The 118,090-nt window shown below is 46.0% G+C and overlaps 3 protein-coding genes and 1 long non-coding RNA gene across 5 annotated transcripts; 2 read left to right on the plus strand and 2 right to left on the minus strand.

Annotated features, from left to right (window-relative positions):
- The first annotated feature begins 5,279 nt into the window (after positions 1–5,279).
- On the plus strand, positions 5,280–36,500 carry A2M (alpha-2-macroglobulin). Its single transcript, XM_030040736.2, has 36 exons — positions 5,280–5,522; positions 7,212–7,395; positions 8,450–8,609; positions 9,495–9,547; positions 10,068–10,088; positions 10,447–10,615; positions 11,864–11,948; positions 12,792–12,915; positions 14,188–14,302; positions 14,542–14,651; positions 15,167–15,325; positions 16,750–16,977; positions 17,318–17,381; positions 17,878–18,020; positions 19,864–20,013; positions 20,666–20,836; positions 21,468–21,609; positions 23,367–23,475; positions 23,816–24,044; positions 24,309–24,435; positions 25,096–25,217; positions 26,564–26,615; positions 27,137–27,220; positions 27,613–27,789; positions 28,299–28,383; positions 29,548–29,704; positions 30,048–30,122; positions 30,406–30,571; positions 31,583–31,806; positions 32,376–32,594; positions 32,894–33,021; positions 33,393–33,483; positions 34,199–34,267; positions 34,690–34,792; positions 35,520–35,561; positions 36,326–36,500. The coding sequence occupies exons 1-36, from the start codon at positions 5,434–5,436 to the stop codon at positions 36,349–36,351; spliced, it is 4,452 nt and encodes a 1,483-aa protein (XP_029896596.1). The 5' UTR covers positions 5,280–5,433; the 3' UTR covers positions 36,352–36,500.
- A 2,035-nt stretch (positions 36,501–38,535) lies between these two features.
- Positions 38,536–79,407, minus strand: LOC115352311 (alpha-2-macroglobulin-like). Of its 2 annotated transcripts, none has more exons than XM_030040263.2 (36): positions 79,133–79,407; positions 74,037–74,220; positions 73,045–73,201; positions 72,432–72,484; positions 71,704–71,724; positions 68,604–68,772; positions 66,580–66,664; positions 65,748–65,871; positions 64,917–65,031; positions 64,672–64,781; positions 63,632–63,793; positions 63,127–63,354; positions 61,390–61,453; positions 60,000–60,142; positions 59,487–59,636; positions 59,102–59,272; positions 58,271–58,364; positions 56,745–56,871; positions 56,231–56,459; positions 55,840–55,966; positions 55,058–55,179; positions 52,506–52,557; positions 51,790–51,873; positions 51,485–51,661; positions 50,505–50,589; positions 49,810–49,966; positions 49,449–49,523; positions 46,445–46,610; positions 45,210–45,433; positions 44,422–44,640; positions 43,995–44,122; positions 43,533–43,623; positions 42,861–42,935; positions 42,333–42,435; positions 41,909–41,950; positions 38,536–39,649 (listed from the first exon to the last, which is right to left on the minus strand). In XM_030040263.2, exons 1-36 carry the CDS (start codon positions 79,390–79,392, stop codon positions 39,624–39,626), a joined length of 4,599 nt encoding a protein of 1,532 aa, XP_029896123.2. In that variant the 5' UTR covers positions 79,393–79,407; the 3' UTR covers positions 38,536–39,623. The 2 variants fall into 2 exon arrangements, with proteins under 2 accessions (XP_029896123.2, XP_029896122.2); XM_030040262.2 differs by having other exon boundaries at positions 58,265–58,364.
- Positions 77,005–88,789, plus strand: LOC115352313. The gene is made up of 4 exons (XR_003927093.2): positions 77,005–78,767; positions 79,128–79,239; positions 82,097–83,062; positions 88,182–88,789. It is a non-coding gene; the product is annotated as an uncharacterized LOC115352313 (long non-coding RNA).
- Positions 88,790–89,282: 493 nt separating this feature from the next.
- LOC115352312 (ovostatin-like) lies at positions 89,283–116,994 on the minus strand. Its single transcript, XM_030040264.1, has 35 exons — positions 116,873–116,994; positions 116,166–116,349; positions 115,689–115,845; positions 114,167–114,219; positions 113,244–113,264; positions 112,029–112,197; positions 111,385–111,469; positions 110,465–110,576; positions 109,960–110,074; positions 109,631–109,740; positions 107,756–107,914; positions 107,169–107,396; positions 106,599–106,656; positions 105,934–106,079; positions 104,659–104,808; positions 103,937–104,107; positions 103,499–103,631; positions 102,792–102,888; positions 102,062–102,290; positions 100,667–100,790; positions 100,203–100,321; positions 99,698–99,749; positions 98,827–98,910; positions 97,743–97,919; positions 97,157–97,238; positions 96,535–96,691; positions 96,050–96,124; positions 94,851–95,016; positions 94,369–94,589; positions 93,556–93,771; positions 93,012–93,136; positions 92,573–92,663; positions 91,922–91,990; positions 91,388–91,493; positions 89,283–91,037 (listed from the first exon to the last, which is right to left on the minus strand). Exons 1-35 carry the CDS (start codon positions 116,992–116,994, stop codon positions 90,976–90,978), a joined length of 4,425 nt encoding a protein of 1,474 aa, XP_029896124.1. The 3' UTR covers positions 89,283–90,975.
- Between the last annotated feature and the right edge of the window lie 1,096 nt (positions 116,995–118,090).

A 118,090-nucleotide genomic window follows, 5' to 3' on the forward strand; every position in this document is an offset into this window, starting at 1 on the left:
GCGTTACCACTATCGCCGATTGGCTCGGCCTTGGTCGGCCCCGGGTCTGTCTCGGAGCCGGGTGGCACTGGCTCTGTCGGACACAGGAGAAGCTTCCAGCGGCTTCTCACTGAAGCCACCCCTGCAACCCCGCCCTGGTACCAAAACCTTGCCACACAAAGCCAATACCGTACATGACGCGGTGCACAGGAGTGTTTCTGTGGGGATTTCCCAAATAGCCAGTCACAAGCCTTGGCATGCAGCAGCTTAGTGGTAGATGTTCTGGGGCGTGTGTTTGTTCTGGGAGAGGCACGCTGGAGAAACGGGCTGACAGGAACCTGGTGAAGTTCAACAAGGAGAAGGTCAAAGTCCTGCAGCTGGGGAGGAACAGCCCCATGCACCAGTACCTGCTGGGGGTGACCCAGCTGGAAAGAAGCTTTGCAGAAAAGGACCTGGGGGTCCTGGTGAACACCAGGTTGAACATGAGCCAGCGATGTGCCCTTGCTGCAAAGGAGGTGAATGGTATCCTGGGCTGCATTAGACAGAGCAGTGCCAGCAGGTCGAGGGAGGTGATCCTTCCCCTCTACTCAGCACTGGGGAGGCCACACCTGGAGTGCTGGGTCCAGTTCTGGGCTCCTCAGTACGAGAGAGACATGGACATACTGGAGAGTCCAATGAAGGGCCACAAAGATGATGAAAGGACGGGAGCATCTCTCCTATGAGGAGAGGCTGAGACAGCTGGGACGGTTTATTCTAGAGAAGAGGACGCTGAGGGGAGACCTTATTAATGTATATATAATATATATTTATATAATGCACCTGAAGGGAGGGCACAAAGAGGACGGAGCCAGGCTCTGCTCAGTGGTGCCCAGCGACAGGACCAGAGGCAATGGGCACAAACTGAAACACAGAAGGTTCTCTCTGAACATCAGGAAACACTTTTTTACTGTGAGGGTTATTGAACACTGGCACAGGTTGCCCAGAGAGGTTGTGGGGGTCTCCATCCTTGGAGATATTGAAAAGCCATCTGGACACGGTCCTGGGCAACTGGTTGTAGATGGCCCTGCTTGAGCAGGGGGTTGGACCAGATGACCTCGAGAGGTCCCTTCCAAACTCAACCATTCTGTGATTCTGTGAGAGATCTGCTAAAGGTAAGGACAAGGAAGGGACTTTGGGTAGGAGGAGGTGGGTGGGTAAGAAGGACAGGTCTGGGGAGAGGAGGTTGAGGAGGCAAGTGTGGAGGAGAGACAAAAATTAAGAGATAATTGACAGTAAAGAACTAGGCAGCATGGTGCATGGCAGGGAAGGGCTAAGGAGGAACTAATTGACCCAAGCACTGGAGGTTTCCTCCAAAAATGCTAGATCAGGGGTTCACGAGGAGGATTACAAATAATTTGGAAGTGATTGTTACTGGGATTGATGCTGCTGTGCCACGTGTAAATAAGCGCTACAAACAACTGTGAAATCACAGAGAAAACAGAAACAAGATCTTGTTTCCAAAAATAAAACTGCTGATTCCCCCCAGCAATTTTCTTTTCAAATAATTGAAATTTTCCTTGCATCACCTGGTTGAAAGAAGCAGCTTAATGCAGTTTTGAGCAATCCAGTTGCAACGCAACAGTAGATTCCTCACAGTGCCATTTACAGAATGCCTTCAACTGCATATCACTGGTATGTGGGGCTTGACCTTCATAGAGGATGTAATGCATGAAGGTATCGGGGCAGATGAAGACAAAAACACAGCTCTTAGCACACTCAGCTAAGTGGTTGTCTGCTGAAACTCATATGGAGTTCACTGAGCTGAGGGGTTTAAGATGGGAATGTTCCCAGCAAGGGTAGGTCTGCTTTTCAATAACCATGCCTGCAACAGTTAGACCTGGGGAAACTGTGAGAAAAAAACACCGTATTTTAAGCAGTCTACTAGGAGCTAAAAACTTTGAGTTTTCATCTCAGATTGTCTGGGCTACTTTGGGTGAGTCATTTTGTCTGTGCCAGAGTCCATTCAACCATCAAGAGACGATGCTGTCCCTGACTCCTAGAAAGTTGCCAGGCCCTACAGAAATAATGCTGGAGACTTTGCCTGTTTTGTCAAAGTAGTGGCAGCAGCTACAGAAGGAAACCTAGCAGTTACTTTACCAGAGAACCCCAGTGAAGAAACAGCTTCTCATGTTATCGTGATGTGTGTAGGTGAGGTGAGCATGTCTCCGAGCTTGCCTAGTTTACCTTGTGAATAGCGCAACAGCTTTGCCTCCCCTAGGATTTTAGAGTGCAGTGCATACTAGACTGTTTTACTTTTTAGCTCTTCAAACATGGCCTCTCAATCTCATCCCAAAGAGATACTCAGGAAATGTAAAATAAATAAATACATTAGGTTGCCTCAAAAGTTGACCATTCTTCAAAGGGAAAGGATTTTCAGCTGCGAATTTTACTTTCAACGATGCACAAGGCACCTCTGTGCGTTCAAGTTTTTACAATACTAAAGGGATTTGAAGCAAATATATTCATTTCCATGAAAAGCAGTTGAACAAATCTCTTTGGCAGAGCTTTTAATCTTCTGTCTAGAGCATGTTGATATAGCTGATTGATATACACTAATTTTCTTGGAAGTAAGTTCTTTTTGGATGAACTCTTGTAAGCAGCGATGAATGAATACTGGAGGAGCATGGCTTGCAGATCAAGGTAAGTTACAGTCCTCATTCTCTATGGCATTTCTGAGGCTGCACTTGGCCAGTGTTTGGTCTGCTGACCCCCAGTTCAAGAGGAACATGGAGAAACTGGAGAGGGTCCAAGGGAGGACTACCAAACTCATCAGAGTATGGAGCACTCACCCGCAGGGAGTGACAGGGGGAGCTGGGCTTGTTTAGTCTGACCAAGAGGAGGTTGGAGTGATTAAATAGCTGCCTACAAATACTTGAAAGGCAGTTGTAAGGATGTTGGACATGACCTTTCTTGGTAGGAGCAGAAGATACAACATGGGGCAATGGCTGCAACTGCAGGTTGGGGAGTTCCGACTGGACATGAGGAAAGATGTCTTCACCAGAGATTAGTGCAACACTGGAACAGATCACTGGAGAAATGGTAGGTTATCCATCCTTGGAAGTTTTCAAGATTTGACTTGACAAAGTCACAGCTGACAGCGTTGGCAGCAGTCCTGCTTTAAGTGAAAGGATGGACTAGATAACTTCCAGAGCTCCCTTCTAACCGGCACTTCTGTGATGCTGTCAATGAATGCAGTGGGATTCTTGGTTCAGACACAGGATGCTTAATGCTCTTTTTGCACAACTGGGGCACCTGTCCCTTTGAGCTATGCCAAATGACAGAAATTCAGATTCACTGAGAGAAATCCAAGAAAGATAATACTGAAACACACTCTCCTCACGGATAGGCCGACACCTTGCAGGAGTTTTCTTGAGGAGCTTAGAGTTAACCACTTAAAATCTAGCCAAAATGATCTAGAAAGCCTGTTGGCCTTCTCAGCTCTACTCACAGCAGGTGGAAATGGCAGGAGAGAGAGGGAAAACTCTTTGCCACTGCCTTGTCTGCACCACCACCTACAAGCTGAATCACACGGGCGGTGCAGAAACCCTTGAAATTAGGCTGCTGGGGCCCAAGTTGCTATTGGGAATGGGGTGGAGGCCAAGCAGCTTGAGGGCAGATTTTAGAAGTCAGTTCGGTATCTGTGCATGTTCATTGGTACCTCCTGGCATTCTCAAGCTTTTAAAATCTTGCCCCCTTCAATTGACTGAAAACATTTCTCTTCAGTTTTTGGCTACACAGCACATTTTTGACCAAGGTCCTAATGATTGGGAGCTGGCTTGTGAGCGGTGTGAGCTGGTTGGCTATTTGCCAGAAAGGGTAGCCCTTCCTTCCTCTGCTGCGTGCAGTTCTGCACCTCTTTCCTGTAAGGTTTGTGTTCAATCAGTCCGGCTCCCAACCTGTTCAAACCAAGGTAAAGTGCCATCTTCAAAAAGGCTTTGACCACCCCACGTACAAATCCTCTTCTCTGCGGATGAGGCAGATCTTCCTGGGTTACATTTATTTTGGGCAGGCAGAGCAACCTTTAGGCATCAGATGGGGAAGGCAGAGCACAAACCTGGGCTGTCTTTTGTGCAGTCCCCAAGGAAATTGGACATTCACTCCCATCCTCTCCTTTCCCATGCAGGTCACTGCAGGGCAGAATGAGTCTGCAATGAAGGTTTGTTATCTCATGGCACTTGGATTTCTTAACTCTGAAGTTCCTGAGCTTACCAAACTTCTGATGATGATAGTAGGAGAGGGGAAGGACAGACAGATAATCATTTCATCCTGCACCCTTTTTAATCCAAAAATTATGCTTTACATCCTCTAACATAGATCTCCTTTCTTTGGAGTTTGGGTTAGGACTATAAGTAAGACAGGTATTCTACTGCCACTTGCAAGGGTAATAATTACCAGAGCTATTGATCCTCCTGCTGCAGACCAAGGTAACTACGGTAAAGACAATGGTCAAAAAGAAATTTCCCTGTGTGATGCAGCATTGCCCATCACAGTGCATCACATGGACTTTCACATAACAAAACCAGTAAGGACTCCATCAAACAGCAATAATTGGATCTAGATGTGCCAATAACTTGACCTGGAACTAAAACCAGTACAGGGAAAGCAAGACCCAGGCCATGTCTGTCCTGTTGTGTGAGGGCAGCTGCTGCTCTGGGGAACTGGTTAATGTGTTACACACTGTTAATGGGTTGAACTTTTGGCAGCTTCCCATCATGTCACTGTCCCTCTTTCTGTCAGGGTGAAGGCCAGATTATCTTAGATGACTTGATTGTCCAGGCACTCTCTGGCCCCTTTTCCTGGCATTAGCCCTGGTGGGACTGGGAATGGAGAGCATGGGGGAGCAGGGTGGGTGAAGGGGGAAGGTTTTCAGAGTTTGCATTCCCCGTTTTCAGATCCCGCCTGTAAGCGGGGGTGAGGCTCGCCCACTCTTGTTTCCCAAATGCCGCCTCAATCTCCTGCTCCCAGTCTGAAGGAAATCAGACTGCTCCCGCTCCTCCGGCAGCCGCCGTGACCGGCGCCGCGGCCAGCTCCGTACGGGGAGCCCTGCCAGAAAGGGAGGCCTTCCCCTTCCCCTCTGCCGTTAGCCCTTCTTTTCTTCAGCCACCACCTTTCCCCTTCGGTCGCCTGCTGCCCTGCCACAAAAGAGAGACGGCTCCAGCCTGCTGGGCACCCTCCCCTCCCTCTCCCCCCCAGCGCCTGGCCTTCTGCCCGGACTCAGCGCTGCTAGTTCCAGCTCCTCCGTACCGCCTCTCCCCATTTCCAGATGGGCCCTGGCCCCCAGCCCTTATCTCCTCCAGCCCCTGGGCTGTTTGCAGAAGAGAGTATAAAGGCTTGGCTCCGAGAGCAGAGGGGGAGTACAAGCAGCACCGGACCAGGCTGGGTGTCTGCTTGACTCACCACGACCTGCTCCGCGCCATGGGGAAGGACGGGCTGCCCAGCAAACCAAACATCTTCCTCCTGCTCCTCTTCTTCCTTCCTGGACACAGCTCGCCTGCCACGGAGCCGTAAGCTGCGCAGGGGGGTCTCTGGGCAGGCAGGAGGCCTGGGTTGTGTTTCTGTCTCTCGCTTTGTCTCTCATCTTTTGCCTACTTTCTTTTACCCAGGAGTAAAGACCAGGGCTTTATTTTACCAGGGCTGGGTAAAGCGTCTTCTACAAACAGCAGCTGTAGCGCTTCAGGGGGACCCAAAACAGTCTGTGAAACTGAGATATCAGTAAAACTTCAGGAAAAAAAAAAAAAGGAAAAAAGAGGGAAAGGTCTATGAGAATACCTTTTGCTGCTTCAGTGAATTGACAGGATTTCAACAAAATATTCTGCACAGAATTGGTTCTTTTGAAAGGCAACTTTTTATAACTGTTTACACATTCAGTTTTCCTTAAGAGATAGACTTTTTTGAAAAGACAGTGAAAAGTTTCATTTTGGGTTGGCTACCCTACTCCCAGGTTGAAATGCCCAGGAGATGGGAGTGGTTTTTTGATTGATAATGGGGAAAAAAGGAACAAATAACAGATCTGGCACGACCAGAAATGGCTTTATTTTTTAACTCTCATTTTTCAGCTCAGCCAATGGAATGAAAATTCCCTTCTCACCCAAGGTTAGATGGCACTGTCAGACTGTGACTGTTAAGGTCTGTGAGGGTATATTGTGCTGCATCCTTTCTTCACCCCCTTTTGCCCTGTTTGTATGTGAAGGCAGTGCGTGTTGTGTGCACGTGCGTCGTACTTGTATGGCAGGAGCAGCGCACGAGGGGTCCTGACATCCCAGAGGCTTTCTCCTTTGGCTTTTTGCCAATGTCTTTTCCTCCGCAGCAAAGCAAGGCTGTGCTGCAGCGCTTTCGTCAAATGCAGACAGACAGCAGGGTTGGGATCTGAGGGGCCAGAGCTTTCTCCCCGTAGACCAACTGATGGACATCAAGGTGTGAGAGCCGCCCATACCGCTAAAGCGAATGCCCTACCTTACTGCTGACGTGTCGAGGGCTCTTCTCCCAGATGCTCGCTGCTCTGGGGATGCTTGTCAGAGGCCAGTCCTCGCCCACCCAAAAGGAAGCCCTGATGCCCTTAGAGGGGTCCGGTTTGATTCCCAGATGCAGTGCTGGGCACCGGGACACCACCAGCACGTTGCTCCCCTGGGAGGGAGGTTGCGTAGGGCTGAGCAGGGACCCCCTGCTCCGGCTGAGACAAGAGGGGTTTGCTTCCCTGAAAACCTGAAATTTTCTCCAGCGTTTTTGCTGAAGATGTGGCACCACGCTGTGGCAGTTTTGGGTCTCCGTGAGGAACGAGAGTTAGTGCTGCAGACGGTTGGCAGCGCGTGGTCAATGGCGTTTATTCACTGGGTACCGGCACTTGTGTGGCTCCTGAATCCCACTAACAGTGTCCAGCAAAGGTGACAATTGACTTGTCCCCACTGGCATTATTCAGGGTCCCAGGAGGAAGCACTGCTGTTGTGCCAGAACCTGGAAAAACATATCCTTTCCAGACATCTGCACTGAGGATTTCCTGGGGTATTTTACTTCGGAGACCGGCCTCTCTGCTTTCCCCTGCTGTTACAGTCATGCTGGAAATCTTGTTACACTCCTAGAAAATGCACCTCTCCCCCTGCACAGTGAAGGCTGTAGTCATCAGATTGGTTTATTTGTTCTTTCTGTACAGCTCCTGTTACCTGTTCCTCTGACCTGTCCTTCTCCCCTCTTCCTAGGCAGTATATGGTGCTACTGCCCTTTCTGATACACACTGATTCTTCTGAGAAAGTCTGTGTTCAGCTGACCCACCTGAATGAGTCTGTGACGCTGAGTGCCACACTCGAGTATCAAGGTGAAAACAGGAGCTTGATTGATGACGTGGTGTCAGAGACGGACATGTTTACCTGCATCCCTTTCTCGGTGAGTATCTCATCCTTGTGGGCTGATCCCTTGTGCCAGGGATAAACTGTAAGGGCACTGAGTAGTAATGACCAGAGTAACACTGTGTAGGTATTCACATCCCTCTTGGCCAAAGGTATGTTCACGTCCATCCTCAACACCCTTTCACTGCTGACATCTCCTTAGTGTGCTATCTGAATGGGAAACGCTGAATCCTGGAAAGCCAGCCCCTCTCTAGGACAGAAGGACAAGAGGCCAGGAGAAAGAAGTGGTTTTAGTATTGATGCTTCTGATGGCTGTTTGGTGAAAAGCTTCTTCAAATGGCTCTTCACATCATCCTTCAACAGCCACAGATTGTCACTTGAGTGCCTTCAAATTGGGGTAGAGCTTTTGAACCTCAGATACTTTCTGACTTGTGGATATAGTACACTGAATTAATGTAAGAACATAGAGCTGTGATTGCCTGTGACTGAAAAAGAGAGTGAGGCAGGAAATTTGTACCTTAATGTAATTGATAGCCCCAGGGGCTATAGCAAATTGTAGGCAGCTAGGAAAGTTGGTCATCTGGCTCAGAGCACAGATTACGTCTTTGGCCTGAAGGCTGAAGAACGGGCCTTCAGAACACTGAACAGGTTGGCATCCATGTCTGGCTTTGTCAGATATAGGCTGAAGATTGAGTTTTGTCACTTGGAGAGAGATGTATAGAGATCTGGCGTGTCTGGTTTGGAAAAGGAAATGTTCTGCAAGGACTAGGGACATTATCTGAAAGAGAAGGGGAATTATTCCATTGCCCCTGTGACTGTCAAAAGGAAAAGGACAGAAAAGTTTTGGTCAGGGCAGTAAGAATTTCTTAAAATTGGGTGGCAGAGATGGGAGTGCCTTTGCTGCACAATACTTGCACAGCAGTAGAAATATGGGGCAAGTGAAGATCAGGCTCTTGTTCCTGATTATAGTTCTCCTCACCTCTGTGTTGGGTCCATCAGGATTATATTAAACCTCTTATTTCCTAAAGGCCAGTTCAGTTCTGGAAGCCTTTAAAGATGGTCCATAACATAGTTGCTTTCTTACTCTCCAGCTTCCAAAATCAAATAGCCAGTCACCAGTCACATTTATCACTGTGACGGTGAAGGGGGCAACACTGCAGTTCAGGAGCCGCAAGTCGGTGCTGGTCAAGAATTCTGAGAGCTTGGTCTTCGTCCAGACAGACAAACCCGTCTACAAGCCCGGACAGACAGGTACCTGGGAAGGGGTGGAGATTTGCGTTTGAAGAAAAAATTCATACTAAAACTGTCGGACTGTGCCAGCCAGATGTTGACTGCTTTCACTGGGGGTCAGAACTGCAACCTCATGGCTGAGGCTTATGTTTTTAATGCTTCATTTAGGAACAATTTGGGGAACCTTAGACACATGCATGTATCATCTGGAGCACCTGCACACACTCCCTCTGTCACTGGGGGCTCTGTTGTTGTGGTCCATGCAGTTAGGGTCCACATCAGAATCAGAGAAAGACTGGATATTTGTCCTACAGAGAACAGGGCCAAAATTCAGGCTGTGTCATGAAATAGCTTTTAAAGCCGCAGCTGATTTTGCTCAGTGAAGACAGAGAGAACTATATAAGCCATTTATTTCTTCTGGACCATTGATCTCCTAAATTTGGCCTGGACAGAAATGAATGTCCTAAAAGAGACGCTGAATTCTCTATCCATCCAGAGCCAACACAAACTTGCAGCCAAGTGCTGAAATAATTTGCTTGTATTCATCCTTCCTAAGAAGTCAGTCTAGTTATAACAAAATTAGAAGACCCATGTGAATTCCAATGTAAAAATATATCCTTGCAAAGTAGACAAAGGCAACTTAGATTTAACTTTGGTCCTGATTAATGAGATTCTGATGCCCATGATCAGTAAGGTGTTCACACAGCCATGGATTTGCTCTTAACATCCTCTTATTCATGTAATTTCTTACATGGGTAACCTACTAGCATGACTTAGCTTTCTAGTGAATGGAATTTCTTTAGAAGAGAACAGCTCTGTTCTCTGTTGTACCATTTGTTTTTGCAACTGATGTTTTCTGGCTGCTGACTGCACTGTGGAACCTCACTGTCTGCCTTTCTCCATCAGTCCTGTTCAGAATTGTTTCTCTGGATACAGACTTCCGTCCCTTGAATGAAGTGGTAAGTATGATGCTTCCTTTTCACTAGTTACTTGGCCTTAAGTCATCTGTGTGGGGAAAGGGAGGAAAGAAGTGTCTTTTGGGGAGAGGTCTCAGTACACTGAGATAGTTGTGCAATTCCCAGCTTACCTCAGATCTTGTTAACAGGGTCTGTGCTTCAAATTTCTGCATAAGGCTGCCTTTTGCATTCTTGGAAAAGTTTGACAAACTGCAAATGAACTGTGCTGGTGTAAGCACCTCAGCAGTGGGCAAATCTGCCATTATCACAGTGTGCACCTGCTTTTATTAGTATTGCAGATCATTCAGAGTTAGTGATTTCAGCTGGCTTTTCTGCCTGAGACAAAGGATTGCCCCCCCGTCTTGATGTACCTCAAAATACTCTGTTGCTCCATAGCAGGAACTTTTTTTCTTATCCCATTGGGTGATCAGCTTGTTCCCTGAAACGTGGTCATAGCCCTGGTCATTTGAGCGTGTTGCTTGCACTCTGTCTAAATATGCTGTTTCCTTTCTTCTTTTTCTAGTTTCCGCTGGTGTATATCGAGGTATGTACAAGCATTCAATTCATGTTCACATCTATTGCACGTCACCCTGGGCAGAGTAACTACCAGTTGCCTCAAGATGATTCTTGTCTATTTTATGTATTAAGCAGGTCCATTACATTAATTTGAATATACAGAGCTTTAACTCATATGGTGGCAACCATGTACTCTGGGCCAAGGTTACAGCTCCTTCTGTTGTCCAGCCCTGGGCTCCCCACACAACCCTGCCAGTGCCCCCCACTCCTGTCCTGCAGCCTTCTGAAACACTGGGGCTGGGCCTCCCCTCACTGCTTTTGCTTTTTAGTTCTTGTTGCAGGCTCCCACTGTTCTCACAATCTCCTTGTGATCACATTCTCTGTAGGACCCAAAGAAAAACCGTGTGTACCAGTGGACAAAGGCAGAGTTAGAGAAGGGGTTAATCCAGCTGTTCTTCAACCTCACCTCCGAACCTATGCAAGGGACCTACACAGTGGTGGCACAGAAGGCCTCTGGCAAGACAATTCGGCACCCTTTCTCTGTGGAGGAGTATGGTAACTGTCGCTGCAGTTTCAGGTTCCTAACAGCTGGTCCTGTGAGGCATGAAAGCTTAATTGAACAGGGTGGTAGATCTGACCAGGATGTCCCACATGGCTGGAAAAACATCACTGTGTCCTCTCCCTCCCAAGCATCATCCCTTTCTGAGGAGTGAAGACTGAAGGACTTGAGCCACCCGTCTCCACTCCTCCCTAAGCCCCAGGCCACGCAGTGCAGCTCTTCTGACTGCCCCTCTCAGCAAGGCTCCCATCAGGGCAGCAATGTGCTTGGATTAATCTGTGCTGGCAACCACAAGCCTCACCTCCTTTCAGAGGTGCTTTAAGGTCACAGCCTCATCTCCAGTTGGCTACTGTCAAGTGTCACGCTATGAGTCTGGGTCTCCCCTGCCTAAGGCCCAAAGACTTTTTGGTGTAGGCTGGGGCTGTCTGTAAATTCAGACCTTGCCCTTCCTCCCCCACAAGCTAAGCCTGCAGCTCGCATGACGCCTCAGTGCCTTAACCTCTCTCTGATGCTCTCACCACTATGCCAGTTCCATCTGCTTGGCTAGAAAATGGTATCCCAATACACACCGGCACACGGTCGCAACCAACATAGGTTCCCACCCCAGCAAGCCAGCTGTAGCCCTTGTTATATGGTCTGACATGATCTGGCTCGTGCAGCAGAGGTGAGTCCTGGAAGATGAGTCTGGAAGTCCTTTGACCTTTTTCAACTGCAAGACTGTTCCTATGCCCTGAATCCCTCCTAGCTCTCCCAAGACAGCCACCGTCCACCTCCCCTCCTGCAGCTGGGTTTGGATGTGATGTCACCCTGTGCTAAGTCACCGGGGAAGCTATGGGGTCTTCCTATTTTGCAAATTGGTGAGGTCTACATGCTTTGGAAATGCAGAGACCAGGCTGCAGTCCCAGTTCTGTATGTTTGTGGGAGAACTGTATTGACTTAACTCTCTATTTTACTGTATCCTACTGCTGTGGGACTGATAACCCATGTGTTATCTGAGAAGCTGCTGTATTTTAATAGCTGGTGTAATAATCTTGTCTTACCTGGCACAGTTGTTGGCTGAGGGCCTGTGGTTTTCACTGACTTCAGTGGGATGTGCAGGTGACAGAAGCCTCTAAAATCTGACCATTTAGATGTAAAAGGATTTCAGGTCATTTGTAAGAATAGTCTTTGAGCAGCCTTCATGTCTCATTCTTATGTTATTCCCCACCACATACATAGACTGTTTTGCTTTGGTTTTGCTGCAGTGCTGCCAAAATTCGAAGTAACAGTGAAAATGCCCAAGGTGATCACCATTCTTGATGAGAAGCTGAAGGTGACAGTTTGTGGTCTGTGAGTGCCATTCTTTCAAGTCCTTCTTGGTTTCAGGTCTGTCTTCAGCTGCTGCTGCAAGTCCAGTTGGGAGACTGAGATATGATACTTCATTATATTTCTCAATCATTTGGGGGTCGCAGGACGAAACAGACTACATCTACCATTAGACAAAAGGCAACAATATTGCTTGGGGCACTTTGTATGTACATGTAGAAACATATTGTTCTTCTGGTTTTTTGGAAGGGGTTTTTTTGCATATTTTTTGAGTCACAGAGAATTTCAGACCAGCTACAGTGCTAGGGAAGAGGTCTTCAGTTTAGTTTACCCGGGAATGGTGTTTTAACTGTGGCTTTTTCTTGTCATTGCCGAGAGGAAACCATAAGTGACTCAGCTGCCCTCTTTCCTTTGGGCCACCTCATTCAATTCTGCATAGCAATGTTCCATGCATCCTGCAGGGCCAGCCACAGCTCGGGCTGAAGAACGAGCCAAAAGACCCAGTGGACATACATACACAAACGAGTTCCATCAGAATTGGGCGGTGGGGTAGATACTTGCAACATGTTCTCCAAGATGAGGAGTACTCTCAACTAAATCAGCATTAGGGTAAATGAATTCTGAAGACTTGTATGTTATTCCCAGGGATGCAATCAGGACTATAAGATTCAGTGCTCCTGCCCCCGTTGCCATGCTTGATCCTAAAATGTTACTGAATTTCTTTCTGCTTTTTATTCCCTGTGATGACCCTGCTGTGTCCTGGAGGCAGCTCTAGGGAAGAGTAGTGGCAGGTGAGCTAGTCATTTTTCTCCATGCCTCTTACATTCCTAACAGCTCTGTTTTTCTTTCAACCCTCCCCGCTGGTAGATACACATTTGGGAAGCCTGTTCCTGGCCTCGTGAGCTTCCGTGTCTGCCGGAGGTTTGAACACGCAGCCACTGCCTGCTATGGCGAAGAGGCTAAAGCAGTGTGTGACGAGTTCTCTGGACAGGTGAGTCACAATTACTCTTGCGGGTAGAGCGATAGGAGAAAGTGTGGTTTATTGAGCATGCCTTGTAGGCGCAGGCTTGGCCTGAGTATGTACGAGCGTAGTGTGAAGAAGGGAGAGACTCCATGTATTTTAAGGAAGCCTGAAGAAGGAGAGAAGGTTGGGTGCAAGATGAAATGTGAAAGGTAAAAATAGGGGGAAGGTCTGTGCAGTAAGAAAGATGTGTGTAAAGTCAAGAAGCTGATGGAGAAGGAAGAGATGGAAGAAACAGAAAGAGGTCAGATGGAGTGTAGAGAGTGTAAGAGAGAAGTAAGATAGAAAAGGCATGAGTCATGAGAGAAGAGTTGGGGTTGGCTTACACTAGAGACAGTGTGTGGGATCAGAAGTTAGTGTCAGAATCAGGAAAGGAGCAGAAACCAGGGGAGGGGTGATGCAGTTTGAGCAAGAAGGAAAGGAATATGGGTTTAGTGGCAGTGATTAAGACAGACAGAAGAAAAAAAAAATCACTTTTTTCACTCTTCAGACTGGCAAGTCTACAAGAGCAAAACTGAATGATGTTTGGACCATGGACAGGTGCAACAGTGCTAGCTTAATTGACAGGAGCTGGGGTAATAGCAGTTGTGGAAATATGCCAGGACAAGAAAGCAAGCAGAAGACATTCATATGGTCCTTGGGGTCTGCTACAGTATGATCCCCACAATTGCCTCTGCCACTGCTGTTCTTATCCATGTTAAAAGAAAATATGAACACTGCAGTGCTAACCTCTGTTCCAGGCATCTCCTCCCTTTTCTGTGGAGACCTGCCTTGTACATGAAGATGCTGAAGTGAATTGGCAAGCTTTGGAAATACTTTTCCAGCTGTCATCTTCTTTCTACACATACCTAGGCTTTGGTTTATGTATCACTGTGCATTTCAAGCCAGCAGCTATATTCTAACGTGCCTGATGCCAGGCAAACATTTCCTGTGTGGCATACGCTTGAATAATTCCCTATGCTTCTGTATCAAGTGCTTGCAATTTCAAACTTCACACACACATACACAAAACTCTTCTAGGTTGCAAACTCTTTGCTCTGATGTTGCTGCAAGTACTTCAAAATGCTCCTTGCCAAGTTACTTATGTGCTTTTCCAGTTTTGATAAAAACAACAGAGGGAATGATCTGTGAGGTTATGGGCTTCTCTTCCAGTTCAGAGCAACGCACAGTGATGGATTCATTAAGTTGAATAAGCATTATATAAATGAGACTATAAAGGTCTTGTTTGTTTTCCCCCAACAGACAGACAACTATGGCTGCATTTCTGAAACGGTAAAGACCAAGTTATTCCAGCTCAAGAGAAGTGGGTATGAGAATAAGCTCCATGTGAAGGCTAAGATTAAAGAGGAGGAGACAGGTATGAACCATCTGGATCAAAAAGCCATATAATAAGCTCAGGAGAGATCAGCAGAGGGGCCTGCCAAGTAGGAATGGGGGCGAAAAGCAGACTCTTGCTTTTCTGAAATCCTAAAGTTTTCCTACCTGGAGGCCAGGAGCATCAACAAAATTGCTTGCCCAGCAAAGAAGGGTTGGCCTGGGCTAAAAGTAATTCTGGTCAGGCAGAGGCAAATTAATTCTTCATGTTTCTTCCTGCAGGAGTGGAGTTGACTGGAACAAGCTTCTCTGAGATCACAACCACCATTAGCAAAATCACCTTCGAGCATTCAGACTCTCGCTACAAACCCGGAATCCCCTACTTTGGGCAGGTAGGGAAATCATGAGAATGGAACGCCATGAGTGCCAAACAATCATGCTACTGAACCTCCTGGACAGATACATGTCCCCCCTCTGCAAAGATGCTGGACCTCAGTGCCGCTAATCCCCGTGGGCCTCCTCTCCTCTGAAGGCTCTCGAACTGGGGAACAGCAGCCGAGAGCACAGCACTCATTCTGCTTACCCCTCTGTCCTTGCGCTTCTGCTTCTCTGGTCAAGTAAAATTTTGCTTTTCCAGTCACCTGTTTAATAGGAGGCCTAAGGGGTGTGAGTGCATGTCAATCTCCACGAGCACGCCTCTGACCCAGAGGTGGAGATAAGAAAGGGCCAAAGAAATAAGATTCAGAAAGTTTGCAGCTCTCTCTGAAAGAGATAGGTAATGCACATGTAAAGAGCAGTGGAGGCTTCCTTGTCTGACATGAGCCCAACATCCTTAGCTTGGTGGTCTATCAGTCTGTTCAGGTGACAGGCATTCCTCTCCTATACTATACTGGTTTTGCTCCTCCAGGTGAAACTAGTGGATGGGTCTGGTGCTCCAATCGCCAATGAAGTTGTGAAGATTTCTTTACAAGGAGGCCAGGAAACCAACTATACAACAAATGAAGAGGGCAGGGCACAGTTTGTCCTGAACACTACCAAGCTGAACTTCGATTCTGTTGGAATTAGGGTGAGTGCTGCGGGCAGAGGAGGTGATGAAGTGACCTACAGGGCTGGAAGGGGAGCACCTCTGAAGTTTCTACTATATATGCAGAAGCACTTAGCTTCTTATTCCTGGTTGGTTGTGCCAACCTTGACACCAGCGTGGTGTAAATAATTGTACAACAAACCAGGTTGCCAAGTCACAATTGTACTTAGCTTCTAAGTATTTGATTCCTGCTTGGCAATAGCAATATAGGGTTAGAAGGAACATCAAGAGGTCATAATAGTCCATTCTGCTCCAAGGGATCACCAGCCCTACCTAGACAAATCTCTTTCAAGGGTAAGTCTAACTCCCATGGTGGAGTGCTGCTTGTGCTTCGCTGTCTTTTCAATTAATTGATTTCCCAAGTATGTTGTCTCAATATCCTTTGTGGTCAGTTAAGGCAATCTGCATTTCTCAGGGTTTAATTTAGCATTCCGAGTTTCTAAGCGGTTCTCCTTATTTTTTTTTCTTTTTTTTTTTTCTTTTTCCTGCCATAAAGAGAAAAAGAGTATGAACCATTCACAGAAATTCTCCCCCTGGTGTGGAATTTGTTTATCTGGGAAAAATAAGTCCTGCTGAGCATCCTTTTGTTAGTGGAAAATGCAATATGTGTGTAATATGCACATTTCATAATATTTCACCCTGGAATAGGGCAGAGTGTCTAGAATTGTATTTGCTCTTCTCCCTACAATTCTCTTGTCACAGATTAAAACCATTAAAAATTATCCAGAACTTACCACTAGGTGCTTGAAGTTTTCAGAATTTTGCAGCGTGAAGAAAAGGCAAGAGTTCTCAAGTATAGTGAGAAAGATAAGGAAATAAGGGCACATGAGGCACATGAAATGCTGAAGTAGCACCCTTCTAAATGTGAAATATCTTCCCCTTGCTCTCATTTTTAAGAAGATCTGGACTCTCTCAGGTCCTAAACTTCTATTCAGTTTAGGTTTAGCATTCTTAGGTGGAGACTTTTCCTCCTTTTCTATAGCATCCTTAGCTTGATCTTGGCACTGGTAATCTCTGAACTGAACAGCACTATCCCTTCTCCAGTGCCAGTAATGAGAAGAAAAATGAAAATCAGCTTCTTTTCTCTTTAAACTAACAGGATGTTAGAGGGGGCAAGGTATTAGGGTAAAGAGCCCTTGAGGTGATACTGGTAGTAAACAAACAACTGATATGATTCAGCTTGTTTGAGACAAACTCCAGATTCTCTGGGAGTGAGATCATTCCCAATGATTTGCTAAGGGTACCACCACCCTGTCTTGCATCTTCCAAACTCACGGGGCTTTTTGTAGGTTACCTTGTTGCTTAAATACAAAAAATACAAAACCTTTAATGTTAGGCCATGAATTTTGGCTCCAGTTCAGCCACCCGTGTTTGAGGATCTATGTGTGTATTTTCTCCTTTTCCAGGCAACTCATAAAGTACACCCCTACTGCTATGACCGTTCCTGGGTTGTTCCGTATTATGAAGAAGGCTATCTCCAACTAAAGCGCTTTTACTCTCCTAGTAATAGCTTCCTCAAAATTGAGCCCGAGTCCAACACACTAAGCTGTGGCTTCTCCACAGAGGTCCGGGTGCACTATATCCTTACTCCAGCAGCCATAGGAGAGCAGAAGAAAATCGTCTTTTACTACCTGGTAAGCTTGCAACTGCCTTACGGTGAGGTTGTCACTGGTAATTGTAGGGGGGCTGGAGATGGAAATTGTGGTTTGTGGCAGCAGGCTTTAAACACTTTCCCATCATCCTTCATATGTTCTTTTCCCACAAAAAGGAGGGGCTGGGTTAAGAACAGAAGAATAAGGATGTCCCAGTGCCCCTGGGGTGAGCACTGGGATTCTGCCTCAGGGAGGCAGAGAACAGCTGAGCAGGGTGTGAGCAGCAGACATACAGCTCAGTTGCTCTCCTCTCAGGTTCCCCCTCTTTGAGGTTTGGCTCATGTATAATCTCAATCACAGCAGGGTTTCTCCTTCCATTCAGGTGATGGCCAAGGGAATCATTAAGCAAGCGGGCACCCACATTCTGGATTTGCAGCAGGAAAGTGGTGAGTTCCTCTCCCCTGCCAAATTGTCGCTGTCCTGGGAGGTTAGGCAACTGTGGCAGATATACAGGCTGCTTCCATATAAATGCAGGGATCCACATCTCCAAGTCCCCTAAGATATGGGAAGAATTTGAGCTTGCTTTGCCTTTATTTAGGCTTTGCTCAGATTTGCTCTAATCCCCTATGCCAGCTGTCTGTCTTCTGCCACTGCACTTCTGGGGCTCCAGTGCTCCTAGGAGACACAGACTGATGGCCTGTTTTTAGAAGCTGAACCAAAATTCAGCACGCTTATGCACTGGAAAACAGGACTTGAAACAGGCTTTTTCAGTCAGACAGTGAGATTTATACATCTCTGTGAGCACTAATTCATCCCACTTGGAGCCCTGGAGTTTCATCATGGCTAGGATGAAGTTCAGAATGAAGTCAAACCTATGAATTTTGGCTGCTCCAAGAGCAGGTTTCCTGTACCTTAACTTTTTGCTCTTGTTTTGTTTGCTAGCCAATGGGGTCTTCTCGCTACAGCTGCCTGTACAAGCTGATATTGCTCCAGTGGCCCAAGTGCTTGTCTATACCACTGCCCCCAGCAGTGAGGTAATTGCTGATTCAACCAAGTTCAACGTAGAAAAGTGTTTCAGCAATAAGGTAAGTGTCCATTTCTTGAGGGAGCAGCCATCAGACTGCAGCATGGTCAAGCTCATTTATTTAGGTTTATCCTGGCTAAGCTCATTTCTTTAGATTTACTAACACTGGACAAGCCACTTATAAATTGTTCTAGGTAGCTTCACTGCTTACTGGTTTGTGCTAGCTTGGAGGAGATCAACTGCTGGGAAAAAAGTGCCAGCAGGGACTACAGTCATAAAAACCCTCTTAGCAACTAGTCGCAGCCATTGATCTCACAGACGGTCCTGGGTAAGAAAAGGGGGGCCGCACGTCTTATGTCATACTGCAACACGTGCATTTCACTCCTTTTCACACAAACTCATTCCAGCAATGAGGTGGCTGCTTGTGGGGTCACAGAGCAAAAATAAAACACACATGGCCCCAGTCCAGTGGGGGAAGCTAATACTTGTCAGATCTTTCAGCTCCTGTACATCTCATCCTGTCATTTTAATTTCTATTGTGTGTAAATGGAGATAAACCTTGCCTGAACCTGCTGAGCAATGCACAGTGGTGCTTCAATAGCAATGGTGAGACTGAGAGAGTGCAGAAAAATAAAGCCTTTCTGTGAGCAGGTGGACCATTGTTCTCTTATAGCCCCACATATTCCTTATTCAGAAGAGAAGACTGATGTATGAGCAGCCTTAAGAAGAGAACAACGTCAAAAATTCCCATTGGGACTTCAGAATAGTAGACAGGACACTGCTAAAGACAGTCCCTTGTCCTGCTAAAACCCAAGCTAAATGAATTCTTGAGACTGGTGTCACTGTAGGAGCTTGGTCACCTGAATTTTGTTCATATATTAAAGGTCATACTGTGCACTGCAGTAAGGTCTGGGTACAAGCCAAGTGCCAAGTGGTTTACGTGCTCAGATACTGCTTTCCTCTCTGAAAGCATCTTGAATTTAAAGCTGTTGTCAGACCAGATAGGACAGACTTTTGGCTATCTCTATGCTAGACAGTTTTACTAGAAGCAAGCTTGCTACAGCCCTTGTTGTGCCATTTCCTGAAGAATATTTTTTTTGCACTCTCAAGATTATAAGTCCACCCTGGGAGAGGTGGGGGCTGTCAGCAGAAGGCATGCTGGGGTCTGGTTGGGACATGAGGGAGACTGGCAGCTGATGCTGCTTTGTCAGGCAACTTGTTTACTCTGAGGATGCTTTGATCATTGCATGTGAGGGGAGAGTTTGTACTTCTGAGGAGAGGGAAGATTTATGCAGGTCAGCCATCTTATTACAAAAATCGTGTGAGATGGTGATGGTAACAACTTCTGCTAGCAAGGACTTCCAGGACAGAGGTTGGTAGGGGCTTGTTAGAGTTGTGAGTTAGGTTTTGGGGAAGGCACATGAATGTGGCAGGCCAGTTCCTCAGAATTATTACCAGCCAGTAGATATTGCAATATTGCTCCGGGGCATCACTGCTTCTCATGTTACCAAAGAATCTGCTAAGCAAGGTCTTTGCAAGCCTGTTTTCTCTCCACATACAATATCTGGGTGCAGTACGGAGACTGGGCCTGGTTCAAGACCATGCCCAGCTGCCTGAACAGATCTAGCCGCTATGTGAGATTGTCTCATCATATTCACCATGGCCATAAAACCCCAAACTGCCTTAAAATTTTTATGAGCAATTGCAATGCTTGAAGTTGCCAAGAACTGTTAGTGCTGATTCCTCTGGCGTTGCAGGAAGGAAATCCAGCTCTGCAGTAGCACAGAGGGAGTGTGTGTGCATGCCTCTGTGGGCTTTGTAAGGTTGGAACCGATGCACTCAACTGGAGAGATAAGTCTGGCAAGGATAGGGCATCTGTGACATAGCTTTTCCTGTGACTACAGGTGGACTTGAGCTTCTCTGCTTCTGAAGGCCTGCCTTCCTCTGATGCTCACTTGCTGTTCAGAGCCTCCCCGAACTCCCTCTGCGCCGTCCGGGCTGTGGACAAGAGCGTTCTCCTCATGAAGCCAGAAGCTGACCTGTCACCCAGCTCTGTAAGTGCTGCGTCTGTGGAGCAAGTCAGAGCAAGTGCAGCCCGGTGCTGGAGGGGAAACAGTGAACAGTCCCTCTTGTCAGTGCTGGCACGGGAAGGCTGCCCTGTGCTGTTTCTCGTCTTCGTCCGGTGGGTGAAAAGATGAGAACTGGGCAGCAGCTGTTTCTTAGGGGGTTTGTGCGATTGTAGGGATGGCACTCAGGAAGCTCTTTTAAGGGGACTGCTTCTCTTGGCCAGCGCCAAACGCTGTTGTTTGATGATAATTTTTCAGTTATTGTCTCCAGCCATGGATTAATTTTCTTGGAGTAGCGTCTGGAAGTGTCAGAGTTTATTCCCCTCACGCCAAGCAGCAAACGACAATCCCTGAGTAGGTACAAAGTACCGCATATGGGCTGGCCAGTGTCATTTTTTATATATGTGAGCCATAATAACCAGAGTAACATGCTGTCCATAACAAAAGAGGCAGTATCTCCAAATTTGGATCTCTTTTTTGACTCCCAAATTCCCATTGCTCCCACCACAGGGAGGTCCATGGCAATGTGGATGTATGTGCAGGTGATGGGACTGTTTTGGTGCTTGCATCCAACTCCCTCAGTTGTGTTTTGTGACAGTGGACACTAAAAATGCCAAATACCCTGACTTTTTCTGCCTAGGTGTATAGCTTGCTGCCAGTGAAGGAATTGCACGACTATCACCATGGTCCAGACATGCTCTTGGAGGAGCCTCTGGAGAATTGTGTCCCCTTGGAGAAGATAGTTCTGAATGGGATCACCTATTCTCCAGTAGTGGTGACGAATGAAGAGGACACTTACAGCATCCTAAAGGTATAGCTCTCTTGCATGGTTAGGGAGTGGAGTGGGAGAAGGACTGAGAATGCTTAAGCCTTCTGTGGCATGATGCAACGTAACAAAGGAAGGGTTTGTGAATCTGAATGATCTGACCACTAATTTTTATCCAGAGGCGAGTTCAGTGAGAGTCATAAACTTCACCTGTCTTGCCAGCTTTGCTCCCCCCTTGGTGGAAAAGGGATCAGTCTCAAAGTTTTCTTCTTACAGGAAAAGCTTTGAGGTTGACTTGAAATGAGGTTCTAATGGGAGGTAAATAATCCGGTGCCATTATAGTTACCCCAATTAAATCAATAAGTCCTTGAGCTGCATTGTAGCTACAGACATTTCCTTCCAGAGAGAAAATTCTGTATCTACTCCTTGGCTCATCCTGACCCCTAGGCTGGAACTGGACTGGAACCAGTGCCCTGGAAACAGAGGGGATCTATCCTGTGGTCTCTCTGAGCCACCCAGGCACCCAGACCCAAGGCTGGGGGGATCATCTCAAGGTCCAATCCACAGACAGTAACAGCTTCTCCTTTTGAGGCAGTAAAATACCAATGTCAGGTCTGCTGTGTAAACCTCAACAGGAGTCAGTATCAAAAACCGATGTTGGGTTTCTCTCCCATAGGAAATGGGTTTAAAGGTTTTCACAAATACCAAGGTGAGGAAACCTTGGTATTGCAGCACTGACAATTACATGCCTGCAGGAGTCCGCCTTGCATCATCTTCAGTCATGTCTGGAGCACCTATACAGGCAATGAGGACAAGCGGTAAAGGAACTGGGTTTTGTTATCACCTCTGTTCTGAACAGAGATCCTGTCTGTATTTTGGGGTGAATACGTAAAAAAGAGCTGGGGTTGTGAATTGAACTCTTGGAAGTAGTACTGAATTGGTGGGTTTGCAGATTTCAGCTTCTGCATCAGTGTGGGGCTTATCTCTTTTGCTGGGTTGTGAAGGTCTATAGACAAGCTTTGATAACCCCACATTAGAAGTCAGCAGAACCAGGTAGTTTTCAAAGACTCTGGCAGAGCAGAGGATATTATTCTGCTGCTGAATTCTCTGCTCACTAGGCTTTTACAAGTAGGCTTCTTTTCCCAGGTATCACTTAAGTTGTCTCCGGTACCATTTTCAATCTGTCCTCATTGACTCATCCAGTTTTATGTATGGTCAAAACCAGATGAAGTAGATGACAAAATTTTCAGTGACAAGCTGGTAGACTTTGGGGGCTTGGAATGGAAAGATGGGTGTGGTAGAAGTCCAGTCTGAAATGGACCCACCCTATTTCTAAGGGTATCTCAACTCTTACACTGTAGCTGTTTGGGCAACAGAATTGGCCATATCATCCTCCAGAGTATCATATTAAGGGAAATATCCTAGAAAATCTAAGTTATTTTAGCTGGATAACTGATTCAGAGAGTTTTCCCTTGGCACAACAACCTATGCTGTTGTACATGTCCAGTTTTAAGACAATTTCAACTTCTGACACAAGTTGCTAAGATGCAAGATATATGCTTTTTAATTATTTTAAACTGAAATAGACAGCAGTAAGAAGACTGAAATACCATGATAGAAAAATACAAGCAAGCCATCTGTCACTCTTGCTAGGAGCTATGTGATACAGCTCTGATAGCATCTTTCCCTTGTGCTCTGAGACCTTCTCAGAGTCTGGAGGTGCCCATTGCACAGATAGTATGGATACTTGCTAGCTTCAAAATTGTTATCCAAACATAGAAATTAATTTAGCCAAAGTAAAGATGACCAAACCTATAATTTAGTTAAGAGCTTTTCTTCTTTATCTGTTTGGGTGTATTTCTCTTTCTGTTTGTAAAAGGCAAGCAAACCAAGTCCCACCCACCCCATCTTTGTTTTCCAGTTGTTCAAAACCGAAGTAAAACAAAGGCTTATTTTTTACCAAATTTCATCCCAAACTCAGAATATTTTCTTGGAAGTAATTTTTGCATGTGAAAATTTTGTTTTAGTCAAAAAGTCTTTTTTTGCCCCTCCCAAATTCCAGCTGCATGATTTTAGTTTGAGCATCTTCAGCCTAGTTCTTGAGGAGGCCATAGATTTGGCAGGGAGGTGGTTTTCTCAGTCACAATGACCCTACAAACACACTGCACCAGAGGGACGTTCCATTGCTAGCTGGCTTGATAGGATGGAGAGGGATGTCATGTTAAGACTGTACCTGAAAGGGAAAAGGCTGCTGGCACAGAAGGTCATAAATAGCTCTTTGCTCTAATATCCTTGTTTTAACCTTGTGAAGTGCTGCCCCAGAAACTTTGAGGTTTACTGGAGACCAGTGAGAAATAATGGAAGGCTAGCTCTTCTTGCTAATAAGCCCTGACCCTGAAACTTCACTGCTGTTGGTACCAGTGCTCACTACAGGCACACCAAACATCTGCTGCCAGCACAGCTTCTGATTGCCACAGAGATTGCTGCTTTCTCAGACCGAAGCATGATGCTGATGTAGATCTTCCCTGTTTGGAATTATCAGTAGCTGATTTCTTTTTCATCTCATCACATTCAGGCATTCAGTCAGGTAGACTTTTTGCCACGCTACCCACTCCTGAAGAGGTGACAGAGACAGTCCGAAAGTATTTCCCAGAAACTTGGATTTGGAGTTTAGTATCTATAAGGTGAGGACCTTGGGCTAGCTCCTTCCTTTTTAATAAAACCGGGTTTATAAAGTGAAAATGTGAATCCCCATATTTGCCAAGCCTTTTCAATGCCCAAAAGCCCTTCATTGTTTGCAGAGATCACTTGGCAATCCTCTGAGATGGAATTACCTTCAGCTGCGGTTAGGTTTGTCCAAGGAGTGGTTGTGGGTCTACAAGAAGATGTGGGGTGGCCCTACAGTAACAAACATACTGTGACCCATCATGCACAGGGGCATGTTCAGTAGGCCAAAAGGGTACAGATAGTCACCAAAATGCCATAAAAATCATCGCTCTGTCTTTGTTCTCCATCCCTCGCCAGCTCTGAGGGCAATGCTGATCTAGACGTGACCATCCCTGACACCATCACCGAGTGGAAAGCCAATGCATTCTGCACTTCGGCAGACACAGGCTTTGGCCTGTCCCCGACAGTGTCCCTCAGAGCCTTCCAGCCCTTCTTTGTAGAGCTCACCATGCCCTACTCTGTAGTGCGTGGTGAGTCCTTCACGCTGAAAGCCACCGTTTTCAACTACCTGACCGCCTGCATCAGGGTAAGGAAGGTTCAAATCCTTCTCTGTACCTGTGTAACTTCTTCTACACCTCTAGCCCTCACCTAGCCTTCTTATCTTATCTCTGACTATCCCTAGACTCTTCACCCCTGAAATTCTTATGTTACTCCTCCTATATACTCCAAACACAGAACCCACAGCTCCCTGCTCCTTTGCTACTGAAGAAATAGATATTGCTATGGCTTCCTAGCTCCCTGTCTCTTACGAGCACCCTTCCCTGATTCTGCTTCTCTCTACAATTGGCAGGTCAGTGTGAGTCTGGCTCCGTCTACTCATTTCCTGGCTACTCTGGTGGAAAAGGAGGAAGAATCTCACTGTCTCTGCGAGAATGGGAGGAAAACCGTGGCTTGGCTTGTGACTCCCAAATCTCTTGGTAAAGGCCTCAGGGTGGTGAAAACTGCAGGGAGGATTTTTCTGTGCTGTTGTCCCTGCTCAGTATCTGGTGTTAGAGCAACACAATTTCCTCGGAAGCACTGCAGCTGAGTGTCTGTCTCATCTGGTGTTATTTAGGAGGCAAAGGCTGGTGGGCTCAGTGTCCGAGGCTGTGTCTGGCACCACATGCAGTACCATCAAGCCTTACAGCCCTTGGACAACACCTTCTGAAGCCACAGACATTGCTGGCCAGCAGGGATGCTCTGTCAGCTCCATTCCTCCCAGAGCTTAGACAATTGTCCCATGGGATTGTCATATTTTGTTTTCACTGTTGTTGTTATGTGCTGTGGTCATAGCTGTGGTGTACATGCAGGGTAGCCGTGTGCTGAACAGCAGTGGGGCTGGTGAGTCCCACCACTGTGGTGTCCTAGGTTCTGGAAAAGAGTCACCAAAACAGAGTCACCTTTCAATGGCAGTGCAGCTCATCTGCTCCAGGATGGCTACTGATGTAGATAGCTATGTTCTTCTGGGAAAGAAGCAGGGCCCAGGTGTGATAGAAAATCCCCATCCATGAGCCTGCAAATTGAAACTCCTGGAAGTGGCAGTGATTCCCATTGCCTGGCTCTGCCTGGCAGGGCTGGCTGACCCCTGTTTCCTCCAGGGCAGGTGGAGTTCTCGGTGAGCACCGAGGCCCTGCAGAACCAGCAGCCCTGCGGGAACGCCGTCGTGGAGACCCCTGAGAAAGGGCGGAAAGACACGGTCATCAGACAGCTGCTGGTGGAGGTATGTGGGCTGTGGGAAAGGAGGACTGAACTTTCCCACAGGCTAGAGTGTACGCTGTGATGCAATTGACAGCATGCTAGATAATCTCATCTAGGCTCCCTTTCCCATGAAAGGTTGGATCAGATGATGTTTTGAGGGCCCTTCTATACCTGGGCTGGTCTGTGATCCTATGATTCTATGAGATCACTATGCAGGGTGGCAATATGATGGTCTTACATCATCTTTATACTTTGGCAGGGCTGCATAAAGACTGCAGCTTAATAACGCTGTGCAATGTGTCTGCCAGTACTCTAACCTTTCCCTGTCCCTTACTGTAGCAGGACTCCTACTCCAATCCATCCTTCTCTATCTCCTACTTGTCACCTCCTATTTCAATACACCCACTTTACAGCCTCTCTCCTCTATTTGAGACACCCCTAGTAAGTTTGCCAGTCAGCACATGCTGCCTCTCTGCTAGTTGAGTGGCCAAGCAAACTGCCTCTTAAGCTGAGTGTTATGCAGTTCTGGTTTGCTACCATAGTCTGGCACTGGGATGAAGGTGGGAGATTCACAAGCACCTACAGGAATTTGATGCCTGTAGAGAAGTCCCCTCAAAACTCCAGATATTATAAAAGTCCATGAAAACATGTTAAAATTTTACAGCTTATCCATTTCCTGTGGCAAGAAGAGTTGCTGATGTGATGTGGTACAGAAGGAAATACTATGTGGCAGTACTGCATACCCTTTATAGGAAAATGCTAGTTTATTATACTGGATGTGGTAATCTGGCAGGTAGATTCTATGCTCTTAGCTTTTCTCTGTATCATAAAACCCCCTAATGTTTGCCTACAATGTTGTATGGTATCAGTAGTGTCACCAGCTATTACAGTGTACACCATCTTCCCTTTCTATTATTAACAGGCACTTTTTTTTCCCCTAAAGCATCTGCAGCATTATGATAAATAGCACTGCAGACATCTCTTCAGGACAGCCCTCTAGAGCTACTGTGAGCCTTTGCTAACAAAAGCACTTGCTGTAATGCTGCAGTCCTTTTGTTGCAAGGATGTTAAGTGTCTCTCGCTGCGTACAATAGTTGCAGGTCATCCATGTGGTAGTCGTGCAGTGTTCTCCTCTCCTTTTCCAGTCCTTCCTCCAGGTACAACACCTGTCACTTAGGATCATATTTCCTGTACTTGCTTAAATTATTATTTCAGGGCTCTGTATTTCAGGGTTTTTTTGTAACTGCCTCTGCTTCTTCAGTTCACTCACTTTTCACATACCCCTCTGTCCTTGTTAAGGATTCCTCTGTCTGTATTTTCTGTCTCACTAACTTCTCACCTCTCTTGTGTTCCTCTATCCCCCCCAAGCCTGAAGGAGTTGAGAAGGAAACAGCCCAGAACTCTGTGCTCTGTGTAAAAGGTAAAACCTACTCTCCCCACCCTCTTCCTTTGTTCCTGTGTGGTTTGATGGGTGGGACGTGCCTGGAGGAGGAAGATAGTGCTGCCTCTATCATAGTCCAGGTAGGCTGATATTTTTAGGTAATCAAAACATGCCCCATGAGTTGGGAGCTTGAGATATAAGACAGAAGAAAGACCTAGAGAATGGACCATCCTGCCCAAGCATCAGGGTATGAGCTCAGACAGATTTAGCATGACTGTTTGCATCCCTGTTCTCTTGTGTGCTGACATTGGAGTTACTGTGCTGTCTCCTGTTTTCTAGTGGGCCCAGAAAAAAGCTGTAGAGACACAATCTAAAGTGTCTAACAGTGGCTGGGGGTGGTTTCATGCAGAGATTGCCTTATAGTGAGGGAAAAATGAAGTGACTGAAGTCCGGGTATTTCTAATAGGAAGTGTTACTGTCGTTTCACTGAGGCCCCCTCCCCTTCCATTAGCATTTCTTGGGACTGCACTGAAGCTGTTTGGGTCTTGCTTCTCTCTCAGGAGTGTCTGCAAAACAGAAGTTTTCTCTGTTGCTACCCTCAAATGTGGTACAAGACTCAGGAAGAGCATATTTCTCAGTGCTGGGTGAGTGAGCAGCCTGACAGAAGAACCATGTGCTGTTTCTGCCCCTCTGTGTTGGCCTCCTACCTCACATCTTTTCTCCTGGTTTTCAGCACACCTCATTCCTGTCTTTGATCCCTTCTGTCTCGAGCACTTTCCTTTCCAGTTGTGCTCTTCCTTTTCTCCTTTCTGCATGTCCTTTTGTTCGGAGTTCTCTGCTAGTGCCCTAAACTTTCTCTCATTTCTCTCTTTTCCTTTTCTCTGCTGTTCTGTGTTTCAGTCCAGGATCTTTATCAATCCAGATTTCTTTTGTTCTTCTCTGTCATCTCCTGCTTCTTTTATTCAGTAGCTCCCTCTGATTCTGATAGGCAGCCCTGAGTATTGTTAATATCCCTCTGGTATCTCCTGCTCCCCAGGTGACATCATGGGCACTGCCATGCAGAACCTGCACCAGCTCCTGCAGATGCCGTTTGGCTGTGGAGAGCAGAACATGGTCCTGTTTGCACCCAACATCTACGTCCTGGACTATCTGAACAAGACAGGGCAGCTGAGCGAGGAGGTCAAATCCAAGGCCATCGGATACTTAGTGAGCGGTGAGCTGGGACACGGCTTTTGCTTCTGCTTTGGCTTTTTTCCAGATCCTGCCTGGGGTGGTTCTGTCAAATGTTGGCTAGGTGTGGAAAGAGAGCTTCTCTCATGCACAGATGGTCTCTGCTGTATGCCTGAGAAGGCCCTTTGCTGCTTTTTCATTTATTATTTTCTGTTGCTTAAGCATTAGGGTACGTGATCATTGCACCCACTTTTCCCTGCTCCCTAATTGGGTTGCAATGCAGTGCAGAGCTGTCGGGTGACCTGCTACAGTGACTTGTCCATTGTCATTAATATGTCCTGCCTTCCTTCTGAAGAAAGGCAGGTGTTGCTTCTCCTCATGCAGTACAAGCAGTGCATGGAGGTGGGGATGTACCAGTACTTCTTATTGGCCAGGAAAGGCCTGACGTACTCCTCTTACCTTTGCCTTTGCTAATACAGCTGTTTTTCTCTTCCCCCATGCCTCAGCAGACTTTCTCTGGCATCTGAATCTTGCTTTAACTCTCCATTGCAGGTTATCAGAGGCAGCTGAACTACAAGCACCCAGATGGCTCTTACAGTACCTTTGGACCACGTTATGGCCAACTGGGGAACACCTGGTGAGATTTCAATGTCACCTATGCCTCCTCCCCATGTGCTCCTCTTTCTCACCTTCACATTTATAATAAATGCTGCATAACTAAATAGGAAATGCTGTTGTAGACCAGCAGGCTTTCCAGAGCTGGTGTGGTCCCTGTGCTGCCTCCTACTTGATGAAATAGGCTGCATCAGCCAGTTATGTAGCTGAAGCACGTCCTCCCACCAGCAGCTCTGAGGACCATGACAGACAAGAAGGAAATGGAGATAAATTGGAAAAGAAGGGAGCAGGGATTTCATATCCTGACTGAGGAAGGCTGAAGAGTTGCAGTGGCAGCTCTTCTAGGCTAGCATCTGCTGAGAAGGCTGATGGGAAACGTGTTTCCATATAAGTGGAAAGGATGATAGTCCAAGAGCAGTGCTGTATGGGTTTTTTTTTCAAGAGTGTTTGTGTGTTACTAAGCAAAGACAGCCTGGAGGAGCAGTTGTATTGCCAGTGTGACTTACTGCAAAGTTTTGAGTTGCTCCAGCGTATCGTTGCCATGCATTTTCGTCTTTAGGTAAGGGTAAGAATGGATAATTTCATCACCTTCAGTTTGCTTTTAGTTTCTGAAACAGTATTTGGTTCTTGCCGGCATGTTGGCTTCTCGCTGCATGCCTGCTTCTTGTCCATAACTGCTTGTAACAACTCTAACAAAAACTCTTTTAACATGTTCTTCTTTACTTTAAAACACTGGGGACTTCTGGGAAATCCATGAGACATGGCTTTCTAGTGCAAGAGTCCTGCCAGCAGACCATGAGCTAGCAAGGATTTAATTATTCTTCCCTGTCATTTTGAGTATTACTGTTATGCAGATGTTGAGCTAATTGGCATGCAATTCCCTACTTTTTCCAAAAAGATTTTTTTTAGATACAGATCAACAATCACTGTCCTTCAAATTGTAGCCTCAACACAAAGGGATCACGGAGTTTTACGAGCCAAGAGAGGGACAAGAAATCAAGGTGGAAGGCAGTTTTTTGACAGATTTTTTGATGTGAGGATATAATATACATGTGGTCTGACTAATTGGCCCACAGTTCTCCAGACCTGCTTGCCTTTCTCCAGACAGATGATGTGCACATGGGCCCACTCACCTGATGGACAACAGGCCTGCTCAGGCCCTTTCGCTGCTCTTTCTCCCTTTCAGGCTCACAGCCTTTGTCCTCAAGTCCTTCGCTCAGGCCCGGCCTCACATCTTCATAGATGAGAAGCACATCCAGGATGCTTTGGTCTGGCTGTCGTACAAACAGAAGGAGAACGGCTGTTTCCGCAGTTCTGGGACACTCCTGAACAATGCCATGAAGGTAACGTTTCTGCCTGGTTGTTTTTTTTGTGGGGCTAGAAGTTGACCATAAGTCAGATGGGTCCAGTTGAGCTTCCTGAGCGTACAGGCAGATGGGAAATTCCCATGTCAATGGCAAGCACTTTGGAGCTGGGCGCCATTCTCTAGGATCGCCACAGTAGGAAGGAGAATGAAGGCTAACCCGCTCTTGATAAGTGGTATTGATACCTCCACATTAGCTGCAAGGGGGAGGAGGCAAGCTAAGGGTCTACAAGGCAGAATAAAGTATATCCACTAGAGTGGGAGAAAAGACTGGAGATGAGAAGCTAGGTGGGGTCAGCATCTACCTTTGTGTTTCCCTGCAGGGTGGAGTGGACAACGAGGTCTCGCTGACGGCCTACATCACTATTGCGTTGCTGGAGATTCCTCTGCCTGTAACTGTATGTGGCTGCACGCTAACTTGAGTCAGTTATGTTGTGTCAGTCTGTGATGACACAGTACTGCCCAGAATTTGCTCCAGATTGGAAAAAGGACTTGGTTGTTGAGCCCTGTGATACAAGAATTATGTTCTGTCAATTTTGGCATTTCTGCAACACGTACACTACTTGTTTCTACACCTCATTCCAGCAGATCCCTCCTCAAAGTTCAGTGGAATGATGTGCTATTAGTAAAGCAAAAACCTAGTTTCTCCCAGCCTTTTAATCACTATTTATCTCTCCCCAGCACTCGGTGGTGCGTAACGCTCTGTTCTGCCTGGAAACAGCAGCAGATGAGAAAGAAAACCACGTGTACACCAAGGCACTGATGGCGTACGCCTTCGCCCTGGCAGGGAAGGAGGAGAAACGGAAGGCATTGCTTAGCTCACTTGAAAAGGAGGCTGTGAAAAAGGGTGAGTGCTCCTGGTGGGACATCTCTTTCTTCCAACCCACTGGCCTTGCATCTTCCCTTGATACAATGGTTTTTGTTGGTGGGGCAATGGCTGCAGGAACTGGCTTCTGTGGGTGGGGAAAGGTGGAGGGAGAGGAAAAACTAGTGCAAAGGGGTTGCATTTTTGAGAACTCCTTCACAGTGCCCAGTCCTACTTCTCTGCTCCAAGGGAGTTCATCCGGAAGCACCAGGCACCATCCCCATCGGTGCTGAACTAAAGGGTAGCTCTGCTAGAGTCTCTCCTCAGTCCGCTCCTCTTGCCACACCAGGCACTGCTTAGCAAAGGCTTAGCAATGTTTACGGCTACTCCTTCCTTCCAGCGCACATGCTCAACGTAGAACAAAGTTGACCTTGCACAGCAGAAGGCATGATAAATCAGAGAAAAGCTGGATGTGCTGAGAGAGAAAGCGAACATACAGGTCATTTCAGAGGCCCCAGCGTAAGCTCCGAGTCCTCCAGGAAATCACATAACGACTCGGAAGCATTCTGGCAGGGTCAGGCCGGACGGTGGGTTTGCCCAAGCGTTGGGGAGCAGGGCTGTGAAGGAAGTACCCCCAGCACCTCTTGCCTTCTCCGCCTGCAGGTGACTGTCAAGCCTGGTCACATTCTTTGGCTCATTTTGCCTCAGAGCCTGTCACTGCCCGCCCCCGGCATCTCTACTCAACAAGGGGAGGAGTGTCATCCTTCTTAGGTCCCTGGTTCCTCGAGCTGCCCAAGCCCATAAATGTCTGTGTGGATCTGGAGCCTAGGACAAAGTGGTATCCAGGCCTGAGGACTGAGCCTCAGCAGTCTCAGGCTAGATGTAAACCGGCAGCAAGTGTAAACCTAACCCTTGCCTCTTCATCCTGCATGACGGATGCATCCTGGAGGCTCTGTCCTCCCAGCTGGACCGGCAGCAGATCAAGAACTCCCTTGCAATGACTACTAATAACTGCTTCTTGTCTTGTCTCCACGCTCCCCGCCTCCTGTGAAGATGGGTCTGTTCATTGGCAGCGACCTGGGAAAGAGCCAGAGGTTGATCTCCCGTACTATCGCTACCGAGCTCCCTCTGCTGAAGTGGAGATGACAGCCTACGTGCTCCTTGCTCACCTCACCACGCAGCCGGCACCTTCCCAGGAGGAGCTGTCATTCGCGTCTCTTATTGCAAAGTGGATCAGTGGCCAGCAGAATCCCAACGGAGGCTTCTCCTCCACCCAGGTGAGCTGCTTCCCTCCTGTGACTTCACACATCAATGTCAGAGGATGGGAAGTGTCAGAGACCCAGGTGGGAGCACAGTAAGTTCTGCCAGGGCAGGGACTGTAGCCCTGCAGTATCTACCACGGTTGCCAAGTTCCCAAGAGGCTAGAGGCTAGTATGTCAGGTAGTGCCTCTGGGAACGACCGATACTTTGATTAATGACCTGGCTTTCTTGACACAGTGGGGCAGAATGGTAGGGACACAAGGGACGTGTGTCTGTGCCATTGGAGAGGGCTCCCACTGGTTTTGTGCGTATGAAGTTGCTGCTTCCCCCAGCGGCGAGCGAGCGAAGGCTGCGCGGAGCTCCACGCCAGGGAGCTCAGGCAACACGCAGCTGCTGGGCAGAGGACACGGGAAGGGAACGGAAACACGCAACAGCTGCTCTTTCGCTCTGTCCTTTGTACTTATAACTGGAGAAAGGGAAGAACGGAGAGGAGGGTGCGTGCCGACAGCAAAGGGCAGGCTGCGGGCGGACAGGCTGTGGAAAGGCTAACCGCATCCCCCCGGGTGCCGGGACCCGTCTCTTTCAGGACACAGTGGTGGCTCTCCAAGCCCTGTCCCTGTACGGAGCTGTCACCTACGCCAAGAGCGGAGCAGCTTCCAAAGTGACCCTGCGGTCGGGAGGGGACTTCCAGCAAGACTTCCAAGTGGATCCCACAAACCGTCTGCTGCTCCAGCGCGTGCCCCTGCCCCAGGTGCCAGGGGAGTACAGCACGGAGGTGTCTGGCGAAGGATGCGTCTACCTGCAGGTGAGGGTGATGGGGGCAGGTGGCGTCCTGGGAGGGGAGCCCCTTGCCAGGCAGGAGCCAGGGAGAGGGCAGAAGGGACAGGAGAGAGGGGAGAAGTGGGAGGGAAGGCTCTGGGAGAGGGAAGAGGAGAAGAGCAGCAGAGGTGTGTGCAGGAGAAAGGCGGGGAGGCAAGGATCCGCAATGTGGAGGAGCTGTGAGAAGGGGAGAAGCGGGGAGGCTGGGTGGGGAGAGGATCGTCGCTCTCCTGCGCCCAGCACGCACGCACACGTGCTCACGCAGAGCTGCTGGCTCTCCTCTAGACAAGCCTGAGGTACAACGTGCAGCCCACACAGGAGGATGCACCCTTCCTGCTTCATGTGTACACCATCCCAGAGACATGTGCGGACTCCAAGGCTCACAAGGTCTTTGACATAGGCATAAATGTCAGGTGAGTCTGTGTTTGGGTCTGAGCCTTCCTGAGAAGCCATGGGAGCTGGACGAGGTCTGGTTGTCCAGGGCGAGCCAGTCTGGAAGCCCTGCAGGAGCAGCACATCCCCTGGAAAAGCGGGCAGGACGCAGCTGGGCTGGGAGGAGAGGCTGTGGAGGAAGGCCATGTCCTGCAGTGGTGGAGCTGTGTGGGTAGCCCAGGGCTGGGCTTGTGAGAGGCTGCACAGATGACCCGGAGACCCCGGCAAGCTGGAGAAGGAGGTGCTGGACTGTCAGGACCACTGTGGTGGTGTGCCAAGTGTTATGGAAAAGGTGGAAGTGCCCCCAGCTTCGACTTGAGGTGCACTGAGTCTTTGTTGCTTGATTCCTTAGTTACACTGGGGAGCGCAATGGCTCCAACATGGTGATTGTTGATGTGAAGATGCTCTCAGGATTCATCCCCGTGAAGTCCTCCGTGAGGAAGGTAGGAGCCTGTTTGTCAAACAAGCAACATCTATCTTCAAGACACCTTCCAAGTGTCTGTAGCAAACTAGAGGGCTTCAGGGTTTGCATCAGCTTCCTCTTGTCATTGTCACCTGCACATTTGCTATCTACATTGTCCTCTTTTCATACCTGGCTGAAGGCCAGCACAAAGGGAGACAATGTGATGAATCTAGGAAAAATAGACTAAGTAATTTTTTCTCTGGACTGGTGATTGGCGCCGTTATTATCACTGTGTCCCGATAGCTCCCTAAAAGCATTTTCTGTGTGTAGGACATTCAATAGTAGTGCTGTTTCCTCTTTCCCTCTGCTGGTCTGACAACACCTTCTAGCATTCTAACTGTTTAGGTCTTGGGTCACTGTTTGAGATGCTGAGCAGGTGCATGGTCTGAAAAATAAAGGCAATCATAAGATACTGCAGAACTAGCAAGCCAGAAGGAATGTATTCTCATCGAATGGTTCCATCACTCTGCTGGAACCAGTGCTCAGTCTCTGCTGAGCTTCATCAGCCAGGCTGTGAAGGGAAGGCCTGGGGACCATGATACCTAGTGGCACACCAAGGAGGCAGTTCCGTGCTGCTGACTTAGTTCCCCGAGTACCCCAGTGTTTCATCCACAGTACATCCCATCCATAGGGCTGTGCAAGGGGCACAGGGAGACCACCCTCAACGCAGTAACATCTTGGTCTTCTTTCTTCAGCTGGAAGGCCGCCGTGTTATTGAGCGCACAGAGTTGAGTACCAACCACGTCCTAGTGTATCTGGAAAAGGTAAGTATCCATCTGGGGCAAGGACCGGTCAGAAACACAGGCATTGGGACATTTGGCCCCATAGGGTAAAAGACCTGGGACTCAAAACTATGATGGCTCTGACAAGAATAGGACTGAATCTCGTACTGACTTCTGCCGAGCTGTCAGACTTACCGGTACTTTGCTCCCCAGCCCTCGGCAGGCTCTGCCCCTGCCCCGCGCACAGACGGGGCCCTGACCAGCCAGAGCCTCCCCCCGTGTGGGGACAGGCCCCAGGGTTTCCCCTCGCCCCTCAGCCAGGCCCGCAGCCCCCGCACCCCCCCGGCCACGGCCACGGGTGCCAGGGGAGAGCGAGGGAGCCCGGGGGCGGCGGTGCGGGGGGCACGGGGGAGCCCGGGCCGGCGCGGAGCCGACCCTCAGCCTCCGCCGCTTCCCTCCCGCAGCTGAGCAGCGAGACCCTCAGCTTCTCCTTCACGGTGGAGCGGGACATCCCCGTGCAGGGCCTGAAGCCGGCCCAGGTGAAGGTCTACGACTACTACGAGACGGGTGAGTGCGGGGCTGGGGGTGCCCCTGGGAGCCCGGGCGGGCGGCACGGGAGCTGGGGGGGGGGCCCGCAGCTGCCCCGCGCCTCGGCCCCTTCCCGCCGCCTGCCCCCCTGCCTCCTGCTCCTGCCCGGGCAGGGCCCCGAGAGCATCGCGGGGGGGGGGGGGGGGGCTGCGCGGGGGTCCCCGCATGGCCGCCCCTCACACCGGCAGCTGCCGTGCAGCCTCCCTCCGCTGAGGGGGGAGCGGGCCGAGGAGGCCGTGCGCCCAGCCCTCCGAGCCCGGCGCCTGCAGGGCCGGTCCCGGCGCCGCGGGGAGAGGAGCCGAGCCCAGGCGCGGGGCCGAGCCGCGGGCGCCGGCGGTCCCGCCTTCAGGGCCGGCCCCAGAGCAGAGCCTCGGCCCCTTGTGCCTCCGCTGTCCCGGCGGCTGCGCCGGGGTGGCAGCGACGGCGCTGTCCCCAGCGCACCCCGGCGAGCTGCGGGAAGGTGCCCGGGGGAAGGCGAAGGGCCGCCTGTGCGGGGGGGTGGCTCTGCCTCGCTGCCGCGGCCTCTGGACGGGGCTGTGAGCGGGGCTCCCTCCCACCCCGACTGGGACCTCGGGGGGGGAGCTGGGGATGGCGGCAGTGGCCGGCTGGGGGGCCTGGGAGGAGCGTCTCTCTGGCACCCGTCCCTCTGCCAGGGCTGCCGAGGGGCTCTGACAGCCCGCTCTCTCCCTCCCCTTCTCCTTTCCAGACGAGTTTGCCACGCAGGAGTACGACGCTCCCTGCTCCACAGGTAGGCTGCTCAGGAACAACTGACGTTTTCCAGCGTGGACTACTGCAGGTTGTCTCTAATTAGAGTCTTTGCAGACCACGGGTTTCCTCCGCCTGTGTATACTCTCAGCATTAATCTTCACTGTGCCTATTGCAGTCTCTAGGCAAGCCTTAGTACAGAGACGAAAAGCAATGCTGCCACCCGATGTCCTGACTAAGATCGGATACAGCTTTCATTGTGGTTCACTGAGAATAGCAATCCCAGTGTTACTGCCTTCCTTCGCACAGAGGCACTTGTCTATGCCTGCCTGTGCATCACGTTGTACAAATAAGATTGAAATCTCTCTTGGGACTGAACGCCACACTCAGCCTTTTGTGTGTCTGCCCTTTTCAGGGCCACATTTGCCATGCTGCAGACACAGAAGGGTACCGAGGAATTGCGTCCCAAACGTCTTGTTGAAATTTTGACGTTATTCACATGTCTTTGGTGGGGATCTTTCAAACTCTGCCCTGGGTTATTTTTTGCCTTCCTTTGGGAAATCCAGGTGCTGAGAGGGAATGTGTACTAGGATAGCTCATATTATCTCCTGGATAAATCTGCCTCCCCTGTCCAGCCATTCCCATTCTGTTATCTGTCTGCAACTGGGCATTTTTAGGTGAATCAGTTTCCCAGATTTTAACGGGGCTTGAACTCACATAGCCACCAGAACACAGAGAAGATGTCCAGGGCTCTGGACACTGCTTCACCAGGATAATTCCCTCACTCTGTCCTTTTCCCACCTCCAGCCAAGGATGAACAGATAAATGCCTGAAGAGCACATCTTGTCTGAGCCTTGCTGGATCAACTCGCATGTCTCCGCCCCTAGAAGATCTTGTTGAGGGGGGCTATTGAAATGTTAGACGAGGACACCTCAACACCAAAAGGAAGTAACACTATAAATAAATTAAGTCTTGATTCTCATCAGATGTCTCTGGCCTTATTTTTTGTTACTTTGTCTTGTCTCTCCTCCCTTCCATAGCTCAGACTGTGTAATGGCCTGAGATTTAAATCCAAAGTCATCCACAGCAAGGTGGTGTTTGGCAACTCCTCAGGATACTAGAAGGCAGAGAGCTTTTGGCAGTGGGGAGGTTTGTCTCCATACTTGCCAGTTCTCCAGGAGGAGAGGAAATCCTACCTGTTGCCATTATACACTGGGAGCTTGACTCCCTACCTCTAAAAGCCAGGGTTTTCTGCAAGATAATCCTTGGACATAATAAACCTCTGATCACATATTGCCTTTGATCGCACTGTGAAATCACTGCTATGAGGTGGAAGGACAGTGTGAACCCATCCAGTCTGATCTTTCACAGCAGGCCAGATACAAGTGAAGCGAAGACTTGTGGACTTTCCCATTCTAGCAGTGAAGACATTATCTGCATGTTTCTGAACAGTTGAAGTGAAATCAGAGAGGGACTGGGAACTTAACAGTGTCATCAGTCAGAATTTCAACCAAGAACCACCTTATGAGCCAAACCCCTTGTGTTTTTCATGAGAACTTTATCCTCTTCCCCTCAGTGGAGGCCTGTAGATCTCTTTGGGGTTTTTTTGAGTAATTTTAATACAGGGTTTTTTTCTTCCTCCCAACTAGGCTTATGGTGCTTCAGCAGAATTCAGGGGGGAGGCCCTGGATTCCCATCTGGTATTTTGGGTTAAACTTTTTGCATGTCAATTTTCCAAATTATCACATTCTCTCTAGTCTGGATCTCTCCCAGGGATGCAGAGGCAATCAGCCTTAGTTCAGTAGGTCATATGGCACCCTGTGTATTTTATTTACATGGTTCTGTGTGCAGAGGTGCCTTTGACCCTGCCAATGTAAGTTTAAGCAAACACACCTATAGGAGTCCCTCATGCAGCTTCTTTCACGTGCACAGACCCAGGTTGTCAAAAATGTAAGTCAGCAATACAGCAAAGAACTTGTACACGTTTCAGTGACGCTGAAGCTTTTTGCGTTGTTGTTGTCCATGTGAGTGTCTCAAGACCCTCTTTCCCCTTCATGAGCTAGAATTCCTCACTGTGTAAGGAAAGCAGTTTGCTCTGGCCCCTTGTATAGCTGTGCCCCTGCTATGGGTCATGAGGGACTGACTGTACCAGAGAGACACAGTCCAAGCTGAAACTGTTAGTTAGGGGCAAGCAGGTTCAAAAGTGCCAGGTCTGAAAACTTGTGCACACAGACACAGGTCTCCAAATACAGACCCTCCTTTACAGCAGGCTGTAGATGGATGGCAACAGCTCCTTCATTTTCATTCACTTTCTGGTGAGTACTCTACATAGTTATGGAGTTGGATCTTTTCTGCCTCAAATGAAACAAATTGATCATCACGATAATTTAATTTAAAAGTCTGTAAAATCACTGGAGTATGTTCCATTCACAAAATTTGGATAATGGCTTTCTACCATGGAAAAAAGTTAACACAATGTTTTGCTGCCGCCTGGTTTTAAATTAGACAACACCTAACTGTTGCCCATGGGCAGCCACATCACTTGTCATTTGGGGCTCCCTGGCTAGCCTGTATCTGTAAAACAGTTTAATGTCTCTCAGCTTGACTAGGCTGTGAATCATCAAAGTCACATACTTGCAGGTCCTCCATGGCATACTGTGTAGGAAACTTCAGCAAGGCTACCTTAAGGAAGTACAGGAATGTCTGAACATTGAATTTCTATCCCCATGAAGCACGCATGGCATGCTTCAAAGGAAAATCACAATGGTCTAAAATCAAAACAGTTTAATTCAGCAACCAAAAACTGTGTGGAAAAGTAATTGCCTCATGGTAGGAAATTAGATGGTTTTACTATTTCTAAATCAAAACAAAATGCAATTAGTATTCATGCTTGATTAGAAATTTTGCTCAGCTTTCACTGAAGCCAGTTCATTCCATAGACTTCTCTGAATATGAGGTGTCAAAAAGATCTTGAGTGAGTAAATGCCAAACACCACAGGAGACGAAGTGACATAATATCTAGCAAAATAGATGAAGAATTTTATTTGTTCTCAATAACACTGTTTGGATAGGCACACTAAAAAAAATCGGATGGAACAACTAGCTGTGCATACTTTGGATACACAATAAGCCATGATACCTAACAATAAGCATTTCATGAGAATAAACTGTCACGTAAGATCTTTCTGCCATTCAGAAGTTAAAACCAGAAATTAATGGGACAAAACCAAGAAAAGGGGAGCATTCCTGGTGATATCTAAGATGACTATGGACAGTTTCACCGAAGCAACTCTATGATTTAAGTAAATGTGCCATTGAAACTAGGCTTAGGTATGTAGGTTACTGGCAAATGCATTAGCTTCTCCTTGGGAATTTCCAAGAAGCAGCAGGCACAAGATACTGAAGTTTCCACAAGAAGGCCCAAGCTTCAACTGGAGAACAGGCCATTCTAAGTTAGCAGCTGAAGGCATAATGCATGCACACATCCCTCCTGCCCTCCCATGCACACTCTAATCTTAGAAGAGGGCAAACTGTATATCTCCTCCCACTCTTCTACAAACAAGAAACAATCCTGGAAGGGGTGTCTATGGGCCACATCAGAGAGGTTGAACTTGTAACATTAGCTGATTATCCAGGCTGCCTACTGGTGGGAGACGTGGATAGGCACTTGCAGAGACCACTTCAATCAAGCTTATGGTTTCTAAGCCAGGGGAGAGAAACAGTTCACAAGCAGTACCTGTCCTTCTCTGTTGATTAGACAGGATCTCAGATGACAAGTTCAGAGTACATAACACTGAGGGCTACAATAGAAAGGCTCACCCCAACTTAAATCATTCTGTCCCCTTGTCAGCCTTATTGCCCTGCACACAGGCATGGCTGGATGGGATGCTCTTCAACCTAAGAAGCCAGGGAGATTAAAGCTGTGACTGGAGGCTGAGCAGGAAAAAACAGAATTGGGAATAAACTGTTCAAAAATCATTGGTGAGTACAGTTAATTTATTTGTAAAATTCATTTCCCATTCCTTGCAGGCACTCTTCATCTGTCACTCCATAGATGGTGGTGGTGGTAGTGAGGCAGGCGGGTTCCAGCAACTGGGAGTATTCTTCATGCATTGCCCTGGTCTGCTTCCTCTGCAAGGATGGAAGAAGATGGGAGGGTACAGGAGTTAGAGCAATATGCCAGTTCCCTCTCTCAGGCCGAGAGACAGAGAGAGCAAGATGTGGGTTTGGGAAGCCAGGTTGTGTGTGAAGCACAGTACAGGAGAGTGAGTTGCTGTTTGTTTGACCAGGGTTGAGGGTCATCTATAGCACTCAAAACTCATGTCACCTTCAAAGCTATGTGAGGTTGAGAAAGGGCTGAGACTCCTTCTGACCCACTGGGAGAGAGATAAGCGGAGTGGGATTTGTCACAACTGGGATGGACACAGGAGCACAGTGCAAACAGGCAGCAAGGATGTTCACTGCAGCAATGAGAGATGCTCTTAATGTGTATTTATTTCTCTGCAGAGAGTGGAAGGAATCTGCTGCACCAGTACTAGACAGGGCAGGGAAGGAAGCTTTCTGCTTTGCAACTGAGATCTGCCTCTTAGTCAGTGCAGACCATCTTTGGACACCTAGACCAGTGGATGGACCTCTTAACTAGCGACTTCCAATAACCCTTTCCAAGGAAGGTAAAATCTCTGCCTTTTAACGGACATGGGGAAGAGTAGCTTAAAATCTAGAGCCTCCCCACTAGCCTCAGACTGGATAACCAGGCCACACCAATATACCCTTTGGAAATGCTTTACTCTCCAGTCAGTGTCTGTCTTAGGACTTATGATCCTTTTTTCCATGAATGGAGGCTGTAGGCCCAGAATCAGCTGAACACAGCTGTACCTACGGACACAACCCAGGTTAGCAAGCAGTACGGAGCAAAAGTGTGGGAGTTCAGGCTTTTTTCCAAGACACCAGATAAGAACACTAAAGGGGGTAAGTTTCACCATTTACTGCCAGCAAGAGACAAAGCTTTTGCCATCCTCAAGTCCAAATCACTTTTTCTCTCCTCTCAAATGCCACAGTCAGGACCTGTGAAAAACCACTTCCCAGGGTCGCAGTGCTTTCCAGAAGCCTCCATATTCCAACCATGTGAAACTGTACAACTGATGGGAAGCCAGACCTGCCAGTCTTGATATTGGAAGACTCCATATAGGACAGGAGAAGTATCCCTGGTCAGGGCCTTCCACAGAAGCTCCTACATTACCTGTGCTCCTAAGCGAAACATATGTGGCCTTGCGCTGCAGACAATCCCCCAAAGATCATAGCTTCTCTGTCCTGCCAGCTCAGACTCCAAACCAAGACTGAGGGCTGGCTGCCTAGGGTCATGAGGAAGACCTGTCTCCTTAGACCTGCTTGGGCAGCAGGGTAGCTGAGCAGGAAGCAGCTCTTGCTCCAGATAGTAGCTACCAAAGGCAAACTTGCCAGCTCTCGGGATCCGAGGAGAATAACATTGCTTAACGGCATGCTACAATGTGCCAGCACCACTGTGGGCTTTGCTACGTAGAGTTGCTAAGCAGGCTAGGGTGCCATACTGGAGAACTATGATCCCCCCCCACAGACGAGTGATGTAGCTGTGTGTACAGGTAGGGGTCTACCACTGGGGCAGTTTTCTGTCACCATACAAGAGAGGCAAGCCCAAGTTCCTACAGGAGCCAAACACTTACCACTTCAAAGCAAGGGCTGGGAGGGATTCCTCTGTAATGAGGACTCCCTACTGCAGGTGTGGCTTCGTGCTCAGAGTAGGAAGCGAGGAGCTAAGAGCAGCACCACATTACAGCTTTAGTGAAAAGGTATGCCAGGGTTGGGCAGGAGGTTCTGGAGCACAGCACGAACTCATGGTAGGTCAGACCATAACATGCTGCTTTCTGAGTTATCTTTTGGTGGTCTTGATTTGCTCTATTGCTCCAGACAGAGTGCTTTAGGGGAGGAGTGTGACGGGTGGTTTGAAAGAGCCAAATCCCGTCAGCACGATCCCACAGTTATCCCGGCTGGAGCTCTCACAAAGAACCAGAGGACACCTCAAATCTGAGACAAGAATGATACAAGAAACTGGAACTCAAAAAAAAAAAAGCCCAAGGGGCAGTCACAAAACAACAGGGACATAACCTTCATTCCAGCCAGGAGAACCTGACTATGGAAAGCACTCTGAGAATTCAGGGATGGTGTATTTTGAATGAGAAAACAACATTGTACCTCCCGTGCTCTCAGTTTTGTATACAAAATCTGGGCCTGTGAGTTGGGCCAATCTCATCCAAATTGCCCATTGAGCAGAAAGAGACAAGTGCTGGCTGGAAGAACAAAGTACAAGGAAGAAGCTGTAAAGAAGTGCGAAGGGAAGGGCTCTCGGTACCCTACCTGTGGAGCAGGGAGCGCCGTACTCCTGCGTGGCAAACTCACCTGGAAAAGAGAAGGGAAGGGAGAGAGCGGGCTGTCAGAGCCCCTCGGCAGCCCTGGCAGAGGGACGGGTGCCAGAGGGGGGAAGATCAAGAGGGCAGAGGGTGTCAGAAGGGTGGGGGGCACAAACAAGTTAGAACATGCCTGAAGGCTACAGACACATCCTATGTGGCCCTGTGCAAAGGAGAGACCAGTCCGCCCGCGGAGGGGGCAGGTCTGGGGGTCCCCGCATGGCCGCCCCTCACACCGGCAGCTGCCGTGCAGCCGCCCTCCGCTGAGGGAGCGGGCCGAGGAGGCCGTGCGCCCAGCCCTCCGAGCCCGGGACCCTGAGACGGTACAGCGTCAGATGGACCTCTGAGCGGGGCACCCCCAGCCCCGCACTCACCCGTCTCGTAGTAGTCGTAGACCTTCACCTGGGCCGGCTTCAGGCCCTGCACGGGGATGTCCCGCTCCACCGTGAAGGAGAAGCTGAGGGTCTCGCTGCTCAGCTGCGGGAGGGAAGCGGCGGAGGCTGAGGGTCGGCTCCGCGCCGGCCCGGGCTCCCCCGTGCCCCCCGCACCGCCGCCCCCGGGCTCCCTCGCTCTCCCCTGGCACCCGTGGCCGTGGCCGGGGGGGTGCGGGGGCTGCGGGCCTGGCTGAGGGGCGAGGGGAAACCCTGGGGCCTGTCCCCACACGGGGGGAGGCTCTGGCTGGTCAGGGCCCCGTCTGTGCGCGGGGCAGGGGCAGAGCCTGCCGAGGGCTGGGACAGAGGTGTCTCCTACGAGACGGAGGCAAGCTCAGTGGCGGACAGGTTTGTGTTTCGCGTTTACGAGCCCAGAGCTGCTTAGCGTTGCTCTCCATCTCTGTGCGTGCTATTGCCAGCGTGCTGCAGAGCTCCCTGTGCGCCCCGCGGCCGCCCTGGGTCGGTCCTCACCTGCTCTATGTACAGCAGAACATGGTTTGTGTTAACTTCTGTCCGTCGGATCTGGTGAAACCAGGTGTTTGAGAGCTGGAGAGAGGAGACATGGAAGAGGCTGCTGATCTGAAGGGAAGTTAGTCAAATCTCCTTCAACTCATCTAAGCTTCCTCCCACCCTAGAACCTCAGCAGGTGGATGCTGAGAAGTAAAGCACAGGAGGAGTACTTCCCAGGGGACTCGGCAAACACTCTTGTGTGAAGCCCTGCACAGTAAGTGTTCCTCCAGTTCCCACCATCTCATGCTCTCGCACCTCCTAGACACAAAAATGGAATGAGGGACTGGCATTGTCACAACTGTCGTACATCTCCCAAGCCTCCTGAGTCCCTGGAATTAGACCCGATGGTCTCCTTATACCTCTCTGTCTCAAGGCCAAGCTGCATGTATATTTGAGCTGCTGCAAGCTACCACAAGTGCTTGAGGGGTGGGAAGGGAAGGGAGTGCTGCTGCTGGCCTCCCTCATTCACCCCTCCTTCACAGGTGAGGGGTGGAAGACCTGGAGGAAAAGACAGACAGGTCCAACAGTGGTGAAGATACCAGGAGAAGAATTAGATGCTCCTTTAAATAAGAAAATTGATGCCCCTGATTAAAGACAGATATACTTAAAGAAATGCTTCATGCAGCATCCTACCTTCCTCACGGAGGACTTCACGGGGATGAATCCTGAGAGCATCTTCACATCAACAATCACCATGTTGGAGCCATTGCGCTCCCCAGTGTAACTAAGGAATCAAGCAACAAAGACTCAGTGCACCTCAAGTCGAAGCTGGGGGCACTTCCACCTTTTCCATAACACTTGGCACACCACCACAGTGGTGCTGACAGTCCAGCACCTCCTTCTCCAGCTTGCCGGGGTCTCCGGGTCATCTGTGCAGCCTCTCACAAGCCCAGCCCTGGGCTACCCACACAGCTCCACCACTGCAGGACATGGCCTTCCTCCACAGCCTCTCCTCCCAGCCCAGCTGCGTCCTGCCCGCTTTTCCAGGGGATGTGCTGCTCCTGCAGGGCTTCCAGACTGGCTCGCCCTGGACAACCAGACCTCGTCCAGCTCCCATGGCTTCTCAGGAAGGCTCAGACCCAAACACAGACTCACCTGACATTTATGCCTATGTCAAAGACCTTGTGAGCCTTGGAGTCCGCACATGTCTCTGGGATGGTGTACACATGAAGCAGGAAGGGTGCATCCTCCTGTGTGGGCTGCACGTTGTACCTCAGGCTTGTCTAGAGGAGAGCCAGCAGCTCTGCGTGAGCACGTGTGCGTGCGTGCTGGGCGCAGGAGAGCGACGATCCTCTCCCCACCCAGCCTCGCCGCTTCTCCCCTTCTCACAGCTCCTCCACATTGCGGATCCTTGCCTCCCCGCCTTTCTCCTGCACACACCTCTGCTGCTCTTCTCCTCTTCCCTCTCCCAGAGCCTTCCCTCCCACTTCTCCCCTCTCTCCTGTCCCTTCTGCCCTCTCCCTGGCTCCTGCCTGGCAAGGGGCTCCCCTCCCAGGACGCCACCTGCCCCCATCACCCTCACCTGCAGGTAGACGCATCCTTCGCCAGACACCTCCGTGCTGTACTCCCCTGGCACCTGGGGCAGGGGCACGCGCTGGAGCAGCAGACGGTTTGTGGGATCCACTTGGAAGTCTTGCTGGAAGTCCCCTCCCGACCGCAGGGTCACTTTGGAAGCTGCTCCGCTCTTGGCGTAGGTGACAGCTCCGTACAGGGACAGGGCTTGGAGAGCCACCACTGTGTCCTGAAAGAGACGGGTCCCGGCACCCGGGGGGATGCGGTTAGCCTTTCCACAGCCTGTCCGCCCGCAGCCTGCCCTTTGCTGTTGGCACGCACCCTCCCCTCCGTTCTTCCCTTTCTCCAGTTATAAGTACAAAGGACAGAGCGAAAGAGCAGCTGTTGCGTGTTTCCGTTCCCTTCCCGTGTCCTCTGCCCAGCAGCTGCGTGTTGCCTGAGCTCCCTGGCGTGGAGCTCCGCGCAGCCTTCGCTCGCTCGCCGCTGGGGGAAGCAGCAACTTCATACGCACAAAACCAGTGGGAGCCCTCTCCGATGGCACAGACACACGTCCCTTGTGTCCCTACCATTCTGCCCCACTGTGTCAAGAAAGCCAGGTCATTAATCAAAGTATCGGTCGTTCCCAGAGGCACTACCTGACATACTAGCCTCTAGCCTCTTGGGAACTTGGCAACCGTGGTAGATACTGCAGGGCTACAGTCCCTGCCCTGGCAGAACTTACTGTGCTCCCACCTGGGTCTCTGACACTTCCCATCCTCTGACATTGATGTGTGAAGTCACAGGAGGGAAGCAGCTCACCTGGGTGGAGGAGAAGCCTCCGTTGGGATTCTGCTGGCCACTGATCCACTTTGCAATAAGAGACGCGAATGACAGCTCCTCCTGGGAAGGTGCCGGCTGCGTGGTGAGGTGAGCAAGGAGCACGTAGGCTGTCATCTCCACTTCAGCAGAGGGAGCTCGGTAGCGATAGTACGGGAGATCAACCTCTGGCTCTTTCCCAGGTCGCTGCCAATGAACAGACCCATCTTCACAGGAGGCGGGGAGCGTGGAGACAAGACAAGAAGCAGTTATTAGTAGTCATTGCAAGGGAGTTCTTGATCTGCTGCCGGTCCAGCTGGGAGGACAGAGCCTCCAGGATGCATCCGTCATGCAGGATGAAGAGGCAAGGGTTAGGTTTACACTTGCTGCAGGTTTACATCTAGCCTGAGACTGCTGAGGCTCAGTCCTCAGGCCTGGATACCACTTTGTCCTAGGCTCCAGATCCACACAGACATTTATGGGCTTGGGCAGCTCGAGGAACCAGGGACCTAAGAAGGATGACACTCCTCCCCTTGTTGAGTAGAGATGCCGGGGGCGGGCAGTGACAGGCTCTGAGGCAAAATGAGCCAAAGAATGTGACCAGGCTTGACAGTCACCTGCAGGCGGAGAAGGCAAGAGGTGCTGGGGGTACTTCCTTCACAGCCCTGCTCCCCAACGCTTGGGCAAACCCACCGTCCGGCCTGACCCTGCCAGAATGCTTCCGAGTCGTTATGTGATTTCCTGGAGGACTCGGAGCTTACGCTGGGGCCTCTGAAATGACCTGTATGTTCGCTTTCTCTCTCAGCACATCCAGCTTTTCTCTGATTTATCATGCCTTCTGCTGTGCAAGGTCAACTTTGTTCTACGTTGAGCATGTGCGCTGGAAGGAAGGAGTAGCCGTAAACATTGCTAAGCCTTTGCTAAGCAGTGCCTGGTGTGGCAAGAGGAGCGGACTGAGGAGAGACTCTAGCAGAGCTACCCTTTAGTTCAGCACCGATGGGGATGGTGCCTGGTGCTTCCGGATGAACTCCCTTGGAGCAGAGAAGTAGGACTGGGCACTGTGAGGGAGTTCTCAAAAATGCAACCCCTTTGCACTAGTTTTTCCTCTCCCTCCACCTTTCCCCACCCACAGAAGCCAGTTCCTGCAGCCATTGCCCCACCAACAAAAACCATTGTATCAAGGGAAGATGAAAGGCCAGTGGGTTGGAAGAAAGAGATGTCCCACCAGGAGCACTCACCCTTTTTCACAGCCTCCTTTTCAAGTGAGCTAAGCAATGCCTTCCGTTTCTCCTCCTTCCCTGCCAGGGCGAAGGCGTACGCCATCAGTGCCTTGGTGTACACGTGGTTTTCTTTCTCATCTGCTGCCATTTCCAGGCAGAACAGAGCGTTACGCACCACCGAGTGCTGCGAGGAGAGAGAGACTGAGCTGGAGCAGCCAGAGCTCACGCTGAGGTCTGTCTTAGAGCAACAGGAATTGGATGGTGCCTATGGACCCTTGACATCCGTACTTTCCTGTCTGACAGAGATTGTACCATTGTATATCCCTTCCACTCCAGGTCCGATAACCCCTGGAATGATTGGGCAGCCAAAGGCTCTTCCTTATCTTGTATCTGCTTTTCTTTAATACATCTTCTTGTAATTTTTTTTCCCCAGTGTGATTTAAAGACTGTGAATCAGGGCTTCAATCCTTCTGCCTTGAGAAGAATTACTGTTCTGATTGTGTCTCACAGCAAGGGGAGTTCTCTGATACATTTCTCTGTACATGTACTGGATACTTGCCTTCCTCCTCCAGCTATCACCCTGAGACTGTTCTGTGCTTTCACTCTCTGATCTATCCTTTCCTTTTTATTGTTTAGTTCCCCTTTTCTAGGGCCTTCTGAAAAAAATTCATTTTGCTGGTCCTTGATAACATAGCTTCTAGTTTGGAGGCAAGTTCTGTCTCTGCACAAGAAAGAATATATTTTTTTCTATTTTCTAGAATATTTTTTGTGACATGTTAACATCAGCAATGCATGTCTTTTTGAAGCCAGGATCTCAAGTACGGTTTAAGAGTGCAATTGCTGCAGCAAATCAAAATGTAGCTACTTTACATAGTGTTAACTAACAGACACTCTGTCCCCACGACCTTTCAGCAAGACACGACTATTCCTCATTTGTGCTGGAAAACCTGCTATAAAATTGAGGCAGTAACACTGCAGGGGGTGTATGCCATGATCTGAAGCCTAATAGCACATTTACAGCTTAATCAGTGGTCTAGAAGGAAAAGACTTATTTTTCTGTGGCTTTGTACTTTGCCTTCACTGGGTGTCTACTGGAAGATGACTTTTGTGGTCACTTTTGGAGAAGCAATTCAGCTGCTTTTGAAAAAGCAAAGAATAAAACCAAAATTGGTTGGGTCTATCCCTCACGTAAGGTTTCCTATGCTTACTAGCGTTTGTAAGGTAAGTGCTGGGGAGGAGTTCAGTCTAATGACAGGACGTGGCAGTAGATACACATGCTCAGGACAGTACTAATAAGTTTTTTATGAGGGGTCTAATATGGCTTATTTTATTTACAGAAATACTCTTCATGCTTGCCAATAGCATTAAATACCTAAGGACTGTGCTGTGCTCAGGAGTTCATGCAGCTTAACTTGAAATGCACCCATATCCCAATCAAATTCTTACAAACCCCTTCACATTCAGTGGCACTTTTAGGCTCAAGGAGATGAAAAACATCCTTGTTATCCAATACAGTTCTGCCTGAGAACTTGCCTTCTAAACACAACACGTACCAAAGAAAGAATACTCTTCCGGTGAAGTTAATGTTATCCATGTCACCCCACTGCAAAATAATTCCTTCTGCTTGTTCTTAACTGTACAGGAAAAAACTTACTTTCAACAAAAAATAGCCCCTACTACATTTGGAGCAGAGGGATTACAGCAGCCTGGCACCCATCCTGGCTCAGCAGTCCTTCTGCTGCAATTCACACCCCAATTTTACCTGCACCAGAGGCTTGTCTCACAGTGAGGGGTTCACAGACTCAGGGATCAGAATGACCAAACCCACAATGCTTTTAAATAGGCCTCAGGCTTTTCACAGACTACTGTTTATGGTATTCCCTATAGGTATACCTTATTACCTATAGGTATACCTTATTCCCCAAGCATTAAGGATGGGGATTTCCCATAAAACAGTGTAGAAGAGGCAGAAAAAATGAGAAGGAATCCCTGAGTGTGCCACCTTTTTTTACAGACCTGTGCTGTTGTGTCAACACAATAAGCCCATATAAGTGGTTCAACAAGAATGTACTATTCCAACAAACAAAAGGAGATTTTTGTGGGTGTAGAAAAACTATTTGGCTCATTTCAGAGATTTAAATATTATTTAACTCACTGTTAATCCAAGCTGTACTCTTTTAAAGGAGCAAAAGCATGATTCTCTACAAAAGAACTCTCTCTGGGTTTCGGCTGGGATAGAGTTAATTTTCTTCCTAGTAGCTGGTACGGTGCTGTTTTGGATTTACTGTGACAACAATGTTGATAACGCACTGATGTTTTAGTTGTTGCTAAGTGGCGCTTATCCTAAATTAAAGATTTTTCAGTTTCCCATGCTCTGCCAGCAAGCAGGTGAACAAGAAGCCGGGGGCGGAAGCATGGCCAGGACAGCTGACCTGAACTAGCCAAAGAGATATTCCATACCACAGAATGTCATGCTCAGTATATAAACTGGGGGGAGTTGGCCAGGGGGGCGGATTGCTGCTTGGGCATCGGTCAGCTTGTGGTGAGCATTTGAATTGTGCATCACTTGTCTTTTCTTGGGTTTTCTTTCTCTTTTTTTTTTGTTATATTACTTTTCATTACTATTATTATAATATTTTTTATTGTTGTTGTTATTATATTTTATTTTAGTTATTAAACTGTTCTTATCTCAACCCTCAAGTTTTACTTTTTTTTTCCCCAATTCTCCTCCCTGTCCCTGTGGGAGCGGGGAGGAGTGAACGACTGGCTGCGTGGTGCTTAGTTGCTGGCTGGGGTTAAACGACGACAAACTCTGAAAAAGATCAAGTGAAATATGTATATGGGAGACAGGATTGGACAGGGAAGGAAAATGGAGGAAAAGTGTTATTCCAGTCTAGGCTTGAAAGGAAAGAGTATTCAGACAGGATTTCTTTCAAAAGATAAAGGGACCTGATAATCTGGGAGGCCACTAATAGGGCAGGTTAGTACCATCTCTGGCTCAGGTTGGGGTACAGACACATACGGTTACAGGCAGAGGAACCTCCAGCAATGCAATAATGATGTAGGCCGTCAGCGTGATCTCGTCATTCACTCCACCCTGCAAGGAATCACAAAAATAGATGTTGATCCCCCACAGCACCGCTGGCTTCTCCCTGTGCTACTTGTCTACATCCTGGAGGGACAAATTCTTCCTAGCCTCCTCATGGTAGGTCCTTCGGAAGATGCTGTTGGCTTCTTCCTGCTTCTGTGATAGCTCACATATATAACTCCCCACTCCTCCCCAACCCCCAAGTGCTGAAATAGCTCTGTTGGTCCCAGAGTGACTTATGGTCAAGTTCCAGCCTGACAAAGCCCATATGGAGCCAACCAGGCAGAAACGTTACCTTCACGGCATTGTTCAGGAGTGTCCCAGAACTGCGGAAACAGCCGTTCTCCTTCTGCTTTTGAGTGAGCCAGACCAAAGCATCCTGGATGTGCTTCTCATCTATGAAGATGTGAGGCCGGGCCCGGGCAAAGGACTTGAGGACAAAGGCTGTGAGCCTGAAAGTGACAGAGGGAACGGAGACATCCTGAGCGGGCCCTGTATCCATCAGAGGTCATAGGGCCCATGTGGGCATCGCTGTTCTGGAGGAAAGCAGTAGAGGCTGCAGGACTTGGTCACAGTGGGCTGGTTGGAAACTGTGAGCTAGCTTAGCGACTCAGGGAGGTAGGGACCAATGCTAAATGGAGTCAGCCCTTCATAGCCCTGAGGGCTGCAGGTAGGTGGGCAACGGCACTCTGGGGATTCATCAGCATCTTCTGCTAACAAGAACTAGCTAGGGCATCCTGCAGGTCACCCTCACTCGAGCTGAAGAGGGGTGTCAGGTAAGTAGCTATCTGCAGCATTGCGAACCGAAAAGGCATGTCCTTTAGCATCCTTCTCTGCTCCATTATCCCACATGATTATCCTATGATGTCGTGATTATAATTTCATCTCCACCTCCATTTCAACCTCCACAATGACCAAGCACAAGACAACACTGAGGAAAGGGAGGTCATGAAAAGCAGAAATGCAAAGCCAGTGGTACTGAAGTCTTACCAGGTATTCCCAACTTGCCCATAACGGGGCCCAAAGGTGCTATAAGAACCATCCCAGTGTTTGTACTTCAATTGCCTTTGATACCCTGAAATGGAGAGTGGAAGAATATTTTAGTTGTCACAGTACTTTTCAAGGAGCCATGCAAAGGAAATGTAGCAGACATGGGACACAGTGTCCCCCTTCTCTTGGCACAAGGGTGAGCTATGCTGCTGAGTGTTACAGTGGAAGTTCAGGCAAACCCACAGCTCCGAGCACCTCCGTCCTTGTGCTCTTCCTCTCTCCTAAAACGCCTGGAAACTGGGTATCTTTAGTCATTGCCGCTCTCTGCCCTAGACTTGATGAGAAGAGGTACGTGTATCCCAGATTTTAGAGAAATGGGAAAATGGTTCCCAGAGGAGAACTGAATACAAATGTGAGCCCACGCAGGATAGGGATGCATCAAACAGGATAATTTTCATTGGAGGAAGTGCAATTTTTCTGTGAAATAACTGAGTAAAAACAGTCCCTTGTTAGTCAGCAGATATCCACCATGTCCATATGTATTGGTGTTAAGTCTGCCAACGTGTCCTAGCTAGTGTGTTAAAATTCTGGCCTAGTCAAAGATGAGTGACACTTTCTAAATCTTAATCCTAAGGAGGGTCCAAGATCTACATAATCAGCTGCCATTACAGTCTGATTTATGTACGTCATATATCCCTTTTCATACGGAGAGAACTCTTGAGTTATTGCCGGTCCTGGATTTTTTCTATGTTCTTGTTTGGCTGCTGTCCTCTCTCACCCTGCACCTCCACTTGAGTGTAGGATTCTTTCTTATAGATACTGTATGATATACACCTGACCTACCACGGTGTCATGCTCCCTTCCGGAGAATGCACCAGGACAGCCTCCCCCGGATCATACGTGCCAGTGGCCGATAGTGGCCTTATCCAGTTCCCAAGGGAAGGAATGAACAGAGAAGCAAAAGCCGTGTCCCAGCTCACCGCTCACTAAGTATCCGATGGCCTTGGATTTGACCTCCTCGCTCAGCTGCCCTGTCTTGTTCAGATAGTCCAGGACGTAGATGTTGGGTGCAAACAGGACCATGTTCTGCTCTCCACAGCCGAACGGCATCTGCAGGAGCTGGTGCAGGTTCTGCGTGGCAGTGCCCATGATGTCACCTGGGGAACGGGACAATTTCCATTGTAAATTAGCACAGTTCAGGGCTTGCCAGTAGACTAAGCACAGCCTGAAGAAACATGGCAGTGTTTCAAAATAGCATGTTACACTTCAAGAATGCTTCACTTACCTAGCACTGAGAAATATGCTCTGGCTGAGCCATCCACCACAGTCTCTGGGAGAACCAGGGAGATTGGCTCTGACATTGACTTTTCTGGCATAAAAAACAGATCAATTTGGTTACAATTCCAGTTATATCTACATGCACGGGTAGCAGCTAAGAGGGTGAGACACCATCCCCTGCACAGGACTTTTCTGCTTTCAACAAATCCATTCATCTGTAATTTTGTTGTGGAAGTTTCCCATCCTGCAAATTTTGTGTTGGGCCTGCAGTACCCTCACACACAGACTGTCATGGACTTCTGCGTGGCACTATCAGCAGGCCTTGACTGACAAATACGCTTTCCAGCCTATTTTTCTGGCCTCTTCTGCTTTGGTGGGCAGACCTGGCTTACTGCAGAGCCCAGTTTATGATTTTATACCCATTGAATGAAAGATGTTAGAGACAACCATATTAAATCCCAGATATTTTCTCTCTACAGGGACCTGGCCAGCCTCAGTTCCTAAGAGATATGCTTTTGCCTCTGTAATTGCAGGGACTATTACAGCCTCAGCTTTTCTCCTTTAGGAAGAATTAGTTTCACTACCAGTTGGACATACATCTAGTTTGTTCAATTTTATCAGATCCCTACACCGTTCTTTTCTGCATTCACAAACCTTATCTTCTCCCTTTGTCTTTAGTCTCTACATCAGCAAAGAAAGTCCTAGAAAGCAAAAAGCTCTTACCAGATGCACAGAGCACAGAATTGTAGGTAGTTTCCACCTCAGTCCCTTCCGGCTTGGGGAAAAAGGGAAGAAAAAAAGCAAAAAATGAGAAAATACAACAACAAAAGAACAGGAAGAAATATCAAGAAGGAAACTAAAAGGGACTCTGAGAAAATTAAATACTTATAAATTCTCCTGTGGTAATAACTTCTTTATACCGAAAAGTCTTCAGAAATTGCTTACAAAGTTTTTTTCTCCATGTACTAAACTGAGGATAATCGGGGACTATAACATACTGGCTAATTACAAGCATGATATTTAATACATGTTCTTTCCTTTCTTATTACTGAGAGATGCCCTTTAGCTTCACAGGTTATGATGCAGATAACATGCAAGATGATGTTGCCAACAGTGCTAATAGAGCCACAGGGCTCTCTCTTCCAAGGTGCGAGAGCTTTGACGGGTGGCAACTGGAGCCCTCCAATGCACCCACAAGCGACATGTTACGACATCCAAAATTGAAATACATGCCACAGTCAACTCGTGATTGTGTCCCTCTGTTTCAGAAACTTCTAGCCTAATTTTTGAAGTCAGAAAAGACCTGTTTTCTGTTGAGCTGGTTGAAAACATTCTGCATAAAACTCATGAATCAAATATTTACTAGAAAACATATTTTGTCAGAGTTTTTTCAGTGAGATCCCCGCATCAATTTTTTTAACCTTCACATAGGAGGGTTCCCATTGCTTCATTACTGCTTCCCAACTTTTGCCAGCTGAAATTTTTTTCCAGCATGTAAACAATGGTATTACCTTCACTTTCTCACACAGTTAAAATACATTGACTCTCGTTCTTCAGTATGAAAAGACAGAGAAAGATTAAAAGAGTAGGGAGCAAAAGAAAAAGCTTTTAGGGTAAACTATGACAGAGCTAAATGCTTCTGTTTGAAAAGTCACCTTCTTGTTTGTTTCAGTACGTCATTCTGAAATGCAGCTAAATGAGAAATCCATTGTTTTGTTTGATTTTGAACATTTCAACAGGAAATTAAAACTTGCAAACTCTAACTATTTGAAAGATTTTCCTTTCCAGCTGAGAAATTCCTGAGTGAAAAAACATCCTGTTTCCCAACTAGCTCTCAGCGAGGCTTGGTTTCCCGAGGGGCACAGGACATCCCAGGGGTTCTGGCACACTCCCTTCTCCCTGCCCAGGACGCGCTGCCTGCTGCAGGGGCTCTTGACATCCATGTGTGTGGGACAATGCAGCTCCATCCCAAGCAAGCTACACTGTGTCCACCCCTGCTAATTAACTGTTCAGCCTTGGATGCTAATCTCGGATTCTATCCAGTCGGGGCTTGCTGTAGATTAATTACCTCATTACAATAACAGGATAAGACCAGTAATCTCTCAGACACCCCGACAGAAGTAATTTTAATGCTCATTCAGTTATTTTCACTCCCCCGCCATCTGGGAGAAAAGACTTTATAGTTCTGATCTTCCAGTATCTTCAAAGAACAAAATAAACACTATTTTTCCTGAAGGCATTATGAAATTAGGAAGTTTTCCTGAAATGTTAAAAGGTTATTCGTGCCCTGATACACAAAATGCACTGTACATTCAAATTCATTTGTAAATAAAGGAAATAATAAAAAAAACCCCAAAACCAACAGCCTAACAGATAGGATTATTGTTCCATCATTACAGTCAGGTTAACAAAACATTTTCTGAAGTTACATATTACATGAATCCTAGCTCTGCCTTACTGAAAATTGGAATGTCTGCAATGTAAGGAGGAGTTGCAATGTTATATATTACTCCTGACTTAATTTTGTTAAATACAACTATTCCTTCCTGTGATGCATAGGAATGACAATATTATGACATGTGATGTTATATAGGTTTCACTATACAGCAAGCTAGTACTTTTTGTTTGCTATTAATATCACAGGGACTCTTATACTGTGGATTAATTTTATGACTGGCTATTTATCATGGGAAAAGCTGTGGTTTTAGCATTGCAAAACACTGCTTAAGAAAAAAAATGTACAAAAGAATGAAAAAAAAAGTCAGTTCATACTGTTTTGAACATTCTTAAAAGTGTAATAAAAACAATTCAAAACAATGATGGTAGTTTTGTCTGGAAATATTTGTATATTGTGGTGACTGCTCCGTATTCCAGAGTACTGGCCATGCGCTGGAGGAGACGCATAAAGTTTCTGGCAAGTCTTCCATTTACAACCTCTCCCTGTGATTTATTACAGGTAACACCAAGGAGTTCTCATTTATCTCCCAGATGATGTGTTTGGGACAAATCTGTCATTATTGCCTGCCTTATTATTTCTGTCCCACCATGTAATGTATTACCCTGCTTTTACTACGAGATGGCAACATTATGAGTTATGGGCTCTATTGGCCTGTGTGAGATTTATCAATGCTCCTTTTATAAACGCGTGCAGAATAAGAGTCACACAAGCCATTATTGCTGCTAAACCAGAAAACCTTTATCCTACAGCAACTGTTGCTGTGGAGCGTGAAATTATTATTACCTTTCTGTGCCACCAAACTCAGCAGCCCACATACCTCCACCAGCAGCTGTCTGATGACCGTGTCTTTCCGCCCTTTCTCAGGGGTCTCCACGACGGCGTTCCCGCAGGGCTGCTGGTTCTGCAGGGCCTCGGTGCTCACCGAGAACTCCACCTGCCCTGGAGGAAACAGGGGTCAGCCAGCCCTGCCAGGCAGAGCCAGGCAATGGGAATCACTGCCACTTCCAGGAGTTTCAATTTGCAGGCTCATGGATGGGGATTTTCTATCACACCTGGGCCCTGCTTCTTTCCCAGAAGAACATAGCTATCTACATCAGTAGCCATCCTGGAGCAGATGAGCTGCACTGCCATTGAAAGGTGACTCTGTTTTGGTGACTCTTTTCCAGAACCTAGGACACCACAGTGGTGGGACTCACCAGCCCCACTGCTGTTCAGCACACGGCTACCCTGCATGTACACCACAGCTATGACCACAGCACATAACAACAACAGTGAAAACAGAATATGACAATCCCATGGGACAATTGTCTAAGCTCTGGGAGGAATGGAGCTGACAGAGCATCCCTGCTGGCCAGCAATGTCTGTGGCTTCAGAAGGTGTTGTCCAAGGGCTGTAAGGCTTGATGGTACTGCATGTGGTGCCAGACACAGCCTCGGACACTGAGCCCACCAGCCTTTGCCTCCTAAATAACACCAGATGAGACAGACACTCAGCTGCAGTGCTTCCGAGGAAATTGTGTTGCTCTAACACCAGATACTGAGCAGGGACAACAGCACAGAAAAATCCTCCCTGCAGTTTTCACCACCCTGAGGCCTTTACCAAGAGATTTGGGAGTCACAAGCCAAGCCACGGTTTTCCTCCCATTCTCGCAGAGACAGTGAGATTCTTCCTCCTTTTCCACCAGAGTAGCCAGGAAATGAGTAGACGGAGCCAGACTCACACTGACCTGCCAATTGTAGAGAGAAGCAGAATCAGGGAAGGGTGCTCGTAAGAGACAGGGAGCTAGGAAGCCATAGCAATATCTATTTCTTCAGTAGCAAAGGAGCAGGGAGCTGTGGGTTCTGTGTTTGGAGTATATAGGAGGAGTAACATAAGAATTTCAGGGGTGAAGAGTCTAGGGATAGTCAGAGATAAGATAAGAAGGCTAGGTGAGGGCTAGAGGTGTAGAAGAAGTTACACAGGTACAGAGAAGGATTTGAACCTTCCTTACCCTGATGCAGGCGGTCAGGTAGTTGAAAACGGTGGCTTTCAGCGTGAAGGACTCACCACGCACTACAGAGTAGGGCATGGTGAGCTCTACAAAGAAGGGCTGGAAGGCTCTGAGGGACACTGTCGGGGACAGGCCAAAGCCCGTGTCTGCCGAAGTGCAGAATGCATTGGCTTTCCACTCGGTGATGGTGTCAGGGATGGTCACGTCTAGATCAGCATTGCCCTCAGAGCTGGCGAGGGATGGAGAACAAGATTTCAGTTATATTCTGCTGATCATCTATGCTTTTCTCAGCCTACTGAACAAGACCTGCTGACAGCAAACTCCTGACCAGTTGGGATACAGGCACTGGCTTCTGCATGTTCTCCCAAAGCATCCTATAATTAGTGACCTTGAAAAATCTCTCTGTCTACTAGAAGTACCCCCCTCACTGAAATACTGATAATTCCATTGAGGTTTAAATATTTTCCGAGGTTTTGCCCCAGTGACCACACTCTACATTCCCATAAAGACTTACTTCACTGAAACTATGTCCCAGATCCATGTCTCAGGGAAGTACTTCCGCACGGTCTCCACAGGGTTGCCAGCAACCATATGTTCCGTTATTTCATAGTCCAAATCTTCAAGCAGGTTCAATGCAGTGACTAGCAAATTCGTTCAAGGACAGGAAGAAAGGAAAATATCTGTCAAACTCCATTCTAAATCAGGAGGATACTTTCCTTCCAGGTAGTGGTTATTAGCTAAAATTTTAAAATTGAAAGAACAACTTTGAAACCTTGGCCACTGGAAACAAATGTATTTCTCTGTTGTCATCTCAGTATTTCATTTTTTCTAATGTTGCTGCTCCTCTTACAGAGATTGGATGGGTTTGAGCATTCTTCCCCCACTGCCAGTAAACCCAGCAGTGCCAAAAGAGCCATGTATCATGATGTTATTGAGGGTACATTTCTATTGCAATACAGAGTCAAATGTGCAACTTACTGCTTCCAGATATTACAGTTGCACATAGCTCAATAAATTTGGTTGAAGATTTGTTCATGTTTATATATGACCAGAAACAGAAACCACACTTAGCCCTCCCCTCCTCCATCTAAGATGCTTTTGAGATTAATATGGGTCTTTATATCTCCGGCCCTTAGCAAATAAATGGTTCCAGAACAGGGAGATGCTTTCTCACAGTGTTGCATAGTGTTGTGCCTTGTGAAAGGCTTTCCATCAGCCTTAGAAGACTTTACATCTTCTCAAAGCAGCCAGCTGTCTCAGGCCATGCTCTGAAGACAAATCCTGCATTTCAAAACCAAAGATCTGATGTGTTATGAATAGAAGGCTAGAAGCTATCACCAGACCAAAAGCTATGATTTTTTAATGGGAGCTGGGCTACTGCACCAGAAAAGTCAGTGACTGGAAGTGATACAGGTGAGAGTGTTTTATATAGCCTTTCTAATCTCAGAACTATTCAGAAAAAAAAAAGTAGTATCATTATTCTATCTTCACAGTCACTGAAGCTGCAGAGAAGTGATGTGACCTACCCAGCCTCTTATAGTCATGTGAGTGGGAGAGTTGGGAACAGAACCAAATTTCTCAGCCCCCAGTGGTAAAATATCTACCCCCAAAATTGTACCACCTTCTCATTTGTCTTGGCCCCCTTTTGCTCTAGTTGTTCCTCTATTTATAGCTAGAATGTGACTACCTAGAAGTAGAGACTCCTTTTTAAGGTTTCCATAGCTGGACTCAGATCTGATGATAGAAAAAAAGCCACTGCTTTCTGCTGGCAGACTCTTTTAGTGCCTACAGGATCCCTGCTGCACACATGGTTTTAGCCAGGCACATCCAACTAGCTGAGGATAAGCAGACAGAGGTGGATCAATTTCATATTTCAGGACTGAGTCCAGAAGGGAGTGATCCTGAATTAGATCAGCATATCTGAACAGAATCTGATCTGCCTGGTGTAATTAATATTCAAAGAAGTAGAGGGAAGGAAAGAAGCAGGGTGGTAAATTTTAGATAGTTGTGTGGGAGGTAAAATGAAGCAGGTACTAGAACCACTGTAACTCCTTTCCATCATGTGTCCTGGGTAATGCTGGCAGATTTCAGGCTTATGGATCTTGCTGCTAGTGAAGACTTTTAAGCCCAATTCCTAGTAAACAAAGAGAAACAAGAACAAAAAATATGCAAACAGACTTTTGAAAATAAACTATTTCTAGTATGTCAAGAATAGATGTACTTAAGTCTGGGATCAATCAGAATAACAAATACTTGTATATAAATGCCAGATAGATTGGTTCAACCCAGATGTTGAGGCTTTATCATGTTATACTCATCCTAAGGCTAAATCCTGGCATGATCAGATGGGAAGCTAAGGCCACAGGTCTACCTTGGGGACATCTGCGTGGGTGAAAATGACATGTGTGAAAAGCATTGGATTGAGGGTACCCAAAAAGTCTTGTGCAGGACTCTTTAGATGTGTATAGGTGGGTTTGCGGGTTATGAAAGTAACTGGCACTTTATTAAAGACCTATCTACACCAGGTAGAGGGAGAACGTGCATGACTGAGGAAGAGTTTCTAATGTTATGGCACCAGAGGTCACTTCTCAGGACTGTTTCCTTACTCGAGCCCATTTGCAGGTATCTCTACTAGCAATGAGGAGACCTTTCAAAGTCTTAATTGTTCAGAAAAGCACTCAGGTACCAATGATAGGCTGCATAGATGCAGGGCCTGGGCCTGGTTATTGTCTTGTGTACAAAATTGTCTTGCTGTGAGTTAGCAAGCTCACAGCAAAGTTCACTAAAAAGGCCTTCAGGGCAGGTGAGAAGAGGAGAGGAGACTGAATTCCAAAAAGGAATAACAAATTAAAATGAGAGGCTGGCGCTTACTTTGAGAACGTCATAGGCATCACCTTCACCGTCAGGAGAAATGGGTATGTAGACAAATCCATTTAATAATATGTTGTCAAGTGACACACAAGGGTTTACGTTGTCTTCTTCCAGGTAGTAGTCCTTGAAGCTGTAACCCCGGATTTCCTTCAGTGGGAGAAGATTATACACCTGGGCAAATGCAAACAACCGGGGAAAAATGTGGCAGGTCAGCACTTAGAGGGACACAGACACTACCTAACAGTCCAATGATAAAAGCCAGCCTCTAAAAAACAAGTGTAGTGAATGCAACTATAAAAATACATGGCCCCATGTCTATAGTGGTGTTAATAGGTACTTAGTTGGTTCTTGTACCTGCTTATTACCAGAAATAGCCAAGACTTACAGAGCTGGAGGAGAGCTCATCTTCAGGCTTCATAAGGAGAACGCTCTTGTCCACAGCACGGAGGGCACACAAGGACCTGGGTGAGGTATGGAGCTGCAGGCGTGTGTTGGAGGCAGGAAGACCTTCCTTGGGTACAAAACTCAATTTGACCTGCAACCCCAAGAGGAAGTTAAAGCAGCCACTTTTCCAGATGCTGTTACATGCTATTATACTGAAGCATCTAGTCTTGTGAACTGAGCTCTGCTAGTGTCTTGCAGTTCTTCTAATGTATATTCAGCTTTGACCAATGTAATTAATAATGATGAATGATTCTCTTTCTTATTCTGTCTTGCTCCACTTTTTATAGTTATGGCTTTGTAACTTATTCTGGAGTTTCAGTCACTAATCCTCAGTCAACATCTGGTCAGACCATTTCATGAAGCTGTTGTGAATTCTGTCTCCATTCTGGAACTCATAACTGAACTACTGACCACAAGACAAACAAGGGTTGCATAAACCCTGACTTATACTCACTTTATTGGGGAGGCAACTTTCAACCTGGAAATCTGCTGAACTGGCAATGACTTCCCCACTGGGTGAAGTGGTATACACAAGCATCCGTGCCAGGGGAGCAATTTTCGCCTCAACAGGGAAGGTCAACTGAAACGTCCCATAACCTAACAGAGAGAAAAAAGGCTAAGCAACATACAAGAAGTTCCACTATACACATTTGCCTTCCCCAGATAAAAAGGTCAAGTTCATTCATGCTGAACATTTTTAGTTAGCAGAGGCAGGAATACTGATACATGACTGAAGTCTTTGGCTGTTCCTGAAGACACCTGCATTCAAACAGTGATTGTGTAATAGCCAAACGAGATTAGTTTGGTGGGCCTCAGCATGCCTTCTAGATTCTCCCCCGTTAACATCTGGCATAATTTCTTGATGTTCCCAACCCCCTTTTTCCTCAAGCTCCAAGATCTTCTGCAGTCTACAAAAAATAGATGAGGGAAAAAACGTAGAAATGAGGGACTGTTGTAATGGGTGGCAGCAGTCAAGGTTGCAGAGTGGCTGGAAGAATAACTTTGCGAAGTTACTGCTGAGCAAGCATTTAACTAGAACACGAAACTATTGCTCCAACCGCAGTGGAAAATGCCCCTCTATGTTGAAAGACTCTTTCTAGCGGGGCCTGAGCTTCATGTCACAATCTCAACAAGGTGATAGAACATCTCTTGATATGAGCCAGCATGTTAGTTTAGTCACTGCTACTAGTGAGGATGCAGAACTTTCTATGAATACACAGCACTCAAAATCTTTTACTTCCATATACTGTTTATACCCACTGCAGTGCAACTCCTTCTCATAGACTTCCAAAATGTCTCCCTGGTCTTATTGTTGAAAGACTTTTAAAGATGCATCATAACCAGTCTCAGTTACTCAAATGTGTATCCCTTGGACATTTATATGAATAAAATCAAATGTATTGGTTAGAATATAAGTATGTGTGTGTTTGCATGCTTGTAAGGGAGAAACAATACTCCAAAAATCAAGGAAAGTGAGAAGGAGAAAGAAAAGGAGACATGATCTTCTTCCTGCTCACTGTACATGAGTCTCACAACACTGGTAAGCATCCACAGCCTGGATAGGGTAGAGTGGTCAGCAGAAAGTGTTGGTTTGAGGAGAACATGACCAAAACATTATGCATATTTTTTGTTGCATTTTCTAAAATTTTCTCATTTAAAAAAATAGCACCTGGCAGAACTCAGAAAAAACAAAACTAACCCAAGCCACTTCATTTAAAAAAAGATTAAATTTTGAAAAAGTATTTAAATTAAAACATTAAATGTTTGAATTGAAATAATTTCTCTACATCCCCCCTTCCCCCAAATTATCATCAGAGATGCTAAAAATGCATAGTTCTGCTCACCATCTCCAGGATTCACAGTCAGATCATGGGTGTCTGCTAATATAATGCCTCCCTTGGCCATCACCTGTGTGACAGAGAAACCTTCTTGTAATTGTTGCTACCAGTGTTGAAGGGAAGGAGAATGAACATTCACTGGGTTAACTGTAGAGTGTGAGTATGAATAGCACTGCCAACGGTGAGCAAACCCAAGAAGATATTAAGCAAGTGCCAGACTGGAATTTACTGGGTCTTTGGAGACAGAAGTATTCACTGCTAAGAGGACCGATGTTTCCTCATTGGTCAGACCTGGCTTCCCATTTGTACATATTGCATGTATAGATCAGGTTCAGATGCACTTTGCCTCTGAGCACACATAAGTTTGGGGGTCATGTTCACATTTCTAACAATTTAGAACAGACTGAAGATCAAAAGTTCTCCTCATTCCACTCTCAGTTGCATTGTGAAACAGTCTGGAGAAAAAATTAATCAGGATTAGTTTCATAATTCACACAGAGCTGGAATAGAAGAGCACAGGCTGTAAGTAATAAGAGCTTGAATAAGGTATCTGAAGTCAGGCAGTAAGCAACAGCCTGAATGCTACCTCTAATTTCCTCATTTCTAGAAAAAGTTTCCCTTTTCACAGTCAAAAATGCCTTTCATACAATTACTTTCCATGTAGGATATCTATTCCATAGCACCATATTTTAATTTCAAGGTGTGGGATCCACACCTATAAAAATGTAAGTTCCTCAGTGTTTGGTTACCTGCTGTGTGTATACACTTAAGACCAGCTTTCCCAGGCTACTGGGATAAACAGGAATCTTGTGCTTCAATTTATTGTTATCAGTCTTGAAAGTAAGCACATGGACGTCTCTATCACAGGTTTCTATTCTCTTTTTTGTAATCTCAGTCCAAGTCCCCTGCGATGTTCTGTACAATCCATCAGAACAGAAGTGTCTGTTCCACTGATTTCTTCTGGCTCTCCAAGGCTACTCTCATCTCTTCTGCTAGTGTCGTTAAGTGGGATAACCAGAAAAATAAATTTAGGGGGAAAGAAGTTCTATTTGAATATTCATCTGATTCTTCCTGTTCTCCCAAGCGAAACTTATAGGTCATTGTTCGGTCACAGCTGAATTAGTGTCTCTTCTCTGCCCCCCCCCAAATGAACCAATTCATGGGTCTCAATGCCAGCATGTTATAGTCCGTTCCAATTACTGTGGTATCCCAAACTTTCCATCATTGCCTAATATATGACCTAAGATCTAAGCTTATTGGGCTTTTCTGGTACTGTAGTTAGAGGTGTTGCTTTAGTTTCACTGGCCAGATGACTACCAAAGGACAAAACAGCTTTCCTCCTCATCTTTCATCTTCTTGTAGGGTGCTGGTTTCTGAGCTGTGACCATATATTAACCAGAATTTGGAATTGGGGAAACTGGGAGTGGAGTATTATGAAATGAAAGTCTTCAATGGCTGTGCCCAAGACAATGGTCTCTCCATCAATATTTTGTCTCTCTTGTTCTTAATAAAACAAGTACACCCTACCCAAGTCTGCACACAGAAGACAACATGAGAAACATTACGGAAATGTGTTTAAACCCCACTGCCACAGGCAACACTTTCCATTTCAATCTCTCCCTATCATTACTGGCTAAGGACTGACCATACAGCAGTGCTGTGGTTGCTCATGATGGAACGTAGCTGTATGTGCCACAGTGCTCTCTGTGGCCATAGATCAAAGTAACCACAAATAATTCTTACCAAATAGTAAATGACAATTTTCTTCTGCTCTCCTATGGCCTCTGGTGTGAAGATATAGTGCACCTGGATCTCCGTGGGGGAGCCACAACTTAATGTCTCAGGCTTCGGTTCAATTTTGAGGAAGCTCTTACTGGGGGAGTAAAACCGACTTATTCTACGCATGGCATGCTCATATGAAGGTGTGATCCAGTCGCTGTCATAACAGTTCAGCTCAGGTTTATGATCAGCCTGATAAAGAAGAATAAAAAGTTCATAGCTGACCAAAACCAGGTAACAAGTCACATGAAAGTCCGCAGAAAAACTCTGTGTATGTTCTATATTTCCCATTCTTAGAACAAGGTAGAGAACATGCATAGGAGACACGGAGAAGAGAGGTGACCTGCCAAGAAACTTGCTTTATCTTCCAGTTGGCAGAAAGACTGATAACCCATGGATAGATATTTTCCCTGCTGATCGGAAAGACAGAAGCTTACCCCAGTCCCTCTGCCCTGTCTCTGCCACTCACTCGGATTTCCAGGGAGGCTTGTGTGAAGGTGGTAGTGTCTATGGAAAACCAGGATTGTCCCTGCTCATCTGTAGTGTAATTCCCTTTGTATTTGTCTCCATCCACAGAAATCGTGATGGTTTCATTGGCAATCGGAGCATCAGTGCCATCTACCAGCTTCACCTAACAGAGCAAAAACAAACTTCAAGTTTTAGACTAGAAACAGAAAACAATTCCCAAGTCCTAAAACCTCTTCCCTCTTTTCCTCCTTGCCAAGGAGGATGTTTCTTTATGGAGAAGAACAAAAGACATGAATGTGGGAATGTGTGAGGTGAGTCCTGAGCTGTCTGAGGCAGCAACTGAGAAAATTCTTAGCAAAACAAGTTGATCAGCCCGGGGAAATTATCTGTCAGGGCCCTAAGTTCCTCAGTAAGTTTTAACTCCCCTGGCCAGCCTCCTTTGGGACCTCCACCATATATCATCTGCCTCTTGGTTCAGGAACTCTAAGTTCAGGCTTGTGCCTTGCCCAGTCCTTGACTAAAGGAGGTAGACCTACACCCAGCTTTTTCCCCAGCTGTTCCCATCTGGTTAACTGGAATTCCTTGGTTGAGCTCAGCCCTGACTCATCACCTCACATTGTCTGGTGGTCACTGGACTGTTGGTGGAACCTGCTACTCTCACCACCCCTGCTCTGCTCAGTCTGGTTGGGTACCGTGGGACTGTGCCCTTGTTGATGAGGTCACTACGCCTACCTGTGTTGTGGTCACCCTTTGCACACGGATAACATTCCCTTGTGGAATAGCCCATGCTTGCTGCTCCCTGATGTTATTCTCATGTGTCAGAACAACGGGCCTTCTATTCTGTACTGGGCTGACTGCCAGGAGGTTCAGGGCCATGTGCCTGTGCCATCTGCGCCCCAACTATCAGTAATTCATTTGCCTGTGCAAAGGCAGAGGAAGGTGGACCATGTCATCTGCACACACTGCTATTCCATCTGAGGGGATTGTGCACTTGTGAGTTTGCTATGTCATTTATTGTCCAGGGTCTCAGAAGTTCCCTACCCTCCCAAAGAGTGGGATCCCTGGTCTGTACTGAGAGTCCAGCAGGTCAAAGCTGATTTTGCTCATGATGGATGTGATTCCACAGGAGCCTGTTCCAGTCATCTCTATTCCTGAGAGAGAGCACAGTAAAGAGGGATTATTAATGAATAGCAGCATTTCTAGACATGCTACTCCACCTTCCTCATCTTTGCCAGGCCCTCCTGTTATAGCCTGCTGTCACTGTGCCATCTCCATGTGATACATACCTGTGCCATCTTCTGTGATCTTGCCTTGTACCTCAATGCTCATCTCATATCCCCTGCGCTGGAGCTGGAAGATCTTGGTCCTTACTACACCAGAAACACACCCACGAGCATCTGCCTAAGCAGGGGATTGGAGAGAAAATTGGAATTTTGTGAACAAATTTGGTGCCTTGTGGGACAAGAATAGATACCCCAAACCCAACATGCTTCTGTTCATGAAATCCCAGCCTTATGTTCTAGGGCTGTCTCCAAGACCAGAACTTGATTACAGCCTGTTTCCTAGTGTTTCATCCACACATTTTCTGTATTCTGTGAGGTACTTGGCACTCAGTTCTCCAAGGCATGCACAGGTTTCCTTGTTCCTTGTTCCCTCCTACCTTGGTTCTGTTTTTCTACCTGTTTCTTCTGTAGTCTTCAGTCTTTTCCTTGTTGCCCTTTCTCCTTTCTCCTGTGTTTGACCCATATACAATACTGCCTTCTTGTTTTCTCCTCATCTTCTTTGCTCCTTGCTCCCTTCCAGTCCCTCCCACAGTTACAAAATTCTTTCACAGCTTCTTTTCTCAGTTTGGGGATCAATAGCAGGGACCTCACAGCTGCTAACTGGACATTTGTCACTAGTTTCAATGGGGTCAGGATTTCAGCTTCATCAGTTCTGTTTCCAGTTTAATGACTCACCTCTTAAGAATGCCTTCCTCTGAGAACATCTGCTCCCCCCCCAACAGAGTGCTATCTCGATGTCTTACTATCTCCCAACAGTCACAGATTTGGCCTCCCTTAGACAACATTGCCTATTACCCGTAAGAAAGACCCCTACATTTTAATCTCGGGACTCACCTCCCTACTGAATTCTTCACACACAGCTTCTGCTTCTTTTCCATAACAATTTGAAGAAGAATGGGAAAATTTCCTGCACACTTGGACATTCACCAAACCAGGAACAGGCTTCCCATAGGTGTACCTATAATTGCATAGTGTTAAACAATATATTAGATGATGAGACAATCAGAGTCACACTCAGACACATCTCCTTAAAGACCTCTGTGGATGCCTTGCTAATATTTCTTAAAGGCTGACTAATCTGATATTTTAATGATTCTAGTGATTACATTTCCATCATTTCCATGGTGAGACTCTTCCATCATCCATTAGAATCTGTTCTAGGTGGGAGGTCTCTGCAGGAATGCAGAAGAAGATTGTCTGTAGAAAATTATTTAAGCCAGGAGTATCACAAACTGCCAAAGGGTCAGTGAAAAAGTAGAAAGGCAACCAAGGGCTCAGGAGGAGCAATTTATGAGTTAAAAATGTGAACACTGGGTTTGCACCACCTGTCAGATGTCTGATCTGACATCTCTGAGTATTTGAGGGTTCAGGATTGGCAGAGAAGCTTTAACTGAGGCAATGTAAAGACAAAAAAAGAAAATATACAGTAAACTGGGAGGAGAGAGCTGCAGATTGGTTTGGCATAATCTTTTAAGGAACATAGAGAAGACCCTTCACTTTGACTGTTCAGGCCAAGTAGCAGGCTCAGGATTGATTGGGTAGAACAAGCCTGTACTAGGTGTCTGGGAAAAGTATGAAAAGCCTTCCCCAGCTCTTCTTTCAGTCCTCAGCAGAAAGGAGGAGTGAAGGATAAGCATAAGAGATTTACTCCAGCTCTGTGACTCACAGACCACAGATGGACACTGGAATCTCCTCGTCCTTAATAGTGATCTTCTTGGGCAGCTTCACCAGGACCTCGTACTTGGGCAGCACTAGATGGGAGAGAGAAAGTCTGATATAAGAAAAGTGAAGAAGAGCTGTGTACTAACTACACAGCAACCCAAACACAGAGCCAGAATCAACTTCATAGGAGCTATCACCCCTCTGTGGTCCTCAGTACAGCTCTGCTACCCCTTCCCTGGATTTTCTCAGCCTTCGCCACTGTTTGGGTTTAAAGGGAATTAAGGAGGCTTGTAGCCCTTACCTTCCCTCATTTGCAGCACATGCTCATGTGATCCTGTTGGCACCGGAGAGCTGTGTAGATCCCTTATATATGCCCATTCAGAAGGATACACTGGTCCTGTGTGTTGTGTTCCATGTTTCACAATGCATAATTTTCAACTAAGACTTGGAGCAGCAGCACGTTCACTGCCTTTGTAATTTACCACATTGAAACGGCTTGAATCATTGATTCTCTTGGCTGTTTCTTACTGTTCTGGAGATCCTGAGTTGCTGTTAGGCTCACTAATGCGTAGCATGTGAAACTGTCCTGCATGTCCTGACAGTTCTTTTGAATCTAGCCATGGACTCTCAGGTCTATATTTTCAAGGGGGCAAGGCAGCAGTAAAACCCAATATAAAGGGTGGCAAGTAAAAGGCATATTTTGCTCCTGAGTATTAAATTACATCCCTCTTCCCATATTGCATCCTGCAACCCTAAGCCCCTGATTAGTCAAGCCTGGGACTGGGCTGAAGCATGGAACGGCCTGCTTCCAGGTGGTGCACCTGAGGTTTTTTTTCACAGTGCAAGGAAATAAGAGCAGGGAAGGTGCACACCCAGGCCCAGGAACTGGAAAGCAACCCTGGGTTATGCAGTCTAGACATAAATTTGCCTCTAGGATGGGAGGCAAAGCTCAAAGTTTCAACCCTAGAGCACATTTCCTCAAAAGGCTGTAAGAGAATTAGCAACAGGGGAGATTCATGGGAACAAATAAAAGAAAAACCAGTTTAGTATGAGGCTAAGAAAGGGACATACATCTTTGATTTTGGGTGGCATTCAGAGTGATCTTTGAGGGAGGAGGCACAGCCCGTCTGTCACCATGGCAGGCCAAAGCCTATAACCTGGTTTGCGTTCAAATTATTCACCATGTTCATACTAGCCACCATGCCTGACTTTGAACCAAATAACCCAGCTCCCATGAACTTCAGTGACAATCATCTTCTTTGGGTCGCACCCTGCGTATTCCAGAAACAGCAGGTTCTGAGCAATGCGCGGAGTCATTTGGGCTCCATGTACAGCTGGGGGGGAGCCTGGGAGTGCAGAGCACAAGGCGAGCAGCCTCCTCAAGGAGGCACAGAGCCTAGCCAGGGTACACGTCTACAAACACCTGAGAAGTTTTATTACAGAACTGGGGGTTAGAACGCTCCCTGGGACAGCACATTTCTCCTTTCTCAGTCTCTACTACCAGAGTGTTTGCATCTGCTTGTAGCATCTGTGGAGTGTTCTTCCTCAAACTGAAGTTTTCTACCAAACATGTTTTCTAAGCTTTTGCAGAAACAAGGAAAAAGAGGAAAAAGAGAGAGGACTACAAGTGGAGAAACAGGACTGATGCAGATGATGAAAGAGGCAAAACAGGGTCACCAAAATATTGTCATCTCTTACTCCGTAACTAGTGCTACTTGCAACAAGCTGCTGGACTGAAAAGCAACTAAAAGTCAGCTGAAATTGGTGCCACAAGCCATGCATAGGAAGCCTGTCAGACCCTGTACTCCCAAGAGCACTATGAGCAAATGCAAGCTCAGGCAGGTTGCAGATAAAGTGAGGAACTACCTCTGAAACTCAGCACCTTCTGGGTCAGCCCCTCTGCACCCCATTGCCTAGGTATTCAGTCCCTCCCTCCTCCATGCCATTCCCAGGAAATCCCAAACTGAGAGGTCACAGTAAAAGGCACTGCTGTCAGCCCCACTTGCAGCCCACACCTCCTCTCCTTACCGTATTCCTCCACGCTGAAGGAGTGCTCCACATGGGAAGAGAAGCTCTTCTGCACAACTATTTTGTAGGAGCCTTGGATGGGTTCTGTGGTGAGGGGGAAGGAGAGCTGCGTAAGGCCGGTCTCTAGTTCCACCTCTTGCCACTGGTACACACGGTTCCTCTGGGGATCCTGCGGGTTAGGATAACTCAAGGTCACAAGACAGTGCAGGAGGCTCCCAAGGACAGAGCAGTGGAGTGCCCAGTATACATACATCCCAGCTGGGAAATGTCTAGTTGTAATTCTTCAATAATCTGTGAGGTTCTGTGAGCACTTACCTGTCAATTCTGCATAACTAGCATGCAAGAAAGCTTTTTAACCCCGGAGGTCCTGTGTTGTCTCCCCCTCAGCTGTACCCACCTGCATGCCTACAAAGGATGGGGCCAGGAAGCTGGGAAAGAAAGACTGGCAAGGTGGCAAGACAAAGAGATGGATAGCAGGAATAAGCAGAGGACAGGGAGAAAGGAGGGAAGTTTCAGTCTCCTTCACTTGCTATAGAGCCTGCTAAAAGATTTTTTTCCATGCCTGGAATAGAGACTGTCTGAATACCAGTGCATAATCTGCTGAGCAATGAGACACATGTTCTATCTATGGGACTGAGAAATGTACATGTGTGAGTCCACAGCTCGTGGTGGGGCAGCAGAGCGGGGACAGGAACAGAGGAAAGTATATCCCACATATGTGCATCCAGCTAGGAGCTCTCCCTTCTTGTCCCTCCCTGTTCCTAATGCTGGAGCTGAATTCTCATCACTACTACTGCTGAGTATTGCTCATTATGAACTGACTATCAGTAGGCTGTGCTCCAAATTCATCAGCTCAGCCCTAAATTTCTTGTAGAAGTCACTGAACCAGCACAGTGGTGCTGCGTAGTTTGATGCACCCTTTCCAGGCTCCTCAGCAGGGTGGTTAATGTTTCCAGTCTTTCATTTTCTGCCTGCTCTTTGCATTGTACCTTGGCTGTCACCAAAAGTCTATTTACTCTAGATAGGTATGTGACTTCAGCTATGTGACTGTGTGCATTTACTTCACTGAGATTTTATCTCAGGGCTTAGGGAAAAGGGGATGTGAATGACATCCCCCAGTTGGAGGTCACTGGTCAGGAGGCAGAAGAGGGAGCCATCTTCCCCAGAAGCATGGTGGGAGGAAGGCACAGTGAGTAAAACGCATCCCACGGCTCTGACCAAATCCTCTTCACCACCACGTTTTAGCCCTGCTGAAAAGCTCACCACTTATTGTGAGGGACACCACCAGGCTTCCCTGGAAGAGGAGTTCAAGAAAATGTTTACAGCTGGGCTTGTGAACTTGTTGCCATTTCTGTCATGTATTTATAGGGAAGGCCTGAAAGTCAGTGTGTTTGTTTTTCTTCAGAAATGTTTTGGGTTTTTTTTAAATGACAGAAGCAATAGGTCAGGATAATAGTTCAGAAATAATAGGCTCATACTAACTTCTGTCTTTGTGGCTGACTACGATCAATTAGTGACATTAAGGTGTGGACTGATGAATATTTATTTCCTTGTCACTGCTGACTTTAAGCTGTCACCTTTCTTCACTCCTGCCACCCTTTCCTTTGGGCCAGTCCAAATTTTGTGCAAGCATGTGGTAAATAGACTGCACTGGCAGATCTGATCTGGCCGAGAAAAATATCCTAGAGAAAAAATGGTGAATTTGCTGCCGGATGAGTTTCCCACTTTACAAGACTGCCTCGTAGACATCTGTGAAAGCCAAACAAAGGGCAGTGCTGGACTGAGAAGGACAATTGAGGAAGGGAGAAGTGATGGGGGGGGCAGAGGACAAGGCCTATATAGGCTGGCTTAAACAGCACAGACAAACACTGTGCCTCACAGGCTGGAGCTGAAAACGCAGGATGGCCTTCCTAGTGATTTAAAATTGAAGCCGTTCATGGTACTGACACAAAAAAAAAGGTTATGAAATTTTTCAGCTTGTTAGGCAAAGGCATATAGGATTTCTGGAGGCAGTGGGTAGGATTTCATGAAATCCTCTAATGAAATTCCTGTATTCGGTCAAGTATCACCTCATTGAAAGGGAAGGGACCTGTTCTACAATCTCATGGGAGAGCCTCAGCAGGAGGTAGTTCTGAGACACTCTTCTCCACCTGCTATCCCATACCACACACTCTCTTACTCTTCTTTCTCCAAATATTCACAGACTGTCAGTGGCCCACCAGCTCTGCAGCTCTATTCTGGAAGTTTGCTGGGGGGGAAGAGAGAGTGACAGCATTCTGACAGGAGAGTAGAAAAGAGGAGCAGAGCCTGTTTCTGGCCCACCTTCTGCCTCCCCTGTTGTGACCAGACCCCCAGCTCTAGAGAGAGATGGTGCAGAATGGAGACAGCAACCCCAAGCAGCAAGGGGCAATGACAGGACTGACTACATGGGACCCATAACCATGCAAAATGGCTTAAGAGCTGTGCACACTAATTTCAGCACTGTTTGTGCTGCTGTCATGGCTTCAGGGTCCATTGCTGGGTCCTTCCCATCAGTTTTCCACGAGAAGATGTCCCAGATAATAATTGTAAATTCTGGTTTCTCAGCTGAAAAGGTGAGTACTTGAATCATTGACAGAAACATCATTCCTATTAACCTTTGTCTGTTGCTGAAGTTCAACCATTTTAAAAAAACAGACAAAAAGGGCATGCTTGGGAAGATAGGCGACATCTACTTACATGATTTTGTTTCTTTAGGTTTACTAGTTTGTTTAATGCAGTTCTGCGGTTTCGACTACACTTGGCAGACAGAAAATCTTAGTTCTGCTTCGGAAGAGGAATAAGCCATTCTGATATGACCTCTAGGCAAGTATAATTCTGTTCACAGCATGGCTTACACTGATTAACTCTTTTGTTCCTACAGCACATTCCCCAATCAAAGAACCATTGTCAGAACTTATTTTGATGCCCAACTACTCAGCCTTCCTTTACACAAAGGAGAAAGGTCATGCACCCATGTTTTTTTCTTTTGCACCTCAGCCTGAAGACACCACTGCTGGAGACTACTACCTCTGGGCCTGCACATTCTGCTGAAATAATAGACACGTAGTTATCCACTCACCTGAACATAGACAAATGGAAACTGTGGGGAAAGAACAAAGGAAAATCAGCGTTAGAGATATTAGTCACATATGGGTAGAAGTAATTTCCAGATTTGGACTGAAGGGCGGAAGAACAACCTTCTAAGAAGTCCTTTGAATTCTTCCTTTTCTGTACTTGATCTGTTTCCTTAGTTCTTGATGGTTAAGGGAATCTCCTCTGTAATATTTTAGAGCCCCAACTTTTTGTCTTACCATGGTATGAAAATGTGATGAAGAGTTTTCAAAGAACTTGTCTGTATGAGGAACTGGTTGCCAAATAAGCTAGATGGTGGACTTACACCGCTGACCAGTTCCTTAAAAGCAAGTCCTTGTCATGCTGCTCTCTCTGCCTCTAAGCATGTGGTTGCACCTACTGCCAGAAACAACTGCACATCTGTGACTTTCGATGGAAACTTGTCCCACCCATTTTTTCGGTAATGAGATCCCTGCCTACATGCTTATCCACAAACATTCCTTTGCAAATCTGGTTTTAAACACCTATAACTCTTTGAAAAAGGGGATATGTTTCTCAGTCAATAGAGACAGGTGGAGTGTGTCCGAGGACAGGGTATGGAATGGGTCAAGGATGGTGTGAGTAAGAAAGGATCATATGCTTTAAAGGCTGTCTTCAGTGGTTCTGGATGATGACAGTAACGGTGTTAATTGGGAATTAAGCTTCCTGGTTAACAACAAGGAATTATGGCTCTACCTTCTCATTCAGTGGGTAGAAGTCTTTGTCCAGAGAGACGATCCGAAACAGAACTGAAGGGTGTAACAGAAAAGAAGGAAATTCCACTGTTAAATTTGTAGCTGTTACCAGGAAATGTCAGTGTTTCAATAATTTATAACTCAGATTAATTCCACGGATCAACAGGCTCTGAATTAAGATCTCTAAGTTATGGAAGCAATTACTTCAGGCTCTTTCTCTTGCAAATGGTGAGAGGCAGACAAATTTAGAAGGATAATCAGGTCCTGGCTGAACTGAATTGTCCCTTGGGAGTGCCTGTCCTGCTTTGTTGATTCAGGTGCAGCCAAGGGAGACTATGCTTTGAAGTCATCCCAGATTTGTGCCTCTAGTTGAGTAGAATGAATATGAGCCTGTGCCTACATCTGGCTGAGATGCTGTGCCTGGAGGTTGGAGAACAGGAATGGTGAATGTAACACATGCCCTAGATCTCAGCTGACAGAAATAAGATTTACTGAGCGCTTTAACTCCCCCCATGAAGGATTCTGAAAACTTTAATAAAAGTATGAAGCCTTTGGGGAATGAAGCCAGTAAGTTTTTCTGCTGTCAGAGTCAACACCAACCCAATTCCCCATACCTGTCTGTCCGGGCTTGTAGATGGGTTTGTCTGTCTGGACGAAGACCAAGCTCTCAGAATTCTTGACCAGCACCGACTTGCGGCTCTTGAACTGCAGTGTTGCTCCCTTCACCATCACGGTGAGAAATGCCACTGATGTGCTATTGGATTTTGGAAGCTAAGGAAAATGAAGAGGATAACTGCTTTACTGATTCACCCCATTGCACTCAGCCTTTGAAGGACGGAGTATTAGCTATGTCTGACAGTTCCCTAAAGGGACACCAAAGACTCAGGGCTGGAAGCAAGAGAAAAACATGATTTTCTGATATGAACTTGGAGGGCTTGTCTCCTCTGTCTCAAGAAAATCTTCTTCCTTCAGGAATTGTTGCAATGATAGATCTTCTCCATTTCCTTGAGTTTTCTCCATGCTGCTTCTTCCTCTCCTTCCAATCCCTTCCTTCATTTATACACTTTCCTTAGAGAGATATTGAATCTCATCTTGTTCCATCCTATGATTTATCAAAATGGAAATCAACCCAGATTCATTATTTAGGGGATGGGACCAGTTAATCACATTACTCACCAACCAGCCTTCTGCAGGAAACAATCATGAATAAGCTCCAGAAGGAGACAAATGACCTCATGGACCTCACTGTCTTTAACCATTCCCCAGCTTCTACAGTTCTCATTCTACTTTGCTGTTTTTCCTCTGGGGCTTACACAGATCAAACAAACATGATGAGGTATGTTCTGTCAGTCAAAGTTCTAGGATGAAGGATCCCAAAAGTGTTCTCTAAGGTCTGCATGCATAGAAATATCATAGAATTTGATAATGGTGGAAAATTATTCCTCATAAGGCGACCACAGTCAATTTTCCACGTAAAATTCATTTTTTGTTTGGTTTAGCTTAGAAGTCTCTGCAGTGTGTCTTATTTCTCATTTCTGGACTGTTTAGATCTACTACGCCACATCAGTAAACACAAGGCATCATCCCACAAGGATGAGATACTCACCGAGAAAGGGATGCAGGTGAACACGTCGTTCTCCGATACCACGTCATCAATCAAGCTCCTGTTTTCGCCTTGATACTCGAGTGTGGCGCTCAGCGTCACAGACTCATTCAGGTGGGTCAGCTGAACACAGACTTTCTCAGGAGAATCAGTGTGTATCAGAAAGGGCAGTAGCACCATATACTGCCTAGGAAGAGAGGGAAGCAAGAATCGGATCAGAAATGTGAAACAGTTTTAAGGAAACACTATTAAGTGAAAGGAAATTAACAAATCAGCATGCCTAATCCATTACTGTCCCTGTGAATAGCAGTGCATATACACGAGCATTCATTTTTTTTGGGTTTATACATATTAAACTGCCTAACTAATTAGCCTAAAAGTAGGAAAATGCTTGCAGTGGAAGGAACAATTTCTATGCTAATAGAGAGTCCTTTACAAAGGATGTTTTGTTCGGCTTCACAGCAGGGAGCAAGGACGGTGTGAAAGGTTCCAGGCTGTTAATTGATTTTTGTATATCCCACAATCTCCTATTGAGACTCAAAGGCATTAGCTTAAAAAGGTTGAAAATTCAGCAGTTTTAGGGTTGAGAAAAACACCCACTTGTCTGGCTGCTCCTGCCTTTGCCTATCCAGGTTTCCAAATCCTTCTCATGCTGAGCAAAAATGTGAGTGCTTGCAGTTTGGGACCTTATTAAGATGAGCACACAAAAGATTTCCGAGGGTAGTGTTTTATTGCAACACAAGTGTACTTGCATCTTCAAAGAGCTTTTGACAAAGGTCCCTCACAAAAGACCCTTAAACTAAGCTGCCATCCAATAAAAGGGATCATTTTACTAATTTTTTACTAATAAATCAAATTATTAATTCTGACCTGGATTAATTGGTTAAAAGATAGGACACAAAGAGTAGGAACCAGTGAAAATCTCTGGAGTCTGTTTTGGGACTCCTGTTGTTCAGTACACTTCTAAATGATCTGGGAAGTACAATCTTCTGGTAATTGTCCAGGGTAAGACCTAAAACTGACTTACATATTTGTGGAGAACTTTTGCCATATGGTGGGACTGTGCAGCAACAATAGCAAATGAACTGTTCAAAAAGGGAAAATAATAGAGGAAGAAAAATTCCCCCAACAGTATATATGCTATCGTGTACATGCTGTGTCATTAAGTGGGCTATTACCACTCAGACATGAGTGCTGTTGACCACTCTTGGAAAATTCTCATTCAGTGACAAATGGACTGTAGGGAAGTGTTCAGAAAGGAATAGAGGACAAATCAGAACATATCATTTTGCCATTGTATAATTGCAAGGTACTTCCACATCACATATATGGCATGCATTTAAAAAATGGATTTAGCAGAAAAGATTCAGTGAAGGATGGCAGAGATGATCTGAAATCTGGAATGATTTCCATAGGAGGAGACACTACATAGATTAAGACTCTTCAGCTTGGAAAAAGGCATGACAGAAAGCTATAAAGTCATGATGTGCACAAAAGAAAGTATGGTTTGTTCATCACCTGTGACAACAAGTGTAGTAAACAACACCAGGTGAAAATACTAAGCAGCTGGCTTAAAAATAGAAGGGAGCAGAAACTTTTTCACTAAATGTACAAAATCAAACTGAAGAACTTAATGTACCAGGTGCTGTAAAATACAAATGTACGATTCTGGTATGGCCAGCCTGTGGCTCTTGAGTCTTCTGGTGCTCTTAAGCAGTCCGAGAAGGGCACGTATACACTGTCACTCCCCGCCTGCCAGTAACTCTCCAAGGCATATGGTATCTGCCCTAAGGCACCAGCTATATAAAATTTGCTATGAGGCTCATAAGGGCAAGAAGATCAGCTACTCCTGATATGAAGGTTATTTAAAATGTCCTGGGTAAATTCATTGCCCAGAAATGGCTAGAAAACATAGCAGCATAGGTGTAATCCCTGCCACAGTAAGACCTTGAACCTCTGATAGGAGCTCCATAAGGCTACAGCAGATGGGAAACTCATTTCCACAGTGCTCACCTTGCTCTTCTACTCTGCCCCTTAGCACCTATGACTGACCACGAATGCAGACAGAATACAGAACCACTGTAGTCCTCCGGTCTGATGCTGGACCATTTTCATGGGCTTGGTATTCCTTTTTCTGTGTGCACATTCAAGCTATCCAAATACAGCAGCAGGAGGCTCTGGTGGCAATTTAGTCTGCAGGGTATATTAATCACTGTGCGCATGGGACAAACCCTGTGGTCGGGACTGCTCATACCACTTTTCCGTGGAACCTCCACTGGGGAAGGCTAATGTGCACCTTGCCAGATGGTGCCAGCCCTGGGCAAAGAGATAGCTGGGCCCATTCAGAGCTACGTTATTGCCTGGGCTCTGAGTTTTTTGGAAGTCCTAAAGCCAGTGTCTCCGTTTCCCTCACCACCAGGCAACAGGATAAAGCACGGTGAGGAGCCAGCGGGCAACTCTGGTCAGCCCGGGCTGCTGCAGAAGCAATGAAAGGAGTTTGCTCCAGCCACCCAGGGAGAGACTTACAGCTTGTGACTATCTGCTTGCCCCAGCGCTCCCCTCCCTCTCACCACAGCTTCACCCTGTGCCTGCTTCCCCTAATCTCATTTCCCCTGCCCGCTGTCAGTGTCACTGGCAGTCTGACTGTAACGTCCAGCCTACTGAAGGGACAGCGTGACCTAGTTCGTGGGGAATTTGGCCTCATTCCTCTTCCTGTTCACTGTTCTCCTGAAATTTTGGCCAACGCGCAGAACTTGCCCCTACACCGGCTTCCCTGCCTTTGAAACAAGGATATGAAATATGCTGACCTCCCTTTAGCTGTTTTGGGATGTGTTGGTGAAAAGAGCTAGATGAATTAAAATACTATGAGACCTTTAAGTAACTGGGGTCACAAAGTGCATGTATACACGTTCCAGGACAAAAAGCATCTGGGTGCCCAAAAGAGACCTCAGCAGTCTCCCTGCGTGCAACGAACTGTTCTGACAACAGAGGCAGCGACTCGGTCAGAAGCAGGCATCAAGGAGGGATAGGAGACCCTAGAGAAAGTGGCTGGGGCAAAAATAATGAGTTTGTCTGTATAGAGAAGGTAATACTCTAGCTTAAGATGGACTAATGTCTGTGTATTGACTCTCAGCTACTTCCTAGAACAAACACGCAACCGAAGAAGGCAGTGAATTTCATCAGCTCCATGAGTCCAAATCCATACCTGCCAATTCAAGTGCCATCAGGACCTTGCATTTCTGACCATACGCAGTGTATTCCCAAGCATGGCCACTGCATTGTAAAACAGCTTGCATGCACAACCACATACCAGAACAGGAGAACAATACCTCCTGTTGAATTCTTCCAGAACAGAGCCAGAGCAAGAAAAAAAAAAATCTTGCTGTCAGTATCTTACAGAATCATAAAATTTTTGGATGCAAGGAACCTCTGGATGTCTCCAGCCCAGCTTCTCCTGGAGCAGGACTGTTGCAAAGGACTCCATAGATGGAATTTCCACCATGTCTCTGGTTCACCTGTTCCAGTGCTGCACTGACTTGGTGAATACATTTTTTTCTAATATATAGTCCGAATCTCAATTGTGTCTGCTGTGCAGCTGGCCACATCTGAAACAGAAACAGCAGCAACTGCTTCTGCTCAAAGAAGCAATCTCCCTGCTTGTGTAGGGCACAGTAAACACGTCTTGGTTGGAAGCTTCATTTTGTCTTCAGTTCAAGGACGGCTTTCCCTCTATGTTGTACACAGCATCTGATCTACCCTGCAGCACTTGAAACGGAACCACTGCCCGCATAGTACCTAGCAATTCACTGCTCAGACTCTGCTGCCTCCCTACTGGGCTCCTATCTTCATTCTGTGGATCCTTACTACACCCCACTCTCCCCCACCTCTCCCAGCCCTTCCTCCTTCTCCCCTCCCAAAATGGTGCTCAGGTCAGGGACAAAGAACAGCATGTTGCTCATAGGAGGAGAGGTCTGAGCAGTACGTATTCATTCCCCTTCCCCCTGATCTTGGTCAGGGATGAATTAAGATTACTTAATTACATCAGCTTACTGTAGGGAGACCAGAGAGATCTGCCTGACCCCAAAGCAGACTTGGCTGGCTGATCTACCCCAGAAGCACCCAAACAGGGCAGGTGAATGAGGGTTTGGTGGTACACCATGAGTCCAAGGTCCTTCCGTCTGAGCCGGTCACCACTTCACCTCTGACCGCACAGTAAGCGGCAGCAGTAATGCTGCACCTTCTGCTACAGCTGCTGGCACTACTGCCGTGCTCGTGGGCATGAAATCTCTGCAGCAAGCACTGAGATCCACGTCGGTGAGAACTGCGCTTCTGCCAGCACAGCAAGCGGTACGGCGTGTGACGGCAGCCAGGCTCTGGAGAGGGAGGCTGCTCCCATCCAGGCTAGAGGCTCCGGAGCAACCCGCTCCGGTAGTCGAGGCTGGGCTGGGGATGGCAGACTCCAGTCTGCCCGTGCCATCCCGGGCTGCCCCTCTCCTCGGGACCCTCGGCAGAGCGGGTGCTGCGGCCGTGCTGCTGGTCCGCAGAGCCCCGGGGTGGATGCCCCAGGGGAGGGTGCCAGCGCCAGGCTCCACGCCAGAGGAAGAGAATCTAGGTCACAGATCCTCTTTGGGAACAAGTACATCTGATGCTGCCAAGGGAAACGAACTGGCTTGAAAGCAACGGGAGACCGGGGAGAAATAACTCGGTGGTTGAAGCAAGGATACCACGGGAAAGGTAAGTACATGGATTCTGGCAGCATGCCCACAAAACCCCAGGGACCTGAAGGTTTCTAGGCAGGAATATACTTAGGCAAAGATGTTGTGAGGATCCAGGGCTGGACTAGCAGGCAGCTGCAGGGCGGGAGTGTGGGCACTGGCAGAGCTGGGGGGGCAGGGGGTCCCAGGGCTGTACAACCAGGGGCTTGCAGGGTGGGAGTGGGGAGCACTTGCAGAGCTGTGCAGGGAGCTCAGGGCTTGGCTAGTAGTGGGGCGCAGGGCAGGAGTGGACGAAACTCGCACAGCTGTTTGACAGAAAGGAAGAAAACTGGAGGAAAAAAGGAGCACTAAGACCTCCCTCCCCCCTCCACATGTGTAGCTTACGGTTCTGTGGCGGGAGAGGTGTTTCCAGGAAGGAAGAAGAGGAGCAGGAGGAAGATGTTTGGTTTGCTGGGCAGCCCGTCCTTCCCCATGGTGCGGAGCAGGTCGTGGTGAGTCAAGCAGACACGCAGCCTGGTCCGGTGCTGCTGTTTTCCTGCACCTTGTAATTTCCCTCCACTCTCTGCTGGGTCAGCCTCTTTATAACTGCTCTCTGCAAACAGCCCAGGGGCTGGAGGAGATAAGGGCTGGGGGCCAGGACCCATCCGGAAATGGGGAGAGGCGGTACGGAGGAGCTGGAACAGAGGGACAGTATTTGGCCAGAGACTTTCCAAGTGGGGGCAGGGTATTTATTTATTGGGTAGTGCTTATATTAGAAATCTTTGAATGATTCATACCCTGCTTTCTTTAACCCATCATAAATCCACACTGTTGGGGAAATGAACAGTGTTCAACACAGGGGAATATTCCTTGTGGGCAACATCCAGCCACAGCACTCTCATGCGGGGTACTGTGATCTTTTGAAACCAAAAGCCAGGTTTATAGGCATTTTAAGAACAAAAGGAAACCCACTGACAGAAACATTGCCCACATTGTGTTCACAGAATACCGCAGGAGTTTGCTGACACAGTCGCTAACAGACCTACTATGGGTTAGACAATCTGTCAGGAATACAACCCAAAATGAGGTGGGGTACTGGTCTAGATATGGAAATTAGTTCTGTTTCCACTGTGAACATGCACAAATATTACACAATGCCGTTGGGAGACATCTTTGCCTCCCCAGCATGGTGATCACCTTCTGTCATCCAGTGTCACCTGGAGTGCAGATGTTCCAGGTGTTCCAGGTGGCTCCTCCTTCCCTTTGCCACATTCAGATCTGTGCTTCTGTGAGTCATGTTTGTAATAAAAGTCACTCAGAAATAGTGCTGCTCTCTTGACTCAGTCTTCTGCAAACCTCTGGTTGTAGCAGCTTATCCAGAAGTTGGATGTGGTAAGAAAAAAAGTTTTCTAAATTCCAGCAGGTCATTGAACAGAAGTATTCAGTCCAAACTACAAGCACTCCCTGAGAAGCCTAACTAGGTGGGGTGGTTGCACCAGTCCACAGAAAACCACAAAATCACAGCTGTAGGGCTGTCAGCATGCCCTCCTGTGCCTGTGCAGTGAAAGGATTCGGTAACACTCTTTATACAGATTCATGATTCCTGTGAAGATTTCTGTTGTGTACGAATAACCAAGCAGAGAAAAATGCTTCAGCATAAACCACCTTGAATGTGTCTATGTGAATCCACATTAATGGCAGAAGTTCTCTGTTCTGCTTATTAGATCACAACAGCAGAGGCAGCCCTATTTGCTCTTTGCCTGAAGATTAAGCTTTGAAAAAGAGTGACTGTTAAGACTGAATGTTAGCTATACAGTGTGTCTTGACTCTGATGTAGTAGCCAGAAAACTGCAGGGAAGAGCAGTGCAAAGGACCAGGAGAAATATCTGAGGATGAAAGGAAGTTTAAGACTGGCTGTCAAAAATCAGGCATAGTCTCTTGCAGAATAAAATTTAACACCTTTTATAAATTACAAAATTTAGGAAAACAGTTGGGAGGCAGCCAGTGTCTGCTGGGGGGAAGTGTTATATAAATGTCATATGGAGAAGGAATGAATGCATACTCACACAAACCAAAAGATTTAGCGGATTATCAGTTAGAGATGAAAATACTGATTAAAAAGTGGTTGCATAACTACCAAGTAATAAAAACCATACAGATCTTTCTCCAGAAATGCCCCCTATTGTCTGTCCTCTCACTCCCATCTTCAACTTCTCCAGTAAATAACTCATGTAAAATAGCAGTTTTCAAAGCAATAGCGTCCTGGGCATTTGCTGGAAAACATGACTCATCCCAAGTTGCCTGTTGTCATTCAGGCTGCTGTACACTGAAACCAAAAAGAAATCCGAATGGACACATGCAAAGTACACTTTAAGGGTAGGCACGTAAAACTAAAATTCATAGATCTATAGGGCCTTCAAAACCAGTGATTTAATGGAGATCCTATTCACTATCGTCTTCTTCCTTCTACTAACCAATTTACCATCCACAAGGTATAAAATACGTGCTTCTCAGTCTCCCAGGAGCCACTTACCAGCTCTCTGACACCCTAATGCCCTCTTTGCTCCACAAGCCCTAACCTCCCCTTAGCTCAGGCAGTTGGTGCTTCAGCTGGTTCCTGTCTGAGAAAGTTCAGAACAAGCGGTCTGAACCTGTACTTAGCTTGAAAGCTGTGCTTTTGCACACCTGAAGGAGAGATTGTGCGACTGAAAGACTGGCTACTTCTTCCAACAAGGCTAGCTGGTCTAATAAAAGATAGCACTGCTGAAAAAGGCATGCAACATCTTTACCATACACAGTGATGGCTTCATGATTTTAACCACAGAGAAGATATATTTCCTCTTATGATAATACTTCATACGTGTCTGAGGTCACTGTGCACCTGGCAGGTCAAGAGACAATCTGTACGTATCGAATATCTTCAGTGACTCGTCCCCATATTAAGCTGGTACAAAACCTAAGGGAATCATTGTACCTAAATGTTGATCACAAAGAATTTAAATAAGGCCACATCACAGTAAACGGTTGAAATAGCCAAGATGCCTAAATCTGATTTCTTATAACCCTCCAAGCAGAGTGGATTTCTATACTAAATGATAGCAATTAATTTTGGTTCATCCTGCGTGAAAATGAATGATTACATATGTTTACTCTCACTTTTAAAGGTAGCACATATTTTGGCTGTTCCACAGGAGGTTTTAGAAACTTATTTATTTCCAATGCTAAATCAAAACTATAACATTATTCTAAAATTTTATTTTGTTCTGAAGAACACTTGGGAAAATTAGCTTAATTCTAGATAATTCTCAGAGACGTTACAGTGATACACTGATAAGTTACATGTGCTGATGCATTGGATTTCCTTTCCAGGTATTATTGTATTGAAATGGAGCAAGACACCAGATCAGTAAGAAACGGACACCATGGGAGCACTTCTACTTTGCCTGAATGTATCATTATGACTATTTTTTTATTTTCTGGAGCATTTAATTCTCCACAATATTTCCTTCTCGGGTTCCTTTCCACCATAAATAAAATACATTATTTTGAGTTGGACCAACTGACACAAAAGATGCAATTAATAAGTTAATACAGGCCATCATAAATATTGATAAATTCCAGTCACAGCAAACCTTATTCTGCAAAGTTTCTTATAAGCCATACAGTCTTCACTGCATTGGCTAGCAAAGATGACAGAAAAATGTGAAGTGTCCTACACATCCCAGTTTATGACCACTATAGAAAACATATTTCCCCATGAAAACAAAGTAAGATAGCGAGCCATGCAATTCTAATCACTTTAACCCAGTTCTGGTATATTTTCCTCTGAGTTCCTTTCAGTTTGTACTGTTCAGCTTTGTAGATGACTACCAATTGTCCAGTAACAGAGTGGCTCACTGGTCACTGCAATTGCAGGAAGAAAAGCTGTCTGTGGGTGGGTGTAAATACCCTTAGTACCATCACAACACTATTATGTGCAGGAATCCTTGTTTGCCCCAGCAGTATTAAGCAATTTTGGAACCACTGTCACCAAAGGTAAATAATCCCAAGATGGACACCTGCTTCTTTATTGTGTTCCTGTTGTGCCTCCTCAAGGACTGTAGCACAACGCTCAGCCCTCAAAGCCAAACCAAGGCAAAAAACTGAACTTCAACCTTTGGCTTTTAAGAAGAGGCATGTGCTAAAAAAAAAAGCTGAGGAAACAGCTCATGGTAACACTGGTATCGTGCCTAAGGTGGTCAATGCACTTTCACACAAGAACTCCTGGTGGAAACCAGCGGCTCTAGCAAGGGAACGTCTCTCTTCAGTACCTACAGCAGCTTTGCATGGGGACAGGTGAGAAAACAGTCACCGTAAAACCTGAGACTTACATTAACAGCTCCGGTTAACGAAACTGTGTTAGCTGTTCAGCTAAAGGCTGAAAAAAAATCTTTCAGGAGAACAAAGACAAATGAATTCAGTATTTTTATACTAAAGGAAATCCAAATAATGATATTACTTTCCCCCACCTACGTAGCTAAAGCAAAGAAACCCAAACCAATTTATTTCAAATGACAAAAAAGCATTACAAGAAAAAGTACTTATATAAATTCATAGGAGTAACACCAATACCCAGAGAGATAAAAGAGGGTTTATTATTGTGTGGGAGACAAAATATTTCACAGTCCATAGTAAAGAGAAAGTCCTCTATCAGAAAACCTCGGACAATACAACCATTATACAAGTTGTAACATGCAGATAAAAGAAGATATGCAATGAAATGAAACACCACAAAAAGGCTTTATCAGCTAAATTTCAAATGAAACTGAAAATATCAGAGCAAATAAAGGTTGTCCACTTTAGTGGGTTGTTGAGTATCTTAACCTGAGAGAAGGGCCTGGTGGCAGATTAACTGCCTTTCCCAGGCACGGACATCTGGGCTGCCAAATATAACTCATATTTCTGTCGTGTCATATGAACAGATGAGTAAATTCAGGCATGGCAAAGGCATCAATGAATTACTCTCATTTTAATGCACTTTGTAGATTAAATTGCAAACCAAATCGGTAGCTGGGTTTTATAAATAGCCCTGTGACTATGCTTTGCGTGATGTAAGGCTATCCCATTTGTAGGGTAAGCCCTATACAAAGTAGGGTTTATCCACCTTTCCCAGCTGTGTTATAACAAACATCACCTCTATGTATAAACTTTGTCTTGCCTTAAAATAAATGTATACTGTATGTTGCAAAAAAGGCTGCAGCCAAGGTTGTTAACCCTCTGGCAAAAGAAATCAGCAGTGTGTCTGTCCGATACTTAGATTGCAGAGTTACACACAGAGTAGGATCAGTTGTTGAAATTCCACTGTTAAATCCATTAAAGGTAATCAGTGAATGATATCTAATAATTTTAAAATATATAAACAGGAAACTAGCTGTTTGCACGTTCACAGATATTTTTTTGATATTACAGAGAAATTAAGATAGTCCCTGACGTAGTAAAGAATGAAAAGCTATTTTCATTTATACATTTGTATTACTCAGACTCTTGCCAAGGAAGGGGAGAGAAAAAGCCAAAGCATTTACAAATGTGTCTGAAAATAACACTTGGGACAATTAACTACACTCTTTTTGAGTCATATGCCTCCTCTTTTCAGGTAAAACTTTACCATATAAAAAGACATACAAAATGCATATAGACTTCGTGTTTATCTTTTGGTTTAGCTGTGATGTTATTGCCTGGGCTCACTCTCTCCTCAGATTAGGCACAGGCATCTCGTGAAGGTCCTTCTGCTGGCCCTGAGGTTGGTGTTCAAGGCAGGTGGAACGAGTTGGAGCCAGGCTCTTCTCAGAGGTGCACAGTGGCAGGACCAGAGGCAACGGGGCAAGCTGCATACAAAGAAACGCTGGGAAAGCAGAAGGAAAAAATGCTTTCCCTGAGGGTGATGCAACAACAGAAGAGGTGCCATGGGACAGCCATCCCCAGAGACCATCCAAACTTCATGGCGTAAGGCCGTGAGCAAGAGTGCCGGCAGAGAAAAAGACCGTACTTACATGGCATAGGCATTTCAAATATTTTTCCCGTTTAGATTTGGCATTCATTTAGCTACAAAAAAGTGAAACCCCAGATCACCGCCGCCCTCTGAACAGCTTTTCTAGAAGGCGGCAGCCGCGGGCTGTGCCAGCGCCAGCTGCCAGCTGGACCACGCTCGCTGGGGCGGCTGTGCAAGGGGGTTTGCTCCCCCAGCCGTGCTGGGGTGGGGGGACCCGGCCTTGCACCATGGGGGCCTCGGGACCACAGCCTGCTGGCTTTACGCTCAGCTCAGTTACCGAGCCAGGCCTCTCTCCGTGCCACAGCAAAGCCAGATGTCATTCGGTGCTCAAGACACAGGTCTTTCCCCAGTGCAGAGAGGGGCTGCGATTCAGCTGGAAAGTGTTTGTTCCGACCTTTGAGGTGGAGGATGGTGCAGGGAAGCAAGACAAGAAGTCCTAATGGAGTAGGAGGCAAGGAAATCAGATAGTCTCGTGTTTAACCCTTCCCCCTGCACCTCAGCTTTGTTCTGTTGCACCTTGTTAGGCAGGGCAGAGCTGGTCAGGTTTGGCCCTTCAGGTCAGGGAAAGGGCTACGAGCCGTGATGCTGTAACGCAGCTGGAGAACACGCCATTTATCAGGACCTTTCTGGACACAGCGTCCTCCCGCAGAGCCCGCCCTGGCTGCATTACACCACTGCAATTCCCTCTTGGTTTGGGATACCCTGCACTGGACACAAGTGGTTGGAAGGGACCAGGACAAGACCTCGCCTAAGCAGCCGGGGGCTGTGGGGAGGGATCCAGCTGTGCATCCCACACTCGGCACACAGGACTTCCCAGATGAGCTTTACCCCGGCACAGACCTCGGGTCACGGAGTATAAGTGCGGACACCCCTCGCCTTGACAGGAGGGACAGCAAGGGGAGCCAGTGCTAGTCACTTCCAGTAAAGTGAAGTAGAGAACATGTGGCACGGTTATGCAATTGCCTGTGGTAATAACCCAGCCTTCACTTCCCCGTGGGTAGTGAGCCAAAGAGTGGGAGGCTGAAAAAAATGTGCGAGGTTAGCACTTTAATAGTGTACACGCAGAGCCCTGTCAATACACAGTATGGTGATTTTTACTCCCTCCGCCTCTGCCTGCCTCATGCATATTGACCCTCCCTTCACTCTCAAATAGGATTTTTTAAATCTCCCAGCTGTCAGGTTATGTACACAGTGTGACAACATGGGGTCCAGAGGCCTTCTGAAATCACGTTCTTAAGGGACGTCCTGGATTGCCCAGCAGGAACACTGGTATGGCAGGAGGGGGGAGCAGAGGACTCCGGGGCAGGATCAAAAGGCATCAGGAGATCAGTGTGCTGAGCTTGCAGGAGGATCACAAAAGGGAAGTGCGAGAAGTTTCCCTGAAGGAGGCTTGTAGGTCCTGTATTCAATGTAATGCCTTGCTTTTAGGATTTTCTTGACCCTCAGAAGGTGACCCTTTAGGAGGTCGAGCAGAAAGCAGCTTTCTCTTGCTGTTGGGGTGCCAGACTAGCTGACACAATGTTGCTTCTCCACTTGAAAAATTTGTGAGAAAACTTTTCATGGTTACTCTGAAAAAAAAATTAAAATGTACACGAGTGCTGTTCCTCAGGAAGCCCTTCTATGATGCTACGCGTTTCATAGCCAGTAGTGCCAGGGATGGGTCCGTGGTTCTATGTCACCTGTCTGATGAATCAGATGGTGGGGGTCGTTTGATTGCAGACAGGGCCCTACCTCCGTAATTGCCTAGCAGGTAGGTGGCAAATGAACTCAACAAAGAAACAATCGTAGAGCAAGGCTGAGTTGTTTCCTCAGAGCATTTAGACACATCATCCTTTCTTGACTGAAGGTCCCTCAGGCACATTTCTGGTCTTCTCTGATCAGTGAATTGGTTGGTCATCACTCACACTTCATATTTGACAGAGGGAGGGTGGTGAGGAGAAGACCTGAACATCAACAAGTAGGTAACAAGATCTGGAAAATAAAAGAAGTCATACAGCTGAGGTCTTGCTGTGCCATTGTTTAACAGCTTGGCACTATTACCTGTGACACTGCGGGGATCACAGAGGATTTGAGCCAGAAGGTGGAGCAACAAAATTCCCTGGACCAAGGACTCCTTTGTCTAACGAGAGTGCTGGGTAAGCAATTGGGGGGCCTAAGCAAGAGAATGCTGCTACACTGGAGCTTATCTTTCTGGGGAGATCCATTTGTTTTTTTCCTCTAGATTTTGCATCCTGCTGCCCACATTGTGGATGAGAATCATCATCTACAGTAAAAAAGCTTATATTCAGTTTCCAGAACAAGTGTGGTCGTTATAGGTCCTCTTCTTCTAACTAGGCCATGACATCAGTCTTTAGCAGATCGTTCAGTGTGAACTCCACATGAGCAGCAAAGCAATTCCCATGGCACAAATAAACTTTACAAAGAAGGATTTAACACAAAGGGAAGTAAGCTTGACAGAGCATTTTAGTCAAAGACATTCTCGTGATTATACTCGTTGTTATCTCTTTTTTTATTCATAAGAACCTGTATTTCAGAATAGCTTTTAATGTACTTCTAACAGAGCCAAAGCCAGACCCATAGGAGATCCAGAAGCTGCAGAGCATGCACGAGGGCACTGGCAGACAACCATAGTGAAGTTTCGAATTTCCCATTTCTCATGGTGTTGCTGACTCAGTCCAAGGACCTGCACAACAGTTTCAGTGGATACTTATATTTGTCTTTCTTCTATGGTAGCTTTTTTAAACTGAGATGTGCAATACCAAGCACAGCAAACCAGCGTCTGTGCCTTTAATGAGACAGCAGCATGGTATCTCAGAGCACCTCTTGGGCCAGTGACCCTGATTTTCTCACACTTGGGGAAATAGAGTTTGCTTAGCCTGTGTGTCTTGCCAAAATTAAAGTAGTTTGACCTTCTGAGACCTAGAACATTCCCCGTGTCTCTGGGATTGAATGATATGATGCCTCAGGATTATTGGATTACAGAGAAAGAAATGACATTCCGTCTAGTGGGTGTCCCTGTCTTGCTTAGTTAACAATTAATATACTTGCTTCAGTTTCAGGTGCGTGGCACAACACAGATAGCTGAAACAAGACACCCAGTTTCCAGAAATCTGGGAGGTGTTGGAATGCATTTTAAAGAATATAGCTGTTCCCTGCGGGAGCAGGAGCCAGGGAGAACATGGTCTACATGTAAAAATCTGGAGGAAGAATATGAGTATGGGATGTCTATTAGATCTGACTGAAACCGGCAATTAGTTGTTTGAGTCACAGGATAAAAATCAGGTAATAAACATTACATTTTCAGCATGCAGAGGAGGAGTCTGCAGTGGGAAATAATGCTCTTGATGTTTTAATAGTTCAGGTTTGGCCTAAGAGGAAAAGGCGGCTCCAAAAGAATGATAAAAATGCAGCTTTTTTTTTTTCCAGGACCTTGTTTCTTCCCAGAAAATGATATTTGGCTGAACAGAATAACATTTGGCCAGACCTGAGGGGGATTTTTATGAGTTCCATGTGGGATGCTGAAGCCTTGGCTTAATTGGCCTCAAATCCCCCAGAAAGATGCACATCCTGTATCCACATCCACTCAGCCTGCTCTCCTTTTCAACCTTATTGCTGTAACTATTGATTTCTCTTGCTTTAGTCCAGTCTGATGCTTGTGTAAATCAAGCTGGTTGCTACAGTTTGGTGTGTGTCAGGAAAGTAAAATTCACAGCCTTTCTTGCTTCCCTCCTACTGCCAATGAAGTTTTAATTTTGGAGCTTAGCATGGAAATCTGCACTCTACCCAAAGCAATTTCATGCCCCACAAATTCCTCGTCTGTGAAACTTAATGAACTTTTTATAACATCAATATCATGCATATCCCGGATGGCCAGCCCTGTGCAATTCTGAAACTCACACATGGCTGATGGATCCTGTGAGTATTTGGGTACCGTGTTGCCTGTGGAGACTCAGACATCTGGTTTGTTGAGGAGCCAGGCCTGAGTAACTTAGAAGCACAAATCCCACTGACTCAAATTATTTAGTAGCTTTTGCTAAAAAAATTGATTTGGGAAGAGGGATATTCTGTGTTGACATGATGATTAATTTTCATTGAAAAGAAATGCAAGTCCACACACAACTTTAGCAAATTGCCTGGTGAAATGGATCCTTTCAAAACACATACTAGTCCTCAGCACTTGAACAGTTTGCATCTTTGCTTAAATTCTTGTTCACGCCCTTGCATGGCAGGTCCTTTCCCCCCCCCGCCCCACTCCATGACAGATCCATCCTTTTTTTTCCCGCTCCTGCATGGCAGATGGTCAGCCCCTGGTACACCGCAAATAAGGCGGCGTGGGGCTAGATCCCACCAGCTCTGAGCTGCAGCCGGACCAACCTGGGACGGTCTCGGTTCCCACCGCCCTGCCTGGCCACAGCCATGGTGGTCTGGTTGGGGTGGGCAAAGGCTGCTGGCGCGGTTGTTGCTCCTGGGTAAGAGGAGCCACATCCATATTACTTATTATCCATATTACTTATTATCCATATTACTATCCAGCCCTCTCGATGCTGCTCTGCTTCCCTGCCTCCATCCATGCCTCCCTGTCCCTTTGGGGGTCCATTAGTGCCTGGATCACGCTCTTCCCACCCATCCACCGACTGTAGCACGCTGCAGCCCAGGAGTGTTTGTGTTTGCAGAAACCACCGTGACTCCAAGTGTAATGAAGTGGGGGATGACAAGAGGCACAGGAAAACAGGAAGGGTTTTTGCCGGTGGCTGGGACAGGGCATCGTGATCCAGGCTCGTCATCTCTTTTGGAAAAATCTGGCCAGTCTGGTGGACTGAAGGGCCTGGCAGGGGGAGATCCGGGATGTGGGACCAGACACTTACCAGGCCTGGACTGAAACCTGCCCCTTTCTTCACCCTCTCCTCTACTAAGCATGATGCAGAGTCACTCCATGATGTCCATACCTAAAACCCTACTTTTATGTCACAGGGACAGAGGCAGCACCCTGGCAGGGCTGGGGAAAGGTGGGGGGCTGTTCAGCAGCCATGGGCAATGGCTCCTGCACTCTGCAGGTGGGAGGGACTGGTAATGCTGCATATTACAGTAGTTGCCAGTGGTTATCAGCTGTAGCTGGGAAAGGAGGCTGGATGCTGCAGGCAGGACAGATAGATATGTTTCTCTCTTCATCCTCCCTCAGCCAGCAACCATAACATGCGGACTGTCATTAAAATGCCTGTTCTGTGACACAGAAAAAAAGCCAATGCACAGTGTAAAAGGGAGGTTTATTGACGGAAAAGCATACATGATTATGATACAGATCTGGAGAGATGTGCCGTGAAAGAAAACAGAGAATCAGACACTAGCTCAAACGATGTCACAGACTCCCACTGTGATTAGTAAGGTGAAATGGCCCTTTCCAGGACTTAATGACAGCAGAAAATAGGGTGCTTGACCACTTGTTCAACATTTATGATGGTCCTGCAGGGGAAAATCCAAAAGAAAATAACCTCAGTGAGAACAAACCAACAGCTGCAGAATATAAAATATGGTTTCAGCATACAGGGTAGTCAGCCCCTTCTGTGCAAAACAGACAAAAGCTGGACCAAGGGCTGGCAGAAAGCTGTGCCTGTACCTCTCGGGAACTGCTCAGCAGATAACAGCCAGCATATCTGCTGTGCTGAGCAGGACACAGACCTGTACCTCCCCTACAGCAAGACAGCATTGTACCTCTGACTAATCAACACACTGCCTCCATGATTCATGTCACCTCAAGTGTTCTCCTCAGATAATGTATTAACTGTCCAGGAAAGGGTTTCTGTAAGTCCATGTGAAGCCCCTTGCCTGTGCCTGTGAAGCACAGGCTTCAGAGGGGAGGCTTTCAGGGGTGGCTGTAGGTAGATTATTCCTTGATAGGTGTTGATGCTTTTGAGGAAACTCTGAAGTTATTTCCCAGTCTCGCCGTTATTCTGCACGTTGGCTTTCATCCTAGAGGCTGAGCTCTTCCCATGAACAGCAATGTGATCTCCACTTGGAGTCCACTGAGCATGTGTCATGGGACAAGGTCTGGCCAGTGTCTCTGGCTGCTCCCTGAGAAGCCTGCTGGAGACCAAAAACTCCATTTCTGTGAGAATAGTTATTGCTCTACTCACCCTGCCAATCCCTCTGCTCATGCTGCTTTATACTTCACCTTCTTACTTGCTTGGGTTTTTTTCTGGCTTTCACTTACCTTTTCTAATCATTAGTCCATTTCTGCAACAGCCTCTTTGCAAGGTGACGTATACTGACCAACAGCATACTCTTCTGGAGCAGAAGGAAAGAAATGTTCCCATTAGCCTGGAGACTACTTCCTGTGCCTTTCCCTGGAGGTGGATATACCCTACGCAAGCTTAAGCTGGAGATCCTTGAAATCTCCTTCATTCTGGCACATGCATTTTTGTAACTTTCTAGTCATGCCCACTTGTCCCCTTGGGTATAAGACCAAGCTCACTAAAGTGAAATAAGTCTCTCCCCTGGCACTAGATCCAGATCCTGATAGAGTTCAAGGAGTGCTGGTCCCAGGAGGGCTGGTTCTGGGTCTTCCTTAACGCACACAGTGTTTCTGCTGTCCCTGTCCCTCTCCTAAACTTCATACTGGTTAAAATCAGACCTACCTGTTTCATAGTAATCATAGATCTGCACAGGAGCTGGCTTGGGATGGGTCACTACAAAGTCTTGCTCAACTGAGAAAGTGATTTCTTTCCTCTTCTTCTGTGAGATCTGGGAATGGAGGGACAGGGATCACATGAGTCTTTCTATTTGTCCAACATCATATGGAGCAGACCAGGGTGGTAACTGATAGACTGTATATTCCAAATCCCACTGAGGGCACACATACAGATGTGGGACATCCATTATCTGAAATATGTTTGGACAGTCCAAAGTGAAACTGAAGATTTGAAGGTTTTTTATCCTGCTTGTATTACCTGATTCTGCAGTTATTACACATCCTATTGCCAGAGAGGGAAAAAATGTCCCAAAGGACTGAGCTTAATTCTCCAGGATGTCCCGGTGGTCAGGATGAAAAAGTCTGGTATTCCAACCCCTCCCATTTCAGAAATGAACATTATGTACCACACTGTAGGTGCATCTATCATATGCTGTTTGCATCCTTTGTGAAAATCAAATAGACAGTGATCAGAACTTACATTTTCCAAATAAAGGAGAACGTGGTTTTTCTTGTTTTCTACTTGCATCACTCTATGACTGTCAATGAGCTTTAAAACAAGGAAATGGAGATAAATATATTTATAAACCATTAAAAAACAAGTGCTACCTCAGACCCTACCACTGCATGGCTGTGGCATTCATTCTGTTCCTAGCCAGGTATCAAGGGCTGGCAGCTGATTCTTAGAGTCCAAATGTTGCTGAATAGATGGAGAGGACCGAGCAAAACCTGCCACCTGACTTAGTAGGGGGTACGAGCACTTCCCAAGCGCAGAAAAGGCACTGCGGTTCATTTGGGGAATGCTGTCTGACTCCGGTGTTGTATAGTTTTCAGAACTAGTCTGGCAGATTTCCCATCCGTTCCCTACCCAGGCAGTGCCAGCTCCCAGTTGCAGCTGCCAGCTGGTCAGGCTCTAGCTGGAACCCTTCCTAGTTTTTGATGTGGGAAGGTCTGTGTGCTCGCAGCTTCCTGCGGGCCATTCCCTCCACCCAGTAGTGAAAACAGTGCAGCCATGCAAACACCTCGCAGGGTTTGTGGGTGAATGATTCTTAACCGGGCCTCTGTTTTCATCGTGACAAGTCTTCTCCTTTGTCCCTGGGGTGACTCGTTTAATCTTGCTTCTATAGTTTACCTTATCCAGGGAAGGCTTAACAGGAACAAAGCCAGAGAGCATCCTCACATCAATAATGACCATGTTGGAGCTGCTGCGCTTCCCTGTGTAACTGAAACGACAGAGGCCCCTGTCAGTCTGGAGCATGCTTGGGGAAGCAAACCTCAACTCTTTGCTCCTGGCCTCATACAGCATGGGGAGGTTGGCGTGAAACATGTGCGCTTACTGACTGGATCAGATGGGAGACACTGGGGAGGCCCCTAGCATGAAGGGGCCAAGTATGTGCTGTCACCATCAGGTGCTGTCACCATCAGGTACTGTCACAAAGTCTTTTGGGATATCATCAACACATTGATCAGCTCATGTTTCTTGACTTTATAAGCAGAACTGAACACACAAAGCAATCATCTTCCCTGCGTGTCTTGTCATCTGTGCATCTGGTTTGTTGATGGCACGTTACCTGCTTATGAGGACAATATCAAATTTTGCTGGTCGATCTGATGGGCAGGAAACATTTGATGTCTGTATTGAGAGCGAAAATCCAAAGGCCCCCTCTGGAAGGTGAATGTTGTATCTTAGTGCTGTCTGGAAGAGGAAGAAAACCCTTTTGTTCAAGCATGCCAAGGGTTTTTTTTTGCATTCCAAAAAACAAGTGTCAAACTTGGTGAAGTTTCCTGGCAGTATTGCTCTTGGTTTTATGTGGAAGATCCTTGCTTACATCAATGATGGACACATCGGATGACTTCTACTTTTTAACAATGAAGGTGCTTATACGCAGAGTCACCTCCCAGAGAGAAACCAGCTGCTGATCAGAAAGGACTCTTTTTTACCATGCTGTGACTCCACAGGAGTCAGAATGTGGGATGGGGAAAAGACTGTTTAAATAGTTCAGGGAAATCAAATAATTAGGAAAACCAAAAAGAAGTCGGATAGAGAATCATCAAAAACACGGCTGTATTGTATGCAGAATGTGAGACCCAATGAAGAGGAGAGCAGACACTTACTTGCATAAGTACGCACCCACTGCCATTCACTGTTAGGCTGTATTTCCCAGGTACCTCAGGAAGGGGAGTCTGTTGCAGCAGGAGCCTGTTCACATTGTTGACAATAAATACCTTCTCAAAAGGCTTTTTGGAAGTGATTTTGACTACATTTTGTGTAACAGAGTTGTAGGTGGCCTCACCATAAGCAGCGAGGGCTTGAAGAGCAATGACTGTGTCCTGAAGGAAAAGAAAATAATAAAAGACAATTAGCTACACAGTATGACCAATGTGGAGCAGATCAAAGCGATGGTTCCAATACGAAGCACAGTTGCTTCATCCTGGCTAAAGAAACACTGAATTTGTGTATAATTCCAGAGTTCCCATATATAAGGAGCCACTTCATTCTGGCATGTAAGTTTTAGGGTGAAAGAAATCTCTCTACTCATATGAAAGTCTCAGAACATAAAATCTGAGCACTAGAGCACACTTCTAGAGTTTTTCATAGTGGTGAAGCATGTGTTTTTTATGGAACTGCAGAGCACTTCTTGGTCATATAACACCTGTGGCTTGGTGTTTTCTAGGCTTGTCCCTGACACAAGTATCTGTATTTGTTGCTAGTGAAATTAGTCTCATATGTCTTTAAACTTTCCACAGTTAAGAAGAAGAGGGGAAAAAAAAAGTATTTTGATGACTAAGAGAAAGGCTTGGTCTGTGTTTGTTTGAGACAGCAGATACAAAAGACAAATGAGACTAGGTAGCCAAAGGCCCACTGAGACCCTGAACCAGTGCCCCAATTCCTAGCACCGGCTGGGGAGTGGAAGGGAGTTTTGGCACCTGGGTAGAAGAGAAACCTCCATAGGGATTCTGCTGCCTGATGATCCACTGCACAATCCCTGAGGCCTTTGTGAGATCCTCTTGATTCCGGTTGGGTTTATAGAGCAATGCCAACAGCACGTAACTGGTGATCTCAACTTCAGCTGATGGGGCATGGTCAAGGAAGGAGGGAGATTTTTCTGATGGAGACCTCTCCTCCTGCTCCCAGTGCTGTGAGCCACCTGAATAAACAAAAAGAGGGTAAGGAGCAACCAAAATGTGTTATGGGTGTCACTGCTATATGATGCCTATGTGTCCTGGCCTCTTTCTCACAAGTACTCTCTACAGAGCAACAGATGTGCTGTGTATTAACTCCACAGATTATTTGTGGAGGTTGGTTCATGTGCCTGTACTCTCAATATTGTCTAGGTTAGGCCACGTACTATCAGTAAGATCTGTTCCCTCTTCCCACTTCCCAAATTCCCTAAATGGCTGAAACTCACCAACGTCCTTTGCTGATTTCTGTAACTCTCTAAGGGATGATTCACATTTTTCTGCTTTGCCGGCTAAGCAGAAAGCATAGGCCATGAGTGCCTGAGTGTAAACATCACTGATATTCTTCTCAGATGCAGTCTCCAGACAAAAAAAGGCATTTCGGACTACAGGATACTTTAAAAAAAAGAAAAGAAAAAAAATACATGGGTCTAATTAAGGACAGTAGTCTTCACCTGGCCAGACATTTGTTTCCTTTAAACCTGTTCTTCATCCTGTCACTATCACAGCAATGAGAATGGGACTTCCGTTCGTATAGTGGAGAGAGAGAATACAGAATTCTTTAAGGAGGGACTTCAGAGGAAACATCAGACAAATCAAGTAGTTTTTCAGTGTGTTCTTGAAGATGTCAGTCTATAAACAGAAGGCTGTTTTGTTTCTTTCACAGCTAATTCCTTCTGCTTACCTCCATGATAATAAATTCGCACTACACTTCTATAGTCAAAAGTCTGTTGTCTAGAACAAAGCCAACCTAGTAGACTCTATCATCAGTGACTGGTGTAATTTTAATTTAATTCTGTGGTGTTGTACTAGGTTTACACCAAGTAAAAAAATGTTCACAGTTTGACTCTGTGTCCTCACTAATGCACTAATTGGGAAGGTCCTCAGAAAGGATATGACAAATGGGAGGCAGAGAAACTCATATGTTGAAGTCTAACATCTCCTCTATTGCCTCCTTTGTACTAGCCACTTTTTAAAAAGGACAGATTGGCTTTTCACTCTGATGGACCTTTGTTTTTCCAACATAGCTTTTAGTTCCATTTGTAGACTTTATGGATTTACCTGCAACAACTTACTTTCTTGAGTGAGCCATGTTTGAGGCTAAGCCATAGTGTGGGTCAAGTTTTCTTATCAGAAACTAAAAGCTGTCACTAAAAGTCTTGGGTCTCTCAAATAGAAGATCTAATCCCACTGAGGTCTGTACAATTTCTACTTGAACACTGGTGTTTTAAGAGGTACAGAGATGGGGAACTTCTCTATCAATCACAGCAACTAGTGCAGATACAGAGCAGGGTCTTGTTCCCTGGGAGCTCTCTCTCCCTCTCTTTCTCTCTCTTTACTACCTAGACAATTTGTAGCAGACACCGGAGCCAAGTCAACAACTGGGGACCAATTCCAGCTGAATACCAGCGGCTGAAGGTCTCCTTACCGAGCTGGAGTGCCGAGCTTCTAGCATGGCAATGGTGATGTAGGCAGAAAGTGACAGCTCGTCATCTACTCCTCCCTGAAAAGGACATGGAGAGAGGAATAATCAGTGAATGCCATGGGTAAGAAGTGTTTAAATATAAATTGCCATATCCCAACTGGGAGACTGTGACCAGTTCTGGAGGCAGTCCAAAAGGAAGGAGAGCATACACATAGCACTTAAATAGCTCTTAAATCAAAAGCAGCCCATTGCTATCACCTCAAAAAACATGGCTCCTTCAAAGTTACAAGGTCCTGTAACCATACCTCAGGTGCTGGTAAGATGTAAAGTACAGTGTGGGGAAGCTGACTGAGCTGAAAATAGTCATTGTAAGGTGTGGAGAGTTAGTCCTTGGCGGAGGACAGGCATTTGGAGTACAGTTTTTGACAGTAATGGGAAAGCATGTTCTTAATGAAAAGAAATTTGACCAAGAAGTAATTCTCTACCACCTTCAAGGCATTGTTGAAAAGTGTCCCAACACTTTGGAAACAGCCATCTGGATTCTGTTTGCTTGCCAGCCACATCAGGGTTTGAGCCTGGACATTGTCATCAATATAGATGAAGTGACTAGCTTGTGCAAATGATTTGTACACAAAGGCAGTGAGCCTGCAAGGGAAAGATGAAGATGTGAGATGAGCATTGAAAGCAGGAACAGAAAAAGTCATCCCTCCTACTCATGCTATGCATAAGGATGAAGAGTTACAGCCAACATGTTGGTGGCTTGCTTGCTTCTTGTGTGCTCCTCCAGGAGAGGGTAGTTAAAGGAATAGTAGCTAGATGGGACACAGGAAGGGTGTCCAGGGCACTCTGGGGCTGATCCTGGCTACAGAGCCCTGCAGTGCATTGGGTTTCATGGGAGACAGCAGAAGTGTGAATCAAAAAGTCAGCTGGGTCTTTAGGGATCACCTTCTCTCTTCGCACCCCGCCTGGCAGGGGGAGGAGAGCCGGTTTTCTTAGTACTTACAGAGTCCCAGTCCTAGCCAGCTCTGTACATCTGAGATGCCTCTTACCTGCGTCATGTGAATTCAGTGCAAATTCATCTGTGAGCCCTTTCTGCTCCCAGTCACTCACCAGGTGTTCCCTTCTTTATCTCTGGTGCCAAAGATGCTGTAGGACCCATCGGGATGTTTGTATGACAGCTGCTTCTGGTAGCCTGCAAAAACATGGAAGAGGAACTGTTCCCTAATTTAAAACTAAAACCTTATTCTGTTTGCTATCAGATTTGTCTGAAACCACAGTGGGAAAGAGTGGAAAGGCGATGTATATCTATCAAGCAGCAGGGGAGACCTGAGGGAGCTTAGATGGAAACATGGGACATCTTGTCCTGCAGAAACACTGAGTCACAGAATAGGCAGAGCTCTATCAGCTCTGTGCTCCAACTACGCTAACGGGATTAGGATACATGCTGTGCCTGAGTGGAAAAGGAGAAAGGGACTGAAAGACAGAACTTCAGAGGAAACATGACAGTTGAGTCTCAGCAAAATAGGTTAAGGAAAGAAAGAAGATAAAGTAAAAAGATAACAAATGTCTTGATCAGGGCAGACCCTGGCGTCACTGAGCTGTGCCGTACTGCTAGGATAGCCATGCTGCTGCTTCTGCTCACTGGGCCTCAATGGGAATTTCAGCATACATGGCAAGGGAAGCTGAAAGCTCTCACCGCTCACTAAGTATCCGATGGCCTTGGATTTGACCTCCTCGCTCAGCTGCCCTGTCTTGTTCAGATAGTCCAGGACGTAGATGTTGGGTGCAAACAGGACCATGTTCTGCTCTCCACAGCCGAACGGCATCTGCAGGAGCTGGTGCAGGTTCTGCGTGGCAGTGCCCATGATGTCTCCTGGGGAAGAAGAGATGCCGGGGGGATTAGCACAACTCACGGCCACTGAAATAAACTGTAATATCTGTTTCGTAGGCAGAGTCATGGAAAGCCTAGCTGGGGTTGCAAGCCTTTCCGACAAGCATGAAGCTCTCAGTGCCAAGTGATTTGTTCATTTGTTCTGTTCTGCTTTGCAGCCAACAAAGAAATCCCTTCCCTGCCTCTCCTTACTTAGTCTAAATTGCCCATACCAGAAAGACTACCTATTTTAGTGCCACTTCAAGCAGATACTTCTTATTAGAAATGAAAAGAAGAACTTGCAGGAAACTTCTGTTTCCAGAGGAGGGAAGGGGAATAGCCCAGGGAGCTACAGTGAACCCTGTATTGCAGAATTAACAACTAATGCTGAAAAGAGACATTGGTTATGCAGATGTATCATACACCACCTCTAAACTGTTATTTTTAGGAAAGATAGCACAGACCCAGCAAGAGATTTCTGGAATGAGCTGAAATAACCATCATTACAAAGCAAAGATTTTATGACTAGTGAGTCATGTAACCAAGTCCAGGTCCTTTTCAGGAAAAGACTGAAAAGATTCCACTAGCATCTCTGATTTGCAGGTAGGTGAGTGGAAAAAAGCCGTACTGGCTTGAGTCTGGCTGAGGTCGTAAGTCAGAACTGTGCTACTTCAGAGCAAAACATTCAAATGCAATAAGGTTAAACAGAAAAGTGAAGATGGATGTGACCAATATTTAAACTTCATTTTTCTGACGCAGCAAAGAACATTGCTGGACAATATGAGAATCAGTCCCTGCGTAAAACTTTCCCACACAAGCAATGGAACCTCACATTCTGAATCCTGAAAAAGCTTTCATTTTATATTTTTACATTTTCTTTCTTTTTATGTCTTATTAATTATATATTTACCGACAACAGAAAAGGAAGCTCTGGCTGATCCTTCCACCACAATTGTAGGTAGATCTAGAGCAACATCTCGACTAACCACATCATCTGTGGAGAAAAATATTAAGTGTGTTGCGGCCATTTGTATAGGAACACTGGTTATAGCAGTGAAATGCTCCTGGTAGAAATTGCACAGTGCAAAATTGCACGAGAGACAGCAATGGGCAGAAACTTACAGCTGTCACCAAGAACATCAAGAGAGAAGGGGGCACAGCAAAATCAAAATTGTGAAAAAACAGACCAAATGGTGCAGTAACTGTCATTGCTCAACAGAAATCAGTTGAACAGGGTAAGGCTGGTGCCTACAGTGTCTGTGAACCTTGGGGATTTCTTCAGTGAGACAGTGGGGAGAGCTGGTTGGTGAGGGTCAGGGTTGCTTTTGTGCCTCTTTTAGGCAGAGCTTCCAGGAAACCTTGGAAACTGCTGTCAGCACTGAGACGGTGTGGAAGGGAACATCACATTCCCTCTCCCATTCCCACTAGAAGTGGAAAGCTGCAAGCTGGTGTTATCCTTGGAACAGAGGACAGCAGTCAACATGAGTGCCTGAAACGCAGGACAGATTTTGCACAAGAAGGTCATGTCCCTTTGATGGCTTCATAGCAGTCTTCCTTCAGCATCTGAGCACTGTTGACAGCAGCACAGACACTGCCTAAGTGACATGCACCAGATCACACAGGAACTTCATAGCAGGGAATTGAACTGTAACACACTAGCTGCCATTTGGGCAACTCCGGAGAAAAGGGGAGGGACAGTTTCAATGAGCAGTGCAGGAAAGAGTGCAAACTCCAACCTTCTTTTCAGTTCCTCTCAGGACAGCAGTATATAAGACCCTTACCTTTTGTGCAGATTAGGGAGTTTTGGGTCTTTTCCCTTCTGATGCCTTCGGGCTGCATGGCGATGGGAAGAAGAGAGACGTGCAGTGGATGAGATCAAAGCATGCAGAAGAAATGCAATTACGGAAGAGCCACCCCCCCGCCCCATCCTCCCGTGTCCTAAGACAGCTGGATTGAAGCAACAGTTTACAGGTTCATACTTAATGTGGCTGCTACTAAAAGGGAGTTCCCATCAGATGGAATTCCTCCTTTCCAGTTTCTCGTCTGCATGAGGGAGACGTGCACTTACCAACACCCACTGATCCTCATGGAAGAGGACATCAGATGGGAGGGGACTTGGTCTTAGATTGAACAGCCAAACCCTGTCCCAGCCAGATGAAGGTGGAGCCAAACCAGGAGTTCTTTAGGGAACCTGAAAAACTTTTACTTGCTTTTGGTACTTTTGCTGCATTTTTCTTTCCTCATGGAAGGGAGTACAGGGCAAAGAGTAAGAGCTGTCAGCAGTACCTCAACCGAAAGTGTTCTGATCTGGGTGTCCCTGTAGTCAATACTGATGTTCCTGGGTGCTTTGTCTCCACAAGCATCATCATCCTTGGTCTCTGCAGTAATGCTGAATACTACATTACCTTAAATAGTAGCAGAAAAGGAGAAAAAAATGGACCCCTGTTATGCAGAATGATAGCTAAAGGAAGAAATTTCATCTGATAATGAATATCTACAGATTTTAAGTAGTGCAGCATAATGAATGGTCAGTCACTCTAGGTGAGACATATGGGAAGACAACTGATCTCTGAAAATGGGAATGATAAACACACTGCAGTTGTGGAGGAGGTCTTTAGCCCAGACAGCTAGAAAGACCAGTGGTAGACCAAGTTCTCCAGGTTGGAAGAGGATTAGGTTTTCCAGATGAGGTATGAATTGATTAGTATCAGTCTCAGGGCAGAAGATCACTTAGATTCAAAGACACTTACCAATTTCTTTGGGGAAAATATTCCAGACATAGGTCTTTCTTTCTTTGGCACATACACATCCATCATCCCCTGGAGAGATGAGTTTGGCCTGATAATCAAGGGAATCTGACAGTGAAACATTGATCTGAGAACAGAAAGAGAAGTGTGATGGGGTGAAGATTTTGTACCATAGGCAAATGGTGCTTTATTGTTACAGGGAGGTGAGATAGTCTCTGTTTATGTCCAGTGTTAACAGCGTAGAGCAGATTTAAGGCCTGGGATCATGGTGTTAGACGAATCATCCCTCAGATGTACCCTTAACAGTATTCTTTCATGCTTCTCATGACATTCTCCATTGAGATGTTAAATATCCTATGCATACATCTGATTCCTGATCAGGATATTGAGTTATCTTCAGCTGACCTGGTGCTAAAGGCTTTGAACTAACTTGCAAAGGAAACCACTGATGAGTGTTTGTTCTGTTGTTGTACGAACACTTGAAAAACAAGGTTAAGAGACAAAAGCCTCAATAACAGAGATCTTTTTTTCTGGGATGTTTAAAACCCTAGGCCTTTTTGTTTTGTTAGGTCAAACTGTTAACAGAGTTTGGAAAAAAACATTCCTAAATTGTGTTTTTCTTCCTTTGGTGGTGATCTCCTTGTGAGACTGGAGAGCTGATTTTCAGCATTTAAATCAAGCAGAAGAAATCTAGACTCTACACCTGCCTCTTTTTCCAGGATTCCTAGATATAGCATAAGAAACAAGAAGCCAAACAGAAGATCCCTGTTTTTCTTTCTTTAAGCATCCTTTAAACCGTGTGTAAGCTCCCACCATGCAGAGGTGCAGTGCAGCTGTGGTCTGGAGCCATTTTGCCTGGAAAGTACTGACTATTGAGAGTACAGTCCCCCAGTGCCTGGGAGCAATAGAGCCTCTAGCTGGGCAGATACTCTGTAGGGCAAGTACTAGACTTTCGTGCTCCCTGTTTTGGTACTTTTGGGAACTTTCACCCCAGAGAAGAAGGGGTTGTCTGCTCTCCACTTCTTGCTCTTTCCACTTTCTTCTGTTTGGCAAGCACAAGCCCTTGACTTCTTCACACTTTCACATATATCCCTAAAGAAAAGACCCCACTAAAACCATCAATGGCTTGTATGACTGTGAATACTCTGCACTTGTTTCCTTTCTCTATGGATCTCAGGACAGTTGCTTATACACCCATACTAGTCACAGTTCGCACAGATCTCCCTCTGCTTTGTAGTGGTTTAGGAGGACAAATCCAGTCAGTATAACCTATCCTCAGATAGAACGAGCAGTACATCAGTCAAGAGCAGGGACAGATCCAATCATCTACACCAACAATTTTGCTGCAGCTTCTTTGGAGATGGGGTGAGGTCTAAGAATGTGGGCAGAAATACCCACCTTAATGCAGTGGCCAAGGTAGTTGAAGACATTGGCTTTAAGCAGGAAATCTTCTCCTCGGATGATAGAGTATGGCAAGGTCAAGTCCACAAAGAAAGGCTGGAAGGCTGTCAGGGTGGCAGGCACAGACATACCAAATCCAACCAACTGTTCCACACAGAAGGCACTGGCCTTCCAGTTGGTGATGGTGTCAGGGATGGTGTATGAAATACTGGCTTTTCCAGTAGAGCTGATAGGAATGGATAAAGGATGAGTTTAGAAAGGGTAAGTTTCATATACCTTGCTTCTCAGTAGAGGCAATGGGTTTTGAAAATCAGCACTACCCCTATTCTGTCTGCAGAAATCCCACATCAAAGTTCCCCTGGAACTTATCACCCAAATCTTCTGAGAAAAGCCCATTTAAAAGTTCTGCCCATCATTTCCCTGAGTTTGGAAAGAAAACTCAGAATTCTCGTTTTGCAGACCCATATTTTAAATAGAGGTGTCTCTCTTCCTAGGAAGGGAATATGACTCATGGTACACACATTGTGGGAATAGATGTCTTTGGGGAAAGAGTAATTTTATCATGGAAAAGAGAAGGGCAGGTGGTCAGGTGATGATTGAAAAAGCTAGGTCTTCCAGGCCAAAAGGTAAGAAGAGGTGGCAAAGAATTGCCACCTTGCAGGACATCAGGGGACATATTTAGTAATTCTTAAAAGCAAGGCAAGGAGGGGGAAGAAGCAGTACTCACTTAATTAGGACTATATCCCAAATCCAAGTTTCAGGGAAGAATTCCCGAATAGTCTCAAGGATAAGTCTCTTCCCACGTTCCTCTCTAGCAACTTCAGCTGGTAAGAGATAATGGGAATTTAGTCAAACTTCGTTCATATAATGAAGACTCCCGGAAAGGACAGGTTTTAATATGCATGGGCCAGTATGAAGGACGATTAGTGTTTACCCATTTCTTTCTAACTGAGACTGTCGGCAATGCCACACAATATTAATTAATGCCACTAATGTATCTCTGAGTTAGGTATAACCTGGTATCACAGAGAAAGAAAACATTACTTGAAGTGCTTTGGTCTCCAGATATGAGCACTAGACCTAGGGCTAGAACTCAGGTCACTTGGCTCTTAGATCAGTTTGCTGTCCACACTGTAGCACTGTCTTTTCAAACAAGCTTTGGTCAGAAAGGAATCAGTGTCAGCAGTGTTAGTTTTGTGTGACACTCTACCGATTGCCAACACTTCCCAGCATGAAAGTGGACATGGATCAGAAGTGTAGACCTGAAAGGCTTTTTTGGGCATTGGCTGTTATCCTAAGCCATCTCATTCTGTGCCAGACCAATCTTCAGTATCAATACCAATGTGACTCATGAGTATTGTCCATGTCCATGTCACATGAATACCACTTCATTTAAGGAGAAGAATAAAATCTCTTTCCTGTCCCCTATATTACCTGATGATTTGACATGGTGTGTAGAAGCCATGAATCCTGCGTTCAAGAAATATGGTGGAGGTCTTACAGTCTCACTAGTACACACAACTGGTTGCCGAACCTTTGAGTTAGTAAAAAATTTCATGCCCATGTCCTGTAAAAAAACACATTTCGGTGTTAGCTATAACCATACTGTAGCTGAGGTTTATTCCATTCCTCCCTCTTTCCCATTACTGCCTTTCCACCACAGAGATGCCTGGAGACATCTATGCAGAGACTCGTGGGAGCTTTGTGCATGCTGGAAAATCTCAGTAGGTACCAGAATCAATTAAGAATGGATGTCCATGAGGAGATTTTGTTGTGTATGAGTTTTATTAACAGTGTCATTTGCAACAATATCTAAAGCTACATAAGAGGAAACTCACTTCAACAGATTTAAGTAATGTACAGGACATTTACCCTGAGGAACTGATATACATCTGGGCCTAATCCAGACATTACAGGTGTGTAATACAAGCCTTTGTGAAAGATGTTTTCAGATGAGACACAGGGGTCTTGGGGGTCATCTTCTAGATTGAGCCCATTGAAGATGTAGCCCTGAAAGTCTTGCAGGGGATGCAGGCTGTATATCTGTGAGGGGGAAGGAAACACAAAACGTGTGTGTGTAAAGATCAATTCTGATTACACCATCACGTGCTGCAGATTGTCAGAGCTGAGATGTTGGCCTGTTTGAAACAACACTCTGTTTCCCGGATTGAAAACTGGCTGAACGGCTGGACCCAGAGGGTGGTGATCAGTTGGAGGGCAGTAACTAGTGCTCTGCCTCAGAGGTCAATACTGGGTCCAATCCTGTCCAACATCTTCATTAATGATCTGGATGATGGGGGAAAGTGTACCCTCAGCAAGTTTGCTGATGACACAAAACCAGGAGGAGTGGCCGACAGGCCAGAGGGTCGTGCTGCCAGAGACGAGTCACTGGTTAAACCAAATCCCACATGAAAGAGGACTTCCAACTGCCAAGAAACAAGAGCCGTGTATTGCCTATTATAGATGGTTTATGACCAGCACATGCAAAAACCAGAGGAAATCTAACACAGTCTAACAAACTCAAGTGGAGAGACACTGCAACGGAGGAGGAGGAATCAGTGGAAGGAGACAAAGCATTTGTTTGGGCAGCTTACCGTTTCTGCGGACAGCTCCGTCTCGGACTTGAGGAGCAGCACGCTCTGATCCACCGCCCTCACAGCACAGAAGGAGTTGGCAGCAGCTTCAATGACTAAACTGACATTGGCAGCTGAGCGCATCTGCTTTTGAGAGAATTGCAACCGGACCTGAAATGCATCAAACAGATGTTGGAATGGCTAATCCCTACTGCTCGGGGCTGCTCCGGATCTTTGTGTGAATGAGGGCAAGAAGGAGAGTAGAAGGCTATTCTGTTAAAGCACAGATAGTCTGCCTGGAGAGGGATGTCTGGTCTCCACTGCCTCTGTTGACCAGGCCCCCGCTATAATGGGGGCTTAGGCAATAAGCACACTTAGACTCCTGTGATATAGCTTAAATGAAGCCTACCTCCAGTGATTTAAAATAAAGTGTGATTCTGTTGCTGCTATTATCAAATCAAATCTTATTATGACACAGACTGTATGTAATAAGCATCACAGTGAGCAAGTCATAATTTTATTAGGTCCATGGCCCACCTTAGCAAATATTTAAAACAGATTCTGTTTTGAATCTATTCAGAGGAAAATCTATCTCACATTTGTGTTAGATAAGAGGGAAAAAATAGGAGGGGAGGACCACATCAGGTAACTGGAAACATTTTGTTTAATCTCACTTGCTTTGTTTTCTCCTAATGTTTCATGCTTTTTAGCTTTTAGGAGCTGAAGATTAGAAAAATCTTAATGGTGAAATCTGATTTCAAAATGACAAATGAAAAATGAAAATGTACCAGTGGAAAAAATATGGAAGGAAAACTTAAACCCCAGATAGCTATTTTTGCTTTCTTTTCTGTATGTATTTAGTTCTGGCAAACCCAAATTGCATTTTTCAACAAAAAAGTGTAAAAAATTAAATTAAATATTGAAGTGGAATAAGGTTAAAGTGTGTTCACTATGCTAAAAAACAGACTACAGTTTAAACTAGTCTAAACTCCAGTCTAAACTAAATGGGACACTAGTATACTTCAAGGGAGGCAGGAACCATCTGGGAGTAGTGTGGGTTTCCTGAAAAGTAGTTTTTAATGTTAAAAGAAGATTTACCTTTTGACGATAAGGCCAGGAGGTGGTAGTAGAGGAGAGACATAAGGCCGAAAAGAAGAAAGGAGAATGAAGAGAGTAGTGTTGAGAGAAGTGGAGGTAAACAAGAAATAAAACTGGAAATGTGTTGTGAATGTGTGCACAGAGAATTTGTATTTATCTGACAGCAGGTAAGACTTGCTGTATCTTAGTGCCTCTCACCTTGTTTTTGAAACACTTCTCAACTGGAAATTGGACACTGTCTGCCACCAGCTCCTTGGCAGGGTGTAAGGTATATACCAGCAACCGCAGGGCTGGAGCCATTTTCTCATTGACCACAAGTGGGATGGTGAAAGTGCCATTTTGGTCTGTTAGAGAAGAGAAAGGGACCAATAAGGAGAGAAGCACGAAGATCTGCTGTAGTAGTAACCATCCTCAACTGGCATATATCTGTACCAGTCAGGGGAGCAATCTGTACTTAGGCAATAAACTGAAAAATCCTGGATTTGCCGGGAGGTGACATGCCTGGGTTTAGGTCCAGATGCTCTCAGATTTATTGTGGGTTTACACATATGGGACAATATGAATCCAATATGTGGGTTCAGATAAACCCCTAAGCCAGGCACTCCGAATTCCCTGCATTATACTTTGGGAAGATCTTTACAGGACACTACTTCTTGACTTATACCAAATGAACCAGTTGCTGGACTAAATCTGACTTTATAGTGATCTTAGTGGTAGTGCTAGTACCACGCACACGTGCATGGACAGAGAGAGGTACAGCCCTCCCAATAACTGCTGTATACATCCAGGAAGTCTTGCCTTGGTCCTCAGTTCAATCTTTTTTTTTTTTTAATGCAGAAACATGGATTGGCAACTTAACTTACCAGCTTGGATATTAACTTTAATTTCCCCTGTAAGGACAATCTTGCCTTTTGCCATGCCCTGTGCAGAGAAGAGCAATACATTTATGGGTTGGTAGAGGCTGGAGGGAGGAAGCAGCAATCAAGTTCAATATACATGACAGGGCAATAAAGGCATGTACATTGAGATGGCTTCAAATGCTTAAACATCAGCCTTAGGGCATGCTGGATGCTGCCACTGCTGCTGCTCCTGCTGGGGCCCTTGTCACTGGTCAGGAAGCAGAAGGAAAAGGAAGGGAAGGGGGAGGCAGAGAATACCACAGAGAGTTTCTTGGAGGGAAGGGACAAGAACCCTGGCTTGAGACATTATGAAGGTGGTTCCTTACTATGAAATAGAGTAACATGGTCAGAAGCCGGGTCATTTTTCCTGAGCAGGTAGTTTTGCCAAACCACCTCAGTGCTGTTTCTGTCCTTGGGTTGTTGCCCATTGTGCTGGCTGGTAATCCAAAAGCTGCCATAATTGCTGTGAATGGACTCCCAGACAGCTGCCTGGTCAAGCCCTTTCAGCAAACCATGCAACAACCCCACACTCACCACATAGTAGAAGTTCATGGTCTTGATGCTCTTGTATCCTTCTGTGTTCAAGACATAGTGCACAGTGATCATCCTCTTCTGCCCACAGCTCAGATCTTGCCACAAAGGCTCAATCCTCACAAAACTGCTAGTCCAGGAGTAGAAGCGCTGGATGGAGAGAGACGCATCAGGGTAGGAAGGCTCTATCCAACCTTCCAAGTGGCACTGGTCACTGGGTTTATAAGTTGCCTGATCAGGAGAGGGAGTGGGGAAGAAAAGGAAAACAAACATATGTCACTAGGGAAATCAGTATCACATACTCACATCAGAATGATTAGTTCACACAATGCATATATTTAAGAATTGCATCTAAAGCCAAACTGGTAAGGAAAAAGCAGCACAATGGTCTTGCAGCCTTGCAGCAAGCCATTGCATTGCAACAACTCAGGTGTTTCTTTTATAGTAATTTTTGAGAGCTGTAGAACATGAAATAAACCAGAGAAAGCACATTTTTATTACCAGAATTCAAACCCCATCCCATCTTTTTCGGGTTCAGTTTGAGAGCAGCCATCTCTCTCTGTCTCTATTCAGCCTTGTTTCGTACTCACTTTCAGACTGATCTCAGGATCAAACATTTCCGACGTGTCAATGCTAAACTCTGCAATGCCATTATCATCAGTGGTGAAGTTGTCTGTGTTCTTGTTATTGACAAATAGCTGAATAACCTCATTGGAAATAGGAGAGTTGTCTTTGTCTACCAGCTTGATCTGTGGAAGAGAATGAGAGACACGTTCAGCATGTTATCTTTCTGTATGTAGATACTAATGTTTTGCACCCTTTTGCTCTTCACACAGCAGAATTGCTTTTTCTTCTCCCTTCAAAGCAATACTTAAGAACTGAAATGTCCCTCTTCACTTTCTGGCAGCTATCTCAGCTATCTTAAGAGGTTTGGAGCAGGAGCTTCCTCAGCATCTGCCACATTATTGATAACATCCTTTTGTGGAGCAGGAACTTCTTATGTCTCATCTCTTCCCTGGTCAGTCCCTTCTGACTACACATTTCTCGTTTAAAGACATACTTCCTTTCCTCCATTTTTTCCTTTTTAGCCTTGAGTGTCTGCTGCTGACACTTTCAGTGTCGGAAAGCCTTTCTTCCAGATCTTTGTTTTGAACAGTTTTCTGAATCTGTTCCCACTGTCTCTGCTGTTTATGTGTTAAATGAACAAGTAAAAAATAACAGACACCATTAGGTAAATTCTAGGTTGCTAGAACTGAGCATTCATTTTGATTTTTTTTTCAGAAAAATATGGCAGAAGTAGTAATATATTAAATACAAGCTGAAGAGACTGTCTATCCTCAGTGTCCAGAAACAGCATGGAGACAAATGAATGATCTTTGAAACAAAAATAACGGTACTGAACTAAAAGCATTCAGGTGGGTGTTGACTTCAGTGGGACTGAATACAACAAGAGTGAAGGCATACAACATATGGCCAGCAACAGATGTTTCATAGGGCAGGGAAGGACTGTGAATAGCATGTGATGGCACTGGGACAGGGACTGGGATCTGCTGCATTTTGAGAAAGTATGAGTATCAGTGCCTTCCAGGCAATAGTTCCCCTGATATGACCCTCAAGGGGGTTTTTTTTTGCACAAAAGCAAAGCAGCTGCCTGAAGCCAGCAGCAGCAGCTTTATCTCTGAGATGTGTCGACATCCCAGCCTCCTACCACGTGTCTTCCAGCATGTTTAACCTCTAGCGTGTGTGGGAATGTGTGTGTTTGAGGAATTCACTGTGGCACATCATCCCAGGGAGCCTGTTGACCCCCATCCTCCGGTTAGGGGTGGTAAGGTGCACAGCAGTCTGAACAATGGAGCGGGAGTGGGGACCAGGTGAGAAAGTTATACAGACGTCTTCCAGAAGGGAAAAAAAATCCTTGAAAGACAATCTCTTCTCTCCTTTCAATGCTACTGATAAGACATCTGCTTATCCTTTCCTCACTGAAAAAAGGTGAACTGAAGGAAAGAGAGAGATTTATCCCTACCCTTTAAACCACTGACAGAGTTATGTCATGAAACATAAAATAATGAAAAAGCTTTTTGGGACCGTTGTTATTTCCTTGATTTTTTTCTTAACTTCCTTTCACTCTTTCTTCCCTCGTCCCCCAGTATTTTTATTCATCTCTGGCTGGCATATGATTGTCAATTCTGAAGGGAGAGGCAGTGATTTATATCAAGCTTAAAATGCAAGTTAGAAAAATGCTAGTTAATGGATTGTTTTGATTCAAAGTATTTCTGGCACAATCAAACTTAGAATAAACTAATACTCTTCAGTATTCAGAATTACCAATAGGGCACTGTATGTATAGAAAGAAGCTTGGGGAGAACACTCCCCGCCCCAAACAGTCCCCCAAATGTTCCCATCACTGTTGTCATCTGATTGCCTGTCAGTCATCTTCAATGCAAGCTCTGTATGCCCTTCCTTACCTGTCCAAAGTAAGGAATTCCTCTTTTGTAGTGGCGATCCATGTTCTCAAACTGTATACTGCTCATGACCCGAGTTATGGAAATAGACTGAGTAGCTGTAAGTTGCAGGCCTGTAAGACATATGTCCAGAGTCAAGAGAAGATATTCTTTGTCTTGCATATAGCTTCATCAGAATTAACATTTGCCTGGAGGTGGTCACTGTGCTTATAAAAATGGATCTTCTTCTTCAGGAAAACATCCTTGTACTCAGCAGGCAGAGGCTGAATATTTCCTACTCTCCTTTTTGACCACACCACTGTTGCTGTTTCTGACTGTCTAGAAGGGATTACCTGTTCCTTTCTCTGTGACAATGGCTTTCACATCAAGATTCCTCATGTAACCAATGCGATTGAGCTCAAAGATGTTGGAACTGAAAACGTGGGAGAGGCAGCCCTCTGTCTCCAGCTGGAAAGGGAAGAAGGCAAATCCTTTTACCAAGGATCACAGCTTTCAAAGGACGCTGGCAATACATGGAACCCTTCTTTAGTGAGTGAAGTCTTTTCCCACTCCTTTTAACATGATTTGTACAGGGCTGATGGAGACACCACTGTCTACATTTTTCACATGGGAAACTGAGTCATGAAAAAGGAACATGTCAGTCCTTCTTCACGCCTGTAGGAAACCGAGAAGAGAAATGAGGTGGCCTGAGTTCCTAGCTAGTGATCTAAGCAAATAGATGAGTAGAGTGAAGTGAAACATCAAAGAGAGAAAGAAAAGTGTGAAGAGCAAAGGGAGAGAAGCAAGAACACAGGAGAGAGGACAAGCACAAAGAGGAATATTAATTATGTATCATACATCTTTGGTAAATGATTGACAAACTGGGCTTTTCTTGCACCTCCCATATGTATCAAAATCCCTGCACACGCTGAGCTGGACTTTTCCTTCAACAGGCTGGCCATAGGTGTACCTAGGGGAAGAGGAAATAGGTCCATGAGCTAACACTTGAAAAATTGACTTAAGCTAATATATGCAGGAATAGATCCAGGAGGAGCAGTGAGCTGGGAAGCCAGAGAATGGAATAGTTTCACAGGCTTTTTCCTAACTCTCCTGCTGTTACAAAAAGATAATATAACTCAGAAGTTGAAATATTAATCAGTTCTATTTCACCCGTAAACCCATGAACAAAAAACCACACCTTAAACATAAAAATAAATACCTCTATAAGCATGATGGACAGACATGGCTACCAACCAAATTATCACCATTGTCTCCACTCTTCAGCTTAGACTGGAGTTCTAGACTCACTGAAATCAAAGCAAAACTCATATCTTCAAGGGGACTAGGATTTCAACCCTGGATTCTAAATTACAAGATCTTGGTGTTAGAGTAAGCAGTCCTTCTAAAGGACTAAGCTTGAAGGGGGAGTTAAAGACAGCTGGAACCCCAAGACCTCTGCTAGAATTTAACAGTGCTCTGTTTTATGAAGGTCTCCCTCTGAAGTGGGTTGTTGGGAGTGGACACATCCTACTTTAGCAGGCAACCTCTCAAAAGATTTATTCAACCCACCGAACACCAGCTGGAAGAGAATAATCATACAATAAAATGAGATGAGCACACAAGCAAATGAAAGCTCCAACCACCAAGTCAACCCTCACCAACCTCTTCTGAGGCCCTATTTATTTCGGTCTCTTCTCTAAGCCCTGTCTCTTTCCCCAGTCCTTAGGAAGTTCTTGTTCTTCAGCATATTTTCTAACCACTCTGCACCTGGTACTTACACTCCACAGACTTTCACTGTGAACTCTGAATCCAGGACTGTAAGGCTTTCTGGTGCAGTGACTGTGACATCAAATTTTGGCAACACTAGGACAAAGAATGAAAAGGAAAAAAACAACTGTGGCACATTGTAAATTTGCAGGCCCTGCTGAGAGGAAAGAGAAAATGAGGATATATCATCAGTGTTAGTCACAGATGGAATGGGATCTCAGAACTGGGGTGCCACAACGGTTGAGAAGTTGCCTGACCTGCAAAGGCTCACTAAAGAATTTCTACAAAGCTTTGAGGAGAAGCCAGGACTTCTGAGGTGAATCCTGTGATGTCTAGATGCCTTGCAGAGCTTTGGCCAAGAAAGTTTGTGGATGTGGCTGGGAGAAGCTTAGTTTGTCACAGTGAAATTTGCAATCAACTTATTGATTTGTTATGCAGATTATTTTCCTGGCTGAATCTGTGCAAAATGGTTAATTTCCCTTCTTTGGCTTTTTACTGTTCTTTTTTTTTTCCTCTTCAGTTCTTAATGACAACTAATTGAAGTTGCATTTGCTAGGAAGCTGTCTAAAGTTTTAACAGTCAAAAGGGTTGATTGATAGGGATTCATTTCTAACAGTGTTTTCTACTCTGAATAAAATCAATGGGTGGCATTTACCATATTCCTCCACAAGGAATGAGTGATTTGTTTTATCTCCTGACTTCTTTGCTATGATAATTTTGTAGTTCCCCAGGATAGGCTCTTCAGTTAGTGGGAATTCAATCTGGATAATGTTCATCTCTGACGTCACGTTTTGCCACTGAAAGATCCTGTTGCCCCGTGGATCCTGAAGAAAAAAAGAATATGGACTCACAGTTTGTCTTGGAAATCTTTTGCTACTAGCACACAAAACCAGAAACAAAGAAGAAAATAGGGCAGGTTGCTTTAACTCATTGGGGAAGTTGCTTAATGCGAGTGCATTGAGATAAATTATGCCTTCGTACTCTGATTATTAATGTTGCTAGATTCTCATCTGTTGATTTCAGATTTAGGCATCCTCTGCCAGCCTTGGTATTGGTCTCAGTCATGAGGGGAAGTTGCACAATACTGCTCTTCCCTTCTTGCTATATGTTGCTCTTATTTTTTGTCAAGAGGGGTGAGAAAGAAAATCTTCTTCTTCGTGCTTCCCATTCAGCTGAGCTTATCCCACACAAATCTTGGCCTTTAGCAACCCCAGCTTTTTTTCAGCTGCCAGAAGAAGGAAGGAAGCATTTCTTCTGCATTCACTGAGGTGTCATTTGCCTCTCAGTATATGTTATGCCAGTTAGACTAAGGAAAACTCATTCACACCATTTCCTTGAACCATTTAAAGTACTGACTGTAGAAAACACACGTAGAGCTCAAAATATATATAATTCACTGCAAACAAAATAAAGTCACCTGACTTCACGGTATAACATGAAAACTTGCAAGAATGCTATCTAGACATGGACTGTGATTGCTATTTTAAAAATCACCACAAAATGCCATGGAAGTGCTAACATAGCTAGTAATTGTATCCATGGCCTAGAGTTGTTCATAGTTTTCAGCAGCACTTGCGTTATGAAAAGATATACCTCCAAATCAGTTGAGCAAACTGGAGGAGGTGGAGGGCATTCAAAGGCAGGCATAAGAACAGTACAACTTTTGACTGCTGAAATGAATATAGGTATGCTTTCCATGTCAGTAAGGCTCAAACAGCATCCTAGGATTTTATGAAGTTTCTATTAATTTCTGCCAGTGTACTTAAGAACAAGATGTGGCTGTGTGTAGACACATACAAACTGATGTAAGCACATGCCCTAGATTTTATTTTTAGATGCGTAATACAGTACAGAGAGAAAAAATTCTTACCTGAATTGCAATCAAGGGGTACTGAAAGAGGAAAAAACAAAGTGGGAGAAGAGATTAGGTGGCTGAACAAACACGAATTATTTTTCCACAGGACTGTGAGAAATGTATAACCAATAATTAATATAATACCAGTAATCAGAGATCCTCATCTCTTATTTTAATCAGTTTAATGGCAGTTTTACTTCAATAAGAAGATTACTTGAAGGGAAGACATTAAATAAGAATGTTTGGGCAGTTTCCAATCATACTGAATTTAGTGCAATCCCAGAGCAGCTGAGTAAAGAGTTACAGAGGTGCACGTAAACTCTGATTTGGGTTTCTTTGATCTTATATCCTTACTCTGCTTATTAGCACCAGCTCTTTTGGTAACACTGTGCTGTCTTCTGCATTACAGTCACATGAGAGGAGGCCAGTAAAGACCCTTCTGCCTCTTGGCTTATGTACTATAAGTATGAAGACAGCTTGCTGGCAATGAAAAGAGTGCCTCTGATGAGATAAACAATTGTGGTACCAACTTTCATTTTCATTTCCCCATTTCTAAAACGGGCAAAGTACCAGGTAGATGACTTACCAATTTTTGCAAGCAACAATTGCTGAACAGTAATAGCAGGAGACTGAACCGTGGGCTTTCTGGTCAGAGCTAAAATAATGTCTGCAGCAACAAAGTGGAGGTTTTTTGAGCCTCTTTCCCAGCAATAGCAGGAGGTGTTGTGTCAGGAATCCAACCTGCTACACACTCGCACTCTTCCTTGTGACTCTAACATAAGGGTGGATTATAGCATGAGCTTAGGAAATCATGTTAATTCTTTGGCATTTAGTCTCTGCAATATCTCGTTTTATCCACAGCAACTGTTTATTTAAAATTTGAGAAGAGGTTGTCTCCCAGCTATTTTAAATACAGGGGAATATTACTGGTCACTCACCATTTCCTGAACAGGTTTAAAATTGAAATCCAGGGCAACAACACGAAACATCACTGGAAAGACAAGGAACAGTGTGTTAGCATTAGCTGTAGTTTATTTGGCTGACCATGATGTTTTGCCTTCATTAGTACTCCCAGTTTCACTGGGTCTTCTAACAGTCCCACTTGCACAGGATGCAGGTAATAAAATGCATCCGAAGGTAAAAGAATCCTACACAGACTTTGCTGAGGGGACTTTTCCCCAGCATCAAGTTCTCACACTCTTTCATGAAAGTTTCCTTAACCTCAGAGAAAGGGGATGACTGAATGAGTAAGAACTGCTGTGCAGGTCAGGCACTCTCAAGTGACAGCCATAACTCTCTCAGCGGCCGTCTGCATGATGTAGGCAAATTTGCTCCTTTTCATTTCCCCATCTCTAAAGCAGGGTTTGTTGCTTTGAACATATGAATGTTCCAAATATTACTGGAACTAGGTGAAGTGTCACTTTTTCCTAATGCAGTGTAATTCCTCTTAGTTCAGTTTGTTCTCATCTTGTACAGATTTTTGCCTTACTTTCTTTTTTTTTCTTACAAGCGAAAAACTGAAAGGAGAACAATGAGTTACTGCATAAGTAAAAACATTGTTCAAAAATGTCCTTACAAAGCATTATCTTTTCATCATTTAATTTAGTCTACTGCTTCCCCAACCTCAAAACTAAACCATTTAACAAATAATCAAGCCCTGTTTGGTGGACACTTTTGTGGCACTAAATTCTGATTGGTAAGCTTTCCTTCATGCTATGTATCTATGTAGGTAGAACTCATCCCTAATTAAATTAGTTTAACAGCTAGATTATTTGGCTGGCCTCTGGAGAGAAGTATTCTTGTAGTGTTTCCTACAGTGTTCTAGCTGTGTGCTAGAAGCCTTAAGGCCTAGAAGTGAATTAAGGAATGGATCTATATAAATGGTTCTTTGCATACATGGGAACTCTGTTTGATGGCCAGATGAGAAGTATGGATAGGGGAATAGCATAAGTGTGGGAAAAACACCAACATGAAAATATAAAGTTCAAACCCATCAGAACCCAGAAGGTAAATAGCATTATTTTGTCTTTTAAAACTTATAATTCATTTTAAAATAATGGATTTCACTCTTGGTCTTGAGACTGTCTTTGATGCTGACCAGCATCACAGACAGAAGACTGTGGGAGCATTGTTTTATGGCAGGCACTTAAGTAGTGATCTAGTCACCTCTTTCCACTCTCTCTACCTGTCACCAGTAATGAAACAGCAGCAGTAAAAGCTTCCCTCTTCTGTCAGCTGGAAGGAAGGGACAAAGGAAATAATAGAGACCATGGGATGACAGTCTCCTGCCATCCTGAAGATGACTCTCTGAGCTCCACAGTAAATACTTGTAACGGTTTTAACAGAAGCTCTGAAGAAACTGCCTAGACTGTAGCCCAGTCTGAAAAACACCCAGCAGAGAAATTCTATCTGAAGAAACTGCTTCCTAAGGGACATGTTATAAACTAAATAGATATTCACCACTCTGTCCTGGTTTGTAGATGGGTTTGTCTGTCTGCACGAAGACAATGCTCTCTGTGTTCCAGATCATCACTGACCGCCGCTCTTCTAGGCTGACTGTGGTACCCCTGGCAGAGAAGGAAATGAAAGCCAGTGGGGCAGAACTGGCAGGAGGAATCTGTGAGGAAACAGAAAAACAAGGGGAGGTTGCTAGTCTTGAAGGAATTTGCTCCAGACCCTGTTGAACAGCTATACCTGTGGCCTGGGCTCCTACAGACACTCATTTCACTTCTACGACCTTCATCACCTTCCATAACATTTCTTACGTCTATTAAAAATTCCTCCTTGTCTGTTAGCACATATCTATCCTCTGCTTCGTTTTTCCTTCAACAAGTCTTATTTCTTCCTTTGTTTGTTCCTCTCCTGTGCTCTCTGCTCTAATTTTCTTGTCCACCCTTACGTTCCTTTTCAATGGGACATAAATTAAAATTTATTTACCGTGAAGTTGAAGCACTGTAGACCATCGCTTGCTGTCATGGTTTTCTCAAAAATAGTGGTGTTAACAGTACGATGTTCTAGGATGACTCTGACGGATATTGTCTCATTGAGGTTAAGGAACTGCAGGCAAACCTGACCTGGAGAGTCAGTTTGGAGGACAGCAGGCACCATCAGGACATACTGCCTGTGAGATCCAAACATCAAAGTGACCACATCATAGAGAAAGGAGAAACAGCCTCAACAGGATGAAACAAATACAAAGCATCGTTATTATTCAGTCCCACTGATTAGTTTAAATATAGGACACTCTGACAGTGCCCCTCAGTCCTGCCCTGCAGCTCCCAACTAGCCCAGCCCCGGGTTCTCCAAACAGCTCTGCCAGTGCCCCCAACTCTTTCCCTTTTGCCCTTTATCCGAGTCCTGGACTCACCTGCTTTTAGCAAAGCACACTGCTGTTACTACTGCTATTGTCTTTTCTGAACACATACATCAACTTCTATGCAAGTTCTGCAGTAGGCAGAAGGTCTGCTTCATATTAAATGAGAACCATTCACTTGCCATCCACATTCCAGTTTAACTTAGCTCTCCAGATATAAAAGATGAGTCACGGCAGTATTTAATATTTAAAATAAAATTAGTGGCCCTAATTAGCACTGTCTTTAAAGCCTTATCATGAATACTATTAGTAATAATAGTGTAGTTCTTACGGCTCAGGTTCCTTTGCAGCTGTTACATGAAAGAGAAGAATAGCCAAAAGAAACTTCAGCCACATTTTTCTCACTGGGAGACAGAAGAAAGAGATAAGCTCTCTTCCCAAGAAACAATCCATTGCCTACTAGTTTAACAGCTCTGCAACATTCCTCACGGAGCGCTCCAGAGGGAAGGAGTCGGCCCTTCGACTCCTCCCTGGCTCCTTCCTTAGATGTTAGTGCCTTTATAATTGCAGCAGGGGGTGGAGATCCCAGTCTATCCTACTGCTTGAAAGAACCTCCCCTAATCCTACTGCAACCTAAACCCACCCACTGTCTTCAGATTGTAACACTTTACTGCAGTTCTCTGAATGTCTGCGCAAAATGTCTTTAGTGGTCTTGTTTTCACGGCGAGGGGCTTTGCTTTTTTACAGTGAGGCTTGGCACAGCACAGAAAAGCACAAAATTCCCCAAACCAGAATAAGCCTGTCAAACAAGATTAACATCTGAGGGCTTTCCCCATCGTTATTGGAATTCACCATCTGGATTGACAGTCTGGGTGAAGTAGACTAACTTTGTATCCTTTGACACCTGATTCTGGTTAAAATAATGTATTGGCCTCTCTTTTCCCTTGCTTCGTAGATATTCTGAATATTGATGAAATGGAATAATAGAGAAGCCAGAAATAGAAAAAGATCTAAAAGGTCTTAGTTATTTCTACCTTAGCCATTGAGCGCTTCACAGTGTTGTTGAAGTTTGATTCATTTCAGCTTGAAATTAGCCAGCCAATGGGTCCATGTCAAATTGTTAGTGCCCCGGGTTTCTAGTTTTCACACCTGTGTGGAAGCTAATTGGTTTTTTTAGGAAGAAAAAGGATCGGCTTTCATCCAAAGACCTTATTTTAGGATAAAGAAGGATTACCTCCTTCTTTTGTTCTCTTGTGCTCTCAAGAGAAAATAAAGCCCTCTGTGTACTGCTCCCCACAAGAAAAGCAATGCTGGAAAGCAGTTGTTTGATAACTGTAATTAATTTTTTTCCATTCATATTGGTACTGGGTCTGGCTGGGGTGAAGTTATGAAGTCAACTTTCTTCATAGTAGCCTGTATGCTGCTGCAATTTGCATTTGTGGCTTGAACAGCGTTCATAACTCACCAGTGTCTTGGCTACTGCTGAACAGAGCTTGCACAGTGCCAAGGCTTCTATCTCCCCCACCTCCCATCCGAAAGCCAGTAGGCT

Source organism: Aquila chrysaetos, chromosome 17 (assembly GCF_900496995.4).
Source record: "Aquila chrysaetos chrysaetos chromosome 17, bAquChr1.4, whole genome shotgun sequence".
Taxonomy (NCBI): domain Eukaryota; kingdom Metazoa; phylum Chordata; class Aves; order Accipitriformes; family Accipitridae; genus Aquila; species Aquila chrysaetos.

Coding starts and splice junctions, on each gene's coding strand:
- A2M (XM_030040736.2), top strand. CDS start 5,434: ATGGGGAAGGACGGGCTGCCCAGCAAACCAAACATCTTCCTCCTGCTC. Junction 17,382..17,877: donor GGATTTGCAGCAGGAAAGTG/GTGAGTTCCTCT, acceptor TTTGTTTGCTAG/CCAATGGGGTCTTCTCGCTA. Junction 30,572..31,582: donor AAAGGAGGCTGTGAAAAAGG/GTGAGTGCTCCT, acceptor CCTCCTGTGAAG/ATGGGTCTGTTCATTGGCAG.
- LOC115352311 (XM_030040262.2), bottom strand. CDS start 79,392: ATGGGTCCTGGCCCCCAGCCCTTATCTCCTCCAGCCCCTGGGCTGTTT. Junction 65,872..66,579: donor CCAGTGTCCATCTGTGGTCT/GTGAGTCACAGA, acceptor ATGCAATTATAG/GTACACCTATGGGAAGCCTG. Junction 51,874..52,505: donor TTCTGTGCTCTGTGCATCTG/GTAAGAGCTTTT, acceptor TTTTTATGCCAG/AAAAGTCAATGTCAGAGCCA.
- LOC115352312 (XM_030040264.1), bottom strand. CDS start 116,994: ATGGATTGTTTCTTGGGAAGAGAGCTTATCTCTTTCTTCTGTCTCCCA. Junction 110,075..110,464: donor GTCAATCATTTACCAAAGAT/GTATGATACATA, acceptor TTCCCTTTCCAG/CTGGAGACAGAGGGCTGCCT. Junction 96,125..96,534: donor TTTTCAACAATGCCTTGAAG/GTGGTAGAGAAT, acceptor TGTCCTTTTCAG/GGAGGAGTAGATGACGAGCT.